Raw genomic sequence first — 144,179 nt, 5'->3', positions numbered from 1 at the left:
CAGACAGACTTAGGTAAGTGGAAGGAAAGAGAGAGTGAGTGAGTGAGTGAGTGAGTGAGTGAGTGAGTGAGTGAGTTAGCAAGTGAGTGAGAGAAAGTGTGTGTGGGGGTGGGGGTGGGATTATGTGTATAAGTGGCACTACTATTGGGGGTATTACGTATAACTACTACTAGGGGCACTATATGTCTAAGTGGCGCTACTACTGGGGGCACTGTGTATAAGCAGCACAACTACTGGGGGCACTGTATATAAGCAGCACAACTACTGGGGGCACTGTGTATAAGCAGCACAACTACTGGGGGCACTGTGTATAAGCAGCACAACTACTTGGGGCACTGTGTATAAGCAGCACAACTACTTGGGGCACTGTGTATAAGCAGCACAACTACTGGGGGCACTGTGTATAAGCAGCACAACTATTGGGGGCACTGTATATAAAGTAGCACTTTTCCTGGGGGCACTGTATATAAGCAGCACAACTACTGGGGGCACTGTGTATAAGCAGCACAACTACTGGGGGCACGGTGTATAAGCAGCACAACTACTGGGGGCACTGTGTATAAGCAGCACAACTACTTGGGGCACTGTGTATAAGCAGCACAACTACTGGGGGCACTGTGTATAAGCAGCACAACTATTGGGGGCACTGTATATAAAGTAGCACTTTTCCTGGGGGCACTGTGTATAAGCAGCACAACTACTGGGGGCACTGTGTATAAGCAGCACAACTACTGGGGGCACTGTATATAAAGTAGTACTTTTCCTGGGGGCACTATGCGTGTCAACAGCGCTTCTACTGGAGGCACTACTACAGGGGGCGCTACTACTGGGGGGCACTATGTGTGTCAGTGGCAATCTTACTGTGGGCACTACGCGTATACACGGGGATACTCCTGGGGGCACTACTTCTGGGGGCACTATGCGTGTAAGCGGCACTACTTCTGGGGGCACTATGCATGTAAGTGGCGCTACTACTGGGGGCACTATGCGTGTAAGCAACACTACTACTGGGGGCACTATGCATATAATCGGTGCTATTACTGGGGACACTATACTGGGGGCAGTGTGCATGTAAGTGGCGCTACTACTGGGGGCACTATGCGTGTAAGCAACACTACTACTGGGGGTACTATGTGTATAATCGGCGCTACTACTGGGGGCACTATGCGTATAAGCGGCGCTACTGCGTGCAGTGTAATGTGAATAAGATTGTCCTACTATGTGGAGTAATTTGAAATGGGGGTACTATTGTGTGGCCACGCCCCTTCCATGTGAGACCACACACCCTTTTTTGTTACATGCCGTCCCTCTGTAAAGTATGGAAGGGCGCAAATTTACAGTTTGCACCAAACACCCTAGCACCGGCCCAGAAATGACGCTATGCCTCTTTCCAGAACCGAACTTGGTGGGAAGAAGTCAAACTGAACTGCATATCTCTATTAATGACAAACCCTTCATAACCTATACACTCATATCTGCACGGAATCTATTTTACCTGTGAAACATCACTTTGCAAGAGACCAGGGTCTTTATATTAAACACATTCTGGACAGCACAAAATGATGCTCATGTTGTTTCTTGTATTTCACAAAACAATAACAGTTAACTGATGAGCCAAAGACATGTACTCTCACCCACTACAACATTGTGACGTCATAGACAAAATTTAAAGGGGGGTGGGTTCCAGTTGCCCGGCCCTTCCCACAGCCACTACATGTAGTATAAAGGGTGGAATGCAGCTGCTGCACATGCCCAGTGGCAGCAGATTCTCCTACCAAGTCTGGTGTGTGTGTGTGTGTGTGTGTGTGTGTGTGTGTGTGTGTGTGTGTGTGTGCGTGCGTGCGTGCGTGCGTGCGTGCGTGCGTGCGTGTGTATCCGAGTGCTCAAGAGTGCCGAGAATCTGGTTAAGTGGCTTACCATGATCATTGGACCTGCATATGTATAACGTAATGTATCACATAAACTGCAGTTTGTCTGGGGCAGACTATAGCTTGTTACATGCTAATTATGCATCCTTCGTGGGCTGGCGACAATCACCCCAAAATCAAATATTTGGAAATCCAATCCAGAAATCCTATGTTTGCTCCTGGACACCATAATATAGATTATCTGTTTTAGGAGCTGCAAAGTAGATGCATATATAAAGTCATTCCTTTGCCATTTGCTTGCGGTAGGCGGTATTGCGGCGGTAAGTAAAGGGGCCTCTAAACCTTACAGGAGGGAAGGCAGGGAGGTTGTTCCAAACATCTTAGAGAACTAACCACAGATCTTCTGTGGATGTAGGCTTGCTCAAATCCTTCTGTCTCTTCATGTAGTTCCAGACAGACTAATGATGTTGAGATCAGGGCTCTGTGGGGGCCATGCCATCACTGCCAGGACTCCTTGTTCTTCTTTATGCTGAAGATAGTTCCTAATGACATTTGCTGTATGTTTGCAGTGGCAAACGCAGGATTTCTAGAGGGGGGTTTCCAAATGCAATCTCCATTTATTCCACTCTGCGAACATTATAGATGATCTATAGCAGTGGTTCTCAACCTCGGTCCTCAAGTACCCCCTACAGTTCATGTTTTCCAGGTCTCCTCACAGGACTGCAAGTGAAATAATTTGCTCCACCTGTGGGTCTTTTAAAATGTGTCAGTGAGTAATAAATACACCTGTTCAACTGCTAGGTGACCGGGAAAACATGAACTGTTGGGGGTACTTGAGGACCGAGGTTGAGAACCACTGATATATAGTATAGGCTGTAAGAAACATATTTAAATTATATAAATAATATAAGTGGTCTGGAAAAGGTTAAACGTACTATAATAAAGGCACAAACATTATGGAACTAGTACCTCACTTTCTAAGCACATATTCTCCCACCTCATGGTAAGGATCCTGTCTCTTCTTTCTGGTAGCTACTTTTTGGTCCAGTGCACTGAATGAGGGCTCAGAACCTCACACACAGCAAACTTTGTAGAAAAAGCTGCTCCTGGTTATGTGCAGCAGCAACCCTGCATGATGCGGCGGCAGCTCTAGTAATCGTATTCTATACCATTGCTATTGTTGTCATAGTTTGCCACTTGCCAAGGGGAGGGGGGTTTCTGGGCAACCAGAACCCCCCCCCCCCCTGCGTGTGCCTATGGTTTGGGGTCGTCCTGCTGCAGAATAAATTTGGAGCCATTCAGATGCCTCCTTGATGGTATTGCATGATGGATAACTACTTGCCTGTATTTCTCAGCATTGAAGCAGAAAGAAAAAGGCAACGTTGAGGACTTTAGACGCAGTGGTCGGCCAAGGAAACTCAGTGTATCAGATGAAAGACACCTCATGCTTACTTCCCTTCAAAATCGGAAGATGCCCAGAAGTGCCATCAACTCAGAGCTGGCAGAAACCAGTGGGACCCAGGAACATCCATCTACTGTGTACCTGGGTAAAAAGAAGAATATACAGCATAATATTAGGTGGCACTACTGTCTGCCCACTACTGTGGGCAAATGCTAATATTAAAATAAGTTACTATCAAGGGGATTTAAAAAATAATATTCTGGGCCCGATTCTGAGTTAGACGCAGCTGCGTCCATCCGTGCCTCTTTTTCCACAACTGCCTCCGTATACGTACTGCGTCTCTGTGTTTACAGCATTGGGACATATGCGCGGTGCACACGCAAGTGGAAAACATCGGCCATTTGCATGAATATCGGAATAGCATGCGACTCAGTACCGGTGCCTTTAGGTGAAGAACAGGTGTAATGAGATTACTTACAGTACTTTGGACGTACTAGCTCAGAGATGGACAAGTTTATACAAAAGTTAGGAACGGTCTAAAAAAAAATAAGATTATAAATATTTACATACACATACTGGGACCGCGATGGGTTCTAATTTGGCTCCGGCCTATGCCAATATATTTATGACTAATTATGAGGAGACATATGTGTATCCCAAATATGGTCCCAGCATTCTGCACTATTTTCGTTTCATTGACGATGTTTTGGTGTGGTACTGAAACCCATTTTCATGAAATGGTTACAGAACTTAATCCATTAAATAGTCCAATACGTTTTACGAGTAATTTACAGCATTCTCGGATTGAATTTTTGGACGTGGACATTTTTAAAATAGAGGGAAGATTAGGAACCACATTGTATAGAAAAAGCACGGATAGAAATTCGTTACTATTTGAGACAAGTCATCATCCCAAATCACTTAAGCAAGGCCTCCCAGTTTCTCAATTTGTGAGAGTATTGAGGAATAATACTGAAGTAGAAAAAGCAGAGATACAACTATTGGAAATGAAGGAATGCTTCTTAGAGAGGGGATATTCTAGAAAGGTATTAAATCAAGGCCTGCTCAGGGCACGAAAAATTTGTGAGAGACAAGATCAAAGGGGGCCTTCAAAGGAAGGGAATAATTTTCTGATATCGAAGAAATTTGATACTAGGGCAACAACATTTGCTAGAGCAGTAAGAAAACATTGTCCGATAACTAAAACAGATAGATCTTTGAAGGGAGCAGTTGGAAACCCACTAGTGGCATTTAAGAGAGGCCCAAATTTGAAACAGCTATTGATGAAACCGACAAAAAATTTTTTGCAGAAGCCGAGATCATGGTTAGGTACAAAGAATTTTAGGTGTAACAAGTGTATGGGATGTACGACATGTAGTGGGATGGTAGCAGGGAAAACTTTTTCACTCCCTCATACAGGGGTACAAATACGAATCAAGCATTGGTTGACGTGTACTTCAAAATTTGTAATTTATATATTGAAGTGCCCATGTAGTCTTGTCTACGTGGGTAAGACCTCTAGGAACTTTAGAGAGAGAATGGCCAATCACAGAAGGTCAATTAGAGAGGCCATAGAGGAAGGTAGGAGTGATAAACCTGTGGCGAGACATTTTTTACAGAAATCACATTCAGTGGCATCCTTGAGATGTATGTTGATAGATCATGTCCCACCCCTAGAAAGAGGGGGGGATAAGGAACAGATGTTGTTGAGAAAGGAGGCGAGATGGATCTATGATTTGGACACCATTGCCCCAAGGGGGATGAATGAAAATATTAATTTCAAATGTTTTTTGGGACAATAGTAGATGGTGCTGAAGTAACAAGTGGGATTTTGGAATACAGTAGGGAATATAAGAAGAGAAGATGATCACATTCGATAATCAAGGGGTTAATGTGTTTTTAACGGGGTCGTGTACCTCGGTATATGATCAATGATTTTAACATGGAAGGGGTGTTTGTTTAGTCTGATTGTGAAGGTGCATGCATCGCTAGTTGCTCCCATGAGTTAATTCAGTATATGGAAATAACAAAAGTATAATGTGAATAGAAAGGTGGAGATCGTTTCTATGAGAATCGAGGAAGTAAATAGTGATGAATGGGTGAAACGCATGTGAACCGCAAAAGCGTCATAACAGGGCGCGAGATATACCATGTCATCAGTGAGTCAGTCATAGAATGGAGCCGGAAGTGATGTGCGCATTGCAATAGACACGAGTCTAGCGCGACACGTGACCGAGAGGGGGTGTTTAAAGCCCTGACATGGAGGAAGTGTGAGGACATGCGCAGCTGGTTTGGAACGCACGCCGGGGATCCGACCACGACAGGTAGTTGATGGGAACTTCTCAGTGAGTATTACTGATGGATGCACCTATAACAAATCTTTATGTAATGGTTCGTTTTGTCTATTATTGATGCGAGTCTAATAAGGCACGTAAGCGGCCGAAGTCGACAGACATATTAAAGAAACATGATGTATCCTATAATGGAGGAGCATGTTGGCATAATATTTGGAGTCACAGAATGGAATATACAATAAGTGGAAGTTCTTTTTCCTGATAATTACTGCAATACATTTTGAAAAAGCGATGTATGTGACAAGTTGCACCTTATGACTGAGCTTAGGAACATGCTTTATTGAAACAGCGAATTGATACAGCTGTGCCTGGAGATTGAATAAAATTTGTATGTTGTTGGAATATGAAAATAGTAGTGAGTGCCTTTACTTTTGTGGATATTTACATACACATATATACAGTATAGGAAGCCTCAGTTATGATGTCCTATAGGAAGACCCAGATATTATGATATCATAGAAATTCCAATACCACTGTCAGACTGAAGCTAGGGATTGGACTCTGCTTTTTTCCGAGTTATTGAAAATGGGTTGGACCCGGGTTTTAGCGCCTACTGTATATTCCTTTTACACTACACTTTGGTCCTGGGTGACTCCCGTGTTGGCCCCTTTAACACGAACCAATGCCTGCCCTGCATGTCACTTTAGACACTCCCTAAGCAGCCAATCAGTAGCTTTGAAAGGTAACTAGTCACACAGCAGCCAACCCAGGTCGGTCCCAAGACCCGGCAATTTGGACCCAGGTCGACCCTTTCACACTGACCTAGGACCCGGAACGCCCCGGCCATATCTGGGTTTTTTGCTCCTTGAGAAAGGTGTATAAGCGCTTGAGTGATTGAAGTAGTAATAGCAATGCATAGCGTTAAACATTATGGTGGAGATTTATCAACGCTTGGAGAGAGATAAAGTTTCAGCCAACCAGCTCCTAACTGCCATGTTACAGGCTGTGCTTGAAAAATGCCAGGAGCTGGCTGCTTGTTTTCTCCATGCTTCTCTCCCTATATATGCTAAATGCCAGGATCGAATTGTTCCAGGCATGTATTTAAGAAGGACGACACTGACAGCCCTTGATGGGTCTAAGGGGGTAATTCCAAGTTGATCGCAGCAGGATTTTTGTTAGCAATTGGGCAAAACCATGTGCACTGCAGGGGAGGCAGATATAACATGTGCAGAGAAAGTTAGATTTGGGTGGGGTGAGTTCAATCTGCAATCTAATTTGCAGTGTAAAAATAAAGCAGCCAGTATTTACCCTGCACAGAAACAAAATAACCCACCCAAATCTAACTCTCTCTGCACATGTTATATCTGCCCCCCCTGCAGTGCACATGGTTTTGGCCAATTGCTAAAAAAAATCCTGCTGCGATCAACTTGGAATTACCCCCTAAGTCCAAATATGCGGGCCCCTTAGCTATAACTCCACTTTCTCTGACGTCCTAGTGGATGCTGGGAACTCCGTAAGGACCATGGGGAATAGCGGGCTCCAAAGGAGGCTGGGCACTCTAGAAAGATCTTAGACTACCTGGTGTGCACTGGCTCCTCCCACTATGACCCTCCTCCAAGCCTCAGTTAGATTTCGTGCCCGGCCGAGGTTGGATGCACACTAGGGGCTCTCCTGAGCTCTTAGAAAGTAATAGTCTTAGATTTTTTTATTTTCAGTGAGACCTGCTGGCAACAGGCTCACTGCAGCGAGGGACTAAGGGGAGAAGAAGCGAACTCGCCTGCTTGCAGCCGGATTGGGCTTCTTAGGCTACTGGACACCATTAGCTCCAGAGGGATCGACCGCAGGCCCAGCCTTGATGTTCGGTCCCGGAGCCGCGCCGCCGTCCCCCTTACAGAGCCAGAAGCAAGAAGATGGTCCGGAAAATCGGCGGCATGAAGACTCTGTCTTCACCAAGGTAGCGCACAGCACTGCAGCTGTGCGCCATTGCTCCTCTCACACACTTCACACTCCGGTCACTGAGGGTGCAGGGCGCTGGGGGGGGGCGCCCTGAGGCAGCAATAAAAACACCTTGGCTGGCTAAAATACCTCAATATATAGCCCCAGGGGCTATATATGAGGTAAATACCCCTGCCAGAATTCCATAAAAAGCGGGAGAATAGGCCGCGAAAAAGGGGCGGAGCCTATCTCCTCAGCACACTGGCGCCATTTTTCCCTCACAGCTCCTGCTGGAAGGAAGCTCCCTGGCTCTTCCCTGCAATCTACAGTACCAGTAAGAGGGAAAAGAGAGGGGGGGCATTAAAATTTGGCAGTATATATATTTCTCTGACGTCCTAGTGGATGCTGGGGACTCCGTAAGGACCATGGGGAATAGCGGCTCCGCAGGAGTCTGGGCACAAAAGTAAAGCTTTAGGACTACCTGGTGTGCACTGGCTCCTCCCCCTATGACCCTCCTCCAAGCCTCAGTTAGATTTTTGTGCCCGAACGAGAAGGGTGCACACTAGGTGGCTCTCCTGAGCTGCTTAGTGAAAAGTTTAGTTTTAGGTTTTTTATTTTCAGTGAGACCTGCTGGCAACAGGCTCACTGCATCGAGGGACTAAGGGGAGAAGAAGCGAACTCACCTGCGTGCAGAGTGGATTGGGCTTCTTAGGCTACTGGACACCATTAGCTCCAGAGGGATCGAACACAGGCCCAGCCATGGAGTCCGGTCCCAGAGCCGCGCCGCTGGCCCCCTTACAGAGCCAGAAGCAAGAAGAGGTCCGGAAAATCGGCGGCAGAAGACATCCTGTCTTCACCAAGGTAGCGCATAGCACTGCAGCTGTGCGCCATTGCTCCTCAGCACACTTCACACTGAGGTCACTGAGGGTGCAGGGCGCTAGGGGGGGGCGCCCTGAGCAGCAATAAAAACACCTTGGCTGGCGAAAATACATCACATATAGCCCCCAGGGCTATATGGATGAATTTTAACCCCTGCCAGAATACACAGAAAAACGGGAGATAAGGCCGCCGAGAAGGGGGCGGAGCCTATCTCCTCAGCACACTGGCGCCATTTTCCCTCACAGCTCCGTTGGAGGGAAGCTCCCTGGCTCTCCCCTGCAGTCACTACACTACAGAAAGGGTTAAAAAAGAGAGTGGGGCACTAATTAGGCGCAGTATTAAAAATACAGCAGCTATAAGGGGAAAAACACTTATATAAGGTTATCCCTGTATATATATAGCGCTCTGGTGTGTGCTGGCAAACTCTCCCTCTGTCTCCCCAAAGGGCTAGTGGGGTCCTGTCCTCTATCAGAGCATTCCCTGTGTGTGTGCTGTGTGTCGGTACGTTTGTGTCGACATGTATGAGGAGGAAAATGATGTGGAGACGGAGCAAATTGCCTGTAATAGTGATGTCACCCCCTAGGGGGTCGACACCTGAGTGGATGAACTGTTGGAAGGAATTACGTGACCGTGTCAGCTCTGTATAAAAGACAGTGGTTGACATGAGACAGCCGGCTACTCAGCTTGTGCCTGTCCAGACGTCTCATAGGCCGTCAGGGGCTCTAAAGCGCCCGTTACCTCAGATGGCAGATACAGACGCCGACACGGATACTGACTCCAGTGTCGACGGTGAAGAGACAAATGTGACTTCCAGTAGGGCCACACGTTACATGATTGAGGCAATGAAAAATGTTTTACACATTTCTGATAATACGAGTACCACCAAAAAGGGGTATTATGTTCGGTGAGGAAAAACTACCTGTAGTTTTCCTGAATCTGAGAAATTAAATGAGGTGTGACGTGGGTTTCCCCCGATAACAACTGATAATTTCTAAAATGTTATTGGCATTATATCCTTTCCCGCCAGAGGTTAGGGTGCGTTGGGAAACACCCCCTAGGGTGGGTAAAGCGCTCACACACTTGTAAGAACAAGGGCTCTACCCTCTCCTGAGATGGCCGCCCTTAAGGATCCTGCTGATAGAAAGCAGGAGGGTATCCTAAAATGTATTTACACACATACTGGTGTTATACTGCGACCAGCAATCGCCTCAGCCTGGATGTGCAGTGCTGGGTTGGCGTGGTCGGATTCCCTGACTGAAAATATTGATACCCTAGATAGGGACAGTATATTATTGCCTATAGAGCATTTAAAAGATGCATTTCTATATATGCGTGATGCACAGCGGAATATTTGCCGACTGGCATCAAGTGTAAGTGCGTTGTCCATTTCTGCCAGGAGAGGGTTATGGACACGACAGTGGTCAGGTGATGCGGATTCCAAACGGCATTTGGAAGTATTGCCTTATAAAGGGGAGGAGTTATTTGGGGTCGGTCTTTCAGACCTTGTGGGCACGGCAACAGCTGGGAAATCCACGTTTGTACCCCAGGTCGCCTCTTAACATAAGAAGACGCCGTATTATCAGGCGCAGTCCTTTCGTTCCCAGAAGGGCAAGCGGGCAAAAGGTTCCTCATTTCTGCCCGTGACAGAGGGAGAGGAAAAAGGCTGCAGAAATCAGCCAGTTCCCAGGAACAGAAGCCCTCTCCCGCCTCTGCCAAGCCCTCAGCATGACGCTGGGGCTTTACAAGCAGACTCAGGCACGGTGGGGGCCCGTCTCAATGAATTTCAGCGCGCAGTGGGCTCACTCGCAAGTAGACCCCTGGATCCTTCAGGTGATATCTCAGGGGTACAAATTGGAATTCGAGACATCGCCCCCTCGCCGTTTTCCTAAAGTCGGCTTTACCGACGTCTCCCTCTGACAGGGAGACAGTTTTGGAAGCCATTCACAAGCTGTATTCCCAGCAGGTGATAATCAAGGTACCCCTCCTGCAACAGGGAACGGGGTATTATTCCACACTGTTGTGGTACCGAAGCCGGATGGCTCGGTGAGACCGATTCTAAATCTAAAATCTTTGAACACTTACATACGGAGGTTCAAATTCAAGATGGAGTCACTCAGAGCAGTGATTGCGAACCTGGAAGAAGGGGACTACATGATGTCTCGGGACATCAAGGATGCTTACCTTCATGTCCCAATTTACCCTTCTCACCAAGGGTACCTCAGGTTTATGGTACAGAACTGTCACTATCAGTTTCAGACGCTGCCGTTTGGATGGTCCACGGCACCCCGGGTCTTTACCAAGGTAACGGCCGAAATGATGATACTCCTTCGAAGGAAGGGAGTTTTAGTTATCCCTTACTTGGACGATCTCCTGATAAGGGTAAGATCCAGAGAACAGTTGGAGGTCGGTGTAGCACTATCTCAGGTAGTGTTGCGGCAGCACGGTTGGATTCTCAATATTCCAAAATCGCAGCTGGTTCCGACGACTCGTCTTCTGTTCCTAGGGATGATCCTGGACACAGTCCAGAAAAAGGTGTTTCTCCCGGAGGAGAAAGCCAGGGAGTTATCCGAACTAGTCAGGAACCTCCTAAAACCGAGCCAAGTCTCAGTGCGTCAATGCACAAGGGTTCTGGGAAAAATGGTGGCTTCCTACGAAGCAGTCCCATTCGGCAGATTCCACGCAAGAACTTTCCAGTGGGACCTGCTGGACAAATGGTCCGGGTCGCATCTTCAGATGCATCAGCGGATAACCCTGTCACCAAGGACAAGGGTGTCCCTCCTGTGGTGGTTGCAGAGTGCTCATCTTCTAGAGGGCCGCAGATTCGGCATTCAGGACTGGGTCCTGGTGACCACGGATGCCAGCCTGCGAGGCTGGGGAGCAGTCACACAGGGAAGGAATTTCCAGGGCTTATGGTCAAGCCTGGAGACATCACTTCACATAAATATCCTGAAGCTAAGGGCCATTTACAATGCTCTAAGCTTAGCAAGACCTCTGCTTCAAGGTCAGCCGGTGTTGATCCAGTCGGACAACATCACGGCAGTCACCCACGTAAACAGACAGGGTGGCACAAGAAGCAGGAGGGCAATGGCAGAAGCTGCAAGGATTCTTCGCTGGGCGGAAAATCATGTGATAGCACTGTCAGCAGTGTTCATTCCGGGAATGGACAACTGGGAAGCAGACTTCCTCAGCAGACGCTCTGGTAACACCGTGGGTGTACCGGTCAGTGTATGTGTTCCATCATCTGCCTCTCATACACAAGGTACTGAGAATTATAAGATGGAGAGGAGGTTGCACTATATTCGTGACTCCGGATTGGCCAAGAAGGACTTGGTAACCGGAACTTCAAGAGATGCTCACGGAGGATCCGTGGCCTCTACCTCTAAGAAGGGACCTGCTCCAGCAAGGACCCTGTCTGTTCCAAGACTTACCGCGGCTGCGTTTGACGGCATGGCGGTTGAACGCCGGATCCTGAAGGAAAAAGGCATTCCGGATGAAGTCATCCCTATCCTGATCAAAGCCAGGAAGGATGTAACCGCAAAACATTATCACCGCATTTGGCGAAAATATGTTGCGTGGTGCGAGGCCAGTAAGGCCCGACGGAGGAATTTCAACTGGGTCGATTCCTACATTTCCTGCAAACAGGAGTGTCTATGGGCCTGAAATTGGGGTCCATTAAGGTTCAAATTTCGGCCCTGTCAATTTTCTTCCAAAAAGAACTAGCTTCAGTCCCTGAAGTTCAGACGTTTGTAAAAGGGGTACTGTATATACAGCCTCCTTTTGTGCCTCCAGTGGCACCTTGGGATCTCAATGTAGTTTTTGGGTTCCAAAAGTCACATTGGGTTGAACCACTTAAATCTGTGGAGTTAAAATATCTCACATGGAAGGTGGTCATGCTGTTGGCCCTGGCCTGGGCCAGGCGCGGGTCAGAATTGGCGGCTTTATCCTGTAAAAGCCCTTATCTGATTTTCCATTCGGACAGGGCGGAATTGAGGACTCGTCCTCAGTTTCTCCCTAAGGTGGTTTCAGCGTTTCACCTGAACCAACCTATGGTGGTGCCTGCGGCTACTAGGGACTTGGAGGACTCCAAGTTGCTAGACGTTGTCAGGGCCCTGAAAATTTATGTTTCCAGGACGGCTGGAGTCAGAAAATCTGACTCGCTGTTTATCCTGTATGCACCCAACAATCTGGGTGCTCCTGCTTCTAAGCAGACTATTGCTCGTTGGATTTGTAGTACAATTCAGCTTGCACATTCTGTGGCAGGCCTGCCACAGCCAAAAATCTGTAAATGCCCACTCCACAAGGGAGGTGGGCTCATCTTGGGCGGCTGCCCGAGGGGTCTCGGCTTTACAACTTTGCCGAGCAGCTACTTGGTCAGGAGCAAATACGTTTGTAAAATTCTACAAATTTGATACCCTGGCTGAGGAGGACCTGGAGTTCTCTCAATTGGTGCTGCAGAGTCATCCGCACTCTCCCGCCCGTTTGGGAGCTTTGGTATAATCCCCATGGTCCTTACGGAGTCCCCAGCATCCACTAGGACGTCAGAGAAAATAAGAATTTACTTACCGATAATTCTATTTCTCGTAGTCCGTAGTGGATGCTGGGCGCCCATCCCAAGTGCGGATTGTCTGCAATACTGGTACATAGTTATTGTTACCAAAAATTGGGTTATTGCTGTAGTGAGCCATCTTTTCTAGAGGCTCCTCTGTTATCATGCTGTTAACTGGGATCACAAGTTATACGGTGTGATTGGTGTGGCTGGTATGAGTCTTACCCGGGATTCAAAATCCTTCCTTATTGTGTACGCTCGTCCGGGCACAGTATCCTAACTGAGGCTTGGAGGAGGGTCATAGGGGGAGGAGCCAGTGCACACCAGGTAGTCCTAAAGCTTTACTTTTGTGCCCAGACTCCTGCGGAGCCGCTATTCCCCATGGTCCTTACGGAGTCCCCAGCATCCACTACGGACTACGAGAAATAGAATTATCGGTAAGTAAATTCTTATTTTTATTGAAAAGCAGCTATTAGGGACATAACTCAGTTAGTCCCTGTATATATATAGCGCTCTGGTGTGTGCTGGCATACTCTTACTCTGTCCCCCCAAAGGGCTTTTTGTGGGTCCTGTCCTTTGTTTGAGCATTCCCTGTGTGTGTGGAGTGTGTCGGTACGGCTGTGTCGACATGTTTGAGGAGGATAATGATGGGAGGGGGAGCAGATGCCTTTAGCAGGGATGTCACCCCCTGGGGGGCAGACACCTGAGTGGATGAGTTTATGGCAGGAAATGAGTGCACGTATAGACTCCTTACATAAAAAATTTGACGACATGCCGACTGTGGGACAGCCGAGTCTTCAGCTCGTGCCTGTCCAGGTGTCTCAAAAGTCATCAGGGGCTCTGAAACGCCCGCTATCTCAGATGGCACAAGTAGATGTCGACACGGATACTGACACCAGTGTCGACGACGATGAGTCAAATTTAATGCCCGTTAAGGCCATTCACTGCATGATTGAGGCAATGAAGGAGGTGTTAAATATTTCTGATTTACATCCAGGTACCACAAAAAAGGGTATTATGTTTGGGGAGAAAAAACTACCTGTAGTTTTTCCCCCGTCAGATGAATTAAATGAAGTGTGTGAAGAAGCGTGGGCTTCCCCTGATAAGAAATTGGTAATTCCTAAGAAGATACTAATGGCGTTCCCTTTCCCGCCAGAGGATAGGTTACGTTGGGAAACACCCCCTAGGGTGGATAAAGCGCTCACACGTTTGTCTAAAAAGGTGGCACTACCGTCCCAGGATACGGCCGCCCTTAAGGAACCTGCTGATAGAAAGCAGGAGGCGATCCTGAAGTCTGTATATACACACTCAGGCATTATACTTAGACCAGCTATTGCGTCAGCATGGATGTGCAGTGCTGCCGCTGCGTGGTCAGATAAACTGTCAGAAAATATTGACACATTAGACAGAGACACGATTCTGCTAACAATTGACCATATCAAAGACTCAGTCTTATACATGAGAGATGCACAGAGGGAAATCTGCCGGCTGGCATCTAAAGTAAGTGCATTATCCATCTCTGCTAGGAGATGCTTATGGACTCGCCAGTGGACTGGAGATGCAGATTCCAAAAGGCACAGGGAAGTTTTGCCTTATAAAGGGGAGGAATTATTTGGGGATGGTCTCTCCGACCTAGTTTCCACAGCAACGTCTGGGAAGTCAGCATTTTTACCCCATGTCCCCTCACAGCCTAAGAAGGCGCCATTTTATCAGGTTCAGTCCTTTCGGACCCAGAAAAACAAGCGGGGAAAAGGAGGGTCTTTTCTGTCTAGAGGCAGAGGTAGGGGAAAAAGGCTGCAGCAAACAGCAGGTTCCCAGGAACAAAAGTCCTCCCCCGCTTCCTCTTCCAAGTCCGCCGCATGACGGTGGGGCTCCACAGGCGGAGCCAGGTACGGTGGGGGCCCGCCTCATGAATTTCAGCGATCAGTGGGCTCGCTCACAGGTGGATCCCTGGATCCTTCAAATAGTATCTCAGGGATACAAGCTGGAATTCGAGGCGGCTCCACCCCACCGGTTCCTAAAATCTGCCTTGCCGATTGCTCCCTCAGACAGGGAGGCGGTGCTAGCAGCGATTCACAAGCTGTATTCCCAGCAGGTGATAATCAGGGTACCCCTACTTCAACAAGGCCGGGGTTACTATTCCACACTATTTGTGGTGCCGAAACCGGACGGTTCGGTGAGACCCATTTTAAATTTGAAATCTTTGAACACATACATAAAAAAATTCAAGTTCAAGATGGAATCGCTCAGGGCGGTTATTGCAAGCCTGGACGAGGGCGATTACATGGTATCCCTGGACATCAAGGATGCTTACCTGCATGTCCCTATTTACCATCCTCACCAGGAGTACCTCAGATTTGTGGTACAGGATTGCCATTACCAATTCCAGACGCTGCCGTTTGGACTCTCCACGGCACCGAGGGTATTTACCAAGGTTATGGCGGAAATGATGATACTCCTTCGAAAAAAGGGAGTTTTAATTATCCCATACTTGGACGATCTCCTAATAAAGGCACGATCCAAGGAACAGTTGTTAGTGGGAGTAGCACTATCTCAGGAAGTGCTGCGCCAGCACGGCTGGATTCTGAATATCCCAAAGTCACAGCTGGTCCCCACGACACGTCTAATGTTCCTGGGTATGATTCTGGACACAGTCCAGAAAAAAGTGTTTCTCCCGGAGGAGAAAGCCAGGGAGTTGTCTTCTCTAGTCAGAGACCTCCTAAAACCAAAACAGGTATCGGTGCATCACTGCACGCGGGTCCTGGGAAAGATGGTAGCTTCTTACGAAGCAATTCCATTCGGCAGGTTCCATGCCAGAATTTTTCAGTGGGACCTGTTGGACAAGTGGTCCGGATCGCATCTTCAGATGCATCGCTTGATAACCCTGTCCCCAAGAACCAGGGTGTCTCTTCTGTGGTGGCTGCAGAGTGCTCATCTTCTGGAGGGCCGCAGATTCGGCATACAGGACTGGGTCCTGGTGACCACGGATGCCAGCCTACGAGGCTGGGGGGCAGTCACAAAGGGAAGAAACTTCCAAGGACTATGGTCAAGTCAGGAGACTGCACTTCACATAAATATTCTGGAACTAAGGGCCATTTACAATGCCCTAAGTCAAGCAAAATTCCTGCTCCTACACCAGCCGGTGCTGATCCAGTCAGACAACATCACGGCAGTCGCCCATGTGAATCGACAGGGCGGCACAAGAAGCAGGATGGCAATGGCAGAAGCCACAAGAATTCTCCGATGGGCGGAGAATCATGTACTAGCACTGTCAGCAGTGTTCATCCCGGGAGTGGACAACTGGGAAGCAGACTTTCTCAGCAGGCACGACCTCCACCCGGGAGAGTGGGGACTTCATCCAGAAGTCTTCCAAATGATTGTAAATCAATGGGGTCGTCCACAGGTGGACATGATGGCGTCCCGCCTAAACAAAAAACTAGAGAGGTATTGCGCCAGGTCAAGAGACCCTCAGGCGATAGCTGTGGACGCTCTAGTGACACCGTGGGTGTACCGGTCAGTTTATGCGTTCCCTCCTCTACCTCTCATACCAAAGGTATTGAGAATAATAAGAAAGCGAGGAGTAAACACAATTCTCGTGGTTCCGGATTGGCCAAGAAGAGCGTGGTACCCGGAACTTCAAGAGATGATCTCAGAGGACCCGTGGTCTCTGCCGCTCAGACAAGACCTGCTACAGCAGGGGCCCTGTCTGTTCCAAGACTTACCGCGGCTGCGTTTGACGGCATGGCGGTTGAACGCCGGATCCTGAAGGAAAAGGGCATTCCGGAGGAAGTCATTCCTACGCTTATTAAAGCCAGGAAAGAGGTCACAGCAACTCATTATCACCGCATATGGCGGAAGTATGTTGCATGGTGTGAGGCCGAAAAGGCCCCAACGGAGGAATTTCAACTAGGTCGATTTCTGCATTTCCTGCAAGCAGGAGTAAATATGGGCCTAAAACTGGGCTCCATTAAGGTACAGATCTCGGCTCTGTCGATTTTCTTTCAAAAAGAACTAGCTTCAGTACCTGAAGTTCAGACATTTGTTAAAGGAGTGCTGCATATTCAGCCCCCGTTTGTGCCCCCCGTGGCACCTTGGGATCTCAACGTGGTGTTGAGTTTCTTAAAATCACATTGGTTTGAACCACTAAAAACCGTGGATCTGAAATATCTCACGTGGAAGGTGGTTATGTTATTGGCCTTGGCTTCTGCCAGGCGAGTATCAGAATTGGCGGCTTTGTCCTGTAAAAGCCCTTATCTGATTTTCCATATGGATAGGGCAGAATTGAGGACTCGTCCCCAGTTTCTCCCAAAGGTGGTGTCAGCGTTTCACCTGAACCAGCCTATTGTGGTGCCTGCGGCTACTAGGGACTTGGAGGACTCCAAGTTGCTAGACGTTGTCAGGGCACTGAAAATATATGTTTCCAGAACGGCTAGAGTCAGAAAATCTGACTCGCTGTTTATCCTATATGCACCCAACAAGCTGGGTGCTCCTGCTTCTAAGCAGACTATTGCTCGTTGGATTTGTAATACAATTCAGCTTGCACATTCTGTGGCAGGCCTGCCACAGCCAAAATCTGTCAATGCCCATTCCACAAGGAAGGTGGGCTCATCTTGGGCGGCTGCCCAAGGGGTCTCGGCTTTACAACTTTGCCGAGCTGCTACTTGGTCAGGGGCAAACACATTTGCAAAATTCTATAAATTTGATACCCTGGCTGAGGAGGACCTGGAGTTCTCTCATTCGGTGTTGCAGAGTCATCCGCACTCTCCCGCCCGTTTGGGAGCTTTGGTATAATCCCCATGGTCCTTACGGAGTTCCCAGCATCCACTAGGACGTCAGAGAAAATAAGAATTTACTCACCGGTAATTCTATTTCTCGTAGTCCGTAGTGGATGCTGGGCGCCCATCCCAAGTGCGGTTTATCTGCAATACTTGTACATAGTTACTGTTAACTAAATCGGGTTATTGTTGAGCCATCTGTTGAGAGGCTCTGTTGTTTCATACTGTTAACTGGGTTTCATATCACGAGTTGTACGGTGTGATTGGTGTGGCTGGTATGAGTCTTACCCGGGATTCAAAATCCTTCCTTATTGTGTACGCTCGTCCGGGCACAGTATCCTAACTGAGGCTTGGAGGAGGGTCATAGTGGGAGGAGCCAGTGCACACCAGGTAGTCTAAGATCTTTCTAGAGTGCCCAGCCTCCTTCGGAGCCCGCTATTCCCCATGGTCCTTACGGAGTTCCCAGCATCCACTACGGACTACGAGAAATAGAATTACCGGTGAGTAAATTCTTATTATCTATCACTGACCAATTAAAGCAGCTATATAATTTCATTAATAAAGTTACCAGGCTGCACTGACATGTGCATACAACTTAAAGGGGAACATCACATACCACCCAACTTTGTCGTCTTTGGAAGAGGGACACATGTGCAGTGAAGCCGCGCGTGCTCCCGAAAAGGGGGCATGGTCTATGAAAAGGGGTGTGGCTTGGGGGCATGGCTCCCCCCGTTTTCGTCACTGAGCGGGCATGCCCAGCGCTCTGTGAGCTGCTGGCATGCCCTCTCCCTCCAGTGAATAGACGCTGCGCACATGCGCACAGCGTCTATTCACCGCTGCTCTGCTAAGCAGGGCAGCGAGAGACAGAGCCTCCCGCCCTGCCCCCCCCATCACTGCGGGACACTGCGGCCCGCGGGTGGGACAGTCCCCAAAAAACGGGACTGTCCCGCGAAAATCGGGACAGTTGGGAGATATGACATCATATTCAGAGAAATCTATTGTCCAGGCAGACTTAGGGGGTTATTCAGAGCTGTTCGTAAACCAAAAAAGTTAGCAACTGGGCAAAATATTGTTTCTGCGCAGGGTAAATACTGGCTGCTTTATTTTTACACTGCAAATTAGACACACCCCACCCAAATCTAACTCTCTCTGCACGTTTGGTTTGCGAACAACTCTGAATAACCCCCTTAATCCATTCTGATCATATTGAAGTACAAGAGATCTGACACTGAGGGGGTTAGTCAGACCTGCATGCAGCCGCACGTTCGCAAGCAGCAGCCGCATCCAGATGATCTGCGCACGCGCACCGGCCGTGGTGTGCGTGAACGACCTTACAGATTGCATCCTCATCCAGGAAGGAGGCAACCGCAGTGTGATTTACAGAGGCGGCCGTCGCTGCGACGTTGGGGGACGGGGCGTTCCGGGACCATTTTCAGGGCAGCTGCGTGATGTCGCACGCAGCCGTTCCCCAAAAAAAGTGTCGGCAGACCACCTGCCAGGGGTCAACCTTAGTTCAGATGCATTCGCAATCTAATTGCAGACACATCGGGGGGCCGCCTCACACTTGCTGGGCAACCTTGCCCTGTGCTGGGGCGCCCTCAGCATGTGAGATGAATGCAGATCTGGCTGTATATGCAGCGATCTGCGTTCATCTCTGAATAAGATCCCGAGTGGATACGTACAGTATTGTGCAAAAGTTTTAGGCAGGTGTGGAAAAAAATGCTGCAAAGTAAGAATGCTTTAAAAAATAGAAGCGTAATCAAAATATATTTGGATCAGACGCCTCCCTGATGGTATAGCATGATGGATAAGTACCTGCCTGTATTTCTCAGCATTGAGGATACCATTATTCCTGACCAAATCCTCAACGCCATTTGCTGAAATACAGCCCCAAACTTGCAAGGAACCTCCACCATCGTTCAGTGCTGTCTGCAGACACTCATTATTGCACTGCTCTCCAGCCCTTCGGTGAATAAACTGCTTTATGCTACAGACAAATATTTCACATTTTGACTCATCAGACCAGAGCACCTGCTACCATTTTTCTGCACCACAGTTCCTATGTTTCCATGCATAGTTGAGTCGCTTGACCTTGTTTCCACGTTGAAAGGTATGACATTTTGCCCGCAATTCTTCCATGAAGACCATTTCTGGTCAGACTTCTCCGAACAGCAGATGGATGTATACCTGGGTCTTACTGGTTTCTACCAGTTCTGAGTTGATGGCACTGCTGGACATCTTTGGATTTCGAAGGGAAGCATGATGTGTCTTTTATCTGAGGCACCAAGTTTTCTTGGCCAACCACTGCGTCTATGGTCCTTAACGTTGCCTGTATCTTTGTGCTTCTTCAAAAGAGCTTGAACAGCACATCTTGAAACCCCAGTCTGCTTTGAAATCTTTGCCTGGGAGAGACCTTGCTGATACAGTATAACTGCCTTGTGTCTTGTTGCTGTGCTCAGTCATGCCATAGTGTATGACCTGTGACAAGAAACACAATCCACAATCTCACCTTTGTAGCAGTTTGGCTGTTCCTCACCCAGTTTTAAGCCTCCTACACAGCTGTTTCTGTATCAGTTAATGACTGTGTTTTAATCTACATCTGAAACTGTGAACCTACTGACCCCATCGACCTATTGACTATTTACGGTTTATCTTCCATCCGGAAGAATGGCTTCCTACTCGCTGTATAGTCAGCATTCTCACATACATAGATATGTGAAGGCAAAGTGTTGTTCATTCTTATAGTGGGCTGTTCATTCTTATAGTGGGCTATGTAAAATAAATGTTTATGGATGCTGCGGTTCTCCTCTCTCCTATACACACTAGAATGGATGGGAACTGCGGCCTGTCACGCAGGAGTGCATTGCACCATATTGTGAGGTAAAGCGTTCTCATATAACAGAAATTAGTTCCTCAGACAAAACAGTACTCTGGCTGCGGAACTCTGCTTTACTCTATATGAAAACGCAGTGTTCAGAAACACTAGTGTTACGTCACCATTATCCTGACATTCTACTAGAACGCTATGTTAGATACACTACGTTACAGAAAGTATCTACCACAGTAATACAGTACAGAGATGATCCACCCTCCTACCATGGCAGCCAGCTGTAGAGGAATAAGAGACCACATCCTATATAATAAAAGGCTAACGCTGCTCCTCACCTCTACGGGGGGAATTCAAGTGTGAGTGTGCACCTGCGACCACTAGATGGCGCCTGACATAGCATTTAAAGTGTTGCTCCGTTCGGCCATGCACATCTACCGGTGCTGACATTACTGTTATGTTGTTCCCTCATTTTGACGGACTGGTAACTCGTTAGGGACATATTTACTCAAAGTATTAACACTCCAGTTACTCATGTTATCCGTCTCCGTCACACAAGGCCTTTGATATTTCTATTAATGTTAAATCCTGGCTTTTACTCACTTGCTAAATGTTACAGGCTCTCAGACATTTTCACTATGAACTTCTTACATATTACATTGTGTGCGTACATTATGAGATCAGTCTCCGCAGAAAGTGTTTAGAACTTTTTATAACCAAAATGTTATTGATTTTCACAAAACAAGTCCCATAAGTTAGATGACATAAGTGACATACGGCGATAAGTACATGTACATCAGAACTCCCATAGGTTAAGTGCTGTTTATAAATTAAGGAAGGAATGGTGAGTCACAGGAATGTCTTTGCTGACCGACAGGGTTTCAACATTCTGTTGTGTTTGCGGTAAAAGACATAAAGCTTCTAGCACCCATTGCCGGAACCGTGTGTGCGCCAATATGCAAATGATAGTCTTAGCCCTCCCCTTGTGTACTAGCATGCTCGGCAGAGTGCAAGCCCTGAGATGTCCACTTATGCGCCCAGTAGCACTGCCGGTGGCTCTAGACAGTCCACCATCGGCACACCATCGTATTCATCATCGACACTTGCACCGGATGGGTGTGCTATAATAGATCTACAATGTCTGGGTAGACAATCAATAGGTTGACCACATATGGTCGACAGGTACAAAAAGTCAACATTACAACAAATATGGGGGGGGGGGGTGTTAGGCCAAATCTTGTATATTCCATATTATGTGACCACCAGCAATATAAAACGAGTTTTATAGTAAGAACTTACCTTTGTTAAAACTCTTTCTGCGAGGTACACTGGGCTCCACAAGGAAAGACATAGGGGGTGTAGAGTAGGATCTTGATCCGAGGCACCAACAGGCTCAAAAGCTTTGACTGTTCCCAGAAGGCATAGCGCCGCCTCCTCTATAACCCCGCCTCCCTGCACAGGAGCTCAGTTTTTAGTTAACCAGCCCAATGCAGTAGCAGGAAAAGAGACGACAACGGTTAGTAGCCACATACACCACACTCTCACGACAAGAGAAGTGTCAGCGGATAATGCCATACCAACCCAAAGAAGCTAAGTGCGTCAGGGTGGGCGCCTTGTGGAGCCCAGTGTACCTCGCAGAAAGAGTTTTAACAAAGGTAAGTTCTTACCATAAAACTCGTTTTCTGCTGCGGGGTGGGTGTGGGGTGCGGTGGCCCCTGTGTCGGTATGGCTGGGCTGCTTCAGGTCGGCACACCCTAACACTTTATTAACACTTATGATTTTCCCTATCACTTTGTATATATTATTTTAATCACACCACTTACATAGCACTTCTGTGCTTCTTATTACCCTTATTAATTCTCACCTGTGTGCTGACCTGGGGTGGCCGGCCTGTGCCGACATCATGGGGTCCTGCACCCCAGACCCATACCTAGTATTAGGGACCCCCAGTGACGGAGAAGCCTTGTCGATTGGCCTGGGGGCTTAACCCTATATCTGCAGATATACGCAACTAAGGTCTCCGTATTATCTGACTATTATGTAGTAATATTTTTTACTCGGTGTGCATTAGGGAACACATTGTTTTTTCCTACACAGAATTACCCCTCCCTTTTAGCACCTGAGTGACATTACAATCTGATTGAGCAGCTTTCTATTTTGTACATTGTATTTAGAGAGGCATGGATGGGTCAGCATTAGGAGGGATTGCTGACTCCAGAGTGCCATAGGGGAAGCCAGGGGTATCTCCAGGTAAGCTGGCTCTCAGATGCTGTAGGAGCCATTACCATGTGGCCTTACACTGGGAATTTAACCCAGACATATTTGTAATTATTTATGGGGTGGGTGTGGGGTGCGGTGGCCCGTGTCAGTATGGCTGGGCTGCTTCAGGTCGGCACACCCTAACACTTTATTAACACTTATGATTTTCCCTATCACTTTGTATATATTATTTTAATCACACCACTTACATAGCACTTCTGTGCTTCTTATTAACCCTTATTAATTCTCACCTGTGTCAAAGTCGAAAAATATCCTCTTACACATGCCTTGTACTAACCCCATGCACATGCCCGCTGCGAGTGCACACGCTCTGCCGTGCGTACGCATATTCGCACTTTGCGTAATGGAGCTTCTACGGCCATGCGCTTTGGCGCGTGGTATGCGCATTTACGGTAGAGTTTGTGAGCGTCTAGCGGGCGACTCGAGCGCAACATATTTAACCCATATAGTGTGTTTTATAGATAATATTCCCCTAAAACAATGTCAGCAAGTATGTTTGGTGTAAATGGTTCCTGGAACAGAGAGATTCCTCTTTACATGATAGGAAGGGTTAGATAAAGGTTGAAAGGTAGTGTCTAGTATCCAGCTGTAGGGTATTTTAAGGGTAATATTCCTATGATAGTTAGGAAAGATTTGCATATTCCTGCGCATAGTTATGCGCAGAAGTAGAAAATAGATATAAAACTGTATTTAAAATATATTACAAATGGGGAGATGATGAGAATGGAATTCACACATAAATTTCCCACAGACTGAGATACAATGGCCTTATTTACACTAAGCTTTGAGATTTTATGAAGAGGGCCTACACCTTTGTTTATGAATAGGGCCAGGTTTCTCTCCAGAATAATGAGTGCTGAGTTGCCGTTGTCTCAACTGAAAGAGACATAAACAAGCGTGAACAATATCTAGGAACAGAGTTTGTTTGGAAGATCCAAAACAATAGCTTTCCACAATATAACCAGACAGAGAGGAATTTAGAATACTAACAAGTCCTAGCCATCGCCCACTTCTTGAACTAACCAATGATCCCCGGTGCAGTACATGTCCCACCCCCTAACCAATGGAAAGAGAGCACACAGTGTCTATTGTATTATGTCTTGAGCTAGTGAATAAATATAGCTTGCAACAGGCTTTGACACACAAGACTCTCTCCAAAAGGCTTTCTTTTTGAATGCTGAGGGCTGGATCCAGGACGCGCTTGCGAATCATTCCCACGTGTGTAAGTTTCTCTGTAGCCATTTTGTTATCCTTTCTGTGTTTGCCATTTGTTCTCATTGTGTACTCATTCTGTTTTCTTCTGTTTGCGATCGTTCGCTATTGTTCATATTTTTTTCTCGTTATTCTGTTTAGATTTTATGTTAGTTTTGTAGTGTATAAGCTGTACTGTTTTTTTCCCCTTTTTACTCAAATAGAATTATCCACTGGGTGTTAGAGCCTAAGTGGTTTTTGTATCCTAACCAGGTCTTGTGTTTTCACTAGTTACTGTAAAGGGTTTTCTGAGCGTCTCAATCGCTCAAACAGCTTCTCATATTATCAAGGTTAACAAGCATTACATCGTTATAGTATTTCATTGCCAAGGTTTAAAGTGTAAAGCGTACCCTTAAGGTGTTTTGTTACTAAGGGTTACTGTGTAACATTCTGTGAGCGTGCGTGTCGCTCTTGCGTCGCGCCCACGGCCTAGCGTTCGCTACGCTAGGTGCGTACCCTAACGGTACTCTGTGCGCTAATAGCGTACTTAGTCCATAATAAGTATATAGCTTATGTTCAAAGGTAAAAATTGACTTTATCAATTGGGGGACTCATCCGGGCCTCCTCATATCCGCAACCTAGCGGAACCAGGCAGACTTTATCCATCAGCAAAGGGCGGGAAGGTAGTATCCCCTGTTAGCCGTTTGGTGGTTGGGGATACAGTAGTGCTGATCAGATAAGCGTCTGCTCCGCTTGGTTTGTAGGGATGCTGGTGGGATCCGGAACCGAAAAGGTAAGAACGTTAAGCTATTGTCTTTTAAATCTGTTTTAATATCTGTTTGGTGCCAACTGCGCACGCAACACATGCAACACACGCACACACATGTACTCTGCATATCTGACCATATTGTTGCAAAACAAGGTTCAAATGAGTCATATTGTGTTTGATTCAGATTGGATTGCTTATCTGTTTAAGTAGGTTTAAAAGTATATTTAAAAGTTGCTGCAAAAGCCTTGATATAGTGTTGTTGTTTTTTTAACTCAGGCCTAAAATAACTTCAGGGGCTTGCATGGTGATTTTTTTTGTGACAAAGGAAGCCGCATGGTCTGTCCTCCATTTTGTGTAACCCTCATGGATGTGGAAGGGGGAGGAGCAGCGGCCATTTTGGGAAGGTCAATTCTTTTTCTAAATAGCTGATTTTTAGTCTGCTCAGGAATAAGCAGCCGGCCTTGGTCAAAAAGAAATCACCATTTATGAGTTACCAATGCATTTTCATTTGTGTATTTTCACATATCTGCTTTCCTGTTTGCCATTTGCATTGATAACGTGCTGAGAAAATTTGTTGCTATTTTAGTTAAAAGTAAAGAGTAATACTTAAGGGAGTAATTGTAAAGCACGCACACAGCCTGGCCTAGTTGTAAAGGTTGATACAGGGGAAACTGTGTGGTGATTGGTAAACAATTATAGTTAAATATCGTTTGCATTTATAGAAGCGTGTTATTTGTATTACTGTGGAGTATTCGGCCTGTGTACACGTGTCTCTGACCGAGTGCGAGACAGCGTACGCAACGCAAAGGCCTACACACGTGGCGTAAATTACGCAACGTGCGTACAGATACGCCCACTAGATACAAATCACACGATAGCATTGTTTTAGTAAGGCGATACAGAAGCCACGAAATAATAGCACAATTTCTTTCAGTTTCCTAAAACTAGTTTAAAAAGATCCTTCTCTTGTTGCATTACCTCTGGGATTAGCCTGTGTTACCTGAATGAAAGAAATTTTCTGTACAGAAAAATCAAAATATATATGAAGTGAAAGAGCGTGTGTATGCAAGTAAAGTTTTTTTTGGTGTGAACCTTGAGAAAAATCGAGATCTCGTAGAAGGACACCCGTGAAGTGAACACGTGGTGGCGTGGGAGAAGCCCATCTCACGTTAACAGTGAATAAGGTAAAAGGAGCAATTAGTGTTACAGCAGACCAGATGGTCCGCTAAAATCTGAAGACCCTGACTTAAGAAAGGGGGGTTGGCGCAGTACCCATATAGGCCCGTTTTGAGAATACGCTCCGGCTGAAGGTTTCGCAGCCTAAACAACCGATTCCGCTGGTCGTTCTGCGGATAAGTAATAGTTACTTATACGCATTGCGACTGTACCGCATGTAATTGTGTGCATTAGTTTGTTACCTTGATACCCATTACGCAATTTGTGTACGCTTTGCGGTATCATAAACGCTATTTGTACATTCTAACGTGATTTGTGTAGGTTTTTTTTATTTTAAGAGAGGTTCGCTGTTCACTCAGGAATTCTCCAGCAACTGATACTTACTGGGGAGGGTAGCATACTCCCACACGCCCCAGTAAATAGAAGTTACACAGGGGCCCTGGGTTGAGTACGACAGCGCTAAAGCAGTGTTTGGGTGTATTGGTCAACGTGGGCGAGAGTGAGTGAAGGCACTCGTTGAGCTTTCACCGTTGCCTTACCTCGGGGAACTTGGTTTAATGGGGGCCAGTTGCTCAAGTAAGGGACGATCAACCAAGGTTCAGGTTGATTTAGTACCACAAAGAAAAAGGGGTAGGTTACCAGCGCTGGCTGATCAAAATTATAAACATATATATATAAAAAACAATCTATATTCCAAAGGCTTATAATTATAAAATCATATTTATTTCACATATATCCTGTAAAAGAAAAAATGGGGTGTAGGATACTCAATAAATTTTGCCACAATATCTTAAATTCTTGTGAGTCCACAATTAGGCTATGGTATTACTCAGAGGGACTGGGATCACTTGGAGATGTCCATCACTAATCGGTTGTTTGCATAAAGCCGATAATTTTGCAAATGTGAGGTATTTACCAGTGTCCTGATAGCAGAGATTTGTCCACCTGATGTATAGCTGGATCAGTTGTCCTCCTGTGCATGGAGTATTGGATCCGGAAGGTGGATTCTGCAGATGAAAAATGTCCCAAATGGTGTGCACCAGAGTATCCGTAAAGCCAGTGGAGATAGTGGTCTTTGAGTATCCAAAAGAGTATGATGCTCAACGCGTTTCGCTGGGTTATGCAGTCCAGCTTCCTCAGGAGCACTTGCGGATCCAATACTCCATGCACAGGAGGACAACTGATCCAGCTATACATCAGGTGGACAAATCTCTGCTATCAGGACACTGGTAAATACCTCACATTTGCAAAATTATCGGCTTTATGCAAACAACCGATTAGTGATGGACATCTCCAAGTGATCCCAGTCCCTCTGAGTAATACCATAGCCTAATTGTGGACTCACAAGAATTTAAGATATTGTGGCAAAATTTATTGAGTATCCTACACCCCATTTTTTCTTTTACAGGATATATGTGAAATAAATATGATTTTATAATTATAAGCCTTTTGGAATATAGATTGTTTTTTATATATATATGTTTATAATTTTGATCAGCCAGCGCTGGTAACCTACCCCTTTTTCTTTGTTGCTTACATTACCAGGGGACTTACCATCCCCTTACCAGCTGCTATTGATAGCGCACCCATTTTCCGTCCCCCTTTTTCATTGATTTAATACCACGACCAGTTGGGTCGGCCAGGTATATAATGTGTGAGAAATATGGATCACACACAGAGGTTTTATGCAATGAGTGGGAACGTATGACTGTGAACGATGGAGAACAGTTCCCCAGGGTAGGCAGTTTTAATCCTGAGGTGTTGCAAAATTTAAGGAGAAGGATATGTCTCATAAAATCCGGAAAGCAACGGAATAGACATTATAATTGTTTACATTTATGGCAACGGGAAAGTGAGATACAAAGGGAATTAGCTTACACAGCTTGTTCCCACCTTAGCAGGAAACACATGGCAACTGGAGAAGCAATGGCTACAGAGAATGGCATACTGGGATATGATGATAATAGTGCACTTAGTAACTGTATTAATAATGATAGTAGTAAATGTAATGAATGTAATAACGATAGGAGTAAAACTGATAAATGTACAAATTCTAACCCGTGCAAGTTGCACCTCATGTTAAACTTCCCTCAGGATTACAAGCAAGAAAGTGAGCCCAGCACGATGTCGGCACTTTTTCCAGCAGCCATCATACGAGACACCCAGGTGGGCACGACCCAATCGGTAAAGGCAGTAGTCAAGCCCCCTTACGGAGGGTCAGGTGAGGTCGTGTCCACAGGTAAGTACGGTATTGTATATTATACACAGACAAATGCACCTCATATTGTAGAGTCAACACAAAATGATGTAGCTGAACTTAATCCTGTCAGGGTAATTGCAGTCCCAAATGGACAGACTGACGCTCTGGGAATCACTCCCGCCAGGAACATTGCAATGCACTGCCCCTGGTCCCGGACAGAATTAAGGACAATTATGTCTGAATTTCCCGATCCCAGGAAAGATCTAGCCGCATGCCAAAGGTTCATTAGAGAACTAGGTAACGCCACTGAACCCACTAATAAAGATTGGCGGACAGTGCTGAGGGCATGTTTGCCCTCCACTATCGACTCTGCGAAATTCATTTCTGATTGTAGATTAGACGAAGAGAAACCTCTCACTGATGCATACAATCAGGAAAATGTTAAGCAGATCAACATGCAATTAGGAGTATACTTCCCAAATGTTGTCAAGTGGAACAAAATCTTCTCCATAAGACAAAAAGAAGGTGAAACTGCTTCTAATTATTTCAATCGAGCACTGCAAGTAATGGCTAGACACACTGGGATCGCGGACATTGAGGAAAATGTACATCATAGAGGAATAGCGGTTTATGTGTTAATGGAAGGTTTAACAAAAGTGTTGAGAACAAGGGTACAGACCGCTCAACCTAACTGGAGAAGTATCTCGGTGGCTGCATTAAGAAAGTCCGCTGTTGGGCACGATCGGAACATCAGCAAACACAGGGAGTCACAGGGGGGTAAGCTGATGACAATAAGTAAACTACCTCAGTCTAAGCCCCAGACCCCTGTGGGTAAGTCAAATGTGATAAAATGTTATAACTGCCAGAGGGAAGGGCATTATGCACGGAATTGTATGTTTAGAGACCCACATAAGGTATATAAACCCCCTAGACAAAGTTATGACACACGTAATTATAATCAGGGATCACATATGAAGAATTTTGGGCCGCACCTGTAATTTGCAGCCAGTAAAGTTGATCATTGGCCTTGATAGTAAGCCTGAGGTTACAGTCAATGTAATTGGGAGGTCAATTCCTTGTAGACACAAGGGCGGCCAGGTAGACTCTGTGATTATCTTTAAATGTTTCCTTTTCATCTCTGACGTTCACCAGACAGCTCAAACGTCACATGTCTACTTGGTCCTTTCAGAGGTCTACCCAACCCCAGTGTATCTTACCAGCATCGTTGTGTCTGGCCAAACACAAAGGGTGGAGAGTGGAAATACTGGTGGGGGAGACTGTGCAGAGATACCGAGGGACATGGTGTGACAGCCTGATGGTGAACGGAAATCTGACTGTTTTTTTTTCTATTGTTCTCTCTCTTTTTTGTTCTTTCATGTTTTACGGATGGTATGTCACACAACAGTTAGACAAATAGTAATGCAAGATTTATGCTCCTTACAGAAAGATCGCTGATTCGGAAAGAATATCGTATCACTGGAGTGTTCGTTTTGGGAAGACTGAGAGACAGCACTATTGAGACGACATCTGAGCAAGAAGAACAACAAGACTATAGGACAATTATCGTAACATTTTTCTTTCCCTTCAATTATTTTCTGTACCCCCATTACAACTCTTTCTTTCTCCTCCTGCAAGATGGACTTGCCCCAAGAGACTGCATCCCGTGTTTTCCTGTTGACCCTGTTGTTGACCAGAGCAGTCTGTTTCGGTGAGAGTATCAGAGAGGTCGAGAAAGGATCTGGAATGGGTTCTGATGATCAGGATGGATTCGTAGAATTCCAAGAGCAACACAATCACCGAGCAAAGGCGAGTATCAGAAAACGATCTGGTAGCCATGACACTAACAGACATTGTGAAGGATTGTTAGCTGAAGAGAACTGTATCTGTAGGAATTGTGAAAACATAGTTGAGGACGGGTGCATCCAGAGATGTCAGTCCAGCATTAATATCGATATGGACCGTCATCCATTGAGTGACTATCACTCATTAGTGGGGAAGGTTTTAAACCAAACGGAATGCTGGGTGTGCTCACAAGTACCTCAAGGTCATAGAAAGTCAGGACTAGTGCCATACTCTTTAACGATAGATGAGGTACTTGAGTTAAGGGGTGGGAGACCGGTGGACAAGAAATTTAATATTTCTAGGCCTCCTAGTTTGAAGCTCCACCAATACCATGTGGATAGGTCCCTAATATGTTTTAACATTTCCAATAGCCGAAAGTCGGGAAATTGGGAGGTGACATGGAACAACCAAACCATGACATTCTCCCACAGAGCCGATAGAATGCCCATAGACTCAGAACTTATACGCCAAATAGCCAACAGTGGAAGATATTTCCAATATAGGTACACTCTAGGAAGTAGGCCCATGCGAGTTGGAGAAGTATCACCAGGATACTGTGCGCATATCATACAACCTGATACGTGTACTAGACAGATGGCAGAGTTAGGGATAGGATTTTTCACCTGGAAGGTCTGTAATATGGTGATGTCATTCTCTGTCCCATATGTCCTCCCCGATGATGCATATTTCATATGTGGGAGGAAGGCGTATAAGTGGCTTGCCCCAAACTCAGAGGGATTGTGTTACATTGGAAGAGTGTTACCGGAAGTAATGACCATTACCCATGATAGAATGAAAGACGTTCACCGCAATGCTCAAGCTCCTTACACTCACACCCATTACGAACACATTGTAAAGAGACACCTTATAGATAGGACAGAGCATGAAGCCTCTGATTTGATCCACGAATCCACCGGGATTCAACTCCTGCTCGCGCTAGATATCACCCGTACCGCCAGAGGAGTTATAAATTTTAGGTATATTACCGCGCTAGCGAACCTGATAGACAATATCACCGAGATGTATGATGACACCTTCAGATATACTGGGAGAGAATTGCAAGCTTACAAAACGGAACTGATCCAGCACAGGATGGTTCTAAATTACATCACAGCGGTGACAGGCGGGTATTGTGTCACCCTAGCAACTCAGTATGGTGTAAAGTGTTGTACGTATATCACAATCAGCACTGAGGACCCAACCGAGGTCATAGATCAAAAGATGGACGATATCTTGCAATTGAAGTGGGAGTTCCGAAGGAGACACAACCTTACCCTTGCTTCTGTGGGTAATGAACGGACCGGCTGGGTATCATGATTGAACCCACGCAATTGGTTCTCAGGTTTAGGAGAATGGGCTCAAAATGTTATCGTTGCTGTAGGGAAATTTCTCTTATGTATCCTAGGAGTTGTCATAATGATTGGTTTGATATTCAGATGTGTTCGAATTTTAATGAATTGCAAGCGTAGTACCAAATTGATGAGTTTGAGGAGCGAGGGCATTGTAACAACAACTAGTTTAATTTATGACCCAGCAATCGAGACAATGTTGTGATAAAACGTGATTCCACGGTCCGTCTCTTTCACCCGTTTCTCCTTTGTTTTTCTCCAAGGTAAAAAGACACCGACTCGGAAGAAGATTTTGATGACCCATTATACAGACCATTGATGAACTTTGTCACAGCCATTTGATGAACTGTTAGAGACTTTAATTTTTATGGACACTTGAAGAGCTTTGCTTGCCACTCAGCAAAGATACAGCAATCCGGACAAGACTTCAACAAGACTCCAACAGAGGCCCAAGGACAACCACGTATATATTCATACGAATGCATTTATAACGCATGTTTCTTATCTTCATCTCTTCTATCTTCAGGTAGTGGCACACATAATCGACAGGTAATATAGACACATATATTAGCACTCACATATTTTCCCCCTTCATGTATCATCAACTAATGTGCACCCCATTTGTTGGAACTAAAAGCCGAAAAGAGCTCGGTAGAGTTTGTTAGCCCACTTACAGACCCTTAATACGGGATAAGAAGGTTTCAATGTATACTTCGCAATACCTCGAAGCTTATTTTTAGAACATGTACGGCACGATGATACATGATCCCTCAGACATGGATTTCATACATACATGCTTTTTACTATCTCACTAGGTCATACATTTCCCACCTCCTCCTCTTCTCCCTACTCCCAATCATAATAAGGTATTTCATGGTAATATATTTTTCTGCTTAATTGTTTAGATAGTGGCAGTTATTGTTGACTGCCAAAGGGTGGACTGTCAAAGTCAAAAAATATCCTCTTACACATGCCTTGTACTAACCCCATGCACATGCCCGCTGCGAGTGCACACGCTCTGCCGTGCGTACTCATATTCACACTTTGCGTAATGGAGCTTCTACGGCCGTGCGCTTTGGCGCGTGGTATGCGCATTTACGGTAGAGTTTGTGAGCGTCTAGCGGGCGACTCGATCGCAACATATTTAACCCATATAGTGTGTTTTATAGATAATATTCCCCTAAAACAATGTCAGCAAGTATGTTTGGTGTAAATGGTTCCTGGAACAGAGAGATTCCTCTTTACATGATAGGAAGGGTCAAATAAAGGTTGAAAGGTGGTGTCTAGTATCCAGCTGTAGGGTATTTTAAGGGTAATATTCCTATGATAGTTAGGAAAGATTTGCATAGTTATGCGCAGAAGTAGAAAATAGATATAAAACTGTATTTAAAATATATTACAAATGGGGAGATGATGAGAATGGAATTCACACATAAATTTCCCACAGACTGAGATACAATGGCCTTATTTACACTAAGCTTTGAGATTCTATGAAGAGGGCCTACACCTTTGTTTATGAATAGGGCAGATTTCTCTCCAAAATAATGAGTGCTGAGTTGCCATGGGCTCAACTGAAAGAGACATAAACAAGCGTGAACAATATCTAGGAACAGAGTTTGGTTGGAAGATCCAAAACAATAGCTTTCCACAATATAACCAGACAGAGAGGAATTTAGAATACTAACAAGTCCTAGCCATCGCCCACTTCTTGAACTAACCAATGATCCCATGTCCCACCCCCTAACCAATGGAAAGAGAGCACACAGTGTCTATTGTATTATGTCTTGAGCTAGTGAATAAATATAGCTTGCAACAGGCTTTGACACACAAGACTCTCTCCAAAAGGCTTTCTTTTTGAATGCTGAGGGCTGGATCCAGGACGCGCTTGCGAATCATTCCTACGTGTGTAAGTTTCTCTGTAGCCATTTTGTTATCCTTTCTGTGTTTGCCATTTGTTCTCATTGTGTACTCATTCTGTTTTCTTGTGTTTGCGATCGTTCGCTATTGTTCATATTTTTTTCTCGTTATTCTGTTTAGATTTTATGTTAGTTTTGTAGTGTATAAGCTGTACTGTTTTTTTCCCCTTTTTACTCAAATAGAATTATCCACTGGGTGTTAGAGCCTAAGTGGTTTTTGTATCCTAACCAGGTCTTGTGTTTTCACTAGTTACTGTAAAGGGTTTTCTGAGCGTCTCAATCGCTCAAACAGCTTCTCATATTATCAAGGTTAACAAGCATTACATCGTTATAGTATTTCATTGCCAAGGTTTAAAGTGTAAAGCGTACCCTTAAGGTGTGTTGTTACTAAGGGTTACTGTGTAACATTCTGTGAGCGTGCGTGTCGCTCGTGCGTCGCGCCCACGGCCTAGCGTTCGCTACGCTAGGTGCGTACCCTAACGGTACTCTGTGCGCCAATAGCGTACTTAGTCCATAATAAGTATATAGCTTATGTTCAAAGGTAAAAATTGACTTTATCACCTGTGTGCTGACCTGGGGTGGCCGGCCTGTGCAGACATCATGGGGTCCTGCACCCCGGACCCATACCTAGTATTAGGGACCCCCAGTGATGGAGAAGCCTTGTCGATTGGCCTGGGGGCTTAACCCTATATCTGCAGATATACGCAACTAAGATCTCTGTATTATCTGACTATTATGTAGTAATATTTTTCACTCGGTGTGCATTAGGGAACACATTCTTTTTTCCTACACAGAATTACCCCTCCCTTTTAGCACCTGAGTGACATTACAATCTGATTGAGCAGCTTTCCATTTTGTGCATTGTATTTAGAGAGGCATGGATGGGTCAGCATTAGGAGGGATTGCTGACTCCAGAGTGCCATAGGGGAAGCCAGGGGTATCTCCAGGTAAGCTGGCTCTCAGATGCTGTAGGAGCCATTACCATGTGGCCTTACACTGGGAATTTAACCCAGACATATTTGTAATTATTTATGGGGTTGGTGTGGGGTGCGGTGGCCCCTGTGTCGGTATGGCTGGGCTGCTTCAGGTCGGCACACCCTAACACTTTATTAACACTAATGATTTTCCCTATCACTTTGTATATATTATTTTAATCACACCACTTACATAGCACTTCTGTGCTTCTTATTAACCCTTATTAATTCTCACCTGGGTGCTGACCTGAGGTGGCCGGCCTGTGCCGACATCATGGGGTCCTGCACCCCGGACCCATACCTAGTATTAGGGACCCCCAGTGACGGAGAAGCCTTGTCGATTGGCCTGGGGGCTTAACCCTATATCTGCAGATATACGCAACTAAGATCTCCGTATTATCTGACTATTATGTAGTAATATTTTTCACTCGGTGTGCATTAGGGAACACATTGTTTTTTCCTACACAGAATTACCCCTCCCTTTTAGCACCTGAGTGACATTACAATTTGATTGAGCAGCTTTCCATTTTGTGCATCTTACTGGTTTCTACCAGTTCTGAGTTGATGGCACTGCTGGACATCTTCGGATTTCGAAGGGAAGCATGATGTGTCTTTTATCTGAGGCACCAAGTTTTCTTGGCCAACCACTGAGTCTATGGTCCTTGACGTTGCCTGTATCTTTGTGCTTCTTCAAAAGAGCTTGAACAGCACATCTTGAAACCCCAGTCTGCTTTGAAATCTTTGCCTGGGAGAGACCTTGCTGATACAGTATAACTGCCTTGTGTCTTGTTGCTGTGCTCAGTCATGCCATAGTGTATGACCTGTGACAAGAAACTGTCTTCCACAATCTCACCTTTGTAGCAGTTTGGCTGTTCCTCACCCAGTTTTAAGCCTCCTACACAGCTGTTTCTGTATCAGTTAATGACTGTGTTTTAATCTACATATGAAACTGTCAACCTACTGACCCCATTGACCTATTGACTATTTACGGTTTATCTTCCATCCGGAAGAATGGCTTCCTACTCGCTGTATAGTCAGAATTCTCACATACATAGATATGTGAAGGCAAAGTGTTGTTCATTCTTATAGTGGGCTGTGCATTCTTATAGTGAGCTATGTAAAATAAATGTTTATGGATGCTGCGGTTCTCCTCTCACCTATACACACTAGAATGGATGGGAACTGCGGCCTGTCACGCAGGAGTGCATTGCACCATATTGTGAGGTAAAGCGTTCTCATATAACAGAAATGAGTTCCTCAGACAAAACAGCACTCTGGCTGCGGAACTCTGCTTTACTCTATATGAAAACGCAGTGTTCAGAAACACTAGTGTTACGTCACCATTATCCTGACATTCTACTAGAACGCTGTTAGATACACTACGTTACAGAAAGTATCTACCACAGTAATACAGTACAGAGAGATGATCCACCCTCCTACCATGGCAGCCAGCTGTAGAGGAATAAGAGACCACATCCTATATAATAAAAGGCTAACGCTGCTCCTCACCTCTACGGGGGGAATTCAAGTGTGAGTGCACCTGCGACCACTAGATGGCACCTGACATAGCATTTGAAGTGTTGCTCCGTTCAGCCATGCACATCTACCGGTGCTGACATTACTGTTATGTTGTTCCCTCATTTTGACGGACTGGTAACTCGTTAGGGACATATTTACTCAAAGTATTAACACTCCAGTTACTCATGTTATCCGTCTCCGTCACACAAGGCCTTTGATATTTCTATTAATGTTAAATCCTGGCTTTTACTCACTTGCTAAATGTTACAGGCTCTCAGACATTTTCACTATGAACTTCTTACATATTACATTGTGTGCGTACATTATGGGATCAGTCTCCGCAGAAAGTATTTAGAACTTTTTATAACCAAAATGTTATTGATTTTCACAAAACAAGTCCCATAAGTTAGATGGCATAAGTGACATACGGCGATAAGTACATGTACATCAGAACTCCCATAGGTTAAGTGCTATTTATAAATTAAGGAAGGAATGGTGAGTCACAGGAAAGTCTTTGCTGACCGACAGGGGTTTCAACATTCTGTTGTGTTTGCGGTAAAAGACATAAAGCTTCTAGCACCCATTGCCGGAACCGTGTGTGCGCCAATATGCAAATGATAGTCTTAGCCCTCCCCTTGTGTACTAGCATGCTCGGCAGAGTGCAAGCCCTGAGATGTCCACTTATGCGCCCAGTAGCACTGCCGGTGGCTCTAGACCAGGGGTGGGCAATTATTTCAGCTGAGGGGCCACTTGACATTTCCTGTCAGTATCCGAGGGCCTCATACAAAATAGCAGCTCGCCCCACTTGCCAAAAATATAGGGACGTGGCTTCATGTGGAAGGGGTGTGGGCAAAAAATAATACAGATTCATATTAGGCTGCACAATAGTCTCCATTATTCAAATTGCGCCACTTACACACATTACACCAGGTAGAGCCCCTTTTACACACATTACGGCAGGTAGAGAGCCTTTTTACACATTAACATTTTATTTAGGATAATTATTGTGCAGCAAGCAAATTATCCAGTGTCTTATGGCCCCTAGGGAAAGGTGTGACACGGTGACAGAACACGGTGGGGGTGACACAGTGACAGAACACGGTGGGGGTGACACAGTGACAGAACACGGGGGGGTGACACAGTGACAGAACACGGTGAGGGTGACACAGTGACAGAACATGGGGGGGGTGACACGGTGACAGAACACGGGGAGGGGGGTGTGACAGAACATGGTGGGGGTGACACGGTGACAGAACACGGGGAGGGGGGTGACAGTGACAGAACACGGAGGGTGTGACACAGTGACAGAACACGGTGGGGGTGACAGTGACAGAACACGGATGTGTGACACAGTGACAGAACACGGGGAGGTGACAGAACACGGGGAGGTGACACTGTGACAGAACATGGGGGGTGTGACATAGTGACAGAACACGGGGGGGATGTGACATAGTGACAGAACACGGGGGGTGACACAGTGACAGAACACGGGGAGGTGACAGAACACGGGGAGGTGACACTGTGACAGAACACGGGGGGGGTGACATAGTGACAGAACACGGGGGGGATGTGACATAGTGACAGAACACGGGGGGTGACAGTGACAGAACACGGTGGGGGGGCGACAGTGACAGAACATGGGGGTGACATGGTGACAAAACACGGGAGGGGTTGGTACAGCGAGAGCTAAAGATCTCTCCCCCAAACGTAAAAACAGTCTGACGCCACTGCCCGCACACACAAATATATGCACACTATCACATACACACACTTTCTTTCACTTTTCCCATTAACTTACTGATCTGGCTAGCAGTGGCAGGAAGGATGGATCTGTAGCAGTCTGGCTCTTGTCCCGTGTAGCTCCGTCCCCTGAGGTCCCGTGTAGCCCCGCCCCCTTCTCGGCTGAACACAGGCGTTGTCACTGGGGACTCTGGAGGAGGCTGCTACAACGCAGCAGCAGAGGAGAGAGGCGTCGCTGGCAGCTTGGAGGTACTGCAGTGCAGAGCAATGACAAGCAGCTCAGCCGGTCGGGCCGCTTGTCATTGCTCGCTGGTGGGAGGCAGTGTGCCGGGCAGGATCGGTTTGCGGGCCGCATCCGGCCCGCGGGCCGTATTTTGCCCACGCCTACTCTAGACAGTCCACCATCGGCACACCATCGTATTCATCATCTACACTTGCACCGGATGGGTGTGCTATAATAGATCTACAATGTCTGGGTAGACAATCAATAGGTTGACCACATATGGTCGACAGGTACAAAAAGTCAACATTACAACAAATATGGGGGGGGGGGTGTTAGGCCAAATCTTGTATATTCCATATTATGTGACCACCAGCAATATAAAACGAGTTTTATAGTAAGAACTTACCTTTGTTAAAACTTTCTGCGAGGTACACTGGGCTCCACAAGGAAAGACATAGGGGGTGTAGAGTAGGATCTTGATCCGAGGCACCAACAGGCTCAAAAGCTTTGACTGTTCCCAGAATGCATAGCCCCGCCTCCTCTATAACCCCGCCTCCCTGCACAGGAGCTCAGTTTTTAGATAACCAGCCCAATGCAGTAGCAGGAAAAGAGACGACAACGGTTAGTAGCCACATACACCACACTCTCACGACAGGAGAAGTGTCAGCGGATAATGCCATACCAACCCAAAGAAGCCAAGTGCGTCAGGGTGGGCGCCTTGTGGAGCCCAGTGTACCTCGCAGAAAGAGTTTTAACAAAGGTAAGTTCTTACCATAAAACTCGTTTTCTGCTGCGGGGTACACTGGGCTCCACAAGGAAAGACATAGGGGATGTCCTAAAGCAGTGCCTTATGGGAGGGGACGCACTGTAGCGGGCACAAGAACCCGGCGTCCAAAGGAAGCATCCTGGGAAGCAGCAGTATCGAAGGCATAGAACCTTATGAACGTGTACACAGAGGACCACGTAGCCGCCTTGCACAATTGTTCAAGGGTCGCACCACGGCGGGCCGCCCAAGAAGGTCCAACAGACCGAGTAGAATGGGCCGTAATGTGAGCAGGAGCTGACAGACAAGCCCTCACATAAGCATGTGCAATCACCATTCTAATCCATCTGTCCAAAGTTTGCTTGTGAGCAGGCCAGCCCCGTTTGTGAAATCCAAACAGCACAAAGAGAATCAGATTTCCTAATAGAAGCAGTTCTCTTCACAGAGATACGGAGAGCCCGTACCACATCCAAAGACCGCTCTTTGGGAGACAGATCAGGAGAAACAAGTGCCGGAACCACAATCTCCTGGTTAAGGTGGTACGAAGAAACCACCTTAGGTAAATATCCGGGACGAGTCCTAAGAACCGCCCGGTCACGGTGAAATATCAGATATGGGGAACTACAAGACAAGGCACCCAAATCCGACACTCTTCTAGCTGAAGCAATAGCCAGCAGAAACACCACCTTAAGGGAAAGCCACTTAAGATCAGCTGAACCAAGAGGTTCAAACAGAGACTCTTGTAACACCTCCAAAATCACCGACAAGTCCCAAGGAGCCACAGGCGGGACATAAGGAGGTTGGATACGCAACACGCCCTGAGTAAAGGTATGCACATCAGGTAAGGTCGCAATCTTTCTCTGAAACCACACCGACAAGGCAGATATTTGAACCTTGAGGGAGGCCAGATGCAGGCCTAAGTCCAGGCCCTGCTGAAGAAAGGTCAACAGCTTGGCTATACTAAACTTGGAAGCGTCATAATGGTTAGATGCGCACCAAACAAAGTAAGAATGCCAGACCCTATAGTAAATCTGAGCAGAAGCCGGTTTCCGGGCCCGCAACATAGTTTGAATGACCGCCTCAGAAAACCCTTTAGCCCTCAAGACGGAAGCTTGAACGAGGAGGTCTAGGCGTTGTGGAAGTAGAATTGGACGCTCTGACGATAGGCCCTGCAGGTCTGAGAACCAGTGCTGTCTGGGCCACGCTGGAGCTATGAGAAGCAGAATTCCTCTTTCTTGCTTGAACTTCCGAATTACCCTGGGCATGAGTGACACCGGAGGGAACACGTGCGGCAGCCGAAACCTCCATGGCACCGCCAGCGCATCCACGAATGCTGCTTGAGGATCCCTTGTCCTTGCTCCGAAGACCGGAACCTTGTGATTGTGTCGAGACGCCATCAGATCTACGTCTGGAAGGCCCCACTTTTCCACTAGGAGTTGAAACACTTCTGGATGGAGGCCCCACTCTCCGGCATGTACGTCCTGACGACTGAGAAAGTCCGCTTCCCCATTCAGGACTCCCGGAATGAATATTGCCGATATGGCCGGTAGATGGCGTTCCGCCCAATGTAGAATCCGTGAGACTTCCTTCATTGCCAAACGGCTTCGAGTGCCGCCTTGATGATTTATGTAAGCCACTGTGGTGGCGTTGTCCGACTGTACTTGAACAGGCCGATTCTGATTTAAATGCTGGGCCAGGTTCAACGCATTAAAGACCGCCCGCAATTCCAGAATGTTGATCGAGAGGAGAGATTCCTCCTTGGTCCACCGACCCTGAAGGGAGTGTTGCTCCAGCACCGCTCCCCAACCTCTGAGACTGGCATCTGTCGTCAACAGGACCCAGTCGGATATCCAGAAGGAAAGACACCTGGAGCCACCAGTGCAGCGACAGACGGACCGCCGGAGTCAATGAGATCATGTGAGACCTGATCCGGTGAGGCAGGCCGTCTCACTTGGCTAGAATCAGCCTCTGGAGGGGGCGAGAATGAAATTGAGCATACTCCACCATGTCGAATGCTGATACCATGAGGCCCAGCACCTGCATTGCCGAATGTATTGACACTTGTGCATGACAAAGGAAGCAATGAATCCTGTCCTGAAGCTTCAGGACTTTCTCCTGAGACAAGAACAACCGCTGGTTGTGAGTGTCCAATAGCGCTCCCAGGTGCACCATGCTCTGAGCAAGGACCAGGGAGGATTTCTTCCAGTTGATGAGCCACCCGTGGGCTTGTAGAAACTGGACAGTCATATCCAGATGACGTAGGAGAATTTCTGGGGAATTTGCCAGGATTAACAAGTCGTCCAGATACGGCAGTATCCTGACCCCTTGACGGCGGAGTACCACTGTCATCACCGTCATAACTTTGGTGAAGACTCGCGGCGCCGTAGTTAAACCAAAAGGTAACGCCCAAAACTGGTAATGGAGGTTGCCAATCGCAAACCTCAGGTATTGCTGATGTGACACTGCTATAGGAATATGCAGGTAAGCATCCTGTATGTCCAGGGAGACCATGTAGTCCCCAGGTTCCAAGGCCAGAACTATAGAGCGAAGGGTTTCCATACGGAACTTGGAAACTTTCACAAACCTGTTCAATGCCTTGAGGTTGAGAATGGGCCGGGAGGACCCATTCGGTTTCGGGACCAGAAACAGCGGAGAATAGTACCCCCGGCCCCGCTGAGCAAGAGGCACCTGTACTACGACTCCTGTATCCAGGAGGGTCTGTACCACCGAATGTAGAGTGTTTGCCTTTGTCTGGTCCAACGGGACGTCTGTCCGGCAAAATCGACGAGGGGGTTGGTTTTTGAAGGCTATGGCGTAACCTCGAGTGACGACTTCCCGTACCCAGGCATCTGAAGTGGTCTTCAACCATTCCTGGGTATACCCTAGAAGCCGGCCCCCCACCCTGGGATCCCCCAGGGGGAGGCCCGCCCCGTCATGAGGCAGGCTTATCGTTCTCGGAAGCTGGCTGACGGGCAGTCCAGGCTCTTTTGGGCTTCGGCTTACCAGGTTTGGAAGTGCGGGCCTGCTTGTTGTACGCCTGGCCTTTTGCTTTACCTGAAGGACAAAAGGGGCGAAAGGAAGTACCTTTAGCCTTTGACACAGAAGGAGCGGTACTTGGCAGACAGGCAGTTTTGGCAGTAGCCAAATCAGCCACTATCTTATTTAAGTCCTCCCCAAACAGAATATCTCCCTTGAAAGGGAGTACCTCCAGGGTTTTTCTAGAGTCCAGATCCACAGACCAGGATCTCAGCCACAATATCCGGCGAGCCAGGATTGATGTAGTAGAGGCCTTGGCTGCTAGGATACCGGCATCAGAAGCCGCCTCTTTAATATAGTGAGAAGCTGTGACAATATATGACAAGCATTGTCTAGCATGGTCAGAAGAGATTTCAGCTTCTAACTTCAAGGCCCATGCTTCAATAGCCTCTGCAGCCCATGTTGCTGCAATAGTGGGCCTTTGTGCAGCACCCGTGAGGGTGTAAATCGCTTTCAGACAACCCTCCACACGTTTATCCGTAGGCTCTTTTAGAGACGTGACGGTAGTGACAGGTAGAGCTGAGGAAACCACCATCCTAGCCACATGTGAGTCTACTGGAGGAGGCGTTTCCCAATTTTTAGACAGCTCTGGCGCGAGGGGATAGCAAGCCAGCATCTTCTTTTGAGGCACAAACTTCTTTCCCGGGTTTCCCCAGGGTTCCTGACGTATGTCCACTAGGTGGTCAGAGTGAGGTAAAACTTGTTTAACCACCTTCTGACGCTTGAACCTATCTGGTTTCTTAGGAGGGGCGGATGGCTCGGGATCATCCGTAATCTGTAAAATTAACTTAATAGCCTCCAAAAGATCAGGAACATCCACATGTGAACTACCCTCCCCATCAGCAGTATCTGTGTCAAAATCTGTGGGGTCAGTGTAAGCACCATCTTCATCAGACGAGGTGTCAGTACAGCAGTGGATTGTGAGGAGATAAGAGCTCGCTTAGAGGACCCCTTGGTCTTAGGCGAGCGCGGGTCAGACTTTTTAGTAGTCAAGGACTGGTTCAACTTCTTCAATTGAGCAGATAAATTGTCCGCCCAAGGCCGGTTAGCTGCGGGGACCACATACGGTTGCACCGGCAAAGGAGGTCCCATAGGGGGTGTTAGTTTACTAACTAGCGTATGTAGAAGCTTGGAGAAAGTAGCCCACGGTGGGTCATTGTGTACCCCCGTTGCCACAGTCCCACTGTGGGGCAAGGAGCCCCCAGAACCAGAGCCCACAGCTGCTATAGTCTCCTCATAGGGGTCTGTGGCTTCAGCAACACCGGCAGTGTGTTCAGCCCCAGAATCGTTTCCTTCAGAAGCAGACATGATATGACTTGCAGTATCAGGTAACACAGTACAATTGGCAGCAGCACAATACCTCTTACCCAAACTCCTGCGCAGTGTAGTCAGCACAAGCAGAGATACAGGAGAAATATGGTGACTAAAATCACAGAGAAAAATACGTATTAGAGTATATCTTGTGAAAATCCTATATACTTATAAAACCTGACGCACCAAGCCCCCTCAGGTTATAGAATATAGGGATAGCAAGTTGAGTGAGAGACACGAAATGGAAACTACTCAGCAAGCTAATGCACACACATATAGTCACATGTAAACAATGCAGAGGTTATTACCAACAATAATACTGCACTGGACCAGCTTATATAGCTATGTAGTCAATAGATATAACACTGCACAAGTAAGAACTGGATGTATATATCACAGGGTACTTGTACCAGAGAACCCTGACTAAATGCACTCTTTCTTAACTAACACTGTCTAATTGACATGTAGAATACTTAAGTGTCATGTAAAGTCACAGCGCTGACAACCAGGCGGCTTTACACAGGAAGATTTGCCCAAGCAGTTCCAGGAACAGTGTAGCTGAGAGAAATGGCTCCCAAACACTGACAGGGAGTGAGGGAGAGACAGATATGCAGCTCCAGGGCGAGAACATTTGCTGGAAATAGTGCCCTGGGGCTGGGGCAGGGACTCCAGGTCTAAGCCTTATCCCCCTGCTGGCAAAACCACCAGGTACTGCGGGCTACACATAAAAAGGTTTTAAGGGAAAACCTGACCTGCACCCATGCCCTGGTGATCTAGTGGGATCGCCTGTACTGCCACCGTGTCCACCGTCAGCGAGCGCGGCCCGCCTCCTATTGACCGCGCCGGATCGCGATAAAGTACGGGTCCCGTGAGCGGGACCCACTCACCACCTCCTGAAGCGCGGCCACGCAATCCCGGAGAGCCCCCGTCGTGTGTGCCTGACGTTAGAAGAAAACCGGAGCCTCCTGCTGTAGTTACCCGGCAACCAGGGCTCGGGAGTGTACAGCGCCGCTGGGGAGAGATGGAGCTGCAGCAGTGAATGTCACTAGACCTGTACACACTGCTGCAGCCCTTGAAGTCTTCACTTTTCTTCTCAAAAAGCTCTTCTTAGGGCTGCCAGGAGCAGCCCCTCTGTTATGTGCCTGCTATCTGCGGCACCAACTACAAAACTGAGCTCCTGTGCAGGGAGGCGGGGTTATAGAGGAGGCGGCGCAATGCATTCTGGGAACAGTCAAAGCTTTTGAGCCTGTTGGTGCCTTGGATCAAGATCCTACTCTACACCCCCTATGTCTTTCCTTGTGGAGCCCAGTGTACCCCGCAGCAGAAACATGTACGCTAGCAGGTTCCCAATAGATGTCTACCAGGATAGTAGACCTAGCAACTGTTGGAAAAATGTTAGATAAAACATGTTTCGACCACCAAATAGGCCTCTTATCTGAGCTCAGATAACACATGCATAGTAGGACGGGTCGGCAGAGGTAAGGATCATGGTTACTACGGTTGCAGTGTTAGGGATCGCAGGGACAGCTACCCCTCGGAGTAGCTGCTCGTCGTACCAAAGTAAGACTAAATTTCTTTGGTAGTTAAGTATCCAGCGCCAAATCTCGCGGCGAGTTGCATACTTAATTATCAATGGTCCCCGATGATGATTTTTCCCCCGAAAAGTCTCAGTCCTTGCACATTTGGCCGCACGGATGTACGAGGGGAGGAGTTTGTATAAAATCACAGACAGGCGTCCGTCAATAGATGCTGCTTCGGCGACTCAGACCAGGCCCTATGTCCAATAACTGATTAACCATACAATTGTCAGTGTGTCCTAAGGGGGCTGCCTAGAAGGAATAAAACTGGATTCATATAAGGCCTTATTCCTGTAATGTTTGTAATTAAAGCAATGACCATTTACTAGACTGCTACAACTGTCAGACACATCCACCATATACAGACATTTTTACAATCTACTTAGGAGTAGATTTACTAAAACTTCTAGCAAGCATCCAATCAGATTCTAGCTAACATTTATCCGGTACATTCTAGAAAATAATAACTGGAATGTGAATAGTTGCTATGGTTGCTCTGACTAGACGTTTTAGTAAAGCTACCCCTTTTGGGGGATCTTTATTTAGTGTTCATTCTAGCACCCTGCACCTTTCAAAACCCGTGCAGTTCTTCTTTCCTGTCTGGGGTGTCGCTTTCTGCTGTGGTGCTTCTAGCACAGTTTGGTATGTCTCTCAGTAATCTTACGAAGATACGTGTGTATTTACATTAACCACACACACAGTTATTGCAATAAGTAGTCTAGCTGTATTGGTATCCATAGAGAAATGGGAATAGTTTGTCAGGTAAAGTTGTTTTTTCTTGTTTGCTTTATATTTTTTCGTTTTGCCAAGGTATCTCTCCTTCAGGCGAAACAAAATAGCTTGCAAAAGAATTTCTGACTAGCATACCACTGACGGGTCCCCGAACCGTGCTCCATGATACATCATGTAAAGGGTTACTCAGGATATGGTCAAATACAAAGCCATCTCTTGACAGCACCAAGTTATGCAGAACGCAGGCTGCCTTGATAATGCCTTCAACAAAATTGGATTCCAACTGAATAGGGGCATAGAAGACTCGCCACTTGTTGGCCAGTATTCCGAAGGCGCTATCTATCGCTCGTCTTGCCCTAACCAGCCTGTAGTTGAAGACCTTCCTTATGGGAGTGATATTTCGGGTGGGGTAGGGTCTCAGAATGTTCTCGGAAAGTCCAAAAGCTTCATCGGCAACAAAGACAAACGGCATGGGTGGACCGTTTGTGTTGGGCAAGACACTGTATCCTGGCAAGTGTAGTTTGCCATCTTTCATCTTGCGACCCAAGGTAGACTTCTTAAAAATACTACAGCATCCGGTAGTTCCATACGCTCCAACATCAATTGCAATAAAGTTGTAGTTGCTGTCAACTAAGGCCAGCAGTACAAGAGAGTGTTTACTGGAATCCCAGTGCTTTGCCCCGCTGTTGGGTGGCATCTTCATTCGAATGTCTTTTGCATCTAAAGCTCCGATACAGTTCGGAAAGCTGGTGGTGGTGTAGAAATCCCCGGCTATTTTCTTCCAGGTCTCAACAGTCGGCTCTGGCATGAAGACATTAAGCAACGTGTCACATATAGCTTTGCAGGTCTCCCGTACGATTAACCTGATGGTGGCTTTGCCAATGAGAAACCGGAAGTGCAGAGAGGTGAAACTGTGACCTGTGGCCAGGTATCTGGAAAAATAAACAGAAGACAGGCTCAATTGCTGAAAGAGACAATAACTTTGTACACAACAAGTATTTTTTTTCTCCGTTTTTGCACAAACAGTATGCTGGTGTATGAATGTCTCCATAACATCCAGCACGTTCAGGATAGAAAATACCAAAAAGATGAAAGGTCAAATGTAGGGGGCAATTCAATTAACTGTGATGTACGATGGCTGCAGGAGAGAAACATAGCTAATTTTACCCCTCTGGGGGGTGCGGCATAGTAGATGCTTGACGCGTTTTCCCAGGAGAAACGCGTCAAGCTTGGGTCTCCTGTCTCCAGTCACCATCCACCGGAATTTTCTTTTAGACACATTTAACTTTTTGGACTGAGCCTTATCTCCTTCTATACCAGTTTATGGATACCTACAGATTTAAAAGTGGGACCCTCAATGCTCGTCAACGTGTCTACATCTGCCAAGAGACTGCCATGAGTTATCCTCATGTGGGCAACATCCTATTGAACGAACTGGTTGAGAAACTATTGTGAGATTATTAGTCCTGCTGTTAGTGCACTGCTATCAGTGGTGGTGATAATAATAGAGACAGTGTTGTTGGAGTATTATTTTAATGTTTTAATAAATTGTTATATTTTATGATCCTATCCGTCTATTTTTAAATTGTATTTGATGAGATAAAACAAGCAACTGCGCTGGTATACTATTTATTTTCTTGTAATATTAAATTTCCACGGTCTGACACCCCTATACCAGCAGCTATTGGCAGCACAGTGGATATACTCTTTTCTTTTTTGTGTAAACTGTTTTTATTAGTCAAAGCAGTATTCAAAAACATTACAGAAACATTTTCAAAAAACAAAAGGAGGGCATACAAAAATATCGCGTAGCATATATCCATCAGTACACCACACATAGAGCGCCCTTAGCCGAAGAATATCTGTCTGCATTTCTGTCATCATTAAAGCTTATAAGGGAAGAGCATAATATCAAAATAGCATCAATAAATGGGAAAGAGGAAAAAAAAAAGAGAGAAGAGAAGAGGAAAAGAGGATAAGCAAGGGAAGATTAGGGTGGGCAGGGTCAGGTGTGACGGTCTGCATGGGGCGGGCAGACTATTTGGGGAGCGTATGGGCGATCTCCACCAATCCTGAGTCTGGGCCACAGTACAGAAACAACATTGTCGGAATATGGGTATGGGTATAAATAATGATACAGATATGAATATGGGCCCGTTTACCAACATGAGGGGGGTTATGTCGCAATATAGGACCTATACTGCGATGTGTCTTTAAAGTCGTACCAGGGAAACCAAATAGCTATGAAGTTAACTGTTTTCCCAGATGAGAAGGAAACCAGGTCTTCCATGTCCAAGAAGTGATCAATATTTGTGAACCACATTTTAATTGAGGGTGGAGAGGTAGATCTCCAAAGAATTGGGATCACCGCTTTAGCAGCGTTGCAAAGGTGTCTTAACAGGGAATGTTTGTAGGAGTGTGATCCTGCGGGGGTGTGATTAAGGAGCCAGAAATCTGGGTCTCTCGGGATTTCGTCACCTACTATCTGTTCGGTGCATTTAAATACTTCTGCCCAGAATGGGGTTATAAGAGGGCAATCCCACCAAATATGTATAAAACTCCCTGGGGCATTTTTGCATCTCCAACACATATTCGAAAGAGAGGGAAACATTCTATTGAGAACACGAGGGGTCCTATACCACCTATATATTAGTTTATAAAGGGTCTCTAGTGTCGAAATGCATAAAGAACTCGCCTGAGCATTCTTAAACACGGATTCCCAGTTAATTTGAGTAGGTAGCCCCGACAATTCCCTTTCCCAGGAAGCCAAGAAGGTAGGAGGTTGTGGGAAGAAATTTTCCATAATCAACGTATAAATTTGTGAAATAGTATGTGTGGGTGAACTGGGGGAGATACATAGTCTCTCAAATTCAGTGAGGTCCCTAGTTACGTCAGAGAAGTTCTTGGGAGATGATATAAAATGGTGGACCTGTAGGAACCTCCAAAACTCAGCACTGTGTAAGTTCCAAGAGGATTGAACATCTGAAAAAGAGCGCACCCTACCCGAGCTCACCAGCTGACCGACTCTGAAGATCCCAGCTTCTGCCCATGGGGCGAAAGCAGTCCCTTGAAGGCCAGGGGCAAATTCGGAGTTATAGAGAAAAGAGGGACCATTTGGAAGATATATAACTCTGGGATCTCAGCTTGGCCCATAATCTGAGCGTGGGAGAGACCGTGGGGTGTGACACCTTCGGGAGGGTAGGAAGCCAAGGTGCAATTTCTATGTAATATGGGAGACAGCCCTCCTCTAGGAGGACCCATTGTTTGCGATCCTTGGCACGTGTCCATTCCAGTATCCTATTCAGGTGTACTGCGTGGTAATAGTTAGGGATATGTGGGAGTTGTTGCCCCCCTTGATGTTTTCTCCTGAACAAAATATCATGTTTAAATCTAGGTGTATTACCACCCCATACAAATGTACGGATAAGCCTCTGGACATCTCGAAGCCATAGCAGGGGGATGTGTATCGGAAGGGTCTGGAGAAAGAATAAAATCCTGGGGAGGGCATTCATTTTAACTACGTTGATCCTTCCGAACCAGGACAGTCTCAGCTTTTTCCATAACAGGAAGTCTAAACGAAGCCTAGATAATAAGGGTTTAAAATTTAGGGAGAACACTTTGGATAAGTCATTGGTCAGTAACACCCCCAAATATTTTAATTTATGATCATGCCAGGTGAAGGGGAAGGCTTGTTTCAGGCTTTCTACTATAGCAGGAGGTGTAGTTAAGTTCATGGCAATAGATTTGGAATAATTTATTTTGAAGTTAGAGAGGGCTCCAAACTTCTCAAACTCCACCATTAAGTTTGGCAGAGAGGTGACCGGATTCGTGATTATTGCGAGTAGATCATCGGCATATAATGCCAGTTTGTATTCGGTCCCCCTTACTAACAAGCCCGAAATATTTGGGTTAGCCCTAATGCTTCGGGCTAGTGTTTCCATGCAAAGGACAAAGAGCAATGGGGATAGCGGGCATCCCTGTCGCGTACCGTTGAAAATTGGAAAGGAGTCAGAAAGGGAGCCATTAATCCTAATTTTGGCGGATGGGGAGGTATAGAGGGATAGGATTCTGTGGAGACAGATGCTACCAAGTCCCAGATGCCTCAATATTCCGGACATAAAATCCCAGTCCACTCTGTCAAAAGCTTTTTCTGCATCGGTTGACAGTAGGATAGATGGGGATGAGAACTGGCCTGCATAGTGAATCATGCTGAGCACTTTGGAGGTATTGTCCCTGGCTTCTCGGCCTAAAACAAACCCAGCTTGATCTCCATGTATCAAGCCAGGCAACAGTAGTTTAAGGCGGTTTGCAATCAATTTAGCGAAAAGCTTTATATCAATATTTAATAGGGAGATTGGGCGGTAGCTGGAGCAAAGACTGGGGTCTTTACCCTCTTTGGGTAAAACTGCAATATGGGCTTCGAGAGATTGTGGGGAGAAGGGCGATTGATCAGATATAGTGTTAAAGGCTCTTGTGAGTATGGGGATTAATTTCTCTTTAAAAGCTTTGTAGTAGGCAATAGTATATCCGTCGGGGCCGGGACTCTTGCCATTAGGAGAGGATTCGATAACTCTCTGAACCTCCTCAGCAGAAAAAGGGGCGTCTAGATCTTCTACTTCTGTTGCGGTCAGTGTGGGGAAATGTAAGGTCCTTAAATAGTCAGCTATGGCTTTTTGATGGGACGACCTGTCAATTCTGCCGGTTGGGCCGGAGAGGTTATACAGAGTAGAGTAATATGTCCTGAAGGCTCTGGCTATGTGAGATGTCTGGTGTTGGGGTTGGCCATGATTGTCTTTAATTGTATGAATGAAAGTAAGAGTACGTTGTTCTCTAAGTGCTTTGGCCAGTAATTTTCCAGGCTTGTTGCCCCATTGATAGTATCTGCTACGGCACTTCCGATAAGAAAACTTGACTCTATCTGAGAGTAACTTATTCAGAGCTGCCCTAGCAGTTTCGAGATCGGCGTAGTGTTGTGGGGTTTGGGATTTTTTATGTAGAAGCTCTAGAGATTGTATTTTAGACAGTAAATCCTCTCCGAGTTTCTCCCTCTGCTTTTTGCGAAAGGATCCTATTTGAACACAAACCCCTCTGATGACACATTTGTGTGCTTCCCATACTGAGACTTTGGAGATGTCATCTAAGTCATTGGTACAAATATAAGAGTCCAGAGCGTTATCAATTCGGGACTTACAGTCTGCATCTTGTAAGAAAGTGTCGTTGAAACGCCAGGACCATTGGCGATGTGCGTTGGGAGGTAAGCGTATGGTGAGGTTGACTGGGGCATGATCGGACCATACAATCTGTCCTATAGAGGCATCAGACAGAAGGTGTAAGTGTCGGTGACTCAAAAATAAATAATCAATCCTGGAATATGTCTGGTGTGGATGTGAGAAATAGGTGTAATCTATATCAGTGGGGTGTGTCAATCTCCAAGTGTCGATCAGCTGGTGGTCGAGCAGAGTACGTCTCATTCCCCTATGCTCCCTCTCTGGCTTGCAGGAGATATTTTTAGAATTGTCCTGGCGAGGATCCATGGTCCAATTCAGATCACCGCCCATCACTACCACCCCCTCCAATAGAGGTTCCGCGTCTTCTAGAACTGAGGATAAAAAGGAGGGTTGTTTAGCGTTAGGGGCATATACATTTAAAAAAGAGAAACGTTGGCCATGTATGTCGCATTTCACCAACAACCCCCTACCTTCAGCTATTCTGTGGGAGGCTACATTGAGGACAGGCAGATGGCGGGCAAGCAGGATGGCTACACCCAGTGTCTTACCAGCCGAATTATTGGACAGGAAAACATGCGGATAGTAGTGACATTTTAGGGACGGTGCGTGTCCCATCTTGAAGTGTGTTTCCTGAATAAAAGCAACGTCTATTTTCTCGTCTCTAAGCCATTTAAGAAGTTTAGACCTTTTTTCAGGGACATTCAGCCCTTTGACGTTAAGGGTAGTTACGTGTAGATCACTCACCCCCATTATCAGTCAGATCCAATCGTTTCACGATAGTCTTCTCTTCGGCAGACCCTGGGAGAGGTGAGGGAAAAATAACAACAGGGGGGGGGAGATAGGAAAAAAGGAAGAGCAAAGAAATAGAAAGAAAAAGCTGCGGCGGGAAAATCTCCGCCAAAAAGTACTTTAACATTAAACAAAAGTGGTATTACTACCAAAACTGCTGCAAAAAGGACAGGAGCGGAATCCTGCCGACTCCCGGTCCAAAGAAACAGGGGATGCAGCATATTGGGGTCCTGCGGGGGGTTCAGGACAGCGACCACTCCCAAAATAGAAACTCGTTAAATATACGGTATTACCGAGGTATGCACTAGGCATATGTGAAACATGAAAAATAGAGCATACAAATATATAAGTATATATATTGGCATAAGAGCGTACAGACGAACCTCAAGTTATCAAGCCGGGTTTCAGTAGACTTTAGTGTCTGTACACTGTTATCCATCTACATAAACAAAAACAACAAAAAATAAAAAGGGAAAAAAGAAAATATAAACAAAAACCGATCACATTGGTGAGCAACACATTGCACTATGAAGAAAGAGAAAAACTCAATGTATAACATATTCAACAAGCAAGTTTACATCCACTCGGGACGAGGCATCTCATTCAAGGAGGCTTCGAAAGTCGTGGGCCAGGAGTGGATCCCCGCATCCGCGGGGTGCGAACCTGCTGCCACGCGTCGTCTGGAGGGAGTACAATAGGTAAGTCCGGAAGGTGGTGAAAGGCGTCCCAGTCAGGAACCGGAACCGGGGGGATACCCAGAATCGTGAAGAAAGCCTGTAAGTCCGACGGTCTAGAAAGACTCGCAATTTTGCCGCCATGAGAGACCTGGAGGGAGAATGGAAAGCCCCATCTGTATTTCAGCTCGAGCTTCCTGAGAGAGTCTGTAAGAGGTTTCAAGGCGCGACGTTGTTGTAAGGTTGACCAGGCAAGGTCAGGGAATATCTGAATCTTGTCGCCTTGAAATTCAATGCTGTCTAGTTGACGGGCCGACTTCATTATTTCCTCTTTTTGGGCGTAATAGTGGAGCCTACAAATCACGTCCCGTGGTCTGTCGGAGGGCAAGCCTCGAGGACGAAGGGCTCTGTGAGCTCTATCGAACATAATGTCCTTGTTCGGGTCCAGGTCAATAAGTTCCCCAAATATCTTGGATAAGGCGTCTACCAGGTTTGTTTGCTGGACGCTCTCCGGCAGGCCCCTGACTCTAATATTATTTCGCCGGCCGCGATTATCCATGTCCTCAATGCGCGACTTTAAGAAAGAGATATCGTCCCGTTGGTGGGATAGCACTTCCCGAAATTTAGTCAAAGAGTCCACAGTAGACGATTCATGGCGTTCTAGGACATCAACTCGAGTCGCGATTTGAGACATATCTTGTCGGAGCGCTGTCACTTCCTGAGTGATGGTGGATAGTAGACGGGTCTCCAAGGCCGAGAAGTCTTGTTTCGTAGGAAGTGATCGTACATGAGACAATATTTCACTTATCTCCGCAGATAGGGAGAGGGCCTGTGAAGGCTCCGGAGTCCCAGGGGAGGCCATGTCGTCCACCGGGTCGTGTACACTCGAGAAGGTCGGGACGTTAGAAGGAGCAGAGGGGGTCGAGGTTGGAGAAGTTAGGAACTGACGTAGATCTAATGAACGTCGATTCGCGGGGGATGGGATCTCGTCCGGCTTAGTCTTGGCCTTCTTTTTTTTCTTTATCCCTTTCACCATGAGATCGGTCTTTAGATAAAACAGTTTAGAATTACACTTTCACATTTCCTCGGTACTATGTAGCATGAGGGCCGTCATCGTGCAAGAACCCCCCTCGTGGTCTTAGGGTAGCATCAGGCAGGCATGCACGAGGCTAAGGGCCCATTATTTCACTTGTAGTGGTGGTGCCTCTGATATGGCCCGATCGGGGTGTAGTTACAGGACCCCAGGCCACGGAGTAGGGAGTCAGCCAGCAAATATAGAGAGATTATTAAATGGATGGGTGGATGGATGAATGGGTGGGGGGAGTACTGTGACTGTTTTTATAATATTTTATAATGTGACCAAGCCTATATGGCCCAGCCTTGTGGGTCCCCCCTCTTTCCTTTATACACGGGTGCTGTAGCTGCAGTGAAAGCACAGTACAGTACCTTTCATTGAACTTAAGATGGCCGCCGGGCGTCTTCTCTCGTCGTTCCGTCTGACGAGTTGCCAGGTCCCTGTCACGGTGGGAGCTGAGAGCAGGGAGGAAACAACTAGCCGCGGCAAGCGGCCGGTGAGTCTTTAGAGCTCCGTTTGATGTTCACGGCCCGAGCAGCGGGTCCCGGAGCCGTTCCCGGCCTACTGTCCAAAATCGAGGTCCCGGCTTCTTCCAACCCCGCAGGCCGCAATCCGCGGGAGCAGTTAAAACTGCTCCCCGATTCCGCGGTACCTCAGGGGTCTCAGCCGGGGGGCACCAGGAGGGCAGCAGATGAATTAGGGCGGCCTAGGAGGCGCAGATACAAAGGGAATAGGTAGTTTGGGCTATGGGTCTAAGGAGCTCTCTTCAAGCACGTCTGCCTCCTTCAGACCCCAGACCACGCCCCCGATATACTCTTTTCTTAAGAAGCAATGTTGTGCCTGCCCTTTCTGAATGTTCCCCTGTGTTTCCTACTGCACATTATTAGTATCGCAAATTAATTGAATTGCCCCTTATATGGGAAATGCTGTCTACAGTTGATTTTATCTTCCAGGCAAATGTGCGCAATCTTTTACCTTAGGATACATAAACAGGTAAGCTGAAATCCGAGCGGTCATATTTACACTGTAGATCTGCAACAAAACTAAACAAGTCTGCCTGTAAGAATGTTCATAAAGGTAAAGTTCCCCTTTATAGTTTACCTGATGCCTACACATAGTGGAGGCAGCCATGTTTGGGTGTAACCCTACATCCAGACAATTGGTTCACTAACAACTAGCGACAAGCTGCAGATTCTAGTTTGATAGGCTGAATATTGGTTCAGCACTATATGGTGGTGGATCCGCCACCTAGAGCCGAACCTAGACTTATTGGTGCCCTGTACCATAAAGAGAATTGCGCCTCCCCCCCCCCCTTTCCAGTAGGGACATTTATACCACATTTGTGCATTTAACTTGAGAGCTTGTTGCTATTCAGTTACAAATACCCTTTATTAAATTACACATTTCAATATACTGCCATATCCAGGAGCAAAACTATAACCTGTCGCATTCCAGTCAAACACCTTACTCATTTGGTCTATTTGATCCTGCATAGAAACTATGAGTCAGTACAATATGAACCTACTTGTACTTTGTAAAAAAACAATCAGCATTGCAGCTGAGCAGATCTATGTAGTGTGCAGCCACACATCCAATCTCTTCCAGCCACACACTACATAGATCTGCTCAGCTACAATGCTGAACATTTTTTCACAAAAGTACAAGGTAACCTTCAAATAGTTAGAATCCTCTAGCTTAAACTATGTAAGGGCAGATAACTCCATGAATAGATTGCCTGACTGCAATGCCACAGGCAATGGGTTTGAATCCAGGGTATGTCATCATCTTGAAATGTAATAAAGGACAGTGTGACTGAATAACAAAGAGCTATCAAGTTAAGTTCATGAATGTTGTATAGGAATTAGCGATGGAAGGGGTGGGGGTAGGAGACAGGGGCAATCAGGAGTTGCTGGGCTTTAAAAAGGGGAGAAGCTACAAGTGAAAGTAATTAAAACAGATAACTGACAAGTGCTTCCAACAGCGCCCCCTACCCTGCAGCGCTATGTGCGCTGTCCCCTCCACACACACCTAGCTACGGCCCTGCCGCCACCCACACTACAAAATGGCTGGCAACACTGTGTCAATTATTATTACTTTCCATTCTTTATTTTGTTGCAATATATTCTGAAGTATGTAGTCAGAGAATGTCACTAAAGCACATAAATCCCTGTCCTACTGTGCTCTGTAATCTAGTTTAGCTAGCACACAAATACAACACACACCGATGCTAATTTCAGTCAGGAGTATGGGAGGAAGGAGTACCCAGAGGGGGTGGTATTCATGTGACCGGCGGTCGGGAGACCGACAGTCACATGACCTCCACCACCATCCAGACCCCTCACTATCCTGATGGTCGGCATGCCGACCAACAGGGACTATTTCCACTCGTGGGTGTCCACGACACCCATAGAGTGGGAATAGAACCCGTGGCGACCGTAGGCGTCTGTATGCTGCCGGGATCCGGCGTCGGTAAGCTGACCGGCGGCCAGCCATACTACACCCCCCAGAGGAAACCCAAGCAAGCAAACATGGGGATAACATACAGTCTATAGGTGCACATACAACATTTTAATTAAAAGGTAACAGTGACAGAAAGCATGGCCGCAACTGGGGGGGCCTAAGGGGACATGCGCTCCAGGTGCAAAATCTGAGAGGGTGCAGAGATGGGTATTTTGCCTCCCCTCCTTCCTCTCAGCACTAAGGGGCTACCTTCTGCCGGGTCCCAGAACCCTCGCTGCAGGTCCCTGCTCACCAGTACCACCAAGCAAATAGAAGACTTATGAATGGGGCGGGGTGGCCGTTCACACACGCCTATGTCTGCCCCCGGCCCTGTTCCTCAGGGCCTCCCCCTTCCTGCACGGCAGCTCCACCAGAGAAGGACAGGGCGAGAGGAAGCAGCAGCGGCCGATAATTAATCTGGGCACTGAGGTGAGGTCGCCAAAACAGTTGCTGCCTCCCAAACTGGCATGCATGGCTTTGTAGTTCTACAGTAGTTGGCCAGTTGGAGTCATCTCCCCTGTGAGTGTGATACAGTGATTGCATGGCTTTGTAACCCTATTCAAGTTGGTAATTTGGATTATGATATTATTCAGCGTTTCAATATATAAGTGCCTCCACCCAAGCTTGAGTTTAATTTAGGCTTGCTTGGGAAAGCCTGTGAACACTAGCTATTGTTAACACTCACTCCGATTGTAATAACTATCATACCTTCACTGCTTGTTCTTCTTTTGTGGTTTCAGATCTTCCTGTGACAAGATCAACAGTACTCCCGTCCGCTGGTATAGTATTGGTAAGTAGTAATACATGTAATGATATTAATTAACACTCGACTAACTTATGTATCTCGTGTTTTGTTTTACTAATCCATCAATGAATATGTAACAACAAGTATTATCATCACAATTTGTCTTGTAAGTATCAACAGTTACGGTATAATACAACTACTATTTGCATGCATTACCAAAAAATATTAAACCGGTAAAAATGAAGGTGATGCATCAAATAATACTATCAACCTATGTACTCCCCCTACCAGATTGTCTTTCTGGCAGTCCATTAAAATTATCCCCAATACTGGTCGACCCGAGTACTGCGTTGGTGCACAGTTAGGGCCCAAATGTAAGATTTTCAAGTAACCGCGTGTGAATTGGATCCAGATCAATATTTCATCTAGATCAAGTGCGCAGTATTAATTCAATAAACCACAGTTGAACTCATCCGTATGCACTGTTGATCGTCTTCAATCAGTATATGCCATTAACCTGTAATGTTCTGAAGGCAATTCATCAGGGGTGTATCAACCTATATCATCCGTTGAACCTCTATCTCCTTCCCACTACCACGGGGTGTTGATAGGAAGTAGTCAGCACAGTATTACTGTAGTTCTTCCTTATTTTAGGTGACTACTAGTGTGATACACTGACTCAATATTATTACCTGTGCTCCAGAGAAGGATGATACTAACTATCTGTATCAAATCACTATTACTGTCTCTCCTTATCTGGATATACTGCTGATTAGCCTCTAAAAACAACTTTACGGCTTGCTTGTACGGAGGTGTAGTTTAAGGTCAATGAGGTATATGCAGTAGAAAGGTTAATGATACTGACAATCTAGGGTTGACACACCAGCAGGTTCAGTTTATATTGCATCCGGGTGCGTTATAATAAACGTCAGTGCTATATGCAATCCAACAGTCTCTGAGTGCTTTATTTACCAAGATCCACTAGTCGGTCCCACTGGTGCAGTTCATGTATACTGATTACCTACAGCCTGTATATCTCTTGAAGTGTAGATGCTATCTACTTTAATAACTAGATATACACTGAGTTCAGGGCTGACTTCGTAGCACTAGGCATATCACTCACGTTTATATACTGTAGGAGGCGATGACGATGACATCGGCTGATCCTCCCCCAACTCCTCCTGCTGGGCGGCAATAGTTGGGCTGATCCTATCCCTTCCTGACGGGTCAGATCTGATGGTGCCTCCCCCTATTGCTCCGGCCCGCCTACCTCCTCTCTACAGGGACGGATCTAGACTTTTCTTTAGGGGGGGGCGGTTTACTGTTTAATCTTTACTCCTCCCTCTACAGTCCCAACTCCTCCCATCTGCAGTCCTAACTCCTCCTCTCTCAATTCTGACTGAACTTTTTGAGTGAGACTGAGATAGAGCTTTGTGATTGTTCTATCTACATGTGACTGTGCTATGGGGTAATTGTATTTATTAGCCCTAGTACCCACACACCAGCAAGTGAGGGGAAAATGCTCTGTAACCCTTGCTCTCCTGGCTCCCCTGTGCTGCTGTGGTATAAGCTACAGCACATCGTTCTGCCTAAGGCTCTCCCAGGAGAGCTCTCTTCTGCTCAAAAGTGGGCGTGGCTATGACTGTGTTAGGGGGGGCGGTCGCTCCCTTTGCCCCCCCCTAGATCCAGCCCTGCCTCTCTACTTCGACTGTATGGCGTGTGCACGGCTGCTCTCCCTCCGACTTGTTGCGGCGATCCGGGCTCTAGACAGCCATATATGGGTAAGTCTGCTCTCCTTTTTCCTCCCTGCGGCCAGCCGAGATACAGTTCTCCCTGAATATAGTCCGGTATTTTCCCGTTCTCCGTCGCGTATCTCTCCGGGGCTCCTGTCTGCATCACACCTCCTCAGCATCAGCCCAGCTGTTTTTTTTCTCCCCTTCTCAACTGTCACTATCCTTGCCCGCACGCTCCAGCTCTCCAGTCGCGAGTGACAGTCTCTAGAAACTTCTCTCCAACTGTCCCCACGTGCAATATCCCTGCAGACTATGGATTAATATCAGGCACAATCATATATATACATTGCATTTAGGGTACATCCACATATTATCACAGCAATTTACAATAAATAATAAGAATTTACTCACCGGTAATTCTGTTTCTCGTAGTCCGTAGTGGATGCTGGGAACTCCGTAAGGACCATGGGGAATAGCGGGCTCCGAAGGAGGCTGGGCACTCTAGAAAGATCTTAGACTACCTGGTGTGCACTGGCTCCTCCCACTATGACCCTCCTCCAAGCCTCAGTTAGGTACTGTGCCCGGACGAGCGTACACAATAAGGAAGGATTTTGAATCCCGGGTAAGACTCATACCAGCCACACCAATCACACCGTACAACTCGTGATATGAAACACAGTTAACAGTATGAAACAATAGAGCCTCTCAACAGATGGCTCAAAAATAACCCGATTTAGTTAACAATAACTATGTACAAGTATTGCAGATAAACCGCACTTGGGATGGGCGCCCAGCATCCACTACGGACTACGAGAAACAGAATTACCGGTGAGTAAATTCTTATTTTCTCTAACGTCCTAGTGGATGCTGGGAACTCCGTAAGGACCATGGGGATTATACCAAAGCTCCCAAACGGGCGGGAGAGTGCGGATGACTCTGCAGCACCGAATGAGAGAACTCCAGGTCCTCCTCAGCCAGGGTATCAAATTTGTAGAATTTTGCAAACGTGTTTGCCCCTGACCAAGTAGCTGCTCGGCAAAGTTGTAAAGCCGAGACCCCTCGGGCAGCCGCCCAAGATGAGCCCACCTTCCTTGTGGAATGGGCATTGACAGATTTTGGCTGTGGCAGGCCTGCCACAGTATGTGCAAGCTGAATTGTACTACAAATCCAACGAGCAATAGTCTGCTTAGAAGCAGGAGCACCCAGCTTGTTGGGTGCATACAGGATAAACAGCGAGTCAGATTTTCTGACTCCAGCCGTCCTGGAAACATATATTTTCAGGGCCCTGACAACGTCTAGCAACTTGGAGTCCTCCAAATCCTTAGTAGCCGCAGGCACCACAATAGGCTGGTTCAGGTGAAACGCTGACACCACCTTAGGGAGAAACTGGGGACGAGTCCTCAATTCTGCCCTATCCATATGGAAAATCAGATAAGGGCTTTTACATGATAAAGCCGCCAACTCTGACACTCGCCTGGCTGAAGCCAAGGCCACTAACATGACCACTTTCCACGTGAGATATTTCAGATCCACGGTTTTTAGTGGCTCAAACCAATGTGATTTTAAGAAACTCAACATCACGTTGAGATCCCAAGGTGCCACAGGAGGCACAAATGGGGGCTGAATATGCTGCACTCCTTTCACAAATGTCTGAACTTCAGGTACTGAAGCTAGTTCTTTTTGAAAGAAAATCGACAGAGCCGAGATCTATACCTTAATGGAGCCCAGTTTTAGGCCCATATTCACTCCTGCTTGCAGGAAATGCAGAAATCGACCTAGTTGAAATTCCTCTGTTGGGGCCTTTTTGGCCTCGCACCATGCAACATATTTCCGCCATATGCAGTGATAATGCTTTGCCGCAACATCTTTCCTGGCTTTAATAAGCGTAGGAATGACTTCCTCCGGAATGCCCTTTTCCTTCAGGATCCGGCGTTCAACCGCCATGCCGTCAAACGTAGCCGCGGTAAGTCTTGGAACAGACAGGGGCCCTGCTGCAGCAGGTCCTGTCTGAGCGGCAGAGACCACGGGTCCTCTGAGATCATCTCTTGAAGTTCCGGGTACCACGCTCTTCTCAGCCAATCCGGAACCACGAGAATTGTGTTTACTCCTCGCTTTCTTATTATTCTCAATACCTTTGGTATGAGAGGTAGAGGAGGGAACACATAAACTGACCGGTACACCCACGGTGTCACTAGAGCGTCCACAGCTATCGCCTGAGGGTCCCTTGACCTGGCGCAATACTTCTCTAGTTTTTTGTTTAGGCGGGACGCCATCATGTCCACCTGTGGACGACCCCATTGATTTACAATCATTTGGAAGACTTCTGGATGAAGTCCCCACTCTCCCGGGTGGAGGTCGTGCCTGCTGAGAAAGTCTGCTTCCCAGTTGTCCACTCCCGGGATGAACACTGCTGACAGTGCTAGTACATGATTCTCCGCCCATCGGAGAATTTTTGTGGCTTCTGCCATCGCCGTCCTGCTTCTTGTGCCGCCCTGTCGATTCACATGGGCGACTGCCGTGATGTTGTCTGACTGGATCAGCACCGGCTGGTGTAGGAGCAGGGATTTTGCTTGACTTAGGGCATTGTAAATGGCCCTTAGTTCCAGAATATTTATGTGAAGGGCAGTCTCCTGACTTGACCATAGTCCTTGGAAATTTCTTCCCTTTGTGACTGCCCCCCAGCCTCGTAGGCTGGCATCCGTGGTCACCAGGACCCAGTCCTGTATGCCGAATCTGCGGCCCTCCAGAAGATGAGCACTGTGCAGCCACCACAGAAGAGACACCCTGGTTCGTGGAGACAGGGTTATTAAACGATGCATCTGAAGATGCGATCCGGACCACTTGTCCAACAGGTCCCACTGAAAAATCCTGGCATGGAACCTGCCGAATGGAATTGCTTCGTAAGAAGCTACCATCTTTCCCAGGACCCGCGTGCAGTGATGCACCGATACCTGTTTTGGTTTTAGGAGGTCTCTGACTAGAGAAGACAACTCCCTGGCTTTCTCCTCCGGGAGAAACACTTTTTTCTGGGCCGTGTCCAGAATCATTCCCAGGAACATTAGACGTGTCGTGGGGACCAGCTGTGACTTTGGGATATTCAAAATCCAGCCGTGCTGGCTCAGCACTTCCTGAGATAGTGCTACTCCCACTAACAACTGTTCCTTGGATCGTGCCTTTATTAGGAGATCGTCCAAGTATGGGATAATTAAAACTCCCTTTTTTCGAAGGAGTATCATCATTTCCGCCATAACCTTGGTAAATACCCTCGGTGCCGTGGAGAGTCCAAACGGCAGCGTCTGGAATTGGTAATGGCAGTCCTGTACCACAAATCTGAGGTACTCCTGGTGAGAATTGTAAATGGGGACATGCAGGTAAGCATCCTTGATGTCCAGGGATACCATGTAATCCCCCTCGCCCAGGCTTGCAATAACCGCCCTGAGCGATTCCATCTTGAACTTGAATTTTTTTATGTATGTGTTCAAGGATTTCAAATTTAAAATGGGTCTCACCGAACCGTCCGGTTTCGGCACCACAAATAGTGTGGAATAGTAACCCCGGCCTTGTTGAAGTAGGGGTACTTTGATTATCACCTGCTGGGAATACAGCTTGTGAATCGCTGCTAGCACCGCCTCCCTGTCTGAGGGAGCAATCGGCAAGGCGGATTTTAGGAAACGGCGGGGTGGAGTCGCCTCGAATTCCAGCCTGTATCCCTGAGATACTATTTGAAGGATCCAGGGATCCACCTGTGAGCGGGCCCACTGATCGCTGAAATTCCTGAGGCGGGCCCCCACCGTACCTGGCTCCGCCTGTGAAGCCCCACCGTCATGCGGCGGACTTGGAAGAGGAAGTGGGGGAGGACTTTTGTTCCTGGGAACCTGCTGTTTGCTGCAGCCTTTTTCCCCTGCCTCTTGACAGAAAAGACCCTCCTTTTCCCCGCTTGTTTTTCTGGGACCGAAAGGACTGAACCTGATAAAATGGCGCCTTCTTAGGCTGTGAGGGGACATGGGGTAAAAATGCTGACTTCCCAGACGTTGCTGTGGAAACTAGGTCGGAGAGACCATCCCCAAATAATTCCTCCCCCTTATAAGGCAAGACTTCCATGTGCCTTTTGGAATCTGCATCTCCAGTCCACTGGCGAGTCCATAAGCATCTCCTAGCAGAGATAGATAATGCACTTATTTTAGATGCCAGCCGGCAGATTTCCCTCTGTGCATCTCTCATGTATAAGACTGAGTCTTTTATATGGTCAATTGTTAGCAGGATCGTGTCTCTGTCTAACGTGTCAATATTTTCTGACAGTTTATCTGACCACGCAGCGGCAGCACTGCACATCCATGCTGACGCAATAGCTGGTCTGAGTATAATGCCTGAGTGTGTATATACAGACTTCAGGATCGCCTCCTGCTTTCTATCAGCAGGTTCCTTAAGGGCGGCCGTATCCTGGGAAGGTAGTGCCACCTTTTTAGACAAACGTGTGAGCGCTTTATCCACCCTCGGGGGTGTTTCCCAACGTAACCTATCCTCTGGCGGGAAAGGGAACGCCATTAGTAGCTTCTTAGGAATTACCAATTTCTTATCAGGGGAAGCCCACGCTTCTTCACACACTTCATTTAATTCATCTGACGGGGGAAAAACTACAGGTAGTTTTTTCTCCCCAAACATAATACCCTTTTTTGTGGTACCTGGATGTAAATCAGAAATATTTAACACCTCTTTCATTGCCTCAATCATGCAGTGAATGGCCTTAACGGGCATTAAATTTGACTCATCGTCGTCGACACTGGTGTCAGTATCCGTGTCGACATCTACTTGTGCCACCTGAGATAACGGGCGTTTCAGAGTCCCTGATGACTTTTGAGACACCTGGACAGGCACGAGCTGAAGACTCGGCTGTCCCACAGTCGGCATGTCGTCAAATTTTTTATGTAAGGAGTCTATACGTGCACTCATTTCCTGCCATAATACCATCCACTCAGGTGTCTGACCCCCAGGGGGTGACATCCCTGCTAAAGGCATCTGCTCCCCCTCCACATCATTATCCTCCTCAAACATGTCGACACAGCCGTACCGACACACTCCACACACACAGGGAATGCTCAAATAGAGGACAGGACCCACAAAAGCCCTTTGGGGGGACAGAGTAAGAGTATGCCAGCACACACCAGAGCGCTATATATATACAGGGACTAACTGAGTTATGTCCCTAATAGCTGCTTTTTATATAATATACTGTATACAGTGCCAATTTTAATGCCCCCCCTCTCTTTTCCCTCTTACTGTACTGTAGAATTGCAGGGAAGAGCCAGGGAGCTTCCTTCCAGCCGAGCTGTGAGGGAAAAATGGCGCCAGTGTGCTGAGGAGATAGGCTCCGCCCCTTTTTTGCGGCCTATTCTCCCGCTTTCTATGGGATTCTGGCAGGGGTATTTACCTCATATATAGCCCCAGGGGCTATATATTGAGGTATTTTAGCCAGCCAAGGTGTTTTTATTGCTGCCTCAGGGCGCCCCCCCCCCCCAGCGCCCTGCACCCTCAGTGACAGGAGTGTGAAGTGTGTATGAGGAGCAATGGCGCACAGCTGCAGTGCTGTGCGCTACCTTGGTGAAGACAGGATGTCTTCATGCCGCCGATTTTCCGGACCATCTTCTTGCTTCTGGCTCTGTAAGGGGGACGGCGGCGCGGCTCCGGGACCGAACATCAAGGCTGGGCCTGCGGTCGATCCCTCTGGAGCTAATGGTGTCCAGTAGCCTAAGAAGCCCAATCCGGCTGCAAGCAGGCGAGTTCGCTTCTTCTCCCCTTAGTCCCTCGCTGCAGTGAGCCTGTTGCCAGCAGGTCTCACTGAAAATAACAAATTCTAAGACTATAACTTTCTAAGAGCTCAGGAGAGCCCCTAGTGTGCATCCAACCTCGGCCGGGCACGAAATCTAACTGAGGCTTGGAGGAGGGTCATAGTGGGAGGAGCCAGTGCACACCAGGTAGTCTAAGATCTTTCTAGAGTGCCCAGCCTCCTTCGGAGCCCGCTATTCCCCATGGTCCTTACGGAGTTCCCAGCATCCACTAGGACGTTAGAGAAATTACAATTATATATACACCCCTTTGTCTGTATTTGATACGGGCTACAGCTTATATCAGGTTTATAACACCAGCCAGTCCTAGAGACTCCTCTCTGCAACCAGGATAACCCACATTGTGTCCCCCCTGCCCAGAAAGTTGGTACTCCTCCTCTTTAATTGGTCCTAGGTCCTGACTAGCATACTGGGTCTTGCATTCCTACAGTAGTTGGCCAGTCAGAGTCCCCCACAATACTCTATCTGAGGTGCATGTTAGTTTTCTTGTGTTCCTATCCATTTTCCTAGGGGGGGGGGGGGGGGGGGGGGTGAGTGAGTGAGTGAGTGAGTGAGTGAGAGAGAGAGAGAGAGAGAGAGAGAGAGAGAGAGTCAAAATACTGTCTTGCCCTGGGTGCCAAAAATCCTAGTTTTGGCCCTGCAGATAGAAGCAACAGCTCCTACCTGCCATGTTACAGGCTGTGTTTGAAAAATGACAGGAGCTGATTGGTTGGTACTTTGCGGTCTATTTATTAAGCCTTGGATGGAGATAAAGTCAACGGAAATAAAGTACCAGCCAATCCACTCCTAACTGACATTTTTCAAACCCAGTCTGTGACGTGTCAGTTAGGAGCGGATTGGCTGGTACTTTATCTCCATCTAATGCTTAGTAAATAGACCCCTTTATCTGTCTCCACGGCTTAGTAATTAGACCCCTTAATATTTTGTATTTACCGCAGTATTGAAACAGTTTTCCTCTATATATGAAAACAGGACTGTCCTGAGGTAAGTATTACTTCTGTCTGCAAACAGTTGTGGCAGCCATTTTGTAAGTGATTCACAATGCATCCTATCAATTCGCTAGGAACCGAGACCCCATGAATACCGGTCATGTATCAGCAATATTGACCATAAAGGGCCATGTGGCTCAGTGATGACACGCATTCCCTGAAAAGCAAAAATCTGCCACGCAAAATCAGCTTTTCAGCACACAAAATGGCTGCCATTGTTTGTAGGGTATTATCAATTCATAAATGTATCACATACATAACATTCTAGCCGTTTTGCACGCAACTTTTTCAGCCACTAATAAACAAGAAACGACAACGCGCATTCTAATGTGTATTTATCTATCATTGTGTTGCAGTGTGCTTTTTGTTCTATTTTAGTGCATCAAGGCTTGTCATCACAATTACAACGTACATGAAGTCTTACCAGAGGTCAGCGATGTGAATATTATAATTAATGTTGAACTCCAAGGGCGGGATGTAATGAGGTCCGAGATAAGCAGCCGTGCGAGATGCGGCCGAACTCGGAAGATTTTTTAAAGGGGCAATCATGTACAAGGCAAAACCATGCTTATTAATGACTGCCCCTTTAAAAAAAAAAAAACAAAAAAAAAACCTACGTCTGACTTTATTACATCCCAGCCAAAGGCTCCAATTCCCTTAGTCATTCATATAAGCCTACCCTACCAGCACCGTTCATATATTCCTCCCATATAATATCATACCCCCTTACTTAATAGTTACACACAGCCGCTCCTCCGGCGAGATCGCTAGTCGCATCTTCGTGTCACTTCTGATGAGGGCCGGCCTCAGGTGCTCCAGCAGCTCATCAAACGTTCCCACCGACATTTTAAAATAGTTAAAAAACCTTTTGGGGCACGTCCGTAGGTCTCCGTAACGAAGGTGGAACTGGCCCTTGGAAAACCTCTGGCTGGTCAGTGGATGTACCCAGTAATTCCTGACCGTTTCCCTCCTTCGCTTTTTCCTTTTGGACAAGACATAGCCCAGCACCAACAACCAAAACTGTATCTCGTCGTCCATGGTTATCTCTAGGCACAAAAAAATAAGATTTTACTTACCGGTAAATCTATTTCTCGTAGTCCGTAGAGGATGCTGGGGACTCCATAAGGACCATGGGGATAGACGGGCTCCGCAGGAGACATGGGCACTTTAAGAAAGAATTTAGTTCCTGGTGTGCACTGGCTCCTCCCTCTATGCCCCTCCTCCAGCCCTCAGTTAGAGAAACTGTGCCCAGAGGAGATGGACAGTACGAGGAAAGGATTTTGTTAATCCAAGGGCAAGATTCATACCAGCCACACCAATCACACCGTATAACTTGTGAAAACTACCCAGTTAACAGTATGAAAACAATATATCATCAGTTCAAGACCGATGCAACTATAACATAACCCTTATTGAAGCAATAACTATATACAAGCATTGCAGAAGAAGTCCGCACTTGGGACGGGCGCCCAGCATCCTGGATCCTATGGACTACGAGAAATAGATTTACCGGTAAGTAAAATCTTATTTTCTCTAACGTCCTAGAGGATGCTGGGGACTCCGTAAGGACCATGGGGATTATACCAAAGCTCCCAAACGGGCGGGAGAGTGCGGATGACTCTGCAGCACCGAATGAGCAAACATGAGGTCCTCCTCAGCCAGGGTATCAAACTTGTAGAATTTTGCAAAAGTGTTTGAACCCGACCAAGTAGCAGCTCGACACAGCTGTAGTGCCGAGACCCCCCGGGCAGCCGCCCAAGAAGAGCCCACCTTCCTAGTGGAATGGGCCTTGACCGATTTTGGTAACGGCAAACCAGCCGTAGAATGCGCTTGCTGAATCGTGTTACAAATCCAGCGAGCAACAGTTTGCTTTGAAGCAGGGGCACCAATCTTGTTGGATACATACAGGACAAACAGCGCTTCAGTTTTCCTGACTCTAGCCGTTCTGGCTACGTAAATTTTCAAAGCCCTGACCACATCAAGTAACTCGGAATCCTCCAAGTCACGTGTAGCCACAGGCACCACAATAGGTTGGTTCATATGAAAAGATGAAACCACTTTTGGCAGAAATTGCGAACGGGTCCGCAATTCTGCTCTATCCATATGGAAAACCAAACAGGGGCTTTTATGTGACAAAGCCGCTAATTCAGACACTCGCCTAGCCGAAGCCAAGGCTAATAACATGACCACCTTCCACGTGAGATATTTCAACTCCACCGTTTTAAGTGGTTCAAACCAGTGTGACTTTAGGAAACGTAACACCACGTTAAGATCCCAAGTTGCCACCGGAGGCACAAAAGGAGGCTGAATATGCAGCACTCCCTTTACAAAAGTCTGAACTTCTGGGAGAGAAGCCAATTCTTTTTGAAAGAAAATGGATAGGGCCGAAATCTGGACCTTAATGGAACCTAATTTAAGGCCCAAATTCACTCCAGTTTGTAGGAAGTGAAGGAAACGACCCAGATGGAATTCTTCCGTAGGAGCATTCTTGGTCTCACACCAAGAAACATATTTTCACCATATACGGTGATAATGTTTTGCTGTTACTTCCTTCCTAGCCTTTATCAGCGTAGGGATAACCTCAACCGGAATGCCTTTTTCTGCTAGGATCCGGCGTTCAACCGCCATGCCGTCAAACGCAGCCGCGGTAAGTCTTGGAACAGACAGGGTCCCTGTTGCAACAGGTCCTGTCTTAGAGGAAGAGGCCACGGATCTTCTGTGAGCAGTTCCTGCAGATCTGGATACCAGGTCAGTCTTGGCCAATCTGGAACAATGAGGATTGTTCTCACTCCTTTTCTTCTTACTATCCTCAACACCTTTGGTATGAGAGGAAGAGGAGGAAATACATAGACTGACCGGAACACCCACGGTGTCACTAGGGCGTCTACCGCTACTGCCCGAGGGTTTCTTGACCTGGCGCAATACCTCTGTAGCTTTTTGTTGAGGCGGGACGCCATCATGTCTATCTGTGGCAGTTCCCACCGACTCACAATCTGTGCGAAGACTTCTGGATGAAGTCCCCACTCTCCCGGGTGTAGGTCGTGTCTGCTGAGTAAGTCTGCTTCCCAGTTGTCCACTCCCGGAATGAACACTGCTGACAGTGTGCTTACATGATTCTCCGCCCAGCGAAGAATTCTGGTGGCTTCCGCCATTGCCACTCTGCTCCTTGTGCCGCCTTGGCGGTTTACATGAGCCACTGCAGTGATGTTGTCTGACTGGATCAGAACTGGTCGGTCGCGAAGTAAGGTCTCCGCTTGACGTAGGGCGTTGTATATGGCCCTTAGCTCCAGGATTTTGATGTGAAGACAAGTCTCTTGACTTGACCAAAGACCCTGGAAATTTCTTCCCTGTGTGACTGCTCCCCAACCTCGGAGGCTTGCGTCCGTGGTCACCAGGATCCAGTCCTGAATGCCGAATCTGCGGCCCTCGAGAAGGTGAGCACTCTGCAGCCACCACAGTAGTGACACCCTGGCCCAGGGGGATAGGGTGATCAACCGATGCATCTGAAGATGTGACCCGGACCACTTGTCCAGTAGGTCCCATTGGAAAGTCCTCGCATGGAACCTGCCGAAGGGAATGGCCTCGTATGACGCCACCATCTTTCCCAGGACTCGAGTGCAATGATGCACTGACACCTGTTTTGGTTTCAATAGGTTCTTGACCAGAGTCATGAGTTCCTGGGCCTTCTCTATCGGGAGATAAACCCTCTTCTGGTCCGTGTCCAGAATCATGCCCAAGAAGGGCAGACGAGTCGTAGGAACCAACTGCGACTTTGGAATATTGAGAATCCAGCCGTGTTGCTGTAACACTTTCAGTGAAAGAGATACGCTGTTCAGCAACTGCTCTCTTGATCTCGCTTTTATGAGATCGTCCAAGTACGGGATAATTGTGACACCTTGCTTCCGCAGGAGCACCATCATTTCCACCATTACCTTGGTGAAAATCCTCGGGCCGTTGAGAGAACAAACGGCAACTCTGAAATTGGTAATGACAATCCTGTACCGCCTGATGAGGTGGATAAATGGGGACATGAAGGTACGCATCCTTTATGTCCAGTGACTCCATAAAATCCCCCCCTTCCAGGCTTGCGATGACCGCTCTTAGCGATTCCATCTTGAACCTTTTCAAGTATAAGTTCAGAGAATTTAAATTCAATATGGGTCTGACCAAACCGTCCGGTTTCGGGACTACAAACATGGTCGAATAATAACCCCTTCCCTGTTGAAGGAGGGGAACCTTGACCACCACCTGCTGAAGATACAAATTTTGTATTGCGTTTAACACTATTTCCCTCTCTTGGGGGGAAGATGGTAGGGCCGATTTGAAATACCGGCGAGGAGGCACCTCTTCGAATTCCAGCTTGTAACCCTGAGACACAATTTCTATTGCCCAAGGATCCACCTGGGAGTGAACCCACATATGGCTGAAATTCCGGAGACGTGCACCCACAGGGCCCGGCTCCGCCAGTGGAGCCCCAGCGTCATGCGGTGGATTTTGTAGAGGCCGGTGAGGACTTCTGTTCCTGGGAACTAGCTGCGTTGTGCAGCTTCTTTCCTCTGCCCCTACCTCTGACAAGAAAGGACGTACCTCGGACTTTCTTGTTTCTTTGTGAACGAAAGGACTGCATTTTATAATGCAGTGCTCTCTTAGGCTGTGAGGGAACATAAGGCAAAAAATTTGACTTTCCAGCTGTAGCTGTGGAGACCAGGTAAAACCTCCATATGCCTTTTTGAGTCGGCATCACCTGTCCATTGCCGAGTCCACAGGACCCTTCTGGCAGAAATCGACATAGCGTTTATTCTAGAACCCAGTAGACTAATGTCTCTTTGAGCATCTCTCATATATAGGACAGCGTCTTTTATATGCCCCAGGGTCAATAATACAGTATTCTTATCTAGGGTATCCAATTCCTCAGATAAGGTATCCGTCCATGCCGCTACAGCACTACACACCCAGGCCGACACAATTGCCGGTCTTCGTAAGGTACCCGAATGTGTATAAATGGACTTCAGGGTAACCTCCTGTTTGCGATCAGCAGCATCTTTGAGGGTAGCCGTATCCTGGGACGGCAGGGCTACCTTTTTGGATAAGCGTGTTAAAGCTTTGTCCACCCTAGGGGAGGATTCCCATCGTACCCTATCCGTTGGCGGGAAAGGATACGCCATAAGAATCCGTTTGGAAATCTGCAGTTTTTTATCTGGAGATTCCCAAGCTTTTTCACATAACTCATTCAGTTCGTGTGAGGGGGGAAAAGTTACCTCAGGCTTCTTTCCCTTATACATATACACCCTCGTGTCAGGGACAGGGGTTTCCTCTGATGTGCAAAACATCCTTTATTGCTATAATCCTATATCGAAGGGATTTAGCCAATTTTGGCTGTAACTTTGCATCATCGTAATCGACACTGGAGTCGGAATCCATGTCGGTATCTGTGTCAACAATTTGGGATAGTGGGCGCTTATGAGACCCTGACAGTCCCTGCGACATAGGGTCAGGCATGGGTTGAGACCCTGACTGCCCGAATGCATCAGCCTTGTCAAATCTTTTATGCAAGGAATTAACATTATCATTTAAAACCTTCCACATATCCATCCAATCAGGTGTTCGCGCCGTCGGCGGAGACACCACATTCATTTGTTCCCGCTCCTCTCCCACATAGCCTTCCTCATCAGACATGTCGACACAAGCGTACCGACACACCACACACACAGGGAATGGCCTTTACTGAAGACAGTTCCCCCACCAGGCCCTTTGGAGAGACAGAGAGAGAGAATGCCAGCACACACCCCAGCGCTATAATATCCCAGGAATAACACAGTAACTTAATGTTAACCAGGTAGCTGCTGTATGTTATAGTTTTTACGCCTAATTATGTGCCCCCCCTCTCTTTTCAACCCTCTTCTACCGTATATCAGCAGGGGAGAGCCCGGGTAGCTTCCTCTCAGCGGTGCTGTGGAGAAAAAATGGCGCTGGTGAGTGCTGAGGGAGAAGCCCCGCCCCCTCGGCGGCGGGCTTCTGTCCCGCTTAAACAGTAATTTTGGCGGGGGCTCATACATATATACAGTGCCCAGCTGTATATATGTGTTCTTTTTGCCAATATGAGGTCCCAAATGCTGCCCAGGGTGCCCCCCGCCTGCGCCCTGCACCCTTACAGTGACCGGAGTATGTGAGGTGTGTGGGAGCAATGGTGCACAGCTGCAGTGCTGTGCATTACCTCAGTGAAGAACACGGAGTCTTCTGCCGCCTGTGAAGTCTTCTTGCTTCTCATACTCACCCGGCTTCTGTCTTCCGGCTCTGCGAGGGGGACGGCAGCGCGGCTCTGGGATCGGACGGCGAGGGTGAGATCCTGCGTACCAATCCCTCTGGAGCTAATGGTGTCCAGTAGCCTAAGAAGCAGGACCTAGCTTCAGAGAGTAGGGCTGCTTCTCTCCCCTCTGTCCCACGATGCAGGGAGTCTGTTGCCAGCAGAGCTCCCTGAAAATAAAAAACCTAACAAAATACTTTCTATCAGCAAACTCAGGAGAGCTCACTGAACAGCACCCAGCTCCTCTGGGCACAGTCTCAAACTGAGGTCTGGAGGAGGGGCATAGAGGGAGGAGCCAGAGCACACCAGGAACTAAATTCTTTCTTAAAGTGCCCATGTCTCCTGCGGAGCCCGTCTATCCCCATGGTCCTTACGGAGTCCCCAGCATCCTCTAGGACGTTAGAGAAATGTTTATTAAAAAGAAAATATATAAAACTATTTCATACACCAGAGGTTCCCAAACGCGGTCCTCAAGGCACCCCAACGGTCCAGGTTTTAAATGTATCCATGCTTTGTCCACAGGTGATTTAATTAGCACCTTAGTCAATATGATTTAACCATCTGTGCTGAGCCATGGATATACCTAACGCCTGGAATGTTGGGGCGCCTTGAGGACCGCGTTTGGGAACCTCTGTCATACGGGATCCGGTCTGAAGATCGACAGTGTCTAGGTCGACAATGTTTAGGTCGACAGTCACTAGGTCGACATGTTTTCAAGGTCAACAGGGTTTCTAGATTGACATGTTCTAGGTCGACCGGTCAAAAGATCGACATGAGTTTTTCACTTTTTTTTTTACTTTTTCATACTTAATGATCCACGTGGACTACGATTGGGAATAGTAACCTTGCCCGAAGCATGGCAAGCGAAGCGAGGGGACATGGTGCACTAATTTGGCTTCCCGGTCACTGTACGGAGAAAACGCCACCAAAAAAACATGAAAAAGTCATGTCGACCTTGAACATGGTCGACCTAGAAACCCTTTCGACCTTCAAACCCTGTCGACCTATAGTGGTTGACCTAAACATTGTCGACCTAGACACTGTTGATCTAATGATCCACACCAGTCATACACCCTTCTATACCCCATTGTCTTAAGCTCTAGCGTCCCCTAGTGGAAGGAGGAGCACTAAAGGTATACAATTTATAAAATATAAATTGTGCAAAACAATGGCAATTAGAAATTACAAAATTACACAACTGCATTTTTTTTTTAACAGAATGTAATTCTATAGTGTTTCTTTTCTTTTGCTGCAGTCAGCTCAGTTGTACGTGAATAACCATCTAGGCACCTACACAACTGCTACTCCATCTGCCGCCTGTCAATCCAGGACAGCAGCCTGAAGTTTCCAGAATGAACCGAGCTCCTCCCAGTGGCAAGAAGAGCAGATTCAGTCAGTATACATTAACATCTTGCTGCAAGCTGTGACCAGCACAAGTCTTCCAGGCTGCAGACCACTCACTGACTGATACATTGCAAGATGCCAGACTTCAATTGGAAGGTGAGCAGTGATGATTGCAACTTACTATGCTGACAGTCACCTCACAGAGTGCAACTGGATCCTGGGGAAAGGTGCAGAAGGGTTTGCAGTACAAAAGGAGTATTGTTGTCCACAGCTTCATGCTACTAGTGTCATCAGGTGTGGCTGCACATGGTGCTTGGGTATTACATGCTATAGGGGAGGTGATGAAGATGACAATGATGATACAACCTGCACAAATGCACAACAGGATCTTACCAGTAGCAAGGCTCACTGTACTCCTAAAGCTGCCTTCCCAGGCTCTGCTGCACTGAGCAAGAGAGCAAAGTGCAAACAATGAGAGCTGTCCCCAGTCTGTGTGGTTGTCACCCACAGGCTTTGTTGCATGCAGGTAATAGCCATTTATTCACGACACAATTGATTTTGCAGCCTCACCACGCTTTGTCTCTACCAGGCACATATTATTGTAAAAACACGATTACGGTTTATGTAATGTCTGCAGTACAGTGCCCATAGCCACACCGCGTCGGCCATTTTACTGAAGCCCACGCTCATTAAAGCATAACCTACTGACGTCAGAATATATTACAGAGATGGAGACAAAATAGTAACGAGTACAGTTCGTCTTTTAGCGACTAGTGCTCTGTTGTCCTGCCATAAAGCTTTTTTTGTTGTTGCCAATTTCCATTTAATAATAAATATTAAAGGTTGTTTTAAAGTCATGTCACTCACTGTGATCAGGTAGATGTGATAGGGCAGAGCAGTGACATGGATGAGCTATGAAAGATAACTTTTATTGGGGTCTATTCATGAAGCAGTGAAAAGAGTGGAGAAGTTGTCCATAGCAACCAATCCGCTTTGAAGTAACATTTATCAAGGGTTGGTTCTATATCGGAGGGGCTGAAGGGACCTTGTGATGTATTGAGGGGACGAGCTACGTCAGCAGGGGGAGGAGCTACGGGCGAACAGGGTACCCGAAAAGTACCCTCGCGGGCTCGCTTCGCTTGCCACGCTTCGGGCACGGTGGCTCGCTCCGCTCTGCTCACCACCTAATTACTAAAGGTAATAGTTGGTGGCGTGGATAGTAGAGGAACTATCCCGCTGGCCTAGCTCCTCCCCCTTGCGTCGTAACTCCTCCCCCTTACGGAAAAGGTCCCTTAGCCCACTTGATTCTAGCATCTACCATTTATCAAGTGCATTCAATAAATTATAATTCAGCAGTTTATTGGTTGCCATGGGTAACCTCTCCACTGGCTTACTTCATCACACTTTTCACTGCTTTGTGAATAGACCTCTATGTGACATCTTCTAAAAATAATATTTGGTTACTATTAAAACCATATACTCTGCAGTTATTGTGCTCCCGCTGTCCAGCTGAGAATAATGGGGGCTGCAGTTGTGGAAACTACTTCTAAGCAGTGTCTGATCCAAAGGAACTTTTAAGTAGGCTTCTGTCCTTAAGCCCCATCATTCCTCTGTGGCCCCAAGTAAGGAAATCTGTGGCTTATAATTATGCGGCATAGTTATTAAAATAGATTTGCGTGTAATCTGGTTTTCGGAGACTTTACCGCATGTTTTACGTAGTGTGAACATTTTATATGATGGTACTGCTGCAGATATTGGAGATGCCTGCTGTGGTCCTGATGCCATCATTGGCTTGTTTACCGCCATCTTGTACTCGCACACTCGCAGCCGGACATCCGTGCATGCTTATCAGCCTTGACTTGTGAAGTGATAGTCTAAGCATTACTCTTACGGGCTATTTTACACATGCCGTTTTTTTGCCGCCCGTGATTCAGATCCTTTCACACGGAACGGCTTTGTGTCGTGTTGAAGGATCTCAACATGCTCAGCCTCAGCAGCAATAACAGCAGCTGTCCAACTTAGTGTATATAGGGGGTAATTCAGACCTGATACGATCAGTCACACTGACATGCGGGGGACGCCCAGCACAGGGCTAGTCCGCCCCGAATAACAGTCTCTGCCCCGTCGCACAAGTACAAAAGCATCGCACAGCGGCGATGCTTTTGTACTTCATGAGTAGCTCCCAGCCAGCGCTGGCAGGGAGCTACTCATCTCTGCGTGTGACATCAAGTAGCCACCGCTGCCCGCCACCCCCAACGCCTGTGCTGCCCGGACCGCGTCCCCTAAACTGCAGCTGAACGCCCCCTCCCGCCTTTGCCTGTCAATCAGGCAGAGGCGATCACTGGGCTACGACAGCCGTCAGCTGCCTGGCATGCGCCGGCGCAGTTCAGACCTGATCAATCAGCCCCATAGACGGCTGTAACATGGCAACCGTGCCGTGCCTTCTGAAAGCTGCTATGTGGCACAACACTTAATTTAAAAAGTACACGGCTAAAAGCCGCCTGGTGAAAATCGGCCAGTGTGAAATAGTGAAACTTCTTTCAGTTCGCCGGGACAGGGGCATATCGGAGCCTGTGTCGTGGCTAGAGACATGTTGAATTCCATATTTATATAATTTCTTATTGCAGTGATATGCAGCAATAAGAACGAAAATGTACAATATTGTTTAATCTCTCTCTCTCATATATATATATATATATATATATAATATAGATTTTGTATATAAATGTTTTTCTTCATCTCCCATTGTGCTTTATAGGCTAAGGCACGTAACGACGAGCTAACTATAATAAGTGGTCAGCGTTATAAATAAACCAAGACTTCCGCCATACAGAGCAGAGGAAACATACCATGGTCTCTGGTACTACGCCACCCCATGCAGAGGGGTCTGTAGGAGAACAAATGGAGCAGCTGCAGCCTGCTGCGTTTCTCTGAGCCTCTATACTGTGATGGCAGCTGTTTTGCCAAAGTCAGACCTTACAACACACAACACTAAATGGCATTTAGAAATGTTTTCCCTTTCTGATTGTAACTACATTTCTCTAACGTCCTAAGTGGATGCTGGGGACTCCGTAAGGACCATGGGGAATAGCGGCTCCGCAGGAGACTGGGCACATCTAAAGAAAGCTTTAGGACTAACTGGTGTGCACTGGCTCCTCCCCCTATGACCCTCCTCCAAGCCTCAGTTAGATTTCTGTGCCCGACGAGAAGGGTGCACACTAGGGGCTCTCCTGAGCTTCTTAGTGAAAGTTTTAGTTTAGGTTTGTTATTTTCAGTGAGACCTGCTGGCAACAGGCTCACTGCATCGAGGGACTAAGGGGAGAAGAAGCGAACTCACCTGCGTGCAGAGTGGATTGGGCTTCTTGGCTACTGGACATTAGCTCCAGAGGGACGATCACAGGTCCAGCCTGGATGGGTCCCGGAGCCGCGCCGCCGGCCCCCTTACAGAGCCAGAAGAGCGAAGAGGTCCGGAAAAATCGGCGGCAGAAGACGTTCCTGTCTTCAATAAGGTAGCGCACAGCACTGCAGCTGTGCGCCATTGCTCTCAGCACACTTCATACTCCGGTCACTGAGGGTGCAGGGCGCTGGGGGGGGGCGCCCTGAGACGCAATAAAACATGACAGAAATACCTTACATGGCAAAAAATGCATCACATATAGCTCCTGGGCTATATGGATGCATTTAACCCCTGCCAGAATATACAAAAAACCGGGAGATAAGGCCGCCGAAAAGGGGGCGGAGCCTATCTCCTCAGCACACTGGCGCCATTTTCCCTCACAGCTCAGTTGGAGGGAAGCTCCCTGGCTCTTCCCTGCAGACAGAAAGGGTTAAAAAAAGAGAGGGGGGCACTAATTAGGCGCAGTATTAAAACATACAGCAGCTATAAGGGGAAAAACACTTATATAAGGTTATCCCTGTATATATATAGCGCTCTGGTGTGTGCTGGCATACTCTCCCTCTGTCTCCCCAAAGGGCTAGTGGGGTCCTGTCCTCTATCAGAGCATTCCCTGTGTGTGTGCTGTGTGTCGGTACGTTTGTGTCGACATGTATGAGGAGAAAAATTATGTGGAGACGGAGCAGAGTGTCTGTAACAGTGATGTCACCCCCTAGGGGGTCGACACCTGAGTGGATGTACTGTTGAAAATTACGTGACAGTGTCAGCTCTATATAAAAAAAACAGTGGTTGACATGAGACAGCCGGCTACTCAGCTTGTGCCTGTCCAGACGTCTCATAGGCCGTCAGGGGCTCTAAAGCGGCCGTTACCTCAGATGGCAGATACAGACGCCGACACGGATACTGACTCCTGTGTCGACGGTGAAGAGACAACCGTGATTTCCAGTAGGGCCACACGTTACATGATTAAGACAATGGAAAATGTTTTTATACATTTCTGATAATACGAGTACCACCAAAAAAGGGGTATTATGTTCGGTGAGGGAAAAACTACCTGTAGTTTTCCTGAATCTGAGAAATAAAATGAGGTGTGTGATGATGCGTGGGTTTCCCCCCGATAACAATTAATAATTTCTTAAAAAGTATTGGCTGCATACCCTTTCCCGCCAGAGGTTAGGATGCGTTGGGAAACACCCCCTAGGGGGGATAAGGCGCTCACACGCTTGTAAGAACAAGGGCTCTACCCTCTCATGAGATGGCCGCCCTTAAGGATCCTGCTGATAGAAAGCAGGAGGGTATCCAAAAAAGGTATTTACACACATACTGGTGTTATACTGCGACCAGCTATCGCCTCAGCCTGGAGGTGCAGTGCTGGGTTGGCATGGTCGGATTCCCTGACTGGAAATATTGATATCCTAGATAAGGATAGTATATTATTGCCTATAGAGCATTTAAAAGATGCATTTCTATATATGCATGATGCACAGCGGAATAATTGCCGACTGGCATCAAGTATAAGTGCGTTGTCCAATTCTACCAGTAAAATGGTCAGGTGATGCGGATTCCAAACGGCATTTGGAAGTATTGCCTTTGAAAGGGGACATTTGGGGTCGGTCTTTTAGACCTGGTGGCCACGGCAACAGCTGGGAAATCCACGTTTGTACCCCAGGTCGCCTCTCAAAATAAGACGCCGTATTATCAGGCGCAGTCCTTTGTTGGCAAGCGGACAAAAGGTTCCTCTTTTCTGCTCGTGACAGAGGGAGAGGAAAAAGGCTGCAGAGATCAGCCAGTTCCCAGGAACAGAAACCCTTTCCCGCCTCTGCCAAGCCCTCAGTATGACGCTATGGCTTTACAAGCTCAGGCACGGTGGGGGCCCGTTCTCAATGAATTTCAGTGTGCAGTGGGCTCACTCGCAAGTAGACCCCTGGATCCTTCAGGTAATATCTCAGGGGTACATATTGGAATTCGAGACGTCTCCCCCTCGCCGTTTCCAAAAGTCGGCTTTACCGACGTCTCCCTCTGACAGGGAGGCAGTTTTGGAAGCCATTCACAAGCTGTATTCCCAGCAGGTGATAATCAAGGTACCCCTCCTGCAACAGGGAACGGGGTATTATTCCACACTATTGTGGTACCGAAGCCAGACGGCTCGGTGAGACCGATTCTAAAATCTAAAATCTTTGAACACTTACATACAGAGGTTCAAATTCAAGATTGAGTCACTCAGAGCAGTGATTGCGAACCTGGAAGAAGGGGACTACATGATGTCTCGGGACATCAAGGATGCTTACCTTCATGTCAAAATTTACCCTTCTCACCAAGGGTACCTCAGGTTATGGTACAGAACTGTCACTATCAGTTCAGACGCTGCCGTAGGGATGGTCCACAGCACCCCGGGTCTTTACCAAGGTAATGGACGAAATGATATCCCTTCGAAGGAAGGAAATTTTAGTTATCCCTTACTTGGACGATTCCCTGATAAGGGTAAGATCCAGGGAACAGTTGGAGGTCGGCGTAGCACTATCTCAGGTAGTGTTGCGGCAGCACGATTGGGTTCTCAATATTCCAAAATCGCAGCTGGTTCCGACGACTTGTCTTCTGTTTCCTAGGGATGATCCTGGACACAGTCCAGAAAAAAGGTGTTTCTCCCGGAAGAGAAAGCCAGGGAGTTATCCGAGCTAATCAAGAACCTCCTAAAACCGAACCAAGTCTCAGTGCATCAATGCACAAGGGTTCTGGGAAAAAATGGTGGCTTCCTACGAAGCAATCCCATTCGTTAGATTCCACGCAAGAACTTTCCAGTGGAACCTACTGGACAAATGGTCCAGGTCGCATTTTCAGATGCATCAGCGGATAACCCTGTCACCAAGGACAAGGGTATCCATCCTGTGGTGGTTGCAGAGTGCTCATCTTCTAGAGGGCCGCAGATTCGGCATTCAGGACTGGGTCCTGGTGACCACGGATGCCAGCCTGCGAGGCTGGGGAGCAGTCACACAGGGAAGGAATATCCAGGGCTTAGGGTCAAGCCTGGATACATCACTTCACATAAATATCCTGAAGCTAAGGGCCATTTACAATGCTCTAAGCTTAGCGAGACCTCTGCTTCAAGGTCAGCCGGTGTTGATCCAGTCGGACAACATCATGGCAGTCACCCACGTAAACAGACAGGGTGGCACAAGAAGCAGGAGGGCAATTGCAGAAGCTGCAAGGATTCTCCGCTGGGCGGAAAATCATGTAATAGCACTGTCAACAGTATTCATTCCGGGAGTGGACAACTGGGAAGCAGACTTCCTCAGCACGACCTCCACCCGGGAGAGTGGGGACTTCACCCAGAAGTCGTCCACATGATTAAAAAACTCGACCGGTATTGCGCCAGGTCAAGAGACCCTCAGGCAATAGTTGTAGACGCTCTGGTAACACCGTGGGTGTACCAGTCAGTGTATGTGTTCCCTCCTCTGCCTCTCATACCCAAGGTACTGAGATTGATAAGATGGAGAGGAGTAAGCACTATATTCGTGGCTCCGGATGGACCAAAAAGGACTTGGTAACCGGAACTTCAAGAAAGGGTAACGGAGGATCCGTGGCCTCTACCTCTAAGAAGGGACCTGCTCCAGCAAGGACCCTGTCTGTTCCAAGACTTACCGCGGCTGCGTTTGACGGCATGGCGGTTGAACACCGGATCCTGAAGGAAAAAAGGCATTCCGGATGAAGTCATCCCTATCCTGATCAAAAGCCAGGAAGGATGTAACCGCAAAAACATTATCACCGCAATTGGCGAAAATATGTTGCGTAGTGCGAGGCCAGTAAGGCCCGACGGAGGAAATTCAACTGGGTCGATTCCTACATTTCCTGCAAACAGGAGTGTCTATGGGCCTGAAATTGGGGTCCATTAAGGTTCAGATTTCGGCCCTGTCAATTTTCTTCCAAAAAAGAACTAGCTTCAGTCCCTGAAGTTTAGACGTTTGTAAAAGGGGTACTGCATATACAGCCTCCCTTTGTGCCTCCAGTGGCAATTTGGGATCTCAATGTAGTTTGGGTTCCAAAAGTCACATTGGTTTGAACCACTTAAATCTGTGGAGTTAAAATATCTCACATGTAAAGTGGTCATGCTGTTGGCCCTGGCCTGGGCCAGGCGCGTGTCAGGATTGGCGGCTTTATCCTGTAAAAGCCCTTATCTGATTTTCCATTCGGACAGGGCGGAATTGAGGACTCGTCCTCAGTTTCTCCCTAAGGTGGTTCCAGCGTTTTCACCTGAACCAACCTATTGTGGTGCCTGCGGCTACTAGGGACTTGGAGGAATCCAAGTTGCTGGATGTTGTCAGGGCCCTGAAAATATGTTCCAGGACGGCTGGAGTCAGGAAATCTGACTCGCTGTTTATCCTGTATGCACCCAACATGCTGGGTGCTCCTGCTTCTAAGCAGACTATTGCTCGTTGGATTTGTAGTACAATTCAGCTTGCACATTCTGTGGCAGGCCTGCCACAGCTAAAATCTGTAAAAGCCCGTTCCACAAGGAAAGTGGGCTCATCTTGGGCGGCTGCCCGAGGGGTCTCGGCTTTACAACTTTGCCGAGCAGCTACTTGGTCAGGGGCAAACACGTTTGCTAAATTCTACAAATTTGATACCCTGGCTGAGGAGGACCTGGAGTTCTCTCATTCGGTGCTGCAGAGTCATCCGCACTCTCCCGCCCGTTTGGGAGCTTTGGTATAATCCCCATGGTCCTTACGGAGTCCCCAGCATCCACTTAGGACGTTAGAGAAAATAAGAATTTACTTACCGATAATTCTATTTCTCGTAGTCCGTAGTGGATGCTGGGCGCCCATCCCAAGTGCGGATTGTCTGCAATACTTGTACATAGTTATTGTTACAAAAATCGGGTTATTATTGTTGGGAGCCATCTTTTCAGAGACTCCTCTGTTATCATACTGTTAACTGGGTTCAGATCACAAGTTATACGGTGTGATTGGTGTGGCTGGTATGAGTCTTACCCGGGATTCAAAATCCTTCCTTATTGTGTACGCTCGTCCGGGCACAGTTTCCTAACTGAGGCTTGGAGGAGGGTCATAGGGGGAGGAGCCAGTGCACACCAGTTAGTCCTAAAGCTTTCTTTAGATGTGCCCAGTCTCCTGCGGAGCCGCTATTCCCCATGGTCCTTACGGAGTCCCCAGCATCCACTACGGACTACGAGAAATAGAATTATCGGTAAGTAAATTCTTATTTTTAAACGATGACCATTTGTTAATTACCCATTTTCAAATGAATAGCAGTCTCAGGTGGAATATTTCATTAATTAGTAATTACGTGGTAATCTTCTGATACAAAACACAAGTGGGGAGATTTTTCAAGCCTTCGAGACAAATAAAGTGGAGAGAGATAAAGTACCAACCAACTCTTAACTGTCATTTTTCAAACACAGCATGTACCATGGCAGTTAGGAGCTGATTTGCTGGTACTTTATTTCTCTCCAGTGTATCTCTCTCTAAGGTTTGATACATCTTATGGAATGTTGTTAATTGTTTGTGGTTATCTCGCTTTACTTGAACATTGCATTGAAAGGATTCTTCTGCTAAATAAGATTATTTATTTTCATTGATTTAAGCTGCATCATTAAAAAGTAATGCACAAATGATGGCGTGTTCTACTATATATAATATACACTCTTGTGGTTGTTCCTAAAGTATTTAACCCAGAGGTTCCCAAACGCGGCCCTCAAGGCACCCCAACGGTCCAGGTTTTAAATGTATCCATGCTTGGCCACAGGTGACTTAATTGGCACCTCAGTCAATCTGATTTAACCGTCTGTGCTGAGCCATGGGTATACCTAAAACCTGGACTGTTGGGGTGCCTTGAGGACCGCGTTTGGGAACGTTTGATTTAACCCATGCTGTCTATATAGGCCTATCTGCTAAAGAAATGGGTCAGTTAATAGTCTCATACTAAAACTGGGCATACACTCTACAATTATCTGGCTGGTTGGAATGAAAATCTGGTAATGGATGAGAGCAAATAACAATCGACCATTTGTTCCCAAAAAATGGAAAATGGACAAATCCTGTCCGTGATTTAACCAGTTTGTATGAAAAACCGTTTTTGTCTGTTTTCCAGTGTTTGGGAGCAAATGGACGATTGTTATTTGCTCTTATCCATTACCAGATTTTCTTTCCAGCCAGCCAGATTTGGCAAATTAGCTTCCAGATAATTGTTTAGTGTATGCCCAGCATTAGGCCAGTATCCAATTTACCGCAGCTAATGAATTAGCCGGGAGCTATTCAATTAGCCACTATACCTGAAACTTATCGGGGATAATGCTTCAGGTGCCTCAGGCAAACACATGGATTCGGATACTTATCTCAGATCCCATGTGTTTTCAGCCAAAAGCGGGGTTATTTTCGGCTGATTAAATGGACTATAAATGGACCAAAAATTGCGATGTCAGCCCGTTTTTATCAGCCGAAAAATGAGTGCATCTAATTGGATACCCCCTAAATGTTATGTCTGTATGGACTGTTATACAGAGACCATACAATGCCTGTGGTTCAGATCTAAATTAGCAAAACACATTGATGCAATGAAGAAGAAACTATTCACTTTTGGTTTTTAAACGACATCTATTCCCGGTTTGCAGATTTTGGATAATTTTCCACTGCTAATGTACATTTTAGCAGCGAAGACTGTAATATTGTGTTTGGCGTTCGCCGGTGCTAAGATATACCAACGTAGAAGACTTGAAGCTAAAATGAAGCTGGAGGAAGAAGCACGGCTGAAACAGAAAGCAGAGAAGGACAAAACGGAGAAAAAAGATGACTGAGGTAAGGAATCAACTACTGAGGATTTTTTTGGGACTAGATTTACAGTAAGTTCATTTTTTGCTTTGTTTTACTATAAACACTCGTATAAACTGAAAGTGATAAATATATTGCAAGGTTTGTAGCCTTCCGTCATGTTCTGGAGGTATGGTTTGGGTCATTATCTTGCTGTAGGATGAGCCATTAACCAACTGGGCATAGACCAGAAGATACCGTATGGTACTGCAGTATGCTGTGGTAGCCCTTTTTTGTTCGGGGTGACAGTCAATCTGTTCAGGAAACCAATTGGGGAATCAGCAAAAGACCCCAGACCATCGCGCTTCCTCCTTCATGTTTGACATTTGGTGTCTCAAACTGAGGAACCAACTTTTTGCCTACTCAACGGCATACAAAAAAATCTGTGGGATAAACCAAAGATTTCACATTTTGATTTAATGGTCCATAAGACCTTCTTCCAGCCTTCAGTAGTCAATAGCAGTGTTTCGTGGCCCACGGAAGCCTCTTTTTCCATTTATTTTATTTCAGTTTTTGCTAATGATAACTTTTTAGTTTAACCTGTAGCAGTTTACTGATTACCTTTGTACCATTCCAGGCTATTCATTGAATTTCAGTAAAAACTGGAAAAAAGGGGGTGTTATTAACTCGTGACCATTGGTGTAAGAGGAACAAAGGATAAGCAGTTCCATAATGTAAGAGACAAAGGATGTTACCAATCTAATCACAGGGAGTGTGGCGGCTAGGGCTAAAGGCCCATACACACTGGCCAATATATCGGCCGTTCTATAGAACGGCCGATACATTGCGGGTCCGTTGGCCAGTGTGTACGGGCGATATGTCTGTGAACTCCGTCGTTCACAGACATATCTCGCCGGCCCCGCAGCACATCTGGCGCTGCGGCAGCCGGCGGTGATTGACAGCTGAACTGGGTGGGCATGTGTGCACGCCCGTCCAGTTCATGATGTCAGTCCCCGATGGATCGGGCAGTGTGTATGCACAGCACACTGCCCGATCCGTCCATAGATATATCTGCCGATCAATTGATCGGCAGATATATCTATCAGTGTGTACCCACCTTAAGACTCAGGAGGGGAGGAGGGCTACAGCTAACCTCCCTGTGGTGTCTAACCCTCACCTCAATACTTACTTTGGGATGCCGATGATCGGGATTCTGGCGTCTGTTAACGGACTCTACATCTACACTGACAGGATGCTGGCGGCATCCCGTTCACCACAAAGAACCACCTAGGTGCATTAAATATTTAAAATATATGTTAGTTAAAGAACTAGGAATACTGTCCACCAGTACAGGGTTCAACAAACCTGGTGACCGCTCCCCATGGTGCCTAGATATTGTCACACAGGATAACCCTGAAGTTAGGCACCATGGAGCATGGGGTCAGGAGATTGGGCCTAATTCAGATCTGATTGCAGCAACAAATTTGTTAGCAGTGGGGCAAAACCATGTGCACTGCAGGGGAGGGGGGGGGGGGGTCGTGGTGTGCAGATATAACATGTGCTGAGAGAGGTAGATTTGGGTGGGTGGGGGGGTGCAATCTGAAATCTAAATTGTAGTGTAATAATAAAGCAGCCAGTATTTACCCTGCACAGAAGCAATAATTGATGCCCCAGAAGGGATTACCGGTGGTCAGGATACCGACACCGGAATCCCAAAATCTTACAGTGCCGCCAGCCGGAATGCCGGCAAACAGGTGCTAGTTATTCTAGTGGTCGGGATGCTGACCGCCAGCATTGCAGCCCCAATCCCCCCCGAATTCCCTGGACATGGTTTGCCAGCTCCTCCCTGCTCACGTGGGCTTAGTGGGGACATGGAGTAACAGTTGTATTATCAGTACCCTTTTGAGTAAATGCAGAGAACGGTGGTGGTGAGCGAGGGGAAGGAATTAATAAATAAATAAAGATGGGGAGAGTAATGGCTAAAGTGGCAAGTGGAAGGGTTAATTTTTTTTTTTTTTTAAATGGAGGAATAAATATTAATACAGAATAGATATTTTAATTGTGTTTATGTCAGGCAGGACAATAATTGCAAGAACAAAGCTTTAGAACCTGGGACTGCGCATGGAAAACAGGGACAGTACTTTGCTATATACACAGTGGAGGCCATTTTGTCAGATGTAGCTATATTCAAGGGAACTCAGCCTGCATATTCACTTGAACCAGTGACCTCACTCCGTGGCAGCCATTTTGTCAGATGCACCTATATTCAAGGGAACTCGGCCTGCATAATCACTTGAACCAGTGACCTCACTCAGTGGCAGCCATTTTGTGTGCCCAGACAATAAAGTGTACAACCAGTGGCATTACTACCGCCGTAGCTTCTAGTGTTAGAGGGCTGGGTTCTCATGCATGGCTGCACTGATTGTATATAGAAGATGGGAGCATTTTGAAGAGAACTGGTTTTTGTATGCTTTTGCTTTAGAATCAGCATTCATCAAATTGTATATGTACAGTGTATTTACAAAACTGGACACTTAACTTTAATGAAGTCCTTTTTATTTTCTATGCAGATGATTTAATCTCTACGCTGGGTGCATTCTCCAGTTGTACTGGAATGGATTGAGTACAGAACCTGGACAGAAATTGTGGACTGTTAAATTATTAAATTGTGTATTTTAAAAATCAGTATATAATTTTGTACTAAATTAAATTTGTGGGAAAAGAAAGTATTTTTATTTACTGACATAACAATGAGCCTGCTCAGGGAATTTTTCAATTTTTCTTCAATCATCATGGACTCCGAGGACACTGGCAGGAAATTTGGCCCTAAAATCCTGCTTTATTGGTATGGAGGAAGTGTTATGACGTTTGCCTACCAGAAGACGTGCAAATATACTTTCCCATACTCAGAACTTGTGTCCGTCCAATAGGTTAAGATCTGAAGTTTTAAGAGCCAAAGCCATGGTCCTATCTGTCAGCTGTATCATTTTCAGTGGCACTCCCAGGTTGGAAATCACCTGGGTAGTATGAATGGATCATCTCTCCAGTCACTGTGAGGAGCAATGCTAAACATTTATTAAGGATGGACAACATGGTGGAATTGATCCTTTAAAGTGTGACATCTTAGCCTAGACGCACTGTATTCTGGGTTGTAAATTTATGAAGTATGGAAGTAGATTGAAAAGATTGCTGTCCAATGAATGTAAATCCAGATCATAAATGTGTGTAGAACATCCAGATTTGAGAACTAATCTTAATTTGTTTAAAAAGGCAGGGGGCTGGTTTACTCTTGCCAGTGTGTGTGTGTGTGTGTGTGTGTGTGTGTGTTTGAAATTTATAGGGCAGTAGAGCCCCTGAAGTGTGTATAATACTGAACATTGGGGGTCATTCCGAGTTGATCGTAGCGGTGCTAAATTTAGCACAGCTACGATCATCTTCCCTGACATGGGGGGGGACGGGGACGCCCAGCACAGGGCTAGTCTGCCCCGCATGTCAATCCGGCGCACCCCCCCTCACCCGCACAAATACAAAAGCATCACACAGAGGCAATGGTTTTTGTATTTGTGGACTATAACGCCACCGTACAGCCCCCTCCCGCCCTGCAACCGCCTCTGCCTGTCAATCAGGCAGAGGTGATCGCTACTGAACGACGGCCTTCAGCCGTCCAGCATGCACCGGCACACTGCGGCGCATGCGCAATTCCAACCCGATCGTTGCGCTGCAATAAACTGCAGCGAACGATCAGGTCGGAATGACCCCCATTGTGAAGTGTATATGCCAGCTGAACTTGTATGTTGTGTATTGCTGGTACCGTCAGTTGTAAACATTATATATTTCAGGACACATTGTTGGAGTTAATATACATCTACTTGCCTCCATGACCTCTGCTTGTGTATGTATTGTGGTACTACCAGATAAGCGCCAAGCACGGAGTTTGAGTCCAGTATCTCCGTACTTTAGGGGCAATTCAGACCTGATCGCTAGGCTGTGTTTTCTCACAGCCTGCGATCAGGTCTGAACTGCGTATGCACCGCAATACGCAGGTGCGACAGACCGCAGCAACGGGGATCGCCAGTCAGTGACGGGATGGTGCGAAAATTCCGAACGCACCGGCGATCGCAAGATGATTGACAGGAGAGGCTGTCTGTGGGTGGCAACTGACCGTTTTCAAGAAGTGTCCGGAAAAACGCAGGAGGGATTCGGCGTTTGGAGGGAGGATTTCGGACGTCCACTCCAGCCCTGATCATCGCAGCGGCTGAGTAAGTTCTGACCAGTGCAGAGACTGCACAAACTGATGTTTGTGCAGCTCTACAGCAAAAGCGATCGCACACCTACACAAAGGTAATACCCTCCCACTGTTGGCGGCGACTACCTGATCGCAGGAATATAAAAAAACGCACCCTAGCAATCAGGTCTGAATTACCCCCTTCCTTTCTATTCGCTACCGAAGCAGAATATGTCCACAGAAAGCGGCCAGTGGGAAATAAGCCAACACTATGCAGATGGGGCTGCGGTGACATGACTACACACGTCACTTACCCAGAAGTAAGTGGTTGCAGGAGCAGTGTAGGAGCCTGGTTGGCGTCAGTGACCCAACCTCTTACACAGAAGGAGTTGCTAACAGTAAGAGTGAAGTAAGCCCACTCGCATCACTCAGGAGAAAACGTTTATCTTGAAAACCCGTTGTTCTATGCATTGCTGTTTATTTGCTTGCATTTGGAAAGGCGTTAAATTAGCAGACAAGTAATGTACTAGTATCTATAACGGATGCAGTCAAAAGGTCGACATTACAATGCAAACCATTATTATATGGACACTGCTAAAATGTCAGCAGGCAAGATGTTAACATTCTCGAGTGTCGACATGTCGATACTGTCAGAATTTTGACATTAGGGTTAGGCACTGGAGGGAGGTGGGTAGAGGTTAGGGTTACAAATACTCATTAGTACGCCGGAGGATCACAGCTCTCGCCCGGCAGTGACTGTCACATGGCCTCCAGGCCCCAGAAGCCACACTGGAGTTACTGCAGCCTCCAGGAAGCAGGTAAGTCCCCACTGTGCCACCAGGGACAATATGTTGACATTCTAACATGTCGACATATCATACCCAACCCATAAAAGACTACCAGGTCTCCTCACACAAAGAACTCATATCAGCTGTCCTCCGTCCTCATCTTTTACAGTTCACCTCCCAGTTTTACCCTATGATCCTTTGTGCAGTAAGCTCTCACGAGCGAGACCCTCCGCCCTCTTGGTCCTCACCCTGACTAGCCATGTCTCCAGTGCACTCCCACTTGCAGTAATTGAATCATCTTTATTGTTACTGTCTACCTCTTCTCTGTCTTTTATGAACAGAAATATTTTCATTGCATGTTTGATTCCCTGCAGAATTGTAGCTATCCCGGTAGGATGGGGAAGTACCAGAGGAGAGCAGAACGGGAGCTTGGATGTGGAAGTGGGAGTAGGCAAGGTAACAATCAGAGGGATTGCAGATTGATAGATGGGCTCAAATGTTATAGGCACTTGTGCGAGGTAAGGCAAAACTAATCTGCTTGCTCAACAAAAACATGCAGATACCCGCCAAGAGTAGGCTATTACATCCGGGCCATGGCGGAGATGTAGGGGGAAAAGCTTAAAGTGGATACTGCAGGGGATGAGGAGACAGTAAAGTTTCAAGGAGAGATCAAATCAGAACAGTAATATAGGAAGACTAGACGAGCAGCAGCACTGAGGACATAAGGATATAATATGGGATAGAGGAAGACCAGAGTGTATGAGGTTAGTCCAGGCAGGGGATAACGAGGGCATGAATAAGATTTCTCTTACGTCCTAGAGGATACTGGAGTTCCATTTAGTACCATGGGGCATAGATGGGTTCACTAGGAGCCATGGGCACTTTAAGAATTTGAGAGTCTGGGCTGGCTCCTCCCTCTATGCCCCTCCTACCAGACTCCGTTTAGAAAATGTGCCTGGAGGAACCGGTCACATTTATGGAAGCTCCTGAAGCGTTTTCTGCATTTATATTATATGTTTATTATTTTCAGGCAGGGCTGGTTGGCACCAGCCTGTCTGCTTTGTGGGACTTAGGGGGGGGGGGGGGGACACCAACCTTTTGAAGGGTTAATGGTCCCGTTCCCTGCTGACAAGACACTGAGCTCCTGAGGGAACTCTTCGCAAGCCCCACCATGGTGAGCGTACATTTCCGCAGCATGCCGCCCCCCCCTACCAGAGCCAGAAGAATGAAGAGTGGTGAGTACTAAGAATGCGTCTCCAGACACAGTACACAGCTGTGTCTCAGTACACTGTACACAGTACCCAAACTGGTAAAAACAGTCTTAAAACTGTTTTCTCTCCATTTTAAGAAACAGATTACCTCAGCCAGTATTAAAAAAAAAGCGGGAAGACCGCGCCATTGAAGGGGCGGGGTTTCACTATGAGAGGATCCAGCAGCTCACCAGCGCTATTTTCCCTCTGCAGTGGACACAGACGCTGACTGACAGGGACGCGCAGCTCCTCCAGTGTGACTCCAGATTACCTCAGCGGTACCAGGGGGTCATAGCAGGGGGGGGAGCGAATATTAGTGTACTAAGTCCCCTATCAGGGTACTTAGTCTGCGACCCGGCTAAGCTTGGCATTAGCGATAAGGGCGTGGTGGAGGCTGACTCCAATTAACTCTGTGTCTCCCTGAAGGGCTCTTTGTGGGTTAATTGTGCTTAACCTTTTCCTGTGTGTGTGTGTGCTGTCACATTTACATTATGTCAGGCAAAGAGTGTGTTTCTTGTACAGCGGAATGTTCCTTTTCACCAGGAGTCTCGCTACTGGGTACTCAGGGCATTGCACCTTCCCAGAATAGCGGGGCTGAACCGGAATGGGTTAATTCCATTAAGGGAATGATCTCCAATATTTCTACAAAACTATCCCGAAATGAGAAAGAGACGCAATACTTAAGACAGACTGTGGATGATTTTATGAAGAGAGACTCAGGAGCAGATGTATTAACCTGGAAAAGGCATAAGGAAGTGATAAAGCAATGATAAATGCAAGGTGATAAACACACCAGCCATTCAGCTCCTAACTGTTAATTTACATATTGGAGCTGATTGGCTGGTGCGTTTATCACCTTGCATTTATCACTGGTTTATCACTTCCTTATGCCTTCTCCAGGTTAATACATCTACCCCATAGTCCACAAACCAGTGTCTCAATCCCCTCGCATTTGTCCGCAAAAACGATCTCTGGCCCATATACTGCAGTTTGACTCTGACGGGTTAGACATGAAGGAGGGTGAGGTGGATTTGGAGGGGAGGGATGCTACTCTGTCACAGGGAATAGAGGCTCTTTTAGAGGCTATCAGAGATGTTCTACATATTCCTGATAAGGTGTCAGAGGAGTGTGAGGAATCTTATTTTAATGTAAAAAAGAAGTCCTCAGTCTCTTTTCCTGCTTGAAGAACCGTGGGTTAATCCTGATAAGAAATGTCAAATCCCTAAAAGGTTGCTCTCCTCTTTTCCTTTTCCTCTGGAGGATAGGAAAAAATGGGAAAATCCACCCATAGTGGACGCATCAGTCTCTAGGTTTTCAAGAAAAATTGTATTGCCTGTCCCTGGTGCAGCCTCCCTAAAAGATACGGCTGATCGTAAAATTGAGACTACACTCAAATCATTGTACACAGCTGCTGGAGACTATTGCATGTGCGTGGATCACAAAAGCCACTGCTAAATGGTGAGGTAACCTAATTGAGGGGTCTAGGGGAGATGTGGTTTTACTCCTGCAGCATATACAGGATTCTGCAAACTTTATGGTGGAAGCCATAAAAGAGATTGGTTTGCTTAATGCACGCACCACCGCTATGGCAGTGTCAGCACGCAGGGGCTTATGGCTACGCCAGAGGACTGCTGATGCGGACTCCAGGAAAGGTGTGGAAGGCCTACCATTCACAGGAGAGGCCTTGGTTGGTGACAAACTAGACAAATGGATCTCCAAAGCTACTGCGGGTAAATCTACAGCTCCCCCAGCCAGGAAAGCTTATTCAGCTTCAAATTTACAGTCCTTTCGGACATCCAAATTTAAGGGAAAATCCAGAGGTGCTTCTACAGCCTCCAGAGGCGCACGAGGTAAACCACGCAAACCAGCAACTGCAGGTGTTCAGGAACAGAGCTCAGGCTCTGCTTCCTCAAAGCCTTCAGCATGACGGTGGACCGCGAGGCCTGGAGGTCTGTTGGTGGGAGCCCGACTACAATTCTTCAGTCACATCTGGTCAAGTTCGTGCCGGGATCCCTGGGTCATAGATCTGATTTCCCAGGGATACAGACTGGTGTTCCAAGACCTCCCACCTCACAGATTCTTCAAATCAGGCATACCAGCTTCACAAGAGGCAAGTATAACTTTACAGCAGGCCTTCCAAAAACTGGTACAATTCTGAACCTTAAGTCATTGAACCCGTTCTTAAGAATGTTCAAGTTTAAGATGGATTCTCTGAGAGCGGTGATCTCAGGTCTGGAGGAGGGGGAATTCCTAGTGTCTTTGGATATCAAGGATGCGTACCTTCACATTCCGATCTGGCCGCCTCATCAGGCTTATCTACGGTTTGCACTGCAGGACTGTCGCTACCAGTTCCAGGCCCTGCCATATGGTCCCTCCACGGCACCGAGGGTGTTCACCAATGTGATGGCAGAGATGATGTTTATACTCCGCAAGCAGGGAGTGAACATAATTCCATACTTGGACGATCTTCTAATAAAGGTGCCGTCCAGGGAGAGGTTGCTGGACAACATTGGCCTCTCTACCAAATTTCTCCAGGATCCTGGGTGGATTCTGAACCTTCCGAAATCTCACCTAGAGTCAACACAGAGGCTCCCATTCCTGGGAATGATACTGGACACGGAGTTGCAGAGAGTGTTCCTTCCATTGGAAAAGGCATTGGTAATCCAGTCGATGGTTCAGGATGTCCTGAAGCCAACCCAGATATCTATGCATTCGCCTTCTGGGGAAAATGGTGGCCTCTTACGAGGCGCTTCAATACAGAAGGTTTCACGCAAGACCCTTCCAGCTCGATCTGTTGGACAAATGGTCCGGATCGCGTCTTCACACGCACCAGAAGATTCGTCTGTCGCCATAAGTCAGGATCTCCCTTCTGTGGTGACTACAGACCTCTCACCTAGCTGAGGGTCGGAGGTTCAGAATTCAGGACTGGATCCTGTTAAGCATGGATGCAAGCCTTCGAGGTTGGGGAGCGGTCATTCAGGGGGTGCAGTTTCAAGGAAGATGGTCAAGTCAGGAAGTCACCCTTCCAATCAACATTCTGGAACTCAGGGCCATATACAACGCCCTTCTGCAGGCCTCTTATCTTCTTCAGGATCGGGCCATTCAAGTCCAGTCGGACAATGTGATGGCAGTGACGTACATAAACCGACAGGGCGGAACGAAAAGCAGAGCAGTAATGTCGGAGGGGTTAAGAATTCTCATTTGGGCAGAAAAAAGAAATGTTGTGGTGTTGTCAGCAGTCTTCATTCCGGATGTAGACAACTGGGAAGCAGACTTCCTCAGCAGGCACGACCTGCACCCGGGGGAGTGGGGCCTTCACCTGGAAGTGTGAACGATTTTAATTACCTACCAGTAAATCCTTTTCTCGTAGTCCGTAGAGGATACTGGGCGCCCGCCCGGTGCTTCGTTTTTCCTGCACGGTTACCTGGTTAAGTATTTCGGTTCAGCTGTTGCTGTTCCTGTTTAAAGTTGGGTTAGTATAGATTTCCTCTGTTTTGTGAGTGGTGGTTCGGAATCTCACCACTATCTTTATCTATCCTTCTCTCAAAGTATGTCCGTCTCCTCGGGCACAGTTTCCTAGACTGAGTCTGGTAGGAGGGGCATAGAGGGAGGAGCCAGCCCACACTATCAAATTCTTAAAGTGCCCATGGCTCCTAGTGGACCAGTCTATACCCCATGGTACTAAATGGAACCCCAGTATCCTCTACGGACTACGATAAAAGGATTTACTGGTAGGTAATTAAAATCCTATTTTAAAACATCCAGGGTTAGGAAGGGTCTGATCCCAGAAATATTGTGGAGGTGAAAGCGGCAGGATTTAGAGAGCTTGAATGCCTCTATTGCTCCTAAATTTCCTTCTACACAATATACATTTACATATAAAATCGGATTAGCGTGTCAAGCAAGGAAAAGTCCCGTTTTATAAAAATCTTTATTTTACAATAAAACATTAGGAACCCCTACAGTTACATTCAGAATAATGCCACATGAATACCTGGATCAAGCATTGGAGCAAATGGTTAGCTCTCCCCTGTAATGATATAAGCATGAGAAAGCAATGGCTGCTTGTAAAATTGGGGACTGCCCCCGGATTTGGATAAAGATGTGATGCCGAACAGCTTCGGCGTGGACGTCATCACTGAAAAGGATAAAAGTAATTTCCACCCAGACATATTCGTCTATTTTCCCATTTGAGTGAATTAAATTTTCCATTCAATTGTTTAGTACACAGGTTCTCAAACTCGGTCCTCAGGACCCCACACAGTGCATGTTTTGCAGGTAACCCAGCAGGTACACAGGTGTATTAATTACTTACTGACACATTTTAAAAAGTCCACAGGTGGAGCTAATTATTTCACTTGTGATTCTGCAAGGTGATCTGCAAAACATGCACTGTGTGGGGTCCTGAGGACCGAGTTTGAGAACCTGTGGTTTAGTGCATACATGCAGTATCAGAAAACCTACCCGGCCACAGCAGCTGTGTCGTTATCAACCACGGCAGGGGTATGCAACAAGTGCCCCTCCAGCTGTTGTGGAACTACACTTCCCAGCATAACCTACCACATCTATTGGAAATTCTCAAACACGTCAGAAGTCTATAAGGCTGGAGGAAGAGAGCTAAATGCAGCCAATAAACCAATGCTAGTACTCTCAGTGGACACTATTTGTGCACCTGCTAGTGGATGCAAATATCTCCTCAGCCAATCACGTTTCAGCAGCCCCATACATAACAGCAAGCACATTCATGAAGCTTTGTTGTTGTTCAGACCAAACACCACTAAGGGGTATATTCAATTGAAGTCAGATCCATTCCGACATTCATTTGTCAGAATGGATCCGACCTGGGCTATTCAATGTCATCTCAAGTCGACTTTTAAAAAAGTCGAATTGAGCTGCAGGAGCTGAGACGGGGGAGAGACGCGGGCAGACGGGGAGGGCAGCGATACAGCAGCGGCTATATAGTCGCTGCTGAAGTGCTGCTCGCCTCAGTCTGCCTGCGGCTCTCCTCCGTCTCTCTGCCTCTCCCCTTCCCTCTGCCTCTCCCCGTCCCTCCTCTCACCGTCCCCGCATCACAGCCGCCGGTGACGGCAGCGTCCACCCGGCTCCAGCAAGCGAGGTCTCGCTTGCTGGAGCCGGGTGGACGCTGCTGTGATACATCCTCCGGCGCTGGTCTACGTCTGCCCGCGGCTCTCCCTGTCTCTGCTCCCGCGTCTCACTTCGACTTTTTTTAAAGTCGAATTGAGATGGTCGAAAAGGGGGCCAAAACCGTTTTCGACACAAGCACGTGGATCGACAGCTATTCCGCCGATCCACGTGCTTTTCGACAAGTCGAATTCCTCCACGTGTCGAATAATTTGGGGTTAGATTGAATAGGTCAGAACCCCTTCCGACCTAAAAAAGTCGAAAACTGCCGTCTTTTCCACAGACGTCAGCTTTCGACTTCAAGTAAATAAACCCCTAAGAATTCCAGGGGTAATGGAGGTTATACAAGTACTAGAAAGGCGTACCTAGTAACTGAGTGTGTAAACATAGCGGCAGCAGGTACAGAACATTGGAAGAAAAACAAAAAAGTTAAAAAATATATTCCTCTTCAATCTTACTCGTGTGCTGATGAGTGTAAGAGTAAGTAAATCTGTATCCCTATTAGGAAGTGCCAGACAGGGTCGCCAAGAGCAGACACAGACCCAGGTACTGGGGGGACCACCCCCCCCCCCGCACAAAAAATAATTCTATGCAAAGGGGGGCAATGTCCCCATCAGCACTTGACACAGGCCACTCGTGCGCTGGAAAGGGGAACATTTGCCCCCCCCCTCACCCCAATCCACTCCGTAAGTGACCCAGCTCGGACCCCTGCACAAGACCGGGCAAAGGGTACCCTCCTGGCAATTGCCACTGGTGCCAGGGCAGCATAAAGCTCTGAACAGTCCGTGCTTAGTGGGGGCTTGTACTCGGTGACTCCATTCTGGCTTCTCTTGTCCTGCAAATTACTAAGGAGGTCAAAGATCTTTCACCCTCGAGGAATAGCTATCAATGACCTCAAGAAGATCTTCAGCAGCAGCTGCCTGGTGTACTTTATCAATCAAATCATCCAAAAGATCTTCTCCATCTAGGAATTCCTGTGAAAGTGGAAACAAATTCACATATTAACCCGACGTACAAAACTTATTTGCACAATTGCCCCGTAGTCATTGGAAGAAAAAAAAAAATCACAATTTTATTTCCTCATGACACGTAGTTCATTTGGCAATAAACGTGCAACATTGTCTTGTGGGTAAGTCGGCCCTAACTCTGCAAATACAAGGGTGGAATGAACGGATTACCGATACAGGTTGCCTTACATAAAAGATCTACCAAAACCACTCACAAATAAACATGCAGGGTATACTAGCTCCAGTTACCAGCGATCACGTGAAAGTGTGACATATGTCTGGATTTATTTGCACGTGCATTTACACATACCAGCATGCCTTGCTACTGTATTGTTATCTAGCCATGCTAAAACTGTTGCAGGGCATTGCTGGGATGTGTAGTTCAACAACAGCTGGAGGGCCGAAGGCTCCCCATCCCTGCTTTAAATCTTTGCCCGACATGGCGTGCCGTTGCGTACCCACTTGGAATATATGCGCTGGGAAACGGTTCTGCTGCTTCCCCGCTACTACTAGGAGCCGGCACAGGGTGTTTTGTGTGTGTAGCAAGAGCTTGTACTCCCGCTACATGCTTATATGCAGCAGGGAACAGATGGCCGTAGCTGGAGCGTATACGCATACAATAGGCATACTGTGGCTGCCGGCTGCTACGCTATGCCATGATGCAACGCCACAGAAACCAGCGTCTGGCAGCAAAGACGTGTGAGGACACATCTGTACTGCACTCATACTGTACATTACAGAAACACATTCTTTGATTACACAGAGGAAATGTATAGTTCTGTCCAAATATGGCCAGATTATCCTTAAAGTACAGCTTCTGCTGCGCATATTTTTTCCACAGGGTAACATTTTCTAAATGTGTTTTATTACAATATTTTATCACCCTTCGTCATTGCTGCATATGAGGTTTACACATTGTGTGTGGCAGAAGCGATATATACCCTTATATTACGGACGTCGAAGGATATTCTGTGGTCAGTCAGTCGGTCCTGAGTGAAGTTGTAAGTGCGGATTCGGTCAGACTGATCCCTTGTCCCAACCTGCACCGGGAGTAATACGGTAATACATTACAACCAATGTAACAATCCACTTGTGCTGTAACTAACAAAAACAGTGTTGTTGATAATCAGACTCATTTTTAGTTACACAACACTAAGGTGGTCATTCCAAGTTGATCGCTTGCTAGCAGTTTGTAGCATCTGTGCAAACGCTATGCCGCCTCCCACTGGCAGTGTATTGTAGCTTAGCAGAAGTGCGAATGAAAGGATCGCAGAGCGGCTACAAAAAAAAAAAATTGTGCAGCTTCAGACATACTCAGCGCTTGCGATCCCTTCAGACTGTTCAGTTCCTGTTTTGCCGTCACAAACACGCCCTGCGTTCTCCCAGCCACGCCTGCGTTTTTACAAACACTCCCTGAAAACGGTCAGTTGACACCCAGAAACACCCACTTCATGTCAATCACTCTGCGGCCACCAGTACGACTGAAAAGCTTCGCTAGACCTTGTGTGAAACTACATCAACCGTTGTGAAAGTACGTCGCGCGTGCAGACTGCGTCGCATGCGCAGAAGTGCCGCTTTTTTTTGCCTGATCGCTGCGCAGCGACCAAAAACAGCTAGCGAACAACTCGGAATGACCACCTGAATCCCGTTACCAATATTGTGCTAGCTGATGTGCAGAAAAATAAAATAACACAAATGCAGCCGCAGCAATCAAAGCGTCTGCATTCAGTCCTCTTATTATCTGCGTTCCCCACCTGCAGCTTTCTGGAGCTCTGCCTGTGGGACATCTCCTGCTGGACTGTCTGTTCATGGAGTTTAGCTCTCAGAATCCTCATGGCTTTATCCTTGTTCTGAATTTGGGAGCGTTCCTGTTGGCACTCCACCGTTATCCCTATAGAGACAGACCAGAGTGTGACAGCAGCCTGTGAGTGGCTTACAGAGTGTACAGTCACAGGTGTGTATCTGCAGGTGCATGCAGCTGCAGGACCACAGCAGGTGTAATACCCATAGCAGAGCAGCTGGTGGTTTGCATCACTGTGTCCTTCATTCAGTGATAAGTAAGAGAATGATGCTATACCTGTAGGTATGTGAACAATCCGAACAGCACTGTCCGTTGTATTGACATGCTGTCCCCCAGCCCCCTTGGCTTTGAACGTATCAATACGCAGATCTCTTGGATCAATTTTAATGTCTACCTGCACAGAAAATAAAGGCACGTCTTATTTTATTTTCAGTAGTTTAACAGTAAACTGGCAACATGAAAACAGAGGGCCTAATTCAGACCTGATCGGTGCAGCAAAATTGTTCTCTAATGTGCAAAACCATGTGGGGGCAGATGTAACATGTGCAGAGAGAGTTAGATTTGGGTGGGGTGTGTTCAAACTGAAATCTAAATTGCAGTGTAAAAATAAAGCAGCCAGTATTTACCCTGCCAGAAACAATATAACCCACCCAAATCTAACCCTCTCTGCACATGTTATATCTGCCCCCCCCCCCCCCCGCCCCCCCTGCAGTGCACTTGGTTTTGCTCATTAGAGAACAATTTTGCTGCTGCGATCAGGTCTGAATTAGGCCCTGACTACGGAATGGCGAGTCGGAGCACTTTACCTCGTCAGGCTGTGGCAGCACAATTACAGCCATGGTCCCTGTGTGAATCCTCTGCATCCGAGAGGACAATCCCACCTGCGGGATCCGCTGCACCCGGTGAATTCCGCCTTCGTATTTCAAACGCTTGTATGCGCCTTCTCCTACAATACGTGCTGCCGCATGGTGTATGCCACCTGCAATGTGGCAGATGTGTTACACTGGATGTGGTGAGCAGCTGAGGTCCTAGTGTTCATTCTAGCACCCTGCACCTTTCAAAATCCGTGCAGTTCCTCTTTCCTGCCAGGGGTGTCACTCTCTGCTGTGGTGCTTCTCAGCACACACTGATCTGTTACTCAGTGCTGTGATACAGACCTGTGTGTGCTGAGAAACACCAGAGCAGAGAGCGACACCCCAGGCAGCAAAGAGGAACTGCACAGGATTTGAAAGGTGCAGGGTGCTAGAATGAACACTAAGTTCCTACACCAACAAGTACTCTCCGGCTACCCCAGATTAACTGTGTGATTGTGCCAGACCAAAAAGGGGGCACTATATATAATTCTCTATGACTGCACTGGAATGGCTTAATGCTGTGTTATCTATGAGAGACATCTCAGTACACCTCAGTTGTAGACCTGATTCTAGTAACTGCTGTAAGTGGTCAGGACTAGGTGTGACTGTAGAAACTACTATATACGGGTATATTCAATTGAAGTCGGATTTTCTCCGATGGACAAGATCCGACAGGTCACTATTCAATGCCAGCCGTTTACGGCCAACATTCCAACAATCCAGATTCGACTTGATAAGTCGAAACTGCATCAGCGGCAAACTGTCGAAAACAGACGCGTTTTCAACAAAAACGCGTGGATCGGCGAGTAACTCACCGATCCACGTGTTTTCCGACAAGTGACATTTTTTTCAACAATCGAAATAACAGCACTTTCATTGAATAGGTTGAATGCATATACAACCTATAAACTGCTGAAAAGTGCAGTTTTTCCGACTGGCAAAAAAACCATCACCAATTGAATACCCCCCCCATAAAAGGATTTCAAATATTGCAAACTTGTTTAAAAACTCCTTGAAATATTGGCTAATAAAAAGTCTATAATGGCAGCGTGCATTCTGGGAAAAGATGGTTCATGAATCCCAATTTATAGGTTTCCCTCATCAACAAACAAATCTTTCCTTCACAGGGGATCCGGTCTTTAGGTTGACAGTAAGTAGGTCGACCGCTATTGGTCGACAGTAAGTAGGTGGACATGGTTTCTAGGTCGACGGGGACTCTAGGTTGACATGAGTTTTTCAATTTTTATTAACTTTTTCATACTTTACGATCCACGTGGACTACAACTGGGAACGGTAACCTATGCCGAGAGCAGCGGTAACTGAGCGAGGCACCTTGCCCGAATTTGTTAGCCATGCGAGGGCACACGGTGCACTAATTGGGGTTCCCGGTCACTGTATGGATAAAACAACACCAAAAAAAGTAAAAAAAAAACCTCATGTCGACCTACTTACTGTCGACCAATAGTGGTTGACCCAAGTCTAATCTACCTAACATACCACACCCCCTTAACAGTACATAAGTGATAGGTGCATCCTAACTGGACAGTGCTGTAAGAGTAGGAATAGTTCATGAGCCTCAGGATCCTTTCACAAGAGACGTATCACACACATAATTATAAAACAGAACCCTTACCATACTCATTGGGTGTGTAATTTATAAATTCAAATGTCCAACGCTTGTAATGGGCATAACTTCGGTACATGTCAAAAACCTCTGCTGTAAATTGCTGGCAAATGTCACCTGAAAGAAAATAGGAGGGAGGGGGTAATCCCACTAAAGTATTATATTTCTCTCTATATACACTGTCAGATATTTGGGTTAATGCATCTATGCTGATTTATCAGCAAAAGTAAAATCATCCAATGTTAATACAACAGCGCCACCTACTGGCAAAAATCATCATGACAACTGCCAGTTGTTTTTTTCTAGAATAATTTACTGAAATATATCTTTACTAGGTGATTCATCGCGCCCTACGGGCGCTCTTCACACCGTCGTAAGGGGCTACGCCCCCTTAACCCTTGCACACCCTTGTGGCGTGCAATATTTTTATTATATGGAGTATTACATCCAATCATAATTGTGTGAGTGGTTAAATATTGCACGGACAAAGGGCGTGCAATGGTTAAGGGGTGGAAGGCCCTTGCAACGGCGTGAACAGCGCACGCAGGGCTTGGTGAATCACCTAGTAGGTGCTTTGGTTGGGGGAGTAGGGGTCGCGGGGAAGAGGCGGATGGGATCCTGGGGTGCCACGGGAGTGGTGCCGCAGGTGGGGGAGGGTGCATGGGTGCTGCGGGTGGTGGTCCGGAGCCGCTGCGGGTGGGGGAGGAGCAGTTGCAGGGATTGCCCCGGGTGAGGGAGGGGCGGATGCAGTGGTGCGGCGGGAGGTACTGATGCGGGGTCGCTGCGGATGGGGGTCCGGAGCTATCGCGGGTGCTGAAGGGGGTTTGTGGGGTTGCCGCGTATGGGGCCCGGAGGTACTGTGAGTGGGGGAAGGGTGGGTAATGCTTATCCTAGCTCCCAGCAGCCCTAAGGGGCAGAATGCTTCGGTGCTAAGGGCTGCTGGGAGCTATAGTTTATGTAGTGCGTCTACTTCCCTGTAATGCGGCGCGTTGGGACAATGTAAAAGGTGAGAGTGCTGTGCAGTGTCAGTTAACACTGCACACGGGGCCGGCGCTAGCCGCTCAGCAAAGGGATGCAGTGCAGGGATGCAGTGCAGGAAGGAGAGACGTTCTCCCTGCTCTGCATCCCTGTGCTGAGCTTCTGCTGCTATCCCTGCTGCTGCTGCCGGCTGCTGTCACACATGCAGTGGCGCGGGCAGCACAAAACGTCCTCTCCCCCTCTGCGCCGGCAGCACAAAGCCTCCTCTCCCCCTCCCCTCCCCTGTGTGACATTCAGTGGCTGGGAGGGAGCCAAAGTGGGCGGAGATAGATGGGAGTAAGGGGCGGAGCTACACGGGACCATGCTGCAGCAGGAGGATGAGCTGCTACAGCTTCGGCCAGCCAGACTTCATTAGATAAGTGTCTGGAAAGAGAGAGAGTGTGTGTGAGTGTGTGTGTGTGTGTGTGTGTGTGTGTGTGTGTCTCTATACAGTGTCTGTGTATACTGTATATATGTGTGACTGTGTATGTGTGTAATGTATGTACAGTATGTATGTGTGTGTGTTTGTATATATATATGTGTCTGTTGTGTGTGGGTATGTGTGACTGCTGCATAATGTGTGTAAGCGTCACTGGTACAGGGGGCGTTACGTGTCTAAGCGGCACTGGTACAGATGGCGTTACGTGTGTAAGCGTCACTACTACAGGGGGCATTACGCGTGTAAGCGTCACTGCTACAGGGGGTGTTATTTGTGTAAGCGTCACTGGTACAGGGGGGCGTGACATGTGTAAGCGTCACTGGTTTAGGGGCATTACATGTGTAAGTACTACAGGGGTCATTATGTGCGCTGTGCGTTTGTAAAGTATGCGAGGGTGCAAATTTATAGTTTGCAGGGGGGCGCCGAACACTCTAGCAACGGCCCTGACAGCACACCCACTGCACTGCACAGCACTGTCACCTTTTACATTGTTTCAGCGTCCATACATTACCCTCTGCGATATCACCCTCTTTATCCGTTACATTAGCCATCTTGGGGCTTCCAGGCCGGCAGCCCAGGTGCTGTGTTGCGGAGTCAGGGCCTCTGGGGATCTGGGTGCGGCTGTGGCGGGGAGGCACTTCTGTGACATCACACGCAGAACAGGCTCCAGGGCTCAGAGAGTATGCGGCGCAGGGAGGCCTATGAAAGTCTTCCGCTGCGTCACTTTCATACACATCTATGCCGGTGGCCGCAGCAGCTTTTGTTCCACCTGCGCCGCGGCTAGGGAGTGGGGATTGTTGATGCCGAAGGGGGCAGGTTTACTGGCAGCAAGACATTGGTGGTCATTCCGAGTCGATTGCTTGCTAGCAGTTTTTAGCATCTGTGCAAACGCTATGCCGCCGCCCACTGGGAGTGTATTTTAGCTTAGCAGAAGTGGGAACGAAGGGATAGGAGAGCGGGTACAAAAAATTTTTGTGCAGTTTCAAAGTAGCTTCCGACCTACTCGGCACTTCCGATCACTTCAGATCATTCAGTTCCTGATTTGACGTCATGAACACGCCCTCCGTTCGGTCAGCCACGCCTGACTTTTTCCGAACACTCCCTGAAAACGGTCATTTGACACCCAGAAACGCCCTCTTCCTGTCAATCACTCTGCGGCTGCCTGTGCGACTGAAGAGCATTGCTAGTCCCTGTGTAAAACTACATAGTTCATTGTAATAGTAAGCCGCACGTGCGCATTGCGCTGCATACGCATGCGCAGAAGTGCCGAGTTTTTGACTGATCGCTGCACAGGGAACAAATGCAGCTAGCGATCAACTTGGAATGACCCCCATAGGACGCTGCAGTAAAAGGCATACTTGCCTACCCTCCCGGAATGGCCGGGAGGCTCCCGAAAATCGGGTGACCCTCCCGGCCCCCCGGAAGAGCAGGCAAGTCTCCCGATTACAGGGGTCCCCCCCTGCCCGGCTGCCCACTTAGCGAGTGAAATGGGCGGTCCCGGCAGGCGATGACGCGATTCTTGTTGAATCGCGTCATGCAAGCCACGCCCCCCACTGTATAATGCCGGTAATTGCGGCATTGCACAGTGGGGGGCGTGGCTTGCATGACGCGATCCAGCATCCACGCCCCTGTCCCTCCTCTGGCCCGCCCCCGTGCCGCCCCCGGCCCACCCCCCTCCTCACATCAGCTCATTGCCCGGCGTGCCCGCCCCCCTGCTGAGCCGACTGGCTGCTCTCTCCCGGAGAGAGCAGCCCAAAAGTCGGCAACTATGGTAAAAGGATTCTTTTTTACCCTATATGCAGCACAGAGACTTGCTGCAGATGCAGTGGCATACCCTCCAGCTGCACCTTTTTGGCAGGTACAGTCCCTTTTTTTTATGGTCTGTACCATTTTTTGACTCTCCAAGCTTCCATTGAAAGTATAGGAAAAGGGGCGTGGCCACACTGCTGTACCCGTGGCCACGCCTCCTTTTCGAATGTGTATCAGTGTTTATGTGTAAAGTGTTGGAGGGTATGATGCTGCAGATGCAGTGGGCCTATTTTGGGGTGTGGGGCTGGAGCTGTAGCTCCATCAGTCCCATTGCTAATCCTGCTCTGTGAAAACACAGCAGCCAAAGGGCAGAGCCTCCCATTGGATGTAACCTGTGTGGGAGGGCGTTTCTCGCCCAATCAGCTGTGGACTGGGTGTGATAGACCTGCTACTAACCCAATGAGAGCTTCTAGCCATGCCCAGCGTTAGAAACCCAGGCACAGAATCACAGGGCTATTATATAGGAGATAAATTTGCATGAAAAAGCCAAAAGTATGCCTTTATGTGCCCTTACATACAGGTATATTATGGGCAGTTTCCCAGTCTTGATATATAAAACTCAGCCACATGGAATAAGCCACAGTCTATTATATACAGCGTGCTGACCTCCCGTGGTTCTGCCAGACACCACTTCCAGTATTGCATCGTTCTGGTCATATTTTTTCTGAGGCACAAGTATGGTTAGCAGCTGAAAGTAAGCAGAGGAATGACAGTCACACATAGCATTTCCACCAAGATTACTCATACATACATTACAATATACAATTGTGAATCAAAAGGGACAGTCTCTTACACGAATACAAGTGAGACAGAGCAGTGTACTGAAAGTACCACTAAAGTTACAGATGATTTATCCTGCCCCAAATTATCATCCATCTATCTATCTAGTGTCAGTATACTCCACAGCACCCTAAAATTGGGATCAAGCCAAACAATAAAACAAAACTGGGCATTAACAGACAGACAATGCGGTAAGAGGGGATTTCCTCGAATGCTTAGGGTTAGATTTACTAATTGTAATTGGCGTTGCTTCGTTTCGGAGTTATGTGGCAAAACGTTCCCCTGCCATTTACAATGCATCACCACTGTGCTCTGGAAAATGTGACAGTTGGAGAACTCTTTGGGCGGTATTCGAATGATATATCACACCCAATCTCCTTTCTAAAGTGATCCCCATTATTGCGCATATCGCACCCATAGTAATTAGGTTTAGCTGTGTAAAGGGTTGGGCGCCCTCGCTACCCTGGGGGTAGCGAACTGAAATTATTATACCACGCCCGTCAGCAGAAACAGAATGGGTGTGGAAGGGGGTGAAAAGAATTGAATACCGCCCTATGTATGTATGTATGTATGTATGTATTTTCATGAACTACATGTATATTTTTATTATATGCAATGATAAAAACAATGCAAACATTCATTCATACAATACAAAACACACATTAAAAGCTTCATCAAAAGGTTAAATATACACTGGGAGACAATTAAACAAACCCTAGATGTTTGTGACATCTTTACCTGCAACTGGGTCCATTTGCTATGACAAGAGACAATAATGAGATCTCCTGGCGGCAGAGTCATAGTTTCTGTTGCTGCATGGGTCCACATGCTAAATTCAGGCACCAGTATCCCTTATAACTCCTGCATTGATTTAACTGTTCACTTTGGACATTTATTTATAGTGTGGTCGTGGTGTCAGCGCTCCCCCTGCTGGTCATTCATGCAGTACTGCACTTATAGGACGCTTAATCATTAAACTTCCGGTTTGAGTCACTGCCACCCCAAAAGTTATACTAAATAAGTGATCAATTTAAGGAACACATAAAACACCATTTTATAACCATGCCACTCACCAAGGAAACGGCTAATATTGTCTTCATGGTAATATTCCGGTGAAATTTCAGTACATGGGGTACACTAACTTTATAATATATATGGTAAAAGATTACTTCTACCCCTTTCACACTTAAGACCCGGGAAATATATGGCTATGACCCGGGTCTCAGCCTGAGACCCCCTATTCACACACCAAAAAGCTGGGAAATTCCCTGGTCGGATGCGTTCTCACCAGACCCGTGTCTTCCAGGAAACCCAGTCTTCTGTAAGGCAGCAAACACTTGGAGATGATACCACCTTTTAGGCATGACCGGAGTTATGCCGTTCACACTACAGGTGACCCCGGCCGGACCTGGGACTACGACCCCGATCAGTTCTGTGCACGTAGCCAAGTCCTGGGTTGATGCGCATACACTGGCAATAACCCAGGTATATCAGCTAGTGTATGTGTGAAAAGGGTATTATTGTTATATTACAAGTTTCCGGATATTAGGTTAGTATACTACATGTTCTAAACTTTTACCTAATATTCCTTTCTCTAACGTCCTAAGTGGATGCTGGGACTCCGTAAGGACCATGGGGAATAGCGGCTCCGCAGGAGACTGGGCACAAAAGTAAAAGCTTGAACTAGCTGGTGTGCACTGGCTCCTCCCCCTATGACCCTCCTCCAAGCCTCAGTTAGATTTTTGTGCCCGAACGAGAAGGGTGCAAGCTAGGTGGCTCTCCTGAGCTGCTTAGAGTAAAAGTTTATTTTAGGTTTTTTATTTTCAGTGAGTCCTGCTGGCAACAGGCTCACTGCATCGTGGGACTAAGGGGAGAAGAAACGGACTCACCTGCGTGCAGAGTGGATTGGGTTTCTTAGGCTACTGGACATTAGCTCCAGAGGGACGATCACAGGTTCAGCCTGGATGGGTCCCGGAGCCGCGCCGCCGGCCCCCTTACAGAGCCAGAAGAACGAAGAGGTCCGGTGAAATCGGCGGCAGAAGACGTTCCTGTCTTCAACTAAGGTAGCGCACAGCACTGCAGCTGTGCGCCATTGCTCTCAGCACACTTCACACTCCGGTCACTGAGGGTGCAGGGCGCTGGGGGGGAGCGCCCTGAGACGCAATAAAAACAGAAATACCTTAGGATGGCAAAAGAAATACATCACATATAGCTCCTGGGCTATATGGATGTATTTAACCCCTGCCAGTTTTCCAGAAAAAAGCGGGAGATAAGGCCGTCGTGAAGGGGCGGAGCCTATCTCCTCAGCACACAAGCGCCATTTTCCCTCACAGTTCCGCTGGAAGGACGGCTCCCTGACTCTCCCCTGCAGTCCCTACAGAATCAGGGTAAAAACGAGAGAGGGGGGGCACTATTGGCAGCTAAATTATAAACAGCAGCTATAAAAGGGAGTAACACTTATATAAGGTTATCCCTATATATATATATAGCGCTCTGGTGTGTGCTGGCAAACTCTCCCTCTGTCTCCCCAAAGGGCTAGTGGGGTCCTGTCCTCTATCAGAGCATTCCCTGTGTGTGTGCTGGGTGTCGGTACGATTGTGTCGACATGTATGAGGAGGAAAATGATGTGGAAGCAGAGCAATTGCCTGTGTTAGTGATATCACCCCCTAGGGAGTCGACACCTGACTGGATGGTTGTATTTAAAGAACTACGTGACAATGTCAGCACTTTACAAAAAACTGTTGACGACATGAGACAGCCGACAAATCAATTAGTGCCTGTCCAGGCGTCTCAGACACCGTCAGGGGCGATAAAACGCCCGTTACCTCAGTGGGTCGACACAGACCCAGACACGGATACTGAGTCCAGTGTCGACGGTGAGGAGACAAACGTAATGTCCAGTAGGGCCACACGTTACATGATCACGGCAATGAAGGAGGCATTGAACATTTCTGACACTACAAGTACCACAAAGAAGGGTATTATGTGGGGAGTGAAAAAACTACCAGTAGCTTTTCCTGAGTCAGATGAATTAAATGAGGTGTGTGATAAAGCGTGGGTTTCCCCCGATAAAAAAGTGCTAATTTCTAATAAATTATTGGCACTATACCCTTTCCCGCCAGAGGTTAGGGCGCGTTGGGAAACACCCCCTAGAGTAGATAAAGCGCTCACACGTTTATCTAAACAAGTAGCGTTACCGTCTCCTGATACGGCCGCCCTCAAAGAACCAGCGGATAGAAGGCTGGAAAATATCCTGAAGGGTATATACACACATACTGGTGTTATACTGCGACCAGCAATCGCCTCAGCCTGGATGTGCAGTGCTGGAGTGGCGTGGTCGGATTCCCTGACTGAAAATATTGATACCCTGGATAGGGACAGTATATTACTAACTATAGAGCATTTGAAGGATGCATTACTATATATGCGTGATGCACAGAGGGATATTTGCACCCTGGCATCAAGAGTGAGTGCTATGTCCATTTCTGCCAGAAGAGCGTTATGGACGCGACAGTGGTCAGGGGATGCGGATTCCAAACGACATATGGAAGTATTGCCGTATAAAGGGGAGGAGTTATTTGGGGCCGGTCTATCGGACCTGGTGGCCACGGCAACGGCCGGAAAGTCCACCTTTTTACCCCAGGTCACCTCTCAGCAGAAAAAGACACCGTCTTTTCAAACTCAGTCCTTTCGTTCCCATAAGTACAAGCGGGCAAAAGGCCACTCATTTCTGCCCCGGGGCAGAGGAAGAGGAAAAAGACTGCACCAGGCAGCCTCTTCCCAGGAGCAGAAGCCCTCATCTGCTTCTGCCAAGTCCTCAGCATGACGCTGGGGCTTTACAAGCGGACTCGGACACGGTGGGGGCCCGTCTCAAAAATTTCAACGCGCAGTGGGCTCACTCGCAAGTGGACCCCTGGATTCTGCAGGTAGTATCACAGGGGTACAAACTGGAATTCGAGACGTCTCCCCCTCGCCGGTTCCTGAAGTCTGCTCTACCAAAGTCTCCCTCCGACAGGGAGGCAGTTTTGGAAGCCATTCACAAGCTGTATTCCCAGCAGGTGATAATCAAGGTACCTCTCCTACAACAGGGAAAGGGGTATTATTCCACGCTGTTTGTGGTACCGAAGCCGGACGGCTCGGTGAGACCAATTTTAAATCTAAAATCCTTGAACACTTACATAAAGAGGTTCAAATTCAAGATGGAGTCACTCAGAGCAGTGATAGCAAACGTGGAAGAAGGGGACTATATGGTGTCTCTGGACATCAAAGATGCTTATCTCCACGTCCCAATCTACCCTTCTCACCAAGGGTACCTCAGGTTTGTAGTACAAAACTGTCATTATCAGTTTCAGACGCTGCCGTTTGGGTTGTCCACGGCACCTCGGGTCTTTACCAAGGTAATGGCCGAAATGATGATTCTTCTTCGAAGAAAAGGCGTTTTAATTATCCCTTACTTGGACGATCTCCTGATAAGGGCAAGGTCCAGGGAACAGTTAGAAGTCGGAGTAGCACTATCTCAGTTAGTGTTACGTCAGCACGGGTGGATTCTAAATATTCCAAAATCGCAGCTGATTCCAACGACACGTCTCCTGTTCCTAGGAATGATTCTGGACACAGTCCAGAAAAAGGTGTTTCTCCCAGAGAAGAAGGCCAGGGAGTTATCCGAGCTAGTCAGGAATCTCCTAAAACCAGGCCAGGTGTCAGTGCATCAGTGCACGAGGGTCCTGGGAAAAATGGTGGCTTCTTACGAAGCGATTCCATTCGGAAGATTCCATGCAAGAACGTTTCAGTGAGATCTTCTGGACAAATGGTCCGGATCGCATCTTCAGATGCATCAGCGGATAACCCTGTCGCCAAGGACAAGGGTGTCTCTTCTGTGGTGGCTGCAGAGTGCTCATCTACTAGAGGGCCGCAGATTCGGCATTCAGGATTGGATCCTGGTGACCACAGATGCCAGCCTGAGAGGCTGGGGAGCAGTCACACAGGGACAAAATTTCCAGGGCTTGTGGTCAAGCATGGAAACATCTCTTCATATAAACATTCTGGAACTAAGGGCCATTTACAATGCCCTAAGTCAAGCAAAACCCCTGCTTCAGGGTCAGGCGGTATTGATCCAATCGGACAACATCACGTCAGTCGCCCACGTAAACAGACAGGGCGGCACGAGAAGCAGGAGGGCGATGGCAGAAGCTGCAAGGATTCTTCGCTGGGCGGAGAATCATGTGATAGCACTGTCAGCAGTGTTCATTCCGGGAGTGGACAACTGGGAAGCGGACTTCCTCAGCAGACACGACCTTCACCCGGGGGAGTGGGGACTTCATCCAGAAGTCTTCCAAGAGATGGTAAACCGTTGGGAAAAACCAAAGGTGGACATGATGGCGTCCCGTCTCAACAAAAAACTAGACAGATATTGCGCCAGGTCAAGGGACCCTCAGGCAATAGCGGTGGACGCTCTGGTAACACCATGGGTGTACCAGTCAGTGTATGTGTTCCCTCCTCTGCCTCTCATACCAAAAGTACTGAGAATCATAAAAAGGAGAGGAGTAAGAACTATACTCGTGGTTCCGGATTGGCCAAGAAGGACTTGGTACCCGGAACTTCAAGAGATGCTCACGGAGGACCCGTGGCCTCTACCTCTAAGAAAGGACCTGCTCCAGCAGGGACCTTGTCTGTTCCAAGACTTACCGCGGCTGCGTTTGACGGCATGGCGGTTGAACGCCGGATCCTGAAGGGAAAAGGCATTCCAGAAGAAGTCATCCCTACCCTGATAAAGGCCAGGAAGGATGTAACCGCAAAACATTATCACCGCATTTGGCGAAAATATGTTGCGTGGTGTGAGGCCAAAGAGGCCCCTACAGAGGAATTTCAACTGGGTCGCTTCCTACATTTCCTGCAAACAGGACTGTCTATGGGCCTAAAATTAGGGTCCATTAAGGTTCAAATTTCGGCCCTGTCGATTTTCTTCCAAAAAGAACTGGCTTCAGTGCCTGAAGTCCAGACGTTTGTCAAAGGGGTACTGCATATACAGCCTCCTTTTGTGCCCCCGGTGGCACCTTGGGATCTCAATGTGGTTTTGGGGTTCCTAAAATCACATTGGTTTGAACCACTCACCACTGTGGAATTAAAATATCTCACATGGAAGGTGGTAATGCTGTTAGCCCTGGCTTCAGCCAGGCGTGTCTCAGAATTGGCGGCTTTATCTTATAAAAGCCCTTACCTGATTTTTCACACGGATAGGGCAGAATTGAGGACTCGTCCTCAATTTCTCCCTAAGGTGGTTTCAGCGTTTCACGTGAACCAGCCTATTGTGGTGCCTGCGGCTACTAGGGACTTGGAGGACTCCAATTTACTGGATGTAGTCAGGGCCCTGAAAATATATATTTCCAGGACGGCTGGAGTCAGGAAATCTGACTCGCTGTTTATCCTGTATGCACCCAACAAGCTGGGTGCTCCTGCTTCTAAGCAGACGATTGCTCGTTGGATTTGTAGTACAATTCAGCTTGCACATTCTGTGGCAGGCCTGCCACAGCCAAAATCTGTAAAAGCCCATTCCACAAGGAAGGTGGGCTCATCTTGGGCGGCTGCCCGAGGGGTCTCGGCTTTACAACTTTGCCGAGCAGCTACTTGGTCAGGGGCAAACACGTTTGCTAAATTCTACAAATTTGATACCCTGGCTGAGGAGGACCTGGAGTTCTCTCATTCGGTGCTGCAGAGTCATCCGCACTCTCCCGCCCGTTTGGGAGCTTTGGTATAATCCCCATGGTCCTTACGGAGTCCCAGCATCCACTTAGGACGTTAGAGAAAATAAGAATTTACTTACCGATAATTCTATTTCTCATAGTCCGTAGTGGATGCTGGGCGCCCATCCCAAGTGCGGATTGTCTGCAATACTTGTATATAGTTATTGTTACAAAATTCGGGTTATTATTGTTGTGAGCCATCTTTTCAGAGGCTCCCTTGTTTATCATACTGTTAACTGGGTTCAGATCACAGGTTGTACGGTGTGATTGGTGTGACTGGTATGAGTCTTATCCAGGATTCAATATCCTTCCTTATTATGTACGCTCGTCCGGGCACAGTATTCTAACTGAGGCTTGGAGGAGGGTCATAGGGGGAGGAGCCAGTGCACACCAGCTAGTTCAAGCTTTTACTTTTGTGCCCAGTCTCCTGCGGAGCCGCTATTCCCCATGGTCCTTATGGAGTCCCAGCATCCACTACGGACTATGAGAAATAGAATTATCGGTAAGTAAATTCTTATTATTTCTATCAATTATTAGCTTAACCATAGCACTGTGATTTGTTTTAGTCGAGAGTTACCTAATATTACACAGGGGGAGTTACCTAACATTACACACGGCGCGATGCGCAGTACAGCCCGACACTGGCCCCGCCCTTATAGTCAATGTTGGGCTGCCTGCAGAGTCTATTGTTCCTTGCGATGCCGCTCCCGCGGGACCACGCATCGGCAGGACTATACACATGGGGGGTAATTCCAAGTTGATCGCAGCAGGAATTTTGTTAGCAGTTGGGCAAAACCATGTGCACTGCAGGTGTGGCAGATATAACATGTGCAGAGAGAGTTAGATTTGGGGGGGTTATTTTGTTTCTGTGCAGGGTAAATACTGGCTGCTTTATTTTTACAGTGCAAATTAGATTGCAGATTGAACACACCACACCCAAATCTAACTCTCTCTGCACATGTTAAATCTGCCTCCCCTGCAGTGCAAATGGTTTTGCCCAACTGCTAACAAAATTCCTGCTGCGATCAACTTGGAATTACCCCCAAGGTGCGATATGCACTAGATTTTCTTACAATTTTGACTATATAGTCAAAATGTAAAGAAATATCGCACCGTATGTACACATCCTTAGGAAGAGACTGTCACCTTTTCACGTAGCTTATTAATGTTTCGGTTCATAGCTTCCTGTTCTTCCCGCAGCAGCTGCTCATCCTCCGGTGACATCAGGCCTGTAAGAAAACCAGCTCCTGTTACTGCTTCAGTGTGGGAACAAAAGGACTAGAAAATATTACAAATACTCGTGATTTAAAACAATCTAGTTGCATTCCTTTAATAAACTAGAACAGTGGATATGGATGTAACCTATCTTACGCCTTTGTTTTGCAAAATGACTTTTTAAAAATGATTTGACCACAATTGTAATAGTCTAAATTAAAAATAAGAATTTACTTACCGATAATTCTATTTCTCATAGTCCGTAGTGGATGCTGGGACTCCGTCAGGACCATGGGGAATAGCGGGCTCCGCAGGAGACAGGGCACATCTAAATAAAGCTTTTAGGATCACATGGTGCGTACTGGCTCCTCCCCCTATGACCCTCCTCCAAGCCTCAGTTAGGTACTGTGCCCGGACGAGCGTACACAATAAGGAAGGATCTTGAATCCCGGGTAAGACTCATACCAGCCACACCAATCACACCGTACAACTTGTGATCTGAACCCAGTTAACAGTATGATAACAAAAAACGAAGTAGCCTCTGAAAAGATGGCTCACAACAATAGTAATAACCCGATCTTTGTAACAATAACTATGTACAAGTATTGCAGACAATCCGCACTTGGGATGGGCGCCCAGCATCCACTACGGACTATGAGAAATAGAATTATCGGTAAGTAAATTCTTATTTTCTCTAACGTCCTAGTGGATGCTGGGACTCCGTCAGGACCATGGGGATTATACCAAAGCTCCCAAACGGGCGGGAGAGTGCGGATGACTCTGCAGCACCGAATGAGAGAACTCCAGGTCCTCCTTAGCCAGAGTATCAAATTTGTAAAATTTTACAAACGTGTTCTCCCCTGACCACGTAGCTGCTCGGCAAAGTTGTAATGCCGAGACCCCTCGGGCAGCCGCCCAAGATGAGCCCACTTTCCTTGTGGAGTGGGCCTTTACAGATTTAGGCTGTGGCAGGCCTGCCACAGAATGTGCAAGTTGGATTGTGCTACAGATCCAACGTGCAATCGTCTGTTTAGACGCAGGAGCACCCATCTTGTTGGGTGCATACAATATAAACAACGAGTCAGATTTTCTGACTCCAGCTGTCCTTGAAATATATATTTTTAATGCTCTGACAACGTCCAGTAACTTGGAGTCCTCCAAGTCGCTAGTAGCCGCAGGCACCACAATAGGCTGGTTCAAGTGAAAAGCCGAAACCACCTTAGGGAGAAAATGAGGACGTGTCCGCAGTTCTGCCCTGTCCGAATGGAAAATCAGATATGGGCTTTTGTATGATAAAGCCGCCAACTCTGAAACTCTCCTGGCTGAAGCCAGGGCCAATAGCATGGTTACCTTCCATGTAAGGTATTTTAAATCTACCGATTTTAGAGGCTCAAACCAATGAGATTTGAGAAAATTCAAAACTACGTTCAAATCCCACGGTGCCACTGGAGGCACTATTGGGGGTTGTATATGTAGTACACCTTTGACAAAAGTTTGTACTTCAGGCACTGATGCCAATTCCTTCTGGAAGAAGATTGATAAGGCCGAAATTTGAACTTTAATGGACCCCAATTTTAGGCCCATAGACAATCCTGCTTGCAGGAAATGTAAGAATCGACCCAATTGAAATTCTTCCGTTGGAGCCTTCTTGGCCTCACACCACGCAACATATTTTCGCCAAATGCGGTGATAATGTTGTACAGTCACTCCCTTTCTAGCCTTAATCAAGGTAGGAATAACTTCCTCTGGAATGCCCTTTTCTTTTAGAATCCGGCGTTCAACCGCCATGCCGTCAAACGCAGACGCGGTAAGTCTTGGAACATACAAGGTCCCTGCTGAAGCAGATCCCTTCTTAGAGGTAGAGGCCATGGATCCTCCGTGAGCATCTCTTGAAGTTCCGGATACCAAGTTCTTCTTGGCCAGTCCGGAGCCACCAGTATTGTTCTTACTCCTCTTTTCCGTATAATTCTCAGTACCTTTGGTATGAGAGGCAGAGGAGGGAACACATACACTGACTGGTACACCCACGGTGTTACCAGAGCGTCCACAGCTATTGCCTGAGGGTCTCTTGACCTGGCGCAATATCTGTCCAATTTTTTGTTGAGGCGAGACGCCATCATGTCCACCTTTGGTCTTTCCCAACGGTTCACAATCATGTGGAAGACTTCTGGATGAAGTCCCCACTCTCCCGGGTGAAGGTCGTGTCTGCTGAGGAAGTCTGCTTCCCAGTTGTCCACTCCCGGGATGAACACTGCTGACAGTGCTATGACATGATTCTCCGCCCAGCGCAGAATCCTTGCAGCTTCTGTCATTGCTCTTCTGCTTCTCGTGCCGCCTTGTCGGTTTACGTGGGCGACTGCCGTGATGTTGTCCGACTGGATCAACACCGGCTGACCCTGAAGCAGCGATTTTGCCAGGCTTAGAGCATTGTAGATCGCTCTTAGCTCCAGTATATTTATGTGAAGGGACGTCTCCAGGTTTGACCACACGCCCTGGAAGTTTCTTCCCTGTGTGACTGCTCCCCAGCCTCGTAGGCTGGCATCCGTAGTCACCAGGACCCAGTCCTGTATGCCGAATCTGCGGCCCTCTAACAGATGGGCACTCTGCAACCACCACAGGAGAGACAACCTTGTTCTTGGTGACAGTGTTATCCGCTGATGCATGTGCAGATGCAATCCGGACCATTTGTCCAGCAGATCCCACTGAAATGTCCGTGCATGGAATCTGCCGAATGGAATCGCTTCGTAAGAAGCCACCATCTTTCCCAGGACTCTTGTGCATTGATGTACTGACACAGTTCCTGGTTTTAGGAGGTTCCTGACAAGTTCGGATAACTCCCTTGCTTTCTCCTCCGGGAGAAACACCTTTTTCTGAACCGTGTCCAGAATCATTCCCAGGAACAGCAGACGAGTTGTCGGGGTCAATTGAGATTTTGGAAGATTCAGAATCCACCCGTGTTGCTGAAGCACTACCTGGGTTAGTGCTACACCGACTTCCAGCTGTTCTCTGGACTTTGCCCTTATCAGGAGATCGTCCAAGTAAGGGATAATTAATACGCCTTTTCTTCGTAGAAGAACCATCATTTCGGTCATTACCTTGGTAAAGACCCGAGGGGCCGTGGACAAACCAAACGGCAGCGTTTGAAACTGATAATGACAGTCTTGTATCACGAACCTGAGATACCCTTGGTGTGAGGGGTAAATTGGGACATGCAGATAAGCATCTTTTATGTCCAGGGACACCATGAAGTCCCCTTCTTCCAGATTCGCTATCACTGCTCTGAGTGACTCCATCTTGAACTTGAATTTCTGTATGTACAGGTTCAAGGATTTCAGGTTTAGAATAGGTCTTACCGAACCGTCCGGCTTCGGTACCACAAATAGTGTGGAATAATACCCCTTTCCCTGTTGTAGGAGGGGTACCTTGACTATCACCTGCTGAGAATACAGCTTGTGAATGGCTTCCAAAACCGACGTCCTTTCTGAGGGAGACGTTGGTAAAGCAGACTTTAGGAACCGGCGAGGGGGAGACCTTTCGAACTCCAACATGTAACCCTGAGATATTATCTGCAGGATCCACGGGTCCACTTGTGAGCGAGCCCACTGATTGCTGAAAATCTTGAGTCGACCCCCCACCGCTCCTGAGTCCGCTTGTAAAGCCCCAGCGTCATGCTGATGGCTTTGTAGAAACCGGGGCGGGCTTCTGGTCCTGGGCAGGGGCTGCTTGCTGCCCTCTCTTACCCTTTCCTCTGCCTCGCGGCAGATAAGACTGTCCTTTTGGTCGCTTGTTTTTATAGGAGCGAAAGGACTGCGGCTGAAAAGACGGTGTCTTTTTCTGTTGGGAGGGGGTCTGAGGTAAAAAAGTGGATTTGCCGGCAGTTGCCGTGGCCACCAGGTCCGAAAGACCGACCCCAAATAATTCCTCTCCTTTATATGGCAATACTTCCATATGCCTTTTGGAATCCGCATCACCTGACCACTGTCGCGTCCATAAACTTCTTCTGGCAGATATGGACATCGCGCTTACTCTTGATGCTAGAGTACAAATATCCCTCTGAGCATCTCGCATATAAAGAAAAGCATCCTTTAATTGCTCTAGAGTCAATAAAATACTGTCCCTATCCAGGGTATCAATATTTTCAGTCAGAGAATCCAACCACACTACCCCAGCACTGCACATCCAGGCTGAGGCTACTGCCGGTCGCAGTATAACACCAGTATGTGTGTATATACTCTTCAGTGTAGTTTCCAGCCTCCTATCTGCTGGATCCTTGAGGGCGGCCGTATCAGGAGACGGCAACGCCACTTGCTTTGATAAACGTGTGAGCGCCTTATCCACCCTAGGGGGTGTTTCCCAGCGCGCCCTAACCTCTGGTGGGAAAGGGTATAATGCCAATAACTTCTTGGAAATTAGCAGTTTTCTATCTGGGTTAACCCACGCTTCGTCACACACGTCATTCAATTCCTCTGATTCTGGAAAAGCTACAGGTAGTTTTTTCACCCCCCACATAATACCCCTTTTTGAGGTACCAGCAGTATCAGAGATCTGCAAAGCCTCCTTCATTGCCGTGATCATATAACGTGTGGCCCTATTGGAAAATACGTTTGTTTCTTCACCGTCGACACTAGATTCATCTGTGTCGGTACCCGTGTCGACTGACTGAGGTAAGGGACGTTTTACAGCCCCTGACGGTGTCTGAGACGCCTGAGCCGGTACTAACTGGTTTTCCGGCCGTCTCATTTCGTCAACTGACTTTTGTAATGTGCTAACATTATCACGTAATTCCATAACTAAAGCCATCCATTCCGGTGTCGACTCCCTAGGGGGTGACATCACCATTACCGGCAATTGCTCTGCCTCCACACCAACATCGTCCTCATACATGTCGACACACACGTACCGACACACAGCAGCCACACAGGGAATGCTCTAATCGAAGACAGGACCCTCTTAGCCCTTTGGGGAGACAGAGGGAGAGTTTGCCAGCACACACCAAAAGCGCTATAAATGTATATAAACAACCCTAGAAGGTGTTGTTTTTGATATAAGCGCTTTTAATATATCAATATCGCCAAATTATGCCCCCCTTCTCTTTGTTACCCTGTTTCTGTAGTGCAGTGCAGGGGAGAGTCCTGGGAGCCTTCCTCACCAGCGGAGCTGAGCAGGAAAATGGCGCTGAGTGCTGAGGAGAATAAGCTCCGCCCCTTTTTCGGCTGGCTTTTCTCCCGGGTTTTAAGAAAACTGGCCTGGGTTAAATACATACATATAGCCTTAATGGCTATATGTGATGTATTTATTTTGCCACTAAAGGTATTTAATATTGCTGCCCAGGGCGCCCCCAGCAGCGCCCTGCACCCTCCGTGACTGAATCAGTGAGACGTGTAGCAACAATGGCGCACAGCTGCAGTGCTGTGCGCTACCTTCATGAAGACTGAGGAGTCTTCTGCCGCCTGCTTTCCGGACCTCCGTCTTCAGCGTCTGTAAGGGGGATCGGCGGCGCGGCTCCGGGACGAACCCCAGGAGGACCTGTGTTCCGACTCCCTCTGGAGCTAAGTGTCCAGTAGCCTAAGACTCCAATCCATCCTGCACGCAGGTGAGTTGGAAATCTCTCCCCTAAGTCCCTCGATGCAGTGATCCTGTTGCCAGCAGGATTCACTGAGATTTAAACCTAAAAAAACTTTTTCTAAGCAGCTCTTTAGGAGAGCCACCTAGATTGCACCCTTCTCGGACGGGCACAAAAACCTAACTGAGGCTTGGAGGAGGGTCATAGGGGGAGGAGCCAGTACGCACCATGTGATCCTAAAAGCTTTATTTAGATGTGCCCTGTCTCCTGCGGAGCCCGCTATTCCCCATGGTCCTGACGGAGTCCCAGCATCCACTAGGACGTTAGAGAAATATAAAAATTCTTAGGGGACGATTAAATTGTTTTGGGTTCCCGTAGCTCAGGCATGTCCAAACTGCGGCCCTCCAGCTGTTGAGAAACTACACATCCCAGCATGCCCTGACACAGCTTTAGCATTCTCTGACATCAAAACTGTGTCAGGGCATGCTGGGATATGTAGTTTCACAACAGCTGGAGGGCCGCAGTTTGGACATGCCTGCCTTTAGCTCCTGCCTAAAGTGACTGTGTGCTATTCAATTGCTTTGGACACACAGGCCCGAGGCTGCACCTATGGCGGATTTCTGCTTGCACGCTCCTGAGCTAGCTAGATGCCTCAGCTAACGGGTGTACTATATTATAAGGGAAACAACTCTCAGTCATCAACGGCAGCTGATTACATGCACACGCCATTAATTATAGTTCAACGTATTCTGGTTAATAGCCAATAGACAGGGACATTCGATACTGAGGGACGAGTGAGATATCTGGCAAACTGCAGGCTTCCATAGAATGAGGCCATTGCAGTACTGGACAGTTTACTCCGAGTGGTTTCCCTTCTACAATAGGCAGAGATCGATAAATCATTTTTATATACGTTTGTTAAAAGATTTGACCGGCTCTGTCAGTAGATCATGATTCTCATAGTAAAATAAGAGATAACAGACAGATCTTAAAGTTATGTCAAATTAACAAAAAATAAAATAAAAAAAAATTTGCAGACAAAAAACGATTTCTCAAAAAAAAAAAAAAAAAAAAATACTAGTAGCCTACGTCCCAGTAACGAATGGGCACAGCTTGCAGTAATAGGTTCAGAGTCAGGACAGCTTACCGGCAAACATGGCTTCCAGCTCCCTGATTTCACCTTCCGCCTCCTGTATCTGACCGAGGAGGACGCTGAGAGAAGACAGATCGGCGTGCCGTTGGCCAAGGTCCCTGCGCTCCTCCTCTTTTAAAGTAAGATTTAGCATGTCACCTAGATCTCTATGCTCTTTCATTAGGGACTGTAAGTAGTTCTGCAACGTCTCGCTTTGCCACAGGAAAGCAACGCCCCGGGAGCAGCTTCTTCTTGGCTGAAGTCCATACGGACCAATGGGTGAGCATGGATTTCTCCTGGCCAGCGAAGCAAGAGGCAGCTGCTTTGTGACGACATTAGTACATAGCCTGCGTGGTGAAAGAGTAAGGGCGCATGAATGGAAACCAGCGACGCAGCTCCTCCACAGCGCAGCCATTCGTGGGTGCTTCATGGCGACATCGCTGATCCCTCTCCTGAAAGGAATTCACGAATACAGATTATCACCCATCACTCACACACACTAGTGCTCTGCTAAGATTAGCGCTGACCATCGCCGGCCAGTGGTTTTAAATAGAGATGAGCGGGTTCGGTTTTACTCGGTTCTCAAAATGGCATCTTATTGGCTCACGGATGTCTCTTGTTTTGGATAGCCAATAAGATGCCGTTTTGAGAACAGAGTAAAACCGAACCCGCTCATCTCTAGTTTCAAACCACTGAACAGAAACCATTGGCAACTAGTTTGTCCACTAAACATGCGCAGCCGGTGCCTGTGTTACCCATCAATATTATACCAGTGGTGGTTGGTCATCAATGGTGGAGCCCTCGTCATTGGTCTCTGCTAATCGATGGTTGCTATGCCATTAATGATCGATGGCCAACCCAACTGGAGATGAATAGGACATCAGTGACTGGCCATGACAATAAGGGGAGTCTCTGCTGCACCACATGATATAGGTGACCACACAGAGCAGAGGCACAGGAGCATGGTGCCCGCGCAGAGTTCCCTGTGTCTTCGCTGCAGCGCATGCACTAACCTCTGGGGAAACGGACACCCTTGAATATTCCCTGTGATTTCTGCTGCTGCAGCCCCGACGTGGGACTCCGGAGAGGTAAGTATAATAATATGGGTGCAGGCCAGGGTGTGAGCCCCCACGTGCACCGCACACCATGCACCGATTATAGACACACCACTGATCAATGATACATGGGTTTAGGACATTCATGAATTACGCAGGTTCTAGCGCTAATTAAAACCAGGGGAAATGCAGGCTTGAAGTAAGCAAGCCACAGAACCTGTGTAATTCATGAGTGTCCCAGTTTGAGTGTCCCAGTTTAAAGGGACAGTATGGTAAGCCCACGTGTTCCATGGCTTGCCAGTGCTGGAATACAGGTATGTATGAACAGTGAGGGTGTCAAGGGCTGACCAGCAGCAACGGGCTGTTCTATGGAGCTGTCCCAGTCACACACTACAGCAGCAGCACTCACCTGTCCTGAGGTCACACGACAGCATCACACGCTAGAACTACTTTTTACATCCCCACTGAGCATGCGCAGCCGAGTGCCCCTGGAAGCTTTTACTGCGTTTCAACACACGCATGCGCAGTAACCCCGACTCGGACTACATTACCCGGAAGGCACCGCGGGACGCGCTGCATGACGTCTCCGCTACTTCGTCGCGTAGTGACGCGGGCCGCGCGCTGACTGGTAGGCGGTGTTACTGAGGTGACCTAGAGCAGCGGGCGGAGGAGAAGATGGCAGCGGCCGGCAGGATCTCCCTCAAGGTATAACCGGGGCGAGGGGTACTGTGGGCGCCGGCAGGGGTGGGGGTTGCCGGCCTAATGGCTGCAACCTGTGTGACCCCCGCATTCACCGGCAATATACTGTGTGATACTTACCACTGTGCTGCCATCTCCTGCTGCAGGCAGCCCCACACTGTCATTGCTCACAGCGTGTCTGCGGGCCTATGCACTGCTAGTATTATTATTATTAGTTGCAGTAGCAGTGAATTACAGTATGATGCAACTGTGTGTATATGTGTCTATGTATGTATGTATGTATATATATATATATATGTGTGTGTGTGTGTGTGTGTGTGTGTGTGTGTGTATATATATATATATATATATATATATATATATATATATATATATATATATACATATTTATTGTAGGCTGACCTGCCCAGCACTGCATAATACTTTATGCCGCAGTGGCTCCTTCTGCTAAATCGTGTAGCTCAGTATTATTCGTTCAAGGGGTGGATTCAGTTACACCCCTTTGCCTCTTCTGCAGTAACCCAGGTTATTGCCAGGTCTACCCGGGTCGAAAATTTCCCTGGGTCAAATCAGGAATCCGATCTGGTTCGGACCTGGGTAGCCTGCGGTGTAGTGGCATTTGGACACGCTAAAAGTATAGACAGAGCCGGATCTGTTATAAAAATGTAGTGAATAGTGATAATGAAGGCTGTACGTTGCTGCTATACTACAGTCACCCACCGATAGGTCAGTTACACCTGTTATATCGCAAATGCGGGGGTCGCACCCGGGTATTGGAAACGAGTACTTCCCGAGTGCGAGCCGGCATTGGACCCTAACACTGGCTTCCCTGACTCCGCAATATGCCGGGTCAGGTTACCATCGGGGGTGGGTGCAGAGGTGGTGCTGGGAGAGGAGATCATTTCCGCGCCGCCTCTCCCTATGCAAAGAACGGATACTGGGTTGCATCGACACGGCAACCCGTTCACACTGCACCTGACCGGGTATTTAACCCAGGAGTGACCCTGCTTTATTCCCGGGTTGAATTACCTGGTCGGGCGACCTGGGAATTCATCATGGCCCCTTTCACACTGCACAGCGACCTGGCAATATACCAGGGCGATACCAGGTTATTTGTGCGGTGTGAAAGGGGCATAACACAGTACAACGAAGCAGCATCTAGGCAGTGCACACGGAAATGCTGATGTGGATTTGCCATGTGCTTGGATTTCCTATAGAGAATAATGGCTGTAGATATCAAAGAAACATAGAATTTGACAGCAGATAAGAATCGCTTGGCCCTTCTAGTCTGCCCATGTACACGCACACACTAGGGTTAATTTTTGTTGGGAGCCAATTAACCTACACGATCAGCATTTTTTTGGAGTGTGGAGGAAACCTGCACAAGCACAGGGAGCGCCGTGGTGGGAATTGAACCCATGTTCCCAGTGCTGTGAGGCAGTAAGCTAACCATTACACCATCCGTATGGTGGGACTGTGATTTGCAGAGGCGTTGTTTGGACTGCATGCATGTATACTGGAGCGCAGAGTGGGTGCACCAATGCCCCTCGTCTTCTCAGCTTACCGCAGCATGTTTGTAGGCTACATTTGAGAGCGTGAATGCAGTGGCCAACAGGTCCAGGGCTTTGTAGAGTGTAATGGGCGACCTTCAGTGTTATATTATACAGCAGCTTATAGTTGGCATTCATAGGGGCCAATTTAGTTATTTCTCTAACGTCCTAAGTGGATGCTGGGGACTCCGTCAGGACCATGGGGAATAGCGGCTCCGCAGGAGACAGGGCACAAAAATAAAGCTTTAGGATCAGGTGGTGTGTACTGGCTCCTCCCCCTATGACCCTCCTCCAAGCCTCAGTTAGGTTTTTGTGCCCGTCCGAGCAGGGTGCAATCTAGGTGGCTCTCTTAAAGAGCTGCTTAGAAAAAGTTTTTTAGGTTTTTTATTTTCAGTGAGTCCTGCTGGCAACAGGCTCACTGCATCGAGGGACTTAGGGGAGAGAATTTCAACTCACCTGCGTGCAGGATGGATTGGATTCTTAGGCTACTGGACACCATTAGCTCCAGAGGGAGTCGGAACACAGGTCTCACCCTGGGGTTCGTCCCGGAGCCGCGCCGCCGACCCCCCTTACAGATGCTGAAGATTGAAGGTCCGGAAACAGGCGGCAGAAGGCTTTTCAGTCTTCATGAAGGTAGCGCACAGCACTGCAGCTGTGCGCCATTGTTGTCACACACTTCACACCAAGCGGTCACGGAGGGTGCAGGGCGCTGCTGGGGGCGCCCTGGGCAGCAATATTTTATTACCTTAAGGCAAAAGAATACATCACATATAGCCATTAAGGCTATATGTATGTATTTAACCCATGCCAGTTATCTAAATCCACGGGAGGAAAGCCCGCCGAAATAGGGGGCGGGGCTTATTCTCCTCAGCACACAGCGCCATTTTCCTGCTCAGCTCCGCTGTGAGGAAGGCTCCCAGGACTCTCCCCTGCACTGCACTACAGAAACAGGGTAAAACAGAGAGGGGGGGCATTTTTTGGCGATATACTGGATATATTTAAGCTGCTATAAGGAACAACACTTGTATAAGGTTGTTCCCATATATATTATAGCGCTTGGGTGTGTGCTGGCAAACTCTCCCTCTGTCTCCCCAAAGGGCTAGTGGGGTCCTGTCTTCGATAAGAGCATTCCCTGTGTGTCTGCTGTGTGTCGGTACGTGTGTGTCGACATGTATGAGGACGATGTTGGCGTGGAGGCAGAGCAATTGCCGATAATGGTGATGTCACCCCCCAGGGAGTCGACACCGGAATGGATGGCTTTGTTTATGGAATTACGTGATAATGTCAGCACATTACAAAAATCAGTTGACGACATGAGACGGCCGGCAAACCAGTTAGTACCTGCCCAGGCGTCTCAGACACCGTCAGGGGCTGTAAAGCGCCCTTTACCTCAGTCGGTCGACACAGACCCAGACACAGACACTGAATCTAGTGTCGACGGTGATGAAACAAACGTATTTTCAAGTAGGGCCACACGTTATATGATCACGGCAATGAAGGAGGCTTTGCATATCTCTGATGCTGCAAGTACCACAAAAAGGGGTATTATGTGGGGGGTGAAAAAACTACCTGTAGTTTTTCCTGAATCAGAGGAATTAAATGATGTATGTGATGAAGCGTGGTTTAACCCAGATAGAAAAATGCTAATTTCAAAAAAGTTATTAGCATTATACCCTTTCCCGCCAGAGGTTAGGGCGCGCTGGGAAACACCCCCTAGGGTGGATAAGGCGCTCACACGCTTATCAAAACAAGTGGCGTTACCGTCTCCGGATACGGCCGCCCTCAAGGATCCAGCAGATAGGAGACTGGAAACTACCCTAAAAAGTATATACACACATACTGGTGTTATACTGCGACCGGCCATCGCCTCAGCCTGGATGTGCAGTGCTGGGGTCGTCTGGTTGGATTCCCTGACTGAAAATATTGATACCCTGGATAGGGACAGTATTTTATTGACTATAGAGCAATTAAAGGATGCTTTCCTTTATATGCGAGATGCGCAGAGAGATATTTGCACTCTGGCATCGAGAGTAAATGCGATGTCCATATCTGCCAGAAGGAGTTTATGGACGCGACAGTGGTCAGGTGATGCGGATTCCAAACGACATATGGAAGTATTGCCGTATAAAGGGGAGGAATTATTTGGCGTCGGTCTATCGGATCTGGTGGCCACGGCAACTGCCGGAAAATCCACCTTTTTACCTCAGACCCCCTCCCAACAGAAAAAGACACCGTCTTTTCAGCCGCAGTCCTTTCGGTCCTATAAGAACAAGCGGACAAAAGGACAGTCATATCTGCCTAGGGGCAGAGGAAGGGGTAAGAGAGGGCACAGCCCCTGCCCAGGAACAGAAGCCCTCCCAGGGTTCTGCAAAGCCCTCAGCATGACGCTGGGGCCTTACAAGCGGACTCAGGAACGGTGGCGGGTCGACTCAAGAATTTCAGCGCACAGTGGGCTTGCTCACAGGTGGACCCCTGGATTCTGCAGGTAGTATCTCAGGGTTACAGGTTGGAATTCGAGAAGTCTCCCCCTCGCCGGTTCCTAAAGTCTGCTTTGCCAACGTCTCCCTCAGACAGGGAGACGGTATTGGAAGCCATTCACAAGCTGTTTGCTCAGCAGGTGATAGTCAAGGTACCCCTCCTACAACAGGGAAAGGGGTATTACTCCACGCTATTTGTGGTACCGAAGCCGGACGGCTCGGTAAGACCTATTCTAAATCTGAAATCTTTGAACCTGTACATACAAAAATTCAAGTTCAAGATGGAGTCACTCAGAGCAGTGATAGCGAATCTGGAAGAAGGGGACTTTATGGTGTCCCTGGACATAAAGGATGCTTACCTGCATGTCCCAATTTGCCCTTCACATCAAGGGTACCTCAGGTTCGTGGTGCAAAACTGTCATTATCAGTTTCAGACGCTGCCGTTTGGATTGTCCACGGCACCTCGGGTCTTTACCAAGGTAATGGCCGAAATGATGATTCTTCTGCGAAGAAGAGGCGTATTAATTATCCCTTACTTGGACGATCTCCTGATAAGGGCAAGGTCCAGAGAACAGCTGGAGGACGGAGTAGCACTAACCCAAGTAGTGCTGCAACAACACGGGTGGATTCTGAATTTTCCAAAATCTCAGTTGACCCCGACAACACGTCTGCTGTTCCTGGGAATGATTCTGGACACGGTTCAGAAAAAGGTGTTTCTTCCGGAGGAGAAAGCCAGGGAGTTATCCGAACTTGTCAGGAACCTCCTAAAACCAGGGACAGTGTCTGTACATCAATGCACAAGAGTCCTGGGAAAGATGGTGGCTTCTTACGAAGCGATTCCATTCGGCAGATTCCACGCACGAACTTTTCAGTGGGATCTGCTGGACAAATGGTCCGGATCGCATCTGCAGATGCATCAGCGGATAACCTTATCGCCACGGACAAGGGTGTCTCTTCTGTGGTGGTTGCAGAGTGCTCATCTGTTAGAGGGCCGCAGATTCGGCATACAGGACTGGGTCCTGGTGACCACGGATGCCAGTCTGAGAGGCTGGGGAGCGGTCACACAAGGAAGAAACTTCCAGGGAGTATGGTCAAGCCTGGAGATGTCTCTTCACATAAATATACTGGAGCTAAGAGCGATTTACAATGCTCTAAGTCTGGCAAAACCCCTGCTTCAGGGTCAGCCGGTGTTGATCCAGTCGGACAACATCACGGCAGTCGCCCACGTAAACAGACAGGGCGGCACAAGAAGCAGGACAGCAATGGCAGAAGCTGCAAGGATTCTTCGCTGGGCGGAAGATCATGTGATAGCACTGTCAGCAGTATTCATTCCGGGAGTGGACAACTGGGAAGCAGACTTCCTCAGCAGACACGATCTACACCCGGGAGAGTGGGGACTTCATCCAGAAGTCTTCCACATGATTGTGAACCGTTGGGAAAAACCAAAGGTGGATATGATGGCGTCCCGCCTCAACAAAAAACTGGACAGGTATTGCGCCAGGTCAAGAGACCCTCAGGCAATAGCTGTGGACGCTCTGGTAACACCGTGGGTGTTCCAGTCAGTGTATGTGTTTCCTCCTCTGCCTCTCATGCCAAAAGTACTGAGAATTATACGGCAAAGGGGAGTAAGAACGATACTCGTGGCTCCGGATTGGCCAAGAAGAACTTGGTACCCGGAACTTCAGGAGATGCTCACGGAAGATCCGTGGCCTCTACCTCTAAGACGGGACCTGCTTCAGCAGGGACCGTGTCTATTCCAAGACTTACCGCGGCTGCGTTTGACGGCATGGCGGTTGAACGCCGAATTCTAAAGGAAAAAGGCATTCCGGAAGAGGTCATTCCTACACTGGTAAAAGCCAGGAAGGAGGTGACTGCACAACATTATCACCGCATTTGGAGAAAATATGTTGCGTGGTGTGAGGCCAGGAAGGCCCCCATGGAGGAATTTCAACTGGGTCGATTCCTACATTTCCTGCAAACAGGATTGTCTATGGGCCTCAAATTGGGGTCCATTAAGGTTCAAATTTCGGCCCTGTCGATTTTCTTCCAGAAAGAATTGGCTTCAGTTCCTGAAGTCCAGACTTTTGTAAAAGGAGTACTACATATACAGCCCCCGGTTGTGCCCCCAGTGGCACCGTGGGATTTTAATGTAGTCTTGGATTTTCTCAAATCCCATTGGTTTGAGCCGCTCAAATCGGTGGAGCTGAAGTATCTCACATGGAAAGTAACCATGCTACTGGCCCTGGCTTCAGCCAGGAGAGTATCAGAATTGGCGGCTTTATCATATAAGAGCCCATATCTGATTTTCCATACGGACAGGGCAGAACTGCGGACGCGTCCTCATTTTCTGCCTAAGGTGGTGTCAGCGTTTCACCTGAACCAGCCTATTGTGGTGCCTGCGGCTACTAACGAGTTGGAGGATTCCAAGTTGTTGGACGTGGTCCGGGCATTGAAAATATATATTTCAAGAACGGCGGGAGTCAGAAAGTCTGACTCGCTGCTTATATTGTATGCACCCAACAAGCTGGGTGCTCCTGCTTCTAAGCAGACGATTGCTCGTTGGATTTGTAGCACAATTCAACTTGCACATTCTGTGGCAGGCTTGCCACAACCTAAATCTGTCAAGGCCCATTCCACAAGGAAAGTGGGCTCATCCTGGGCGGCTGCCCGGGGAGTCTCGGCATTACAACTCTGCCGAGCTGCTACTTGGTCAGGGGCAAATACGTTTGCAAAATTCTACAAATTTGATACCCTGGCTGAGGAGGACCTTGAGTTCTCTCATTCGGTGCTGCAGAGTCATCCGCACTCTCCCGCCCGTTTGGGAGCTTTGGTATAATCCCCATGGTCCTGACGGAGTCCCCAGCATCCACTTAGGACGTTAGAGAAAATAAGAATTTACTTACCGATAATTCTATTTCTCGTAGTCCGTAGTGGATGCTGGGCGCCCATCCCAAGTGCGGATTGTCTGCAATACTTGTACATAGTTATTGTTACAAAAAAATCGGGTTGTTATTTGTTGTGAGCCGTCTGTTCAGAGGCTCCTACGTTTGTCATACTGTTAACTGGGTTCAGATCACAAGTTATACGGTGTGATTGGTGTGGCTGGTATGAGTCTTACCCGGGGTTCAATATCCTTCCTTATTGTGTACGCTCGTCCGGGCACAGTATCCTAACTGAGGCTTGGAGGAGGGTCATAGGGGGAGGAGCCAGTACACACCACCTGATCCTAAAGCTTTATTTTTGTGCCCTGTCTCCTGCGGAGCCGCTATTCCCCATGGTCCTGACGGAGTCCCCAGCATCCACTACGGACTACGAGAAATAGAATTATCGGTAAGTAAATTCTTATTTTTTCCCTGTGACTACCACTAGGGGGCGCAAAAACGGGACAATTCACTTGTTGCTCCATTTAGACGCCTGATAGCCACAGGAATGACATTTCTTCTTGCAGCCTCCTGAGGTGTGAGGAGAAATGTGCGCTAAGTCAGAGCTTGAGATGGGTTTAGCAGTTTTATGCAGCTAAACCCTGTCTGGGCATGATATGCATAGGAGCCCAAACATCAATTGAATCCTGACAATTGTTTGGGCGTCTAAAACGTCTAGTTTAGATGGGATTTTTAGACACCCAAAACAATTGAATTCCCCTCATAGGATGCTACGAGTTGGGTTGGTTATGCTGGTGGTCAGGATGCCTGCAGTCAGAATACAGACAGCGAGAATCTCAACCTGGGGAAGTTCATGTATACTTACCTTCCCCCAATGGCTTCCTAACTCACCCCTCCCGCAACCTAAACCTGGGATTGGGATTCTGAATGTCTGTATTCTGGCTCCGGGTTTCTGAGTCCATTCGGGATTCCAGTCCCGGTCTTCTTAGCTGTGTCGGGATCCCAGCGTCTGTGTTTTGACAGCCGTAATCCCGATACTACGTCATTGTCACTTATTTGTATGACAACACAGAATCCGTACGTAGCTAACATAGTCTTATGTAATATTTCAAGTTGGCTTCTGCCCCATTGCAGCTTACTGTCTAAATTCCCTACTCTGCATGTCACTTATTTTTCTTACAAAGCCAATTAATTTCCATTATGTTTTTGGACTTTGTGGGAAGTAACCAGAATAACTGAGAGACTAACACATACAAACTCCATACAGATGGCATTGGTCAGAATCCGACCCAAGTCCCCAGTGCTGTGAACAATGCTAACCACTGTGCTGTCGCAAAATTATTGGCTCGTGAATGTCCTTCATGAATCAGGAATGATACACCTAGAACACCCTGCAAATGAATGGTCTCTTTCCTGTCCTAATATTCACCATGACCTGTAGCCACTGATGGATTCCCAGTGAGGCTGCCGTCCATGTGCTTGTCCTTTCTATATCCGTCACGCGACCCTAGTGTTCACTTTAGTACATTGTGCCTAATCAGTGAGGAGGGTAGATTTTAAGTTTGAGGGGCAACATTTTAGTTATGATCTATTGCTATATCTACTGTCGGGGTGTAACCAGACTTTTGTGGGCCCCTGTCCCAATGCTTCTAGAGAGACACACTTCGCCACAGTAGTGGTTAATGTTATGCTCCATAGTAGTGCCCTTGTTCACATTATGTCACATTGTAGTGCTGCCAGTACACATTAGTGCCCCAGTTCATATTATAGCACATTACAGGGCCTACAGTTCATATTATGTATCATTATAATGCCCTCCAGTTCATTGTATACCACATTACTATGAGCAGGTGCAGGGACATACCTAGATATATTGTAGACCACAAGGCAAAAGTTTGTAAGAGCCCCAATGCGTCACCCAATGGTTTAAAAAAAATATGTATAACACATGTAACACTGGCAGGGTAGGTGGCCCCTATCAGCTCTGGCCCCATAGCAGCTGCACTCCCTGCACCTATGGCAGCTACGCCCTTGTATATAACACATGTAACTGTGACAGGGAAGGTGGCACCTCTCAGCTCTGGCCCCATAGCAGCTGCACTCCCTGCACCTATGGCAGCTACGCCCTTGTATATAACACGTGTAACTGTGACAGGGAAGGTGGCCCCTCTCAGCTCTGGGCCCTATAGCAGCTGTACTCCCTGCACCTATGGTAGCTACGCCCTTGTATATAACACGTGTAACTGTGACAGGGAAGGTGGCACCTCTCAGCTCTGGCCCCATAGCAGCTGCACTCCCTGCACCTATGGCAGCTACGCCCTTGTATATAACACGTGTAACTGTGACAGGGAAGGTGGCACCTCTCAGCTCTGGCCCCAAAGCTGCTGCACTCCCTGCACCTATGGTAGCTACGCCTTTGTATATAACACATGTAACTGTGACAGGGAATGTGGCCCCTCTCAGCTCTGGGCTCCATAGCTGCACTTCCTGCATCTATGCCCCTGTATATAACACATGTAACTGTGACAGGGAAGGTGGCCCCTATCAGCTCTGGGCCCTATAGCAGCTGTACTCCCTGCACCTATGGTAGCTACGGCCCTGTATATAACACATGTAACTGTGACAGGGAAGGTGGCCCCTCTCAGCTCTGGGCTCCATAGCTGCACTTCCTGCATCTATGCCCCTGTATATAACACATGTAACTGTGACAGGGAAGGTGGCCCCTATCAGCTCTGGGCCCTATAGCAGCTGTACTCCCTGCACCTATGGTAGCTACGCCCTTGGCTACTGTATCGATACATCACACACACACAATTTTGCCCTTAGAAATTAAAATATGCCCTCCTCACTGATTAGGTGCAGGGTGCTGGAGTGAACACTGATCTAGAACGCATGTTTCCCTGTGGTTTTGGTTACTGACTGTGCGTCTGCTTAGTTCCACCTGTAGCTACTATAAATCTCGCTGCACTTGGTCAGATTGTGGCATCTGACCTGGGCGGTGAATAATAATTTTCCACATTCGCCACGCTCGGCTTACGAAGCTCCAGATATAGGTCGTGATTGAGCTGCCAGATCCCGTGGAAGCCTGTTGTGTCGCTAGCTGATGACTGTACACAGGCCGATAGCAGTAATGTTACAGGAATGTCTGAAAGAGAGACAGTCCGTTTCTGTCAGGTTTTTCTTGACTGTCGTTTTGGGGCCATATACACAGATATCTGACCAGCTTGCTGGTGACTGGTTATAGGGCGTAGAATCTCTGTAGTATTATGTCTGTAATTCTGTCATTGATCTGCTTGTTGGGATAACTGCTTTATTTCTGCTTTAGGTGCGCTCCTTCAGCACCAGCGTGTCCAGACCAGTCGCCAAGTTGGTCAGGGTAAGTCTGAAATCTGGGCTTGGGTTGCTGTTTATGGGGTTTCTATCAATGGGGGCATACGCTGCTGTGCTTGAGATATTTACTTATGAGCACTAACTTTTTGCTAACTGCTGATGCTCGCGGACTGCTTCATGCAGCTCTTATTCCCAGGTTCCTCTGGTTCTACAATACATAGTCATTCAGATCGTCATGGTGACGCTGCCTTGTTAGAGGGGTGGGTGCGGGGACGCTGCCTTGTTAGAGGGGTGGGTGCGGGGACGCTGCCTTGTTAGAGGGGTGGGTGCGGGGACGCTGCCTTGTTAGAGGGGTCCGCACTGTCTTCAGTGCCCCTCTCCTATGAAATTACCAGAGGAAAGTTATTGGATAATTATGAATGCTCTTTCTTTTTCCCTGCAGCCCCCTATTCAGGTGTTTGGCCTGGGGGGACGCTATTCTACTGCCCTCTACTCTGCTGCTTCCAAGGAGAAGAAACTGGATCAGGTGGAGAAAGACCTGAACAGAGTGTCGGTGAGTGAGTATGGCTGCTTACAGTTCCGTTATGAGGACGGGATGTTTCATCTATATGGCGGGAGCACAGACCAGCCAATCCATATACTGTATAGTGGCCTTCTGTAATATTCTTATGTTTCTTGCTGTTTTTATGTCTGCAGTATAAACAGAACATTTATTAGTGTTGGGATGTATTTGCCTAGTTATGATTATTATGTACCATGTCTCAGTGTAATCTATTCCTATCTTTCCTGCTCCTTTTATATAGCTCTATGCCTGAAATCTGTTTCTTATGTTCCCGTCTGATAAAGTGGTGGTGGGGGGGGGGGGGTGACCGAACAGATGCAGAGTTGAACGAGGGCCAGCCATAGTTGCTCCCACATGGCGTTCATGGAGCCAAATAGCTCCTCTGTAGCCAGAACTGCTCCTGTCCGTGTGCTTGCTTTCATGTGTCCTCATTATGCGTGTGCAGCTGCACCAGCTCGGTCCTTCGTGCGGACTGTCTGCCTGTAAGCCTGTGAGTCTCTGCATTTAACCTCATTTGACTTCGCCACTGTTACAAGTAGAGCTGCAACTGAATTGCGTATAATCTACAATACCCATGGTTACATACAGTTGGTTTTGGAGCATGCACAGGGTGAAATCATGTTGGAGATGCTTGGTACGTGGACTTGCATTCAGCTTTGCAGCAGCCCCAAAGTGTTCCTGGTCCCTGATCAGTGGATGTCATGTGCTGAGCCAGTATGAAAATGCAGCAATTGCTTCGTGCGTCTTGCTCATGCAGCGTCTGAGTGATGTCACTGGTACCTAGTGAGCTAGTCTCTTGTATACTGGCTCAGCTCGTGAATCAGTTGCCTCCACTCTGTGTTTTATTTTTTATTTTTAAGTGCTGTCTCCTTTCTTACTGGTAAATTATCTAGCAGTGTAGTCATTCACAAACTACTCATTTTGTCTTCTAGACCCTCCTTTTGGACCCCAAGCTAAATGCCATTATTACAAACCCCCACATCAAGTATGCTGTGAAACGAAAGACCATCATTGATCTTCTGGCGAAGGAGAAGTTCTTACCAATCACCAACAACTTTGTCAGTGAGTGTCAATGTTCCATTTCTGTGCACTGTACTCTCCAATGCACGCAGGCTGACAGTGCAAGGGTAAAGATCTCATTAGACTTAATTTTATCATCTAATGTAGCCCCTACTCTATTACATGAATGGATAAAAGATGCGTAGACTAGAGAGCTAGTTACATGAGTTTAAGGATTGTATTAACACGAATGATGCTAATTGTGTCCCCTTTTCCTCGCAGACCTGCTGGCTACCAACGGTCGTTTGCGTTTTACTGCAGATATCATTTCCTCATTCACAAAGATCATGAGTGCGCATCGGGGAGAGGTGGTGTGCTCTGTAACTTCATCGTCAGTAAGTGCACATGGTTTCTGTTCAAGCGGCAGCAGGCATGCTGTTTTAGCAGGGTGCATTTTGCCCTTTAAAAATTGGGCAGGTAGTGGCACCCTGCTAAAACAGCCTAGCGTGAAGACTAAATGAAATCTTAATAACCAACACAGCAGAATACTGAATACTGTGATTGTGAAAATGATTTGCTTAGTGTGGACATTTTGTTTTTATTTGACATTACAAACTATCTTGTTTTGGGGATATTTGTTGATAAATCTGTTCTGGTCCCATGAAGTAAGAAATGGCAGTGATGCCAAAGTGGGGTTAATCCATTCTAAAGCTGCTTCTATATGTAAAAGTCATCATTAACTTGCCTTGATTATGACTAAGTAGTTCTTACCCATTGCAGCCATGTTAGACTGTAGACTGCTTCGGCAGCACCGCTGAGATACTGTATCCGCTGGGATGCACAGTATTTACCGAGCGGGCTGTGAGGAGTACAGGCAGGTTTCCTACTAATCAAATTAGGGACAAGCCCTCCTTTAACGTGCTGTTGTGATTAATTGAGGGTTAATGTTTTCTGCTGCAGATCTCCTGTAATGCTGTGTATAGGTTCCCTGTGCACTTGCACATGTGCCTTACTTACATTAATCTGTCTTTTAGCCTCTGGATGAAGCAAGTTTAACAGAACTGAAATCTGCCCTCAATGGCTTTCTCGCAAAGGGAGAATCTCTGAAACTGGAGACCAAGGTAGGCATTGTACACAAGTGATCACACAGTAGGCCAGACCCTAAGCGTTCCCCACATCTGACTCGCTAGATGGTGTATTTTAGCAAGGGTCTGGTATTAAGTATTGCTCATTACTACAGTTTGTGGTTAATTTAGTTTTTATAATTAGTGCATGATAGATTAGCGATTCATATGTTTTCTCTAACGTCCTAGTGGATGCTGGGGACTCCGTCAGGACCATGGGGATTAGCGGCTCCGCAGGAGACAGGGCACAAAAATAAAGCTTTAGGATCAGGTGGTGTGCACTGGCTCCTCCCCCCATGACCCTCCTCCAAGCCTCAGTTAGGTTTTTGTGCCCGTCCGAGCAGGGTGCAATCTAGGTGGCTCTCCTAAAGAGCTGCTTAGAAAAAGTTTTTAGGTTTTTTATTTTCAGTGAGTCCTGCTGGCAACAGGCTCACTGCATCGAGGGACTTAGGGGAGAGAAGTGAACTCACCTGCGTGCAGGATGGATTGGCTTCTTAGGCTACTGGACACCATTAGCTCCAGAGGGAGTCGGAACACAGGTCTCACCCTGGGGTTCGTCCCGGAGCCGCGCCGCCGACCCCCCTTGCAGATGCCGAAGATGGAAGAGGTCCAGAAGCAGGCGGCAGAAGACTTTTCAGTCTTCCTGAGGTAGCGCACAGCACTGCAGCTGTGCGCCATTGTTGTCAGCACACTTCACACAGCGGTCACGGAGGGTGCAGGGCGCTGGGGGGGCGCCCTGGGCAGCAATGTATAATACCTTTTTTATGGCTAAAAATACATCACACATAGCCCCTGGGGGCTATATGGATGTATTTAACCCCTGCCAGGTCTCAGAAAAACGGGAGAAGAAGCCCGCCGAAAAGGGGGCGGGGCCTATTCTCCTCAGCACACAGCGCCATTTTCCCTCACAGAAATGCTGGTGGGAAGGCTCCCAGGCTCTCCCCTGCACTGCACTACAGAAACAGGGTTAAAACAGAGAGGGGGGGCACTGATTTGGCGATATGACTACATATATTAAAATGCTATAAGGGAAAAGCACTTATATAAAGGTTGTCCCTGTATAATTATAGCGTTTTTGGTGTGTGCTGGCAAACTCTCCCTCTGTCTCCCCAAAGGGCTAGTGGGTCCTGTCCTCTATCAGAGCATTCCCTGTGTGTGTGTTGTGTGTCGGTACGTGTGTGTCGACATGTATGAGGACGATGTTGGGAGGCGGAGCAAATTGCCTGTAATGGTGATGTCACTCTCTAGGGAGTCGACACCGGAATAGATGGCTTATTTAAGGAATTACGTGATAATGTCAACACGCTGCAAGTCAATTGACGACAGGAGACGGCCGGCAAACATATTAGTATCTGTCCAGGCGTCTAGAACACCGTCAGGGACGTTATAATGCCCATTTTACCTCAGTCGGTCGACACAGACACGGACACTGACTCCAGTGTCGACGGTGAAGAAACAAACGAATTTTCCTTTAGGGCCACACGTTACTTGTTAAGGGCAATGAAGGAGGTGTTACATATTTCTGATACTACAAGTACCACAAAAAAGGGTATTATGTGGGGTGTGGAAAAACTACCTATAGTTTTTCCTGAATCAGATAAATTAAATGAAGTGTGTGATGAGGCGCGGGGTTCCCCCGATAGAAAATTATTGGCGGTATACCCTTTCCCGCCAGAAGTTAGGGCGCGTTGGGAAACACCCCTTAGGGTGGATAAGGCGCTCACACGCTTATCAAAACAAGTGGCGGTACCGTCTCCAGATACGGCCGCCCTCAAGGAGCCAACTGATAGGAGGCTGGAAAATATCCTAAAAAGTATATACACACATACTGGTGTTATACTGCGACCAGCGATCGCCTCAGCCTGGATGTGCAGCGCGGGGGTGGCTTGGTCGGATTCCCTGACTGAAAATATTGATACCCTTGACAGGGACAGTATTTATTTACTATAGAGCATTTAAAAAATGCATTTCTATATCTATGCAGAAAAAGACACCGTCTTTTCAGCCTCAGTCCTTTCGTCCCCATAAGCATATCTGCCCAGGGATAGAGGAAAGGGAAGAAGACTGCAGCAGGCAGCCCATTCCCAGGAACAGAAGCCTTCCACCGCTTCTGCCAAGTTCTCAGCATGACGCTGGAGCCGTACAGGACCCCTGGATCCTACAAGTAGTATCCCAGGGGTACAGATTGGAAAGTCGAGACGTTTCCCCTCGCAGGTTCCTGAAGTCTGCTTTACCAACGTCTCCCTCCGACAGGGAGCCAGTATTGGAAACAATTCACAAGCTGTATTCCCAGCAGGTGATAATCAAAGTACCTCTCCTACAACAAGGAAAGGGGTATTATTCCACACTATATTGTGGTACTGAAACCAGAAGGCTCGGTGAGACCTATTCTAAATCTGAAATATTTGAACACTTACAAAGGTTCAAATCAAGATGGAGTCACTCAGAGCAGTGATAGCGAACCAGGAAGAAGGGGACTATATGGTGTCCCTGGACATCAGGGATGCTTACCTCCATGTCCAAATTTGCCCTTCTCACCAAGGGTATCTCAGGTTCGTGGTACAGAACTGTCACTATCAGTTTCAGACGCTGCCGTTTGGATTGTCCACGGCACTCCGGGTCTTTACCAAGGTAATGCCCGAAATGATGATTCTTCTTCGAAGAAAATGGACGACCTCCTGATAAGAGCAAGGTCCAGAGAACAGTTGGAGGTCGGAGTAGCACTATCTCAAGTAGTTCTACGACAGCACGGGTGGATTCTAAATATTCCAAAATCGCAGTTGTTTCCGACGACACGTCTGCTGTTCCTAGGGATGATTCTGGACACAGTCCAGAAAAAGGTGTTTCTCCCGGAGGAGAAAGCCAGGGAGTTATCCGAGCTAGTCAGGAACCTCCTAAAACCAGGAAAAGTGTCAGTGCATCATTGCACAAGAGTCCTGGGAAAAATGGTGGCTTATTACGAAGCGATTCCATTCGGCAGATTCCACGCAAGAACTTTTCAGTGGTATCTGCTGGACAAATGGTCCGGATCGCATCTTCAGATGCATCGGCGGATAACCCTATCTCCAAGGACAAGGGTGTCTCTCCTGTGGTGGTTACAGAGTGCTCATCTTCTAGAGGGCCGCAGATTCGGCATTCAGGATTGGATGCTGGTGACCACGGAGGCCAGCCTGAGAGGCTGGGGAGCAGTCACACAGGGAAAAAATTTCCAGGGAGTGTGATCAAGTCTGGAGACTTTTCTCCACATAAATATACTGGAGCTAAGGGCAATTTATGATGCTCTAAGCTTAGCAAGACCTCTGCTTCAAGGTCAGCCGGTATTGATCCAGTGGGACAACATCACGGCAGTCGCCCACGTAAACAGACAGGGCGGCACAAGAAGCAGGAGGGCAATGGCAAAAACTGCAAGGATTTTTCGCTGGGCGGAAAATCATGTGATAGCACTGTCAGCAGTGTTCATTCCGGGAGTGGACAACTGGGAAGTAGACTTCCTCAGCAGGCACGACCTCCACCCGGGAGAGTGGGGACTTCATCGGGAAGTTTTCCACATGATTGTGAACCGTTGGGAAAGACCAAAGGTGTACATGATGGCGTCCAGCCTGAACAAAAAACTGGACAGGTATTACACCAGGTCAAGAGACTTTCAGGCAATAGCTGTGGACGTTCTGGTAACACCGTGGGCGTACCAGTCGGTGTATGTGTTTCCTCCTCTGCTTCTCATACCCAAGGTATTGAGAATTATAAGACGTAGAGGAGTAAGAACTGTACTCGTGGCTCCGGATTGGCCAAGAAGGACTTGGTACCCGGAACTTCAAGAGATACTCACAGAGGACTCATGACCTCTGCCGCTAAGAGGGGACTTGCTTCAGCACGTACCATGTCTGTTCCAAGACTTACCGCGGCTGCGTTTGACGGCATGGCGGTTGAACGCCGGATCCTAAGGGAAAAAGGCATTCCGGAAGAGGTCTTTCCTACCATGGTCAAAGCCAGGAAGGACGTGACCGCACAACATTATCACCACATGTGGCGAAAATATGTTGCGTGGTGTGAGGCCAGGAAGGCTCCACGAAGAAATTTCAATTCGGTCGATTCCTGCATTTCCTGAAAACAGGAGAGTCTATGGGCCTCAGATTGGGGTCCATTAAGGTTCAAATTTCGGCCCTGTCGATTTTCTTCCAGAAAGGGCTTCAGTTCCTGAAGTCCAGAAGTTTGTCAAGGGAGTACTGCATATACAACCCCCTTTTGTGCCTCCAGTGGCACTGTGGGATCTCAACGTAGTACTGGGATTCCTCAAATCACATTGGTTTAAACCGCTCAAATCTGTGGATTTGAAATATCTCACATGGAAAGTGACCATGATGTTGGCCCTGGCCTCGGCCAGGCGAGTGTCAGAATTGGCGGCTTTGTCTCACAAAAGCCCATATCTGATTGTCCATTCGGACAGGGCAGAGCTGCGGACTCGTCCCCAGTTTCTCCCTAAGGTGGTGTCAGCGTTTCACCTGAACCAGCTTATTGTGGTACCTGCGGCTACTAGGGACTTGGAGGACTCCAAGTTGCTAGATGTTGTCAGGGCCCTGAAAATATCGGTTTCCAGGACGGCTGGAGTCAGGAAAACTGACTTGCTGTTATCCTGTATGCACCCAACAAACTGGGTGCTCTTGCTTCTAAGCAGACGATTGCTAGTTGGATGTGTAGTACAATTCAGCTTGCACATTATGTGGCAGGCCTGCCACAGCCAAAATATGTAAATGCCCATTCCACAAGGAAGGTGGGCTCATCCTGGGCGGCTGCCCGAGGGGTCTCGGCATTACAACTCTGCCGAGCAACTACGTGGTCGGGGGGAGAACACGTTTGTAAAATTCTACAAATTTGATACCCTGGCTAAAGAGGACCTGGAGTTCTCTCATTCGGTGCTGCAGAGTCATCCGCACTCTCCCGCCCGTTTGGGAGCTTTGGTATAATCCCCATGGTCCTGACGGAGTCCCCAGCATCCACTAGGACGTTAGAGAAAATAAGATTTTACTTACCGGTAAATCTATTTCTCGTAGTCCGTAGTGGATGCTGGGCGCCCATCCCAAGTGCGGATTGTCTGCAATACTTGTACATAGTTATTGTTACAAAAAAATCGGGTTGTTATTGTTGTGAGCCGTCTGTTCAGAGGCTCCTACGTTGTCATACTGTTAACTGGGTTCAGATCACAAGTTGTACGGTGTGATTGGTGTGGCTGATATGAGTCTTACCCGGGATTCAAAATCCTTCCTTATTGTGTCAGCTCGTCCGGGCACAGTATCCTAACTGAGGCTTGGAGGAGGGTCATGGGGGGAGGAGCCAGTGCACACCACCTGATCCTAAAGCTTTATTTTTGTGCCCTGTCTCCTGCGGAGCCGCTAATCCCCATGGTCCTGACGGAGTCCCCAGCATCCACTACGGACTACGAGAAATAGATTTACCGGTAAGTAAAATCTTATTATTACAGTTGTCTTTTATTTCAGACTGACCCCACAATCCTGGGAGGAATGGTTGTCAGCATAGGGGAGAAATACATTGACATGTCTACAAAAACCAAGATCGAGAAACTGAGAAAGATCATGAGGGATACTGTGTAATTTCCGCTGGCTCCTCTGCAGCCGCTAATGCCCGATTACTCAATAAATCGTTTTACCAAGTGATATGTAACCCGTCTCCTTCCTTTTCTTGTCCGTTAAATACTGTCACTAATGCTGAGTGTTTGCTGGCTAAATGGCTATAGGAAATGTACATTGTCTGTGGTATACAGGCTGCCGGATATTGGAGAGCATCACAACTGCAGTAGATATTGTAATAAAAGGGGCTGTTATGATGCACTCACAGCAGGTTGCTCATGAGAAATCCTTTCCAAAATCCTGCCAGCACATCCTAAACTGTTATCTGCTCATAACGCTGCTACCTAGAACTACTGCCCTGTCAGCTTCCCCAATCTTCCCTGTTTGGATGGTAACTCATCTATAGCCAGTATACAGAATAGATGCTCGTATCAATTCTGTGGAACTTCCAACTACGCTATGTGTATTCACTCATTGTCTGCACTTCAGCAAGGAGCAGTAGAACAAGGATATTCAGCATGCTGCGTTCCTGCTGCTGTGGAACTACACATCCCAGAGGCTAAGACTGTAGAGCAATTTAAACATGCTTGGGATAGGCATATGAATATTCTTACAAAGAATTAAGGTTCAAAAAGGGTTGAGATTACCTAAAGGATAAAAAAGGGGCAGACTAGGTGGGCCATGTGGTTCTTATCTGCCGTCAAATTCTATGTTTCTATCACAGCATGCTCTTAGGACATGTGAAAACTGTCCGGGCATGCTGGGATGTGTAGTTCCACAGCAGCTGGAGGGCTACATGGTGAATACCCCTGTAGTAGAAGCTACTGCTGTGCTTATGCTGCATTTTGCAGAGGTTTGGGGAATGTTTCTGGCACAGTCTTGCCCCCTCTGCCATATCAGTCTGATATTGCTTCATCAGGGATGTCTAGTCTTCACCCCAATCCAAAAGATCTGTGAGTTTGTGTAGCTTGAGTAGTTACGGAAAAGCTTCCTAATGCTAGAAAGCAAAACTCTATTCACCAGAGGATTTTGAAGGCATTCGTTATTTTTAGCAAAAGACTTGTATGACCCTGCACTTTCTTCATGGTGGATTAGACAAGAGTCTTGCTCTTATTACCTTGAAAGTTCATGTGGCTACACTTAGTGGTTTTTGTAGACCATCTTGGCTTCGCAGAAATTGACACTACATTTCTGTTAGGCAGTAAATAGATCTTTGTCTTCTTTCTCTAACCATTGAGTTAAAAAACAAACAAACTGCTCTATACTTGTGATCTCCTCTGGTCTATTTCTTTACAGTTGTCCAGGATGTAAGAAAGATAAACACATCAGATTAACACAGTGGTTCACAAACCGTTTGCCTAGGTGCCCTGTGGTGCAGCAAGGCTCTTACAGGGGTGTCTTGGGTTGGTGGTCCAGGTCCAAATCAAATTTTTACTGGTCAAAGTGATGGGTAAAATCAGTTGTAGTTTTGCCTGTCGTAATGCATGTGGACAAACAGAAGCACAGCTGTACACCAGCACATAATCGTTCCAAATGTATCAATAAAACAATTTATCCTAGGGGTGCTGTGAAGAAGAAAAAAATGCTGATGGGGTGCTGTGCTTCAAGAAAGTTCGGGAACCATTGTCTTAAACTGTAGTAATACTAAACTATACAGGCCTGAATTAGGTTGGACCGCGTATGCCGATGAATGCGCAAGACCCATTCTGCGCGTGTGCAGAACAGGTCCTTTGATCACATTGCAGTAATGCGATGGCCTCAGCCTCATTGACAGGCAGAGGCGCTCTCTGGGACGGATGGGACTGCATCCTAGATGCAGTTTCCTTGGCCTTGCGAGCTGCACTTCGACTGCTAGTATGAGTAAGCTGAGGCTTGCAGTCGCAGATGAATGTTGCGATGTTCATCCGGAACTGCGATCGCATTGCACTTTAGATATCGCAAGTGCAGGAAGGAAGTACTATGAACCACCTGCATTTGTATTGCTAAGGATTACATTTGCACAGCTCTGCAAATACAATCCTTACTGAATTAGCCCTTATATGCTGTGAAGCATAAGTTCCAGCACAGGTGTTTGAACACCATCAATACTTGTGTTGTCACTGACCGTCTGTGCAAGGCATTTCTCACTCTGGCTTTCATACTTGAAAATGTCTAAATAATTTACTGAAGTATTTGTCAACCGAGGAAGGACCTAAGTCCAACATCTCTCCAATGGCTTCACTATATTCCAAATAGGTGTCTTAATTTATCTGTGATTGGAAATGGAGACAAATTGCTGCTTGATAACTTCATTTCAGCAAATGCGGCAGCCTTCTGCTCACAAACCACAGTGGATCATTATTATTACTGCATGGTCAACAGGCACAGGTGTTGAAATAGGTGGTATGAAGGAGTTCTAGCGCAAAAGGGTATTGTGCCCAATCAAAAAGCCTAAACCTGCCCAACACAGGTAAAATGATACAACAAATCACACAATAAGGCAATAGATCAAAGGCAACCCTGATTATGGAGCAAACCGACAGTGAGTGATTTTTCAACTTTGAGTCCTCTTAAAGGAGTTTCTTCCCGAAGTGGTACATGTAAATGAAAAAAATAGGGCAACAATGTGTAGTATTTAATTAGACAAATTGTCTAAACAGTTAGTGAAATGGATAGCACTCCAGAAAAAGTGATGTCAGGCATACCAATAACGCACTTGTCGAGTGTGGTTGCCAGATGTATAAAGGTTTCTTTTTAAACAAGAAGGTTTCCAAACAACCACAGTCACCAATGGGTGGAAATAAACATACCAATAGACTCACTGGATCAATGGTCTTGTTATTCATATAAAGGTATCTTTAAATGTTTTTGCCACGCACTCTTATTCAAAGTGAATTTCCTCCAGTTTTAATGCATGAAAAAAGAAACAATCATACAATGTGTAATAATGTCATAATAACAAGCCTGACCATATTATCCCTTTAACCTGGGACACAAGAATTACACAGGTTCTGTGGCTGCTTAAAACCAGGTGAAATGCAGGCTTGTAGTCAGCCAGCCACAAAACCTGTGTAATTCATGAGTGTCCCAGGTTAAAAGGATAATATGGTCAGCCTATAATAACCATTGTATGCCACCACAATGTAGAATGAAGGAACCCTTCATCTGCAAAGTGAGCGTACCTAAAAACTCACTTAATATGGGAATTGAGAGTATATATAAAGGTTTCTTTTGTATACACAACTTAGGGGGACATTTACTAAGCAATGATTAAATTGGATAAGTGATCCAGAGTAGAAGTTGCTAATGGCCACCAATCGGCTGCTCTGTATGCTTTTATAATATGCAAATTATAAATGTTATGTCAGTGCTGATTGGTTGCCATGGGCAACGTCTCCACTTTTATCACTGCTTAGTAAATGTCCCCCTTAATGACAAATAATAGGGTGTACCCAACTCACACTTAAGGAAGTTGGGATCCTCACATAAAGGTTTATTTTTAAAAGCTAATGGTAAATCCCAATCGAAAAGGCAAAAACTGTTTGTTTTATTTTCAACACATCTTAAAAAGTTATTAAAAGTTCTCATAAAAAGTCCTTTTTGTTAAAGTCCAAAAAATTCTTACAAGTCAAAAAAGATGATAAAACCCAGACGTAAAAGATGCAGGTCCGGACAACAATCTGATAACAAATGGTCATGATGTACCTTGCCAGAAATTTTCAGGATGATCTTAGGATAGATTTCCACAGTCTCCTACCAGAGGCTCTGGTGTTTGGATAAAATCGGAGTATGAGGAAGAAATGTGACTTAAGTGAGTGGAATGATTGGGGGTGGTGTGAGTATCTCAGTGCTGGTTCCCTGCGCTTTCTACGCACGACAGTCTCTAGAAGATACAGAGAATGATGAACATTAAAAATATCCAGTGAGCATTGGTTCTGTGGGTGAAAACGCCTGTTCATAAGAGGTCAGAGGAGAGTGGTCAGCCTGGGTCAAGCTGACAATAAGTCAGATAACAATATGTTCTAACATTACTATGCAGAAGAGCGGAGCACATCATACCTGGGTAGCAGCAGAGGACCACACCGGGTTCCACCCCCATCAGCTAGGAACCAGAATATGAGGCTGCAGCAGAGGCTAAGCAATTCTGAATATTGGAAGAATGGTAACTGTGCTTGAGCTTTGCGGTGTCAGAATTTCAGTGTAAATAATAGGATTTCTCTAACGTCCTAGAGGATGCTGGGGACTCCGTAAGGACCATGGGGAATAGACAGGCTCCGCAGGAGATAGGGCACTTTAAGAAAGACTTTAGGATTCTGGGTGTGCACTGGCTCCTCCCTCTATGCCCCTCCTCCAGACCTCAGTTTTACACTGTGCCCAGAGGAGAATGTGTGCACTGCAGGGAGCTCTCCTGCTTAGAAAGCATTTTTGTTAGGATTTTTTCTCTTTTTCAGGGAGCACTGCTGGCAACAGGCTCCCTGCATCAAGGGACTGAGGAGAGAGGAGCAGACCTACTTAAATGTTAGGCTCGGCTACTGGACACAATTAGCTCCAGAGGGAATGAACACAGGTTCGTCCTGGGCGTTCACCCCAGAGCCGCGCCGCCATTCTCCTCACCGAGCCAGAAGAAACTAAGACAGAAGACGTCTCAGGCGGCAGAAGCCTTCGGTGCTTCACAGAGGTAACGCACAGCACTGCAGCTGTGCGTCATTGCTCCGCTACACCTCACACACTGCGGTCACTGTAAGGGTGCAGGGCGCAGGGGGGGCGCCCTGGGCAGCAATAAAACACCTCTCCTATGGCAAAAGTGTATATACATGTACAGGTGGGCACTGTACATATATATATATATATATATATATATATATATATATATATATATATATATATAAAAGAGCCCCCACCATTTTTTAATAAGTTTGAGCGGGATAGAAGCCTGCCGCCGAGGGGGCGGGGCTTCTCCCGCAGCACTCGCCAGCGCCATTTTCTCTACACAGCACCGCTGAGAGGAAGCTCCCCGGACTCCTCCCCTGCTTGACACACGGTGAAAGGGGGTTTTAAAGTAGAGGGGGGGCACATTATTGGCGTTTATACACTACAGCAGCGCTACTGGGTAAACATTCTGTGTTTTTCTCCAGGGACATATAGCGCTGGGGTGTGTGCTGGCATACTCTGTCTCTCCAAAGGGCCGCAAGGGGAACCTGTCTTCAGAAAAGAGATTCCCTGTCTGTGTGAAGTGTGTCGGTACGTGTGTGTCGACATGTTTGACGAGGAAGGCTCACCTAAGGAGGAGGGGGAGTGCATGATGGTCAGGTCGCCGTCGGCAATGCCGACACCGGACTGGGTGGATATGTGGAATGTCTTAAATGCAAATGTAAATTTACTGCATAAACGATTAGACAAGGCTGAAGCTAGGGATCAGTCAGGTAGTCAGACCATGCCTGTCCCTGTGGCACCAGGACCTTCGGGGTCTCAAAAACGCACCATATCCCAGATCACTGACACAGATACCGACACAGAGACTGACTCTAGTGTCGACTATGAGGATGCAAAATTACAGCCAAAGGTGGCGAAAGGTATTCGTTACATGATTATGGCCATTAAAGAGGTTTTGCATATCACTGAGGAACCCCCTGTCCCTGACACGAGGGTACACATGTATAAAGGGAAAAAGCCTGAGGTCACTTTTCCGTCCTCATTTGAACTAAGCGACTTGTGCGAAAAGGCTTGGGAATCACCAGATAGGAGACAAGTTCCCAAAAGGATTCTTATGGCGTATCCCTTTCCACAAAAGGACAGGATACGATGGGAATCTTCGCCGAAGGTAGACAAGGTGCTGACACGCTTATCCAAGAAGGTGGCACTGCCTTCTCAGGATACAGCTTCCCTCAAGGATCCTGCTGATCGTAAGCAGGAGGTTACCATGAAGCACATTTACACACATTCCGGAACTATCGTTAGACCGGCTATGGCATCGGCCTGGGTGTGTAGTGCTATCGCGGCATGGACAGATTCCTTATCTACGGAACTTGAAACCCTAGATAAGGATTCCATTCAAA

At 47.4% G+C, this 144,179-nt stretch overlaps 4 protein-coding genes across 8 annotated transcripts; 2 read left to right on the top strand and 2 right to left on the bottom strand.

The window, feature by feature from the left end:
• Positions 1-44,109: 44,109 nt before the first annotated feature.
• On the bottom strand, positions 44,110-73,005 carry LOC135050225 (uncharacterized). Of its 3 annotated transcripts, none has more exons than XM_063956515.1 (3): positions 72,740-73,005; positions 65,444-65,744; positions 44,110-46,055 (listed from the first exon to the last, which is right to left on the bottom strand). In XM_063956515.1, exons 2-3 carry the CDS (start codon positions 65,734-65,736, stop codon positions 45,179-45,181), a joined length of 1,170 nt encoding a protein of 389 aa, XP_063812585.1. In that variant the 5' UTR covers positions 65,737-65,744; positions 72,740-73,005; the 3' UTR covers positions 44,110-45,178. The 3 variants fall into 3 exon arrangements, with proteins under 3 accessions (XP_063812585.1, XP_063812584.1, XP_063812583.1); XM_063956514.1 differs by lacking the exon at positions 72,740-73,005 and adding an exon at positions 72,528-72,715 and having other exon boundaries at positions 44,111-46,055; positions 65,429-65,744; XM_063956513.1 differs by having other exon boundaries at positions 44,112-46,055; positions 65,429-65,744; positions 72,740-73,003.
• On the top strand, positions 72,355-85,735 carry SMIM11 (small integral membrane protein 11). The gene is made up of 3 exons (XM_063956516.1): positions 72,355-72,502; positions 82,363-82,546; positions 85,069-85,735. The coding sequence occupies exons 1-2, from the start codon at positions 72,482-72,484 to the stop codon at positions 82,543-82,545; spliced, it is 204 nt and encodes a 67-aa protein (XP_063812586.1). The 5' UTR covers positions 72,355-72,481; the 3' UTR covers position 82,546; positions 85,069-85,735.
• A 6,943-nt stretch (positions 85,736-92,678) lies between these two features.
• Positions 92,679-119,447, bottom strand: MTRF1 (mitochondrial translation release factor 1). 2 transcript variants are annotated; one of them, XM_063956509.1, is made up of 10 exons: positions 119,349-119,447; positions 117,900-118,336; positions 111,121-111,203; positions 103,061-103,142; positions 99,199-99,306; positions 97,518-97,690; positions 96,988-97,105; positions 96,665-96,801; positions 95,852-95,950; positions 92,679-94,877 (listed from the first exon to the last, which is right to left on the bottom strand). In XM_063956509.1, exons 2-10 carry the CDS (start codon positions 118,312-118,314, stop codon positions 94,758-94,760), a joined length of 1,335 nt encoding a protein of 444 aa, XP_063812579.1. In that variant the 5' UTR covers positions 118,315-118,336; positions 119,349-119,447; the 3' UTR covers positions 92,679-94,757. The 2 variants fall into 2 exon arrangements, with proteins under 2 accessions (XP_063812579.1, XP_063812580.1); XM_063956510.1 differs by lacking the exon at positions 119,349-119,447 and adding an exon at positions 118,898-119,306.
• A 90-nt stretch (positions 119,448-119,537) lies between these two features.
• Positions 119,538-138,231, top strand: ATP5PO (ATP synthase peripheral stalk subunit OSCP). 2 transcript variants are annotated; one of them, XM_063956511.1, is made up of 7 exons: positions 119,538-119,644; positions 129,873-129,923; positions 130,320-130,430; positions 131,372-131,501; positions 131,721-131,833; positions 132,473-132,559; positions 138,055-138,231. In XM_063956511.1, the coding sequence occupies exons 1-7, from the start codon at positions 119,615-119,617 to the stop codon at positions 138,166-138,168; spliced, it is 636 nt and encodes a 211-aa protein (XP_063812581.1). In that variant the 5' UTR covers positions 119,538-119,614; the 3' UTR covers positions 138,169-138,231. The 2 variants fall into 2 exon arrangements, with proteins under 2 accessions (XP_063812581.1, XP_063812582.1); XM_063956512.1 differs by having other exon boundaries at positions 138,039-138,074.
• The last annotated feature ends 5,948 nt before the right edge of the window (positions 138,232-144,179 follow it).

The sequence above is a fragment of the Pseudophryne corroboree genome, chromosome 2 (genome assembly GCF_028390025.1).
Source record: "Pseudophryne corroboree isolate aPseCor3 chromosome 2, aPseCor3.hap2, whole genome shotgun sequence".
Taxonomy (NCBI): Eukaryota; Metazoa; Chordata; class Amphibia; order Anura; family Myobatrachidae; genus Pseudophryne; species Pseudophryne corroboree.
Note: the sequence above shows the minus strand (reverse complement) of the source record. Positions and strands in the feature narration are given on the sequence as shown.

Excerpts from the sequence above, each read along its gene's own strand:
- LOC135050225 (XM_063956513.1), bottom strand. The coding sequence starts at position 65,736 with ATGGACGACGAGATACAGTTTTGGTTGTTGGTGCTGGGCTATGTCTTG. Across the intron at positions 46,056-65,428 it reads CGGCTGTGTGTAACTATTAA|ATACCTGGCCACAGGTCACA; the intron begins GTAAGGGGGTAT and ends TTATTTTTCCAG.
- SMIM11 (XM_063956516.1), top strand. The coding sequence starts at position 72,482 with ATGCCAGACTTCAATTGGAAG. Across the intron at positions 72,503-82,362 it reads TGCCAGACTTCAATTGGAAG|ATTTTGGATAATTTTCCACT; the intron begins GTGAGCAGTGAT and ends CCCGGTTTGCAG.
- ATP5PO (XM_063956511.1), top strand. The coding sequence starts at position 119,615 with ATGGCAGCGGCCGGCAGGATCTCCCTCAAG. Across the intron at positions 129,924-130,319 it reads CAGTCGCCAAGTTGGTCAGG|CCCCCTATTCAGGTGTTTGG; the intron begins GTAAGTCTGAAA and ends TTTTCCCTGCAG. Across the intron at positions 131,502-131,720 it reads AATCACCAACAACTTTGTCA|ACCTGCTGGCTACCAACGGT; the intron begins GTGAGTGTCAAT and ends TTTTCCTCGCAG.
- MTRF1 (XM_063956509.1), bottom strand. The coding sequence starts at position 118,314 with ATGAAGCACCCACGAATGGCTGCGCTGTGGAGGAGCTGCGTCGCTGGT. Across the intron at positions 97,106-97,517 it reads TGCTGCCACAGCCTGACGAG|GTAGACATTAAAATTGATCC; the intron begins GTAAAGTGCTCC and ends TTTTCTGTGCAG. Across the intron at positions 94,878-95,851 it reads TCGACGTCCGTAATATAAGG|GAATTCCTAGATGGAGAAGA; the intron begins GTATATATCGCT and ends CCACTTTCACAG.